General features: G+C 41.3%; 3 protein-coding genes across 4 annotated transcripts; 2 read left to right on the top strand and 1 right to left on the bottom strand.

Annotated features, from left to right (window-relative positions):
- The first annotated feature begins 30,032 nt into the window (after positions 1-30,032).
- Positions 30,033-33,698, top strand: LOC308126726 (bifunctional protein GlmU-like). The gene is made up of 3 exons (XM_080491302.1): positions 30,033-30,124; positions 32,492-32,683; positions 33,092-33,698. Exons 1-3 carry the CDS (start codon positions 30,122-30,124, stop codon positions 33,335-33,337), a joined length of 441 nt encoding a protein of 146 aa, XP_080347428.1. The 5' UTR covers positions 30,033-30,121; the 3' UTR covers positions 33,338-33,698.
- A 13,763-nt stretch (positions 33,699-47,461) lies between these two features.
- xrn2 (5'-3' exoribonuclease 2) lies at positions 47,462-96,684 on the top strand. The gene is made up of 31 exons (XM_080490378.1): positions 47,462-47,699; positions 47,825-47,952; positions 49,599-49,710; positions 50,627-50,738; positions 51,007-51,065; positions 51,151-51,240; positions 51,314-51,386; positions 51,978-52,028; positions 52,768-52,925; positions 54,252-54,326; positions 55,762-55,895; positions 56,496-56,553; positions 56,681-56,788; positions 57,577-57,621; positions 57,887-58,018; positions 58,471-58,515; positions 60,291-60,385; positions 63,100-63,235; positions 73,423-73,530; positions 74,596-74,685; positions 74,761-74,833; positions 75,159-75,242; positions 75,708-75,805; positions 76,226-76,305; positions 76,450-76,506; positions 77,152-77,220; positions 79,151-79,279; positions 80,537-80,655; positions 91,543-91,603; positions 94,095-94,377; positions 95,548-96,684. The coding sequence occupies exons 1-31, from the start codon at positions 47,625-47,627 to the stop codon at positions 95,611-95,613; spliced, it is 3,003 nt and encodes a 1,000-aa protein (XP_080346504.1). The 5' UTR covers positions 47,462-47,624; the 3' UTR covers positions 95,614-96,684.
- Positions 96,685-99,059: 2,375 nt separating this feature from the next.
- Positions 99,060-101,737, bottom strand: nkx2.4b (NK2 homeobox 4b; the record flags this gene model as incomplete). 2 transcript variants are annotated; one of them, XM_080490068.1, is made up of 3 exons in its annotated part: positions 99,060-100,230; positions 101,036-101,248; positions 101,393-101,552. In XM_080490068.1, the coding sequence occupies 3 exons, from the start codon at positions 101,550-101,552 to the stop codon at positions 99,566-99,568; spliced, it is 1,038 nt and encodes a 345-aa protein (XP_080346194.1). In that variant the 3' UTR covers positions 99,060-99,565. The 2 variants fall into 2 exon arrangements, with proteins under 2 accessions (XP_080346194.1, XP_080346195.1); XM_080490069.1 differs by having other exon boundaries at positions 99,072-100,230; positions 101,036-101,737.
- Between the last annotated feature and the right edge of the window lie 12,864 nt (positions 101,738-114,601).

Below are 114,601 nucleotides of genomic sequence, written 5' to 3'. Positions count from 1 at the left end.
GGTGGGGTGAGGGTTGAGGGGACGTGACGTGGAGCGCAATGCATTTTGAGTGCGCAAATCTGAAAAAGAGGCAGAAAAGAAAGCAGGAGTCCTGTAACATTGGTTTTCTCCTGGGAAATGGTTCGTGCGCAGACGTGGAGTAGCGAGGAAGTGGTTCCTTTACAAGCGATCTTTCTAGCGGGTGGGCTGAGCGGATGGGGGAGGACGGGGCGTGCGCAATGCATTCTGGGTGGTAAACAAACATAGCGAACCGCACGAATCAGAAGAAGCAAACGGAGAAAGAAAAATTCGGAAAATATCTTGCGGGCAGACTTGGTGTAGTGAGGAAGAAGTAAAGAGGAAGAAGTAGTGAGGAAGACTCTCATTGATATCTGGTCTGAAGACTATATTGTTTGTGGCCACCCTTAGCCACGAGCTAACTAGCCTAGCCACCATGGGCTAAAGCGGCCGTACTTCCAGTTTCAGTCCAGACCAATCAATGAGCCCTGATTTTTCTTTACTTCCTCCCTGGTCAGTGTTTGTGTCAGGCGACAGCGCCCCCAAACTAGCAGCTGTTGTAATTGCATGACGTTTTACAGACGGTTTGGTCTGGTCTCTAAAGTGAATGTGAACGCCACCCGAACCAAATGAAGGTGTGAAAATCCTCAGCTCTCCCTCCCTCCCAAGTGAACCGAGTCCCGTACTATCAAATGTGAAAGGCCACTAGGATTGGAGTGTCTAAACCTTTTACATTCAGGGGATCGTCAAGGCACTCAAAGGGTTTATCTCTTCTTCTGACAGCGTCTCACTTCCAGCTGTCCTCTCCTCATGGTCTGGATCATATTACATGACTCCATATCTTTTTATGGATTTCGGTCCCGTTTATACGGCATTTCAACTGAAAACACACCGTTTTTGCATTTTCGTTTCAGAAAAGTTTCCTGTTTACCCTGCAAATTTTTTAAAACAATGTCCGTTTATATGGAAACAGCAGAAACACTGAAATGATATAGTTTTGACATATTGCCACTAGTGGGTGCTGTTGTTTGTTTTTATAATGAAACCACACACAAGTGAGATTCATATGGACAGACGACCAAGTTGGATTGTTATTACAGTGACTGTCAACTATAAAACTACCAAGTCCAGGAGAATATGGACTGAGAGTCGTGACACTCTGGAGGAAACATTGTTCTTATTGTTAATCTTGTTAATCTACTGAGCATGTGCAGAATAACTGGTTACTATGGCTGTGGTGCGCATGCGCAGTAGCAGAATTTCCCTCAATTCTAAAGAGATGGAGTTTGAGCGTTTTTCAAAAAATTCTACATTGTGAACCATTTTAAAAAAGTTGCATTATTAGTGGCTTCAAGCACTGTTGTTGCGTAAACAGAAACCCAAAAGGCAACAAAGGTTTTCCATTTTCACTTGAAAACCGTCGCGTATGGGGCCTCAGTGTCCTTACTCTACTGTCTTCTCAATATTTCAGCTTTAAATATCAAATGGAAATGATTTTTTTTTTAAAGCATTTCTTTATACGACCTTCCACAAAGATTATATCAATTTCTTATTTTGTCCTTTATTCTGTCAATTTGACACTGAATTGTTCAGCTCAGCTGCTTGTATTTTCTTCACTTTTTGTCATTTAAATGCAGAGTGTGTGGCTACACACAAACAATCTTTGATTATTTAGAATAAAATCAATGAGCGTCGGTTCAATACCCTACAACACAATACTTCACGAGTGAGTTTTGCCCTCTGAAAAAAGGAGTCCCGCTGTTCAAAAGGGCCTCGGCTGTCAGCCTGAACAATGACTGGCATCAGTAATTGAAACATTACGGCACCCTGGTGCTGCTGTAGCTGGAGGGCTCGCGCTCGGTGCAGCAGTGTGTGTGTGTGTGTGTGTGTGTGTGTGTGTGTGTGTGTGTGTGTGTGTGTGTGTGTGTGTGTGTGTGTGTGTGTGTGTGTGTGTGTGTGTGTGTGTGTGTGTGTGTGTCAGTGGCGGGGGGGGTCGAGGATGGGGCTCGGTGCAGAACCCAATCAATAAGGGTCCGGCAGAAGAGGCCGTCTGAAGTCCCCATAAACTGACAGAGGTTTGAAAAGACTCGGACGGTGGCAGCTGAGGCTGGATTAACCCCCTCCGGCCCCACAGTTGGACAACTTGTTTCATTGCCTAATGGAGCTGCAGGCGAGGGGATTACCGCGATGGAAGACCATGACGAGAAGTCCCTCACCTCAAAGATGAAGCAAGGACGCAAACTGTCCCGGCTCTTGACAGGTCATTATCTCCCACCAGTGAGGAGGGCAATCACTCCATGGAAGGGCGGGAGCTCAGCTTCTTCCTTTAACCTTCAGTTGCCCCCGTCTCTCCTTCTAACACACTTTTATCATGAGTATAAAGAATCAGAAGGAGAAGAAGATTCCTCGGGGGGGCATTTTGAAGTGGGTACCAAGTGCGCTCGAGGAAACAGTCTCTGCGGAGACGTCCTTGAAGTCGAGCAGCCAGACATTCCTCTGATGGGGAAAAAAAAAAAATGGGCGGGTCGCACTCGACTGTGATTCTCAAGCGACGTTAGCTTAATTAGCCGGCAGCGCTGACCTTCCTGTAACACGCTGGAGAGGCCTGCGGTCAGGCCCACCCTCCCTCGGAGAGATAATTGGCCTGTAAATATGAAGCTGATGGCAGGGGTCTCGCTGTGGTGCAACGTGGGGGCAAACACTCACGCTTCTACCTCTTGACACACGATCAGTCCACCTGGGTGTTGATACGGACCAACACGTGGATTAGATGATCCGGTTAGTGGAGGGACATATCGGGCAGAAAGTGAACAAGTCATCAAAAATGAGCAAGTACAAGGATTTAAGTGAGTTTGACAACAACTGGATCACAGACTCTTTGTTAGGTCGTTCCAGTCTGCTGCGGTAGGATCAGGGACAAACAAGGTTCATTAATTCATGAACAACAACTAAATCAAGTCAACTGGCCTGGGTCAGAAGTCTAGGAAGATAAAAATGACGTATATTTGTAAATGACATCTGGTTTAAATGGTAATGGGCCATAAGACCAGGGTGTGGCTCGTGCTACACTATGGTGCCCATTCAGATGTGGCATCAACGGGCATTTCGGATGATCTGATCACATGTGGTGAGCCCTGACGGAGACTGACGGAGTCCTCCAGCTGATGCTGGACGGTCTCCTCTGCCCAGGTGTTCTAAGACACCGTGTCTCTGCAGAACTCCAGGCAGGACCTCCATGTTGTTTTCTATAGTTTCTTTGGAAAGTTGAAAAGACTGTATAACTCACAGTCGCAATCTCTTAAATGAAAACTCGGCACGAATTGATGACGTTTACGTATGATGTATTTTCCCGCGCCGCCGCCATCCCAACGCATGTTGTTCACATTACAGAGTCTCGGTGGTCAGATGTGTCCCTGAACACCTCGGGAAGTGGTTTGAGTGAAAGCGCTTTGGCGCCTGTTCATACTCGCCACTTGTGATCTGATCGCCTGAAACGCATGTCAGCACCAGGTCACATGGGGTTCAACGCAGGTCACTTGTGATGCTGCCTGTGTACGACGGGCTGTTAAATCCAGAGAGAGTGATTGTGGACACACACTGACAAGCTGCAGAAGCTTCGTCGAGGCAGGAATTCTCTCACTTTCCTTCCTTTCCTCAATGTAAGAGTGGTGAAGAACACGGTGCTCTGAAAGCCGCGAGCATCACTCTGCTCCCAGATGGCTCCGCTCTGAGATATGCCCTAATCTAATTTCCATCTCCATTACCCAAATAAGTGAGCAGATTAAATTTTCTCCCGCATCCAGGGTTTAGGAAATTAAGATGGTGCAGTAACAGAGATGAGGTCTGATTGCTGCTAAATGGGATTTTCAGTGTTTCTCTGGGATAAAATTCAGCTGTGGCACAAGGGAATCTTTTTGTTTTTCACACCTTTGCTGTGCCTGATTTAGCATTTTTCCGAAAGCTAATGAGTGAAAGGCAAATTTAATCCATATTTATAAGCTGTGATTAAAAAACGGCGGGGTTGTTTTGAATTTTTGAAACGAAAAAATAAAGCAGCAGACAAAGAAAAGTTCATGTTTACGTGAGGTCCCGTTTACGCGACGTTTTTAAGTGAAAATGCAAAACTTAAGTTACGTTTTGGGGTTCCGTTTGTACAACAACGTTGCTCAGAGCCATTGACAACGTAACAGTCTCCGAACGGCTCCGAAGGTAAAATGTTTTGAAAGCGATAGTGGATGCTAATGCTACCCGCTGGTGCAATGAGTGGGACAATATGAGTTGGCAACTTCAGATCATGTGACTGCAAAGGCGTGTCCCGGTGGACTGAGCAGCCATCTTTGGATCACACCAATGCTAATTGATAAGCAGTAAAAGATGGACGTTTTAAGCAAAGCTAATGCTAATGGTTGGCTCACTAATCTGCTGTTCAGCTGAACACATTCAGTTTGAAGTAGGCTCTCGAGCAACAAGAAATTTGTCAGATTCATCACAAAAACGTGTTTCTGAAATACTCCCAATCCAATTTGGTGATCTTGAGCAGGAAATTTTGGCGCGAACCCTGGGAGGTCTGTGTGACCCTGTCCTCCTGCCGAGTGCTGATCAGCCTCCACCCTGTCTGGGCATGCCGACACCCGGGCGCGGCGTCTCAGGTGGGAACGGCAGGGACAGCGTGTGCCGAGGCGGCTGACGAGGCCCTCCACGCAACGTTAACAAACCACATAACAGCACACCGCGGCTCCCCTGGCTTCTCGGAGAGGTTTGGGTGTGATCATTAGAGAGCAGAGAGGAGAGCGAGCATCTCCGCGAAGCCTCGCCGGGCTTGAAGTAGATGCGGAAGGAGCGTCTGTTCCAGCAGGCGGCTAATGAAGGCTGAGAGGACCTGTGGCGGTCGCGTAATTGAACCTCTGGGACATTCTCGCGCTCTACATCAGCATTCTGCTCTCCTGAAGTTACCCTGGGCCTTGTGCATGCTTGAATGTGTTGTTTTCTTTGGGGGGGGGGGGGGGGGGGGGGTCGTGTTAATTTAGTTGGCTAAACGTGAGGTGTGTGGTCACAAGTGGAAACTGTGACACAATCAGTTTGTCTCTGAATGAGAAACACAAGTAACTTTGTGCTGTGTTGTTTTTGTCAACGATGATGAAATTATTTCGTTGACACCCCTTATTTTCATGATAAATAGAGGGTGACAATCTAAATATGGCTTTTTGATGACTAAAACATGAGAAGAGGTGTGTGAGGTTTCATGGGTGATCTGTCACACAAATTAAAAGTCTAACTTTAGTTTATTAGCAGAGAGATGGAGCCTCCCTCCTCTTTTATACTAATTCACAAGTGTGAGAATTCCAGGCATCCCTGTCCCCCACAACTTCCTCCAGCTCTTCTGGGGAGACCCCGAGCCGCTCCCAGGCCAAGCCAGAGATATAATCTCTCCAGAGAGTCCTGGGCCGACCTCTGGGCCTCCTCGCAGTTGGACGTGCCTGGTAGACCTCTAAGGGGAAGCGACGAAGGGGCGTCCTAATCAGATGAACCACCTCAACTGGCTCCTCTCAATGTGGAGGAGTAGCGGCTCGACTTTGAGTCTCGCCTGAATGACTGAGCTCCTCACTCTATCATGAAGCTTCAGCTTTTTGTGCAATTAACTCTCCTGCTGCCACTGCGTGAAATGGCTCAGACGATAACGTGGTACAGTCCGAGGACACTCCGTTTTCTGTCTTTCAGGACACAACGTTACATCCAAATACTTTAACTGTCATTTCCCGAAACAACAGTTAAGAGAAGCATTTTGGTGTATTGATAGTTTTAATTGTATTAATTTGACAACTGAAGCACACTTACATAAGTGCTGGACAAACGCTGGTTATTTAGTCATTAAAGTTGACATGCACAGCGGATGTTTTATTTTAACAAAAACAATTCTAATGACGGTCATGAAACTGATACATCACTATTTTTAGATACTGCAGGATCCTCTATTACCATAATATCACCAACCCAACCACAAAAGGTCAAGTTGAGCTTATTGGTTCCTCATCTAGAGCTCATATTTTGTGTGTGCATGCGTGTGTATGTGTGTGTGTGTTTCAAATTAACGGTTTGCTTATAAAACTTGACAGGAACCTAATAGATTCATGAGTATGGCTCCAACTTTCTCTTCTTTCGAGACCTGTGGAAGAGTTGGTACAAACAAACCTGTAAGTGTACACAAGTCCGGTTGTGTCTGTTTGGCACAGGTTGAGACAATAACAGACGAGCTGTGGGGACGTCTACCATGTCTGTCCCCCAGATGGCCTGGTCCTCGCTCTCCCTCTGTCCTCTGGTTGTACCGGCACTCAGCTGGACACCACGCGGCTGCCAAAAAAAAAAAAAAAAAAAAAAACCCAAGGCAGAGCAACTCTCCTGGCTGCTTCTGGCCCTCGCCTCCATCGTCTCATCTGACTGCTCCTGTAAATAAATAACAACAACAAAATAGCAACAAGAGGGTGACACCCGGCAGATCACAGCCGGCCATATGGGACCTGCTAGTTGTCAACGTTTGGCGAGGTGCGGGGGTCACAGATGGCTGCACAACCCCCGCGTCGTCCCACATTTTTCCGGGCTGCTGTGCTTTTAGGTCGTCCTCCTGATCACCAGTTTTTCTTTTCACCACCTCCCTCTTAAATTAATTTTTTTTTTTGATTCTTGACACAGGCTCAGATGGGTAAAACACAATCGTGAACAATTAACCAAAGGGAGCCGAATTAAAGGAGGACTTATTATGAGACGGGTGGTGGATGACTCACTTTGCATTAGGCTTTGAAGGCGTGTCCCTTGCGGCCTGGCGTCGGGCGCAGCGGCATTAAAAGCCTGCGCATCTTGGCACCTTGCTCAATAGAGAAGCAGGCGGTTGATCTGGGCTGCATTAGTGCTGAGCCTTTGTTCTCCCAGAGGGCTGTCAAATGGAGAGACGGCTCCCTGAGACATTTTATAGATACATTCCCCTCCAAGGCAGCTGAGCACCGGCAGGATGAAGCGGGCTCAACCAGCATTAACGCTGCAAATATTCCTCTCATCCGTTGGTAAACACGAACACGATGGCTGACAGGCGACACACGGGTCCGACACCGGGAGTTTCATTTCATTTCATGTCTGTTACAGTTTTGATTTTTTTTTTTCAACAGACGTCCCTTCAAAGTCACTTCATTCCTGTTTGGCGCAGAAGAAATTTGCAGCCACGTTGACAAAGGGTTAAGGATTTAGAGATACACCTGTGTCTGCAGCGATCACTTTACACCAATTGTAAAAAAAAGCTTTAAAGGTTTTAGTTTCATTTCATTGTGACCCGTTTTAACTCGAGTGTGGGATTGCTTTTACTCTACTTTTAGACGGATTGTATTCTGTTTTTTGGGCAACTGGACTTGTTGTCATTTAGTTTTGTTCTGTTGTTATTCTGCTTTTGAAATGTTTTGAGGCTCGGTTTGGACAAGCCTTCCACTGGTTTCAGTCTAGTTCTGGACTGGTTTTAGCTGAGTTTTCAGTTAGTTTTGATTCATTTGGGGCTGTCTTTATTCTGATTTTGAATTGTTTTGAGTCTAGTTTAGGATAATCTTTCAACTGATTTTACTCTGGTTTTTGACCGGTATTAATCTAGTTTTATTTGAGCTTTCAAAGAGTTTTGGACTGTTTTAGTCAGGTTTCAGACCGTTTTGGTTTAGTTTTTGTATTAGTTTTGGGCTGGGGTTTTTAGTTTTAGTTTTTTGGTTGGACTTTGTGCTAATTTTGGTCTAAGCTCAGGGCTGGTGTGAAGTTTTCTGTATCAGTTTAGTTTTGATTTATACAATCATTTCAGTCTAGTTCTGGACTAGTATTTCTCTATGAATATATTGTTATTTTTAGTCTAATTTTGGACTGGTTTTAAATGAGTTTTGGACATTTTTTGGTCCAACTCAATGCTGGTTTTAGAATAGCTTTGGACTGTTTTTAGTCCAGTGTTTAACTGGTTGGAGTGCATTTTAATTTAAACTTTTTGTTTAGTTGTAACTTTCGGTTAGTTTCAGTCTAGTTTTGGACTGGTTTTAGTTTGGTTTAGTACTAGTTTTTGTCTAATTTTATAATGGATACTGTCTAGTTGTTGGCTGGTTTTATTGTAGTTGTGAAGTGGCTTCTCGACAGTTTGAAACTGGTTTTGGTCCAGTTCAGTACTGGTTCTACGTTCGGGCTGTTTTTAATCTAGTTTTGGATCTGATTTTTGTTATGGTTCACGTTTCGTACCTTGCATTCGTTTCCCTGTGCTGTTCCCTGCTCTGATGTGTTTCACCTGTGTCTCAGTGTGTGATTGTCCGCAACTGGTGGCAGCAGGTATGTATTGGTGTTTTTCCTGTGTGTTCTGGTTGTTGGTTTGACAGTGTTCATGCAATTCTGTGATGTCATATTATGATGGATTCAATTCTCTTCCAAAGATCTCATCGTCAATGAAAAATAAAACATCATTGTACCAGGTAAAGAAATAGTTGTATAGTCGTTTTCAACCAGTTGGTTTAACACTAATTTGGGAATGGTTTTAAAACAGTTTTAGAATTATTCTGACCTTGATTTTAGACGTCTTTGATTTACAAATAGATTTTCTAGAAAAGTATGAAGTCGTCAGTGGAAAAAGATGGACAAATTTATCTAAAAAATCTTATTTTACCATTTGATGGAGACATACTTTCTGGACAATTTCAAAACCAACTGAGAGATGACCTAGATACATTCTCCTTCAAGGCAGCGGCGCACCAGCAGGATGAAGCAGGCTTACTGAGTCTTAAAACTGCAAATATTCAACTCATCCTCTGGTAAACACACATACAGACGATGCACAAGTCTAACCAGAGGATTCCAAGTTCAATTTCTTTTTCTGTCACTGTGCTTTGTTTCCTTTTCCCTTCCACCTACACTCTCTGATTAAATGCTTTCATGTGTGTCGTGACAGGATGCAGCAGGAGAGCAAATTAATTCCTTATTACGCTCTGCACAACATGACAGAAGTGCCTTGGAGAACACTTAACATTTCAGCAGATTGGACTTTTGGCTCCATTAATGTCTCTCTGAAAGAGCTCTGATGATAACGGCATCCAGGCTCAATGATTTTCAGACCGGATGGACTTTAATATCGTTCAAAGGGAAGAAGAAGAAGAAGAAGAAGAAGAAGAAGAAGAAGAAGAAGAAGAAGAAGAAGAAGAAGAAGAAGAAGAAGAAGAAGAAGAAGAAGAAGAAGAAGAAGAAGAAGAAGAAGACAATCCAACTTGGTCGTCCGTCCATATGAAAGTCTGTGTTCTCCCATAGTCCCATAGTTTTTCAACAACTTCCCATCGTGTCAGAGGTCCAACAACATTATATTTGGGGCAATGCACTCTGAATGTCTACTGCTGCTGTGAAAATGCGCTTACACAGCAGCACTGTTTGTTCCAGACCAGGGTTCATTTCAGAGAAAGTCTGCTTCGTTTGGGCAGGTGTGAAAACCCCCCTGAACTCTGATCCGGATCAAAGAAGTGAATGCTGGTCCACTTGAAAACATGGGTCTTGATTGACTTGCAAATGAACTGAGGTCCAATGTGACTGCAAGGGACTATCAATGGACGTTGCAGCAGATGGAGTGAGAGGGCGTGATGTAGAGCGCAGTGCATTCTGGGTAGCTAACAACACAAATCTAAAGAAACACACGCAGAAAGAAAATGTTGGACGATATCTCTTGGGCACACGTGGAGCAGTGAGGAGGAAGTAGTGAGGAAGACTCTCATTGATATCTGATCTGAAGAACATATATCACGGTTCGTTGTGGCGAGCCACGAGCCGCCTAAAGGGGCGGGATTTCCACTTTCGGTCCGGACCAATCAGTGAGTCGGGTTTCTACTTCGTCATGCTTTTCTTCCTCTCAGTGTTTATTTGGGCTGATCGCGCCCCTAAACCAGCAGCAGTTGTTATTCCATGACATTGTCCAGGCAGTTTGATTCACTCTCAAACATCTGGGTCTGGTTCTGCAGGTTTCTCCTCCTCTGAGTCTGGTTCTGCAGGTTTCTCCTCTGAGGCTGGTTCTGCAGATTCCTCCTCCTAGTCCGGTTCTGCAGGTTTCTCCTCCTCTTAGTTAGTTCTGCAGGTTCCTCCTCCTCTGATTCTGGTTCTGCAGGTTTTTTCTCCTCTTAGTCTGGTTCTGCAGGTTCCTCCTCCACTTAGTCTGGTTCTGCAGGTTTCTTCTCCTCTTAGTCTGGTTCTGCAGGTTCCTCCGCCTCTGATTCTGGTTCTGCAGGTTTCTTCTCCTCCTAGTCTGGTTCTGCAGGTTCCTCCTCCTCTTAGTCTGGTTCTGCTGGTTTCTCCTCCTCTTAGTCTGGTTCTGCAGGTTTCTTCCCATTAAAAGTGGGTTTTTCCTTTCCTCTGTCTCCTCTGCTTGCTCATGAGAAATTGTTGGTTTTTATATGTAAAAGTGCTTTGCGATGAGCAATTTGTATTTGGCGCTACGTAAATAAACGTTGATATATAATTGTTGGGTTCTGCCAGATGACCTCAGCCTTTGAAGCTTCTTAAAGTCCTTTCTTTTTTGTCTTATTTCCTGTTTTGCTCATAACTAAGCATCTCTCCATGATGATGTAGTCGTGTCGTCTCTGAGTGCAATAATCCTGCTGCTGAAATCCCAGCCGGGCTCCTGCTGCCTGCCGGCTCCTCGCGGCCCCCGGGGGCCTCCAGAGGAGATCAGGGCGGTCAGGCCCTGTGGACGGTTACCTGGCAGCCGGCGCAGCGGGAAGGGCCCAGGTCCCTGAACGCAGCAGCACTCAGCCTCTTCCCGCTGATCCTCCTCGCTGCATCAGCTCCATCTGCGGCCGCCGTCGCACTCAGAGAGATTATGTTTCATCTGCAGCCCGTCAGAGACACACACACACACACACACACACACACACACACACACAGATCTTGTTGATCTATTCCAAGTCAATCACTGGTTAGAAAACCAGGAAGACGTTGGGAAGATGTTCTGTTGTTATTATGGTATTATTTTAACAATGTCACATACATTTGAAGTTCTTGCAGGTCACCTTCAATAACACAGGGGGGCCGAATTTGGGCCGCAGGACTTGAGTTTGACGTGTCTTAAAGAAACTATCTGATTGACAGATTGTTACCTTCGTCTTTTTTATTTTTTTTATTTTTTTTTATTGTCACCCATCTTTCAGACTTCAAATGAATTGAATACTTTGGCATCTAGGTTTGGTTTAAATACTTGATAAGGAACCCCTGTTATGACCTGATCCAGGTCTTGCACCAATAAAATTATTTCTTTCTTGTCCCGTTATCTGATACTTACATTTTTTTTCAAATCAAAATCTGTCCACATGTTTTTGAGTTATTCTGCTTTCCAATCAAAAAAAACCCCAACCAACCACAACTGCAATGAAAATATAATTTTAAGATCTTTCCAATAAAATATTCAGAAGGGTTCAAACCTTTTAACTTAAGTCACTACTCCAACCCCCACCCCGACCCCTCGGGGGTCTGATTCATCAAAACATTACACTGCAAACAAATAATTTCACAAAGACGTTTCTAAAGCCCGTTTTAAATTGTACAGAGTGTGTTATTATGGTGACTTTAACAAACGTGGACAAACCCATAGCAGTCCAACCCTAACCCCACCCTGGAGTGAGTGTGGCTGTTCTGAGTGGTGCTGGACCACAGGTTGGGGACGTTCGGAGGATTTCACAGCGCCACCATCAGGTTCACGTTCCAGCAGAAGCTTCTACAGATTTTTTGGCTCATCGCTCCGGTCCACCGTCGCCTCTCAGGAGTCCGGTTTAACTCTGCGGTGGATATTCTGCTGCTTTCTAAGCCTCGCTGTCGTCGTTGTCCCCACCCCCACCCCACAAACCCCCAGGACGCCATGGCTGCACACCTCAGATAGCCTCCTCCGACCTCATGGCCGAATGAAAACAACCCCTCCTGCCCTGCTTTCATCCCCTCCACCCTGAGATCCCTTTTTCTTTCACTGCAACTGAAGGAGTGTCTGTCTGTATGTCTGTCTTGCATTGAAGGGGGGTTGAAGTGGAGGGGGGGGGGGGGGGGGGGGGGGGTGAAGAAAATGGACTTGTGTGTGCTTGCTAGCAGCAACAGCTTTTTTTTTTTTTTTTTTTTAATCCTAGCCCCAAGCTGCACTGTGCACTGAAGCAAGCTATTACATGGCAACAATTAAGAGGCTGGAGCGCAGCACCTGGTCCTCGCCATTCGCCGGCCTTCAGTGGCAGCTGACGATACAGTTCCCCCCACCAGGTGGTTCCACTTCAATCACATTAGCTAGTCACTGTAGGGTTAATAAAGAGCCCACTCGCCCTCCCCTCTTCCAGCCTCTCCGCCTCTTTCTCTGCAGTGAATCTGAAGATGGAGCATTTTAAAACTCGTTAAAATTAAAGATCCCTCCGCCGGGCGCTGGGTAATTAAAGCGGCGGCGGTATGGGCTCCTTGGAATCTAACGTTTCAGGAAGGAGGGGAGCGCGGACGGGGGCCCATTCGCTTACTAGTCCATTTGTACAAAGAGCAGAGGATCATAATAGACCTTTTCATGGATAGACAAAACAGATGGAGGCCAATTGAAATGAGACGGGCAGGGAGACTGTACATATCTGCCCGGATACTGGGGATGTGGAGGGATTCAACAAAACCTGAGCCGCAGCCAGCACAGGCTTTTGTTTGGGCTCGAAGCGCTATTGCGCCACAAAAAAACTGCCTGAAAACCTGTAAATAAAAGCATTCTGAGCCCAAAGTGTCAAGGCTCACAATCAATAGTCATTTGTGGGCTCAGAAAGCAGATGTATGCAGTGACATTTAATGCAGCTCGGCCTCCTTTCAGCTGCAGGTTAATGTTGCGTCCCTACACTTACCTCCTGTTGCTTTGGTGTTGATTTTCTTATGTTTGGAATTAAAACAAATAGGTTTTATCTTCCGTGCTTTGTTACGTTTCACCTGCTGGAGGGTGGTGTTATCATTCATTCATCGCCTGAGATTTAAAGATTTTAATCAACACTTTTGGATTGGAAACTGCTGGTAAAGCCAAAATAGCTCAAAAATGTCCCTTAAGTTGTATATTTTTCCTGATCGTATCACATAGTAAAGTAGAAGACAGTCTGAACACAGACTGCAAAGTTTCTCATCATTCTTTATGAGACAAAACAAGATTTCTCTAACGTCGGCGTTGACGGCTCACAAAGTGAAAATATGCAAATGTCTGTCGGCATGTACTAACTCCTCGTACAAAAATAAAGTCAAAATCCAAGAAAAGTGATGTTATTTCATGCTTAAGTTGTTTGGTTGATTGTGAGGAGATTTCAGTCTGAACTTAGGCTCAACTTACACAACATTTTCACGAGGAAACACAAAAGTTTTGGAGTGTTTTGGGTGTTGGTAGCACTTTGCTTCGCTTTAGCCAACTTGCTTTTTTCATCAGACTTAATGCTGATTGGACTTTTTTACTTCAAGAATTTCCCTTCTGGGTTTATTAAAGTATTTCTATTCTAACCAAAATAGTTCTTCTGCACATGCTCAGTAGATGGACAATAAGAACAATGTTTCCTCCGTCCTGTCATGACTCTCAGTCCATATTCTCCTGGGACTTGGTAGTTTTATTTTGACAGTCACTGTAATAACAATCCGACTTGGTCGTCTGTCCACTAGAATGTCTGGGTTCTTCCATTGTTATTGTTTCAGTACAAAGACAACTAACAGCACCAACAAATTACATCGTTTTCAGATTTTCTGCCATTTCCATCTGAAACGAAAACAAAATCTTGGTGTTTTCACTTGAAGTGTTTCAGGTTGAGTTCAGGGAACAGAAGTAAATCTTGAAACTACTGAGGCCACTTTGCATTTCAGAGCAGAAAGACTTTGAATTATGTATTTCTGAATAACTTGTTACTGTTTTCTAAAAGATCTCTGTGTTGTTTTTTCTCTCTAAAAGATAGAGTATCTTCCTCCCACGTGATACGAACTGCCCAGCTAATGTGTCACAATAACACAGCTCTGTGCACATTATGACGACATCGCACACTGAGGGAAACTATTAAAAGTAACACAAAAGTTGGCAGTAAATTGTAATCATGCAATATTTTTCAATAGATTGAACAACACTGGTTTTAAGTGATGTAACTTTCCTAATTTTTTGTTTTCATGGTATATTAATTGTAAATAAGTTAAACCTTTATGGGGCAAGTAACCATGTATAATCACATTCAGCTTTGTCTTGTTTTTTTTTTTTAAGAAACGTTAATGTGATATAAAGTTGATAAAAGTTACAGAACACTTTTCCAAAAATAAATGAATAAATAATGTTGATCTTGATCAGTCTTAAACTTTATTACCTATAAATAATATTTAGCCATGTTTTTTTTAAGACTGGCTCTATAATAAACTCCTATAATATTCTTTGACAACACCCAAATGTTGAAGTTCTGTACAAATACAATTGATGGTGAAGGGATGAATTATAAAAAAAAACATCTTGTGCTTGGTTCCCTTTCAGTGATGGAGCGAAATCTGTCTTTGAAAAAGTGTTTCACGTCTGCCTTCTTCAGAAAGACCAGGAGACACATCAAAGCCCAGAGGAGGAGGAGGAGGAGGAGGAGGAGGAGGAGGAGGAGGAGGAGGAGAAGGCTCAGGATGCCCACACTTTAATCTTCTTTATCCGCTGATGTGAGGACAGACCGTCTCAAATTCCATTTACAAGAGAAATAGTGATGCAAAAAGGCTGAGCGTGTCTTTATACCACACTGAACAAATTGGGATGCAAATGTGCAGCCTTTGAACTGTGTAAAGTGGCATAATGGGATGATCCATAAATTATTAATCAGTGTTGGTTTGGAGCTGACATCGCCGCTGCAAGAAAGACAAGCCATGGAAGAAAGACGGTTTACTGCCGCTGAAGAAAACAACACTGGGGGGTTTTCTGTCACATATTATGATGAGGTTTGTTTTTCAGGGTTAAGATTCAGTTCCTGTACAAGTCAGGATTTTTATAGATGTGATAAAGATGTAATAACATTTCTAGGTTTATGGCAGTAACATGTATAGAACTGTGTAGCAGATAATTGTTTTTTTACACACAAATGTTGATCTAAGGTTTAAATGACAGTACAGTGAAATTAGAATGCATGAATGATAATGTGAATGAATGCAGGATGGATACATTAATACAGTGGATGGATGGATGGATGGATGGATGGATGGATGGATGGATGGACACATAGAGCAGGGTTCTGCAACCTGCAGCTTTAGAACCACATGTTTTGGCTCTATGAAACTTTCTTAAATAACATATAGAACAATTTTCATCCTAATATCTCCTTCTGTTGCATACCTGGCTTATTTTCTAAAAGACTCTCCAGGCTGAAATGCTTATCAAGGATAAAATTGTCATTAAAACGAAGCTACCAATTGCTAAAATGGCTTTTTTTTAAAAAGCTACAAACCAATAAAATTGTTTGTTTGTTTGTTTGTTTTAAAGGCTATAACTTAGTAAAACTGGTATTAAAAAAAGCTGCAAACTGCTAAAATTGCTTTTGAAAAAAACTGTTAGGTGGAGGATTGGCTTGAAAAAAAAGTAGTACCAGAATGTTTGAAATGGTCAAAAATGCAGCAAAAACCGTTCAAACAGTTAAACGGGGAGCAAGACCAAGTTAGTTAAAATTGGCTAAAAAGACTTAAACTGCGAAAAAAAAAAAAAAAAAAAAAAGCTAAAACGGCCAAATTAATTCTAAATTGTAGTCATGAAACATCATGAATGTATGGTAATCAAAATACATAAATAACTTTATAAGCTGCTTGATCTTTTCTGATTGAAGATGCTTTGTGGCTCCAGAAGAATTTTATTTGGTGGAAAGAGACAAAAACGACTGTTTTGATGGGAAAGGTTGCAGACCGCTGGATAAAGAAATAAATGGATGGATGCATTAATTGAGGAGTGGACGGACACGTCAAAGCATGCATGAATGAACTAAAGAAAAACACAGATGAGTGAATACATGAATGACAGTAGAAAAGGAATTTAGAGTTGCATGGACTACAATATTGAATGGCTGGATGAATTCATGCATGGACGGATAAATACAAGAATGGATTAGAGGATGAATCAATGCCTTTATTTACGATTTAATCTATCCGTGGATGAATTAATGGATTAAAGACTGACGGGTTGATTGCATCGACTAATGGATGGCTGAATTCATTCATATATGATTGCTTGGATACGTGCATGGATTATTAAATACAACAACTATTCAAAAGATGAATGAATGCATGGAAAAATGGATAAATACATTAGATTAGAGTTGAATGAATACATGAATGAACGGATGCATGGTTGGATGAATTAATTCAGTGTATATCAGCTCATTGTTTTGACTTTGATACTGAAGCAGCCGTACATTAGAAGACCCTCGTGGGGACGGTTTGAAATCAACTAGTGTTTGATTTGTGTGGACCTCAGTGAGGTGGAGACCAAAAACTGAGCAAAAAACTGTAAATATCAGAGATATTTCTGTACATTGAAATAATAATCAGGATCAATTTAATGAAGCAGTGACACGAACAGTTTTAAGGAAAAGTCGGGACGCGTTTATAAGACTGAGAGTAGTACCAACATTTTGAAAACAATGCCTGTTTCCACAGAAACAGCAGAAACACTGAAAACGATGTAGTTAACATGTTGGGCCACTAGTGAGTGCTGTTGTTTGTTTTTATAATGAAATCAATGGTGAAACCCCAAAATGCAACAAAGGTTTTCCATTTTCAGTTGAAGATGTTGTCACGTCAACTTAGACTGTCCAAAAAAAAAAATGGGTGAATTATCTCCTGTGGAAGAAATTAAAAAATCTGGTTTGCACAGAGAAAAGTTGAGATTGATCATCAGAGTCAATATTTCATAAACCAAACCCGGCTGTAGAAACAGGAGGAAAAAAAGAGAGATGCTTTAGATGTCATTGTGTGTTTGAGGTGGAAGATGAGCTGTTGATCTGCAGCAGCTTCATGGGAGGATTAGGGTTCATGAAAGAAGAGGAGATCCAAATAATGAGGTGAAGTCGACCAGCCAAACATGCAGAACAGCCACATTTGGTTTGTACGTAGCCCCATGTGCCCAACTTTCATCTAAAACAAAAGCAAAAGAAGACAAGATGCTGCTTCATAAGTGACGTCTCTTCCACAAACACAACTCAAGCCATTTCCAGGTCACGATACCTGCCTTCTGACCCGCCGAGGACTCCGGCTTTGTGTTGGAAGTGGGATTAGTGACGCTCCGATTGACTCGGCATTATTGTGCTGCGTTGAGAAACTCCAACTCCTTTTTTTGTTTTGTTTTGATTTGTCTTCCACACCACATGGCGCTCTCCGGGCCGGCGAGATAGTTAGCGGGGCTGGCAGGCCGATGGGCTCCAGAGCCACCGCACACTGTAAAAAATGATCCTCAACTCTACAAGAAGTTACTGGTTTAGGGCTTTTTAGTTTAAAAGCTGCATTGATCTTTTTATAGTGACCAGCAGAATACTATGATAAATCTATAGCTGGATGGATGGATGGATGGATGGATGGATGGATGGATGGATGGATGGATGGATGGATGGATGGATGGATGGATGGATGGATGGATGGATGGACAAATGGACAAATGGACAAATGGATGGATAAATGGACAGATGGGCAGATCAATAAATGGGTGGATGGATGGATGGATGGATGGATGGATGGATGGATGGATGGATGGATGGATGGATGGATGGATGGATGGATGGATGGATGGATGGATGGATGGATGGATGGATGGATGGATGGATGGACAGTTGGACAGATAGATGGATGAATGGTTGGAGGGATTGATGAATTGATGAATTGATGAATTGATGAATTGATGGATGGATGGGAAAATTGACAAATGGATGGATGGATGGATGGATGGATGGATGGATGGATGGATGGATGGATGGATGGATGGATGGATGGATGGATGGACAAATGGACAAATGGACAAATGGATGGATAAATGGACAGATGGGCAGATCAATAAATGGGTGGATGGATGGATGGATGGATGGATGGATGGATGGATGGATGGATGGATGGATGGATGGACAGTTGGACAGATAGATGGATGAATGGTTGGAGGGATTGATGAATTGATGAATTGATGGATGGATGGGAAAATTGACAAATGGATGGATGGATGGATGGATGGATGGATGGATGGATGGATGGATGGATGGATGGATGGATGGATGGATGGATGGATGGATGGATGGATGGATGGATGGATGGATGGATGGATGGATGGACAAATGGACAAATGGATGGATAAATGGACAGATGGGCAGATCAATAAATGGGTGGATGGATGGATGGATGGATGGATGGATGGATGGATGGATGGATGGATGGATGGATGGATGGATGGATGGACAGTTGGACAGATAGATGGATGAATGGTTGGAGGGATTGATGAATTGATGAATTGATGGATGGATGGGAAAATTGACAAATGGATGGATGGATGGATCAATAAATGGATGGATGGATGGATGACAGATGGGTGGACAGTGGAAGGGATGAAGGGATGGATGGATTGATGGATGGATAGATGGATGGATGGATGGATGGATGAACGGATGGATGGACAGATGGACGGTTGGACAGATAGATGGATGGACGGTTGGAGGGATTGATGTATGGAAAAATGGACAAATGGATGGATGGACAGATCAATAAATTGATGGATGGATGGCGAAAGAAAGAAAGAAAGAAAGAAAGAAAGAAAGAAAGAAAGAAAGAAAGAAAGAAAGAAAGAAAGAAAGAAAGAAATTGATTTTTATAAATTTCTCCCAATTGTCAGCTTTTCTATCAAATCTACAGTTTTCTAGTTTACATATTTTAACCAAACATCCCATCTCATTTGGTCTCATATTGCTGAGTCATGTCAGGAATAAAACTGTCCTTGTGCTGAAGCTGCTATGTGAATAATCCCACACTAACCAGTTGTTCCTACAGATGTGTGTCAGATTTCCACTTCTGGTTGCAGCTCTGTGACCTGAGCTGACCGTCGTTTCTTGCAGCGTGCGCATGGTGGCCAGACTCGGAGCAGCTGGTCAGTTAGCAGGCCACATCAGCGTCAGGCCGCCTCACTGATAATGGGATTAGTTTAAGCCAGGCAGCAGGGAAAGCAGAGAGGAGGAGGAGTGAGAGGGAAAGAGGAGGAGGAGGAGGAGGAGGAGGAGAAGGAAAATCGCCGCCTCCCCTCCTCGAACCCATCACTGCAGGGCCGGATACTGCAGGTATGTCCGCAGATCTCCATTTCAAGGTTTAAAGGATGAATAAAAGAGAGTCAGTCATGCTCAGATTAGCAAAAGGCTGCATTCAGCAAAGCAGAGATGGGTTTATTTCTCTCTTTTCCAGTTTAAATTGTCTCTTTGTGCTCTTTTGAAATGAGTTACATGCTCACTGGAGGCTGAGGGATGATATTCAATCCAGGTGAAGCTGCAGGATTCAAACCCTCTGTTCCACACACTGTTTGATTGTACATCAAAACACACGCTTATACACCCATTTTCAATTTTGTTGGTTCATTCTGAAGAAACATAATTGTTCTGATTAGCCATAACAACAGAACCAGCAGTGTCATCTTAAGCCACTTTTTTTTTTTTTTTTTTTACTGCCAAAGCAGCTCTGGGTTATCTTCTAGAAATCTTGAGAAATAAATCTTGTGGTATCTGGTAACAAGATGTTAGCAGAAGATCCTATAATGAGATGGGGCCCACATAGATCTGACTTGTTTGTCCAGCACATCCCACAGATGCTCTGTTTGATTGACATCTGAGGACTCTGGAAGGCAAAACGACCTGTTGTGCTCTTTAAGCCATTCATTAGAGACGTTTTGGTTTGTGTCAGGGAGTCTTATCCTGCATAAAGAGGAAAGGAATTTCTTTGAAAATGCGTATAAATAGTCTGCAGTGGTGTTTTATAACATTCACATGGACGGAACAACCAAAAGTTTCCCCGCAGAACTTTGACCAAACTCCATGTGTTCCCCCGAAAAACGACCAACAGCACCCACTAGTGGCCCAACGTCGCTTTCAGCGTTTCTGCCATTTGCATGTAAATGGGCATTGTTGTCAAAACATTTCTAGGGTAAATGCGAAAGCTTTCTGAAACGAAAAAGCAACGACGATGAGCTTTCACGTTAAACGTTGTGTAGAAGAGGGTTCAGCGCTGTCACGGGCCAGAAAACAAATAATTCTTATTCAAAGGCGTCGATTAGTCATTTAACGAAGAGAAAGAAAGAAAAATTGTGGTTACTATTTTCAGGTTGGTTTTTTTATTTTATACAGTAAAATAAAATAAACACATTTATTATACAAATGTTTAACTACTTGATTAACACAACAGTGGCCCCCAGGTGATTTGAGACCCCTGCTTCATAGGGTGAATAAAAACACAATCAAAGACACATTAAACATTTTCTCTCCCAAGCAGCAGTTAAAGCCTTGACGAGCTCCTGGGATGGATATTTTTTGCAGCGTTGGCTCCCCGCCCCTCGGCTCACCTGCCGTGGAGGCGGTCAAACCACACTGGGCTCTAATAGGCTCACAGCAGCTCCATTATCGCAGCCAATCTTGAGCTGCGCCGGCCACGAGCTTTAATGGCTCGAGTCTTCGCCGAGGGTAGCGCTAATAGTAGCATCAATACGAGTAGCAATTTTGGTGTGATGAGAAAGCCCTGAAGTCGACATATTACTTCCTCTGAGCCGGCAGCGGCAGTGGCAGCAGTGCAGTCCCCACCACATAATTTCACCCTAAAAGCCCCCCGGCGCTCCCGCTGAGGGCTGGAGAGGATTGTGGAGGGATTGATCTGTGAGAGTAGATGGATGTGTGAGAGCCTACCCAGGCGTCTATTGATTTGAGGAGGCGTGGAGGACGAGTCCGCAGCAACAAAAGGTCACCGGCTTCCTTAATCTCAGTCTTTAATCAGAACAGAGCTCTGTCCTGCAGCTGCTTCAGGAAAAGCCTCTGAAATCACCGGGAAAGTGGCGTTTCGGAGGGGAAGTGGACTCGGGGAAGGCGGCTGGTGAAACGCTGCACGCACGGAATGAGCGGAGAAGGTGCAGAAATCAAGTGGCAGAGAGGAGAGAAACCTGAAAAGTTGCAGTTTTCAAGCTTTCAAATCGACTCTGACGAGATGGAAGCTTTTACCCCTCCAAAAAGTTCACACTTCGAAGAAAATCCCAACGTGATTCCAAAGATTACTCTGAAAATTATTCCAAAAGCTTTTACCTCATCTAGTTTTAAGCTCTTTGAGCTGCAAGCCACTATATTTTAGAGCTTCCTTATTTACTTACGTCCCTTTAATACTAAATTAACATAGATGAAAAGGGTGAAACTCATTTTACTTCGGGCTCCACCTGGTGGACTGGTAAAATAGTGCCATAATAACCTTTAAATGTAAACTTTAGCGTTTTTCTTTGTCATGGCGCCGAGTATACATGATGAGAATGTCTATAGTTTCACAAAATCCAAACACAATTACTACTGAAAATCACTCCAATCTCAACATTAAGCCAATTTTAATTAAACCTTCTGGTAGAAAATACATTAAAATGTCCACACACACAAAAAAAAAGCTTTTCCCATAGCTGTTGCATTCTGGGTGTTTTTAAAAACTCCCCCTGACAGCGTGGCTTTGAGGACAATGCCAGTTTGTTATCTTTCATGGCAGCGTCACCGATATCTCAGCTTGGGTCGCGACTCTTAAGAAGTTTGCTAAAAATCAATGTTTTCTTTGACATTTTCACAATTTGCTTGTTGGTTTAGTGGATTGGAGCCTCATATTTGACAAAGTTATCAGATATGATCGCTCGTCTGATGAAGGTTTAAGGACCTCATGTTTTACTGGAGGGTGCAGTGGTTTAGCACTCTGGCCTCACAGTGGGATTTAAACCAGTTTGAGTCCAGGCCTTTCCGTGTGGAGACATCGTCTTCTCTTGTTTTTGTACCGCAATCCCAAAACCTCTATTTGAGGCTAATTGGTGGCTTATATTTGTTTATATATGAGTTGCATAAAGCTGTAGAGAAGATGGATGAATGAATGGATGTGACGTTTCAAGACTACTATTAAATGAGGCGTATTCACCCAACTGTGATTCCCATTTCATGCAACTCAACCTCTGCTGTATCACACCTGATGAAGGAGATCATCATTATGAGCTCTAAATTTGTTTTATAGGAGATACTGAACCATTTTATTGACTCTGATTCCTTTTATGAATGCCAAAGAACAAAGATGTTGTGCATATGCATTTCCAGATACTGTGCAGACATGCTCGACAAACACACATGGAAGCACGCTGGTTGTAATTTCTTCACACACACACACACACACACACACACACACACACACACACACACACACACACACACACACACACTGAAGGTCGATATAGGTGAGATGTTTCCGCATGCAGTGGAGCGTGTGTTGGTGAGCATGTTGGAATGACATGTAGGAACATGTCAGAGACACGAGCAGCTGTGTGTGTCAGGTGCCTCTTGGGAAGTGTGTGTGTGTGTGTGTGTGTGTGTGTGTGTGTGTGTGTGTGTGTGTGTGTGTGTGTGTGTGTGTGTGTGTCACCACCACGTGAACTCCAGTCCGACCCCTCTGACCCCGGGTGTTTCATGATGTGACCTTGAAATGAATCGATTGCTCTTCTTTAATTAGATCATTCAAAACGACGCGATGATAAAAAGTTAACGAGCGAGGACGAGCTGTGCCAGCACGAGTTGAATTAACGAGGAGCAGCAGGGGGACAGAAATGGGTCCAGGAGCACTAATGAGCTCGTTGAATAAACTCCAACATCATTAAGGGTTTTTTATGAGTGTGTGCAGGGGAGGGGGCATAAACACACATTTTGATGACCTTTGAGGCTCAGCACATGCTCATACTCATTATTTTAGATCGTTTCTACAAGTGAAAATCAATCCGAGCTCCACTTTTGTGTTGCTGACCTCAAGTGTAATAAAACTTGTGGCCCTTCTGAGGGACGGATGAGGGGAAAGTTTAATAGAAACACAAATATGATTGACTTTCTGGCGCAGCGACACACATCAAGATGATCCTGGTGCGCTTTAAATGCATTTTAACATTCGATGTACATGTCAACCCCAGATTTATGTTTGCTCATCTATTATCTCTCAAGATTACTCTAAAAGTCTTTGTATGAAATAAACTGTTACCTCAAGTTCATTATTAAAAGGATAATCGGTACTGTGAGTACTAGTAGCATTATTCCATGTGACAGTAACAAGTTTAATCCATTTGAGGATGAGCTATGTCTCAGTCCTGGCAACGTTTTGAAAACGAGGTCCGTTCACATGAAAACTGCATAAATGCTGAAAACGATGTAGTTTTCATGTTGGGCCACTAGTGGTGCTGTTGGTTGTATTTGTAGTGAAACTACACACACATGCAGCAGAGAACAATACGCTATAAACATTAACAACGGACATTCGTATGGACAGACGACCAAGTTGGACTATTATTACGGTGACTGTCGACTCTGAAACTTCAGTCCTAACTCAGTTATCGACCCCAGAAATTAAAAATTTCTTTGTAAATAAAAACTTTTTATTTTCTACGGCCATGTACCAAATGATCCAACTTATTTTCATTCTAATAAAAGGTTAAAAGGAATAACACACCATTTTTGAAAATGCTATACATGTAGCATTGAAAGAAATATACATTTTGCTTTTTAACACACTGTGTTAATATCTTTTTTATTATCCAGACACTTTCAGTTATCCAGACACACAAGAAAGCGTCTCAGCCCAATAATGTCTGGATAGTCGTGTTATACTGTACCAAGTCCCAGGAGAATATGGGAGTCATAACACTCTGGAGGCCGTCATTGTTCTTATTGTGTTTCAACTCACTCACGTGCAGACGGGCTATTTACTATGACCGTGGTGCTCATGTGCAACAGCAGTGTTTAGAAAGGTTGCTTTTTCCTCTGTCTGCATGGAGGCGGAGTTGAAGTGCTTTCAAAAAGTTCCACCTTGAGAGCTGTTTTCAAAGTGTGTTTTCAGTGGCTCTGACCACCGTTGTCGTAGTAACACATACCCAAAATGAAAGTTCAGCATTTTAAGACGTTGTTGTGTAAACAGGACCTCATTTTCACTCCTACAGCAGCGAGAGAGTCACCAACTAACCACCAGAACTCCTAGTGAGAACATGCAAACTCCAGACAAACTTGATCCTAAAGCACTCGAATGAGAGATTGCTGACTACTCACTTTCATTCAGTTTCGTCTGGCTGGTTAACGGAATATTCATCAGTCCCACGATTACAGGTGGTTGTACAACACCTTCAGGTGTATTGTGTTGTGGTAAAGTCCTACAGCAGCAGGACTTCAGGGCAGATGCACGTCACACCGTCCTTATGCAGATGACGTTCTGATAAACAGCTCTGTCCCTCTGCCCGCAGGCTGAGCTGCAGCAGGGGCTGCTGGGAGTTTGACAGCTCCGAGGGGGTTGTGTGTGTGTGGTTATGGGCGAGGCAGCAGGGGCTGCTGGGAGTTTGACAGCTCCGAGGGGGTTGTGTGTGTGTGTGTGTGGTTATGGGCGAGGCAGCAGGAGCTGCCGGGAGCTGCCGGTGCCGTGGAAGGATGCCTGAGCCGCCAGCAGCGCTCCTCCACTCCTCCTGCATCGGACACAAGCTGACCCCCACCACCACCACTGCTAGTGCTTCCAACCAACACACACACACACACACACACACACACACACACACGACCAGCCGTGCCTTTGTCTGGCGCGTCCACATGCATCTGTCATGCATGGCAGCGTTGGCAGTGACAGGCTGCTATTGTTGCTCCGTTCAGCCCCTTCAGCTCGAGACGCAGCCCACAGTTTGGGGTAATTGCTGGTCCTAATTAGTTCACACACACACACACGCACACACAGACTAACACTGACACACACATACGTGTATACACACACCCATATTTGCCAAAAATACTGATTAAATGCCCAAATCCTATTAAAGGGAAGCTTCAGCTAAACAATGAAAAGTTGAGTTTTCTGGAGCGCCATTGTTCGCCGGTGAATTGATACAAAGGGAAGGTTTATCTCTTAATTCTGTATTTAACATCACAGATGTGGCGAGAGAAAAGCAGAGTAAAGTTCTACACACTAAAGGAGGACAGCGGATGAGCCGTGTACACAAAGCAGCAGTTTGAAGGAATTTTTTTTTCGGACTATTTTTTTTACCCAAATTTCTCACACAAAAGCATGTGTTTAATTTTTAAACAGTACAGTCTGTTCCCCTAGTGTTGAAAAAAAAAATGACTGAAGCAACACAACAGGACATCAGTTGTCATTGTAATAGAACTCAATGTTAAAAGTTGGGAAACGGGTGTAAGTATTGTAAAAAGGAAAACAAAAAAACTTGTTCGTGAACGTCAAAGCACTATAAACTGAATGCACAAATAAACCCAAAAGGCAGTCCTGCAGATTTGTTTAATGTGGAGTTGAAGGATCAGTCCTGGTCAGAAATAACTCCCAGGTTCCTCACAGTGGTACTGGAGGTCAAAGTAATACCATCCAGTGTTACGATATCTTTAAATAATTTCTCAGATGCAAAAAATTCCATCTCATCCAGGATTTTATGTCTTTAGGACAAGCTTCTAGTTTGGTTTGGTTTCACATATAAATAGATTTGTGTATCATCAGCATAACAATGGAAGTTGATGGAGTCTTTCCCGATAATATTCCCTACAGGAAGCATGTATAATGTGACAAGAATAGGTTCTAAGACAGAACCCTGTGGAATTCCATGACTAACATTAGTCTGAGCTGAAGAGTCATTAACACGAACGAAGTGGAACCTGCTTGAGAAATATGGTTGAAACCAGTTTATTGCTGTACCTTTAACCCTGATTAAATGTTCCAGTCTGTGTAATAGAGCATTATGAGATCAATAGTATCAGAATGCATCACTGAGATCAAACAGGACCAGAACAGAGACCAATCTTCATCCGAGACCATGAGATCACTGACCAGGACTGTCTTTGTTCCACGATGAGCTCCGAAATACAACTGAAAAGACTCACATAGATCTTTTGGTCACGTAGCTAACCCCAAACAACTATTTCCACAATTTTAGAAATAAACGGACGGTTGTATAATTAGCCATAATTAGTGAAAACACCTTGGTTTTGTTAACCACCGCATTCCTTAAGAGGCCAGGACTTTCTCACTGGAGGACAACGTTGACGTCCAATGAGAAAAATACCCCGAAATACAAGATTTGAGTTTAACATCATGTCAACGAATACAGAACGTGTAACTTTTTATAGCAGATGTTTTGGTAATAATCTGACAAACACCTGCTACACCAGAATTTTCTAGTCTCCAACATTCCTGTGGAGATCTGATAATGGGTGTAGGAGGACACTACTGCTCAATACGTACGGGATCAATACAAATCAAGAGAGGATTCAATCAGAAAGTGACTCAACTGATCGTGAGGATTCAGAATTCAGCAGTCGCTCATGAAATCACCAGAATAAACGTTAAGGATGTCGCTTCTTTGAAACCTGTTTTGTTTGAGGATCTGTAATTAGAAATGAGTGACTCAGCCGCGTCGACGGTTTTCCTGTTGCTTTAAACTGCAGTCTGTCGTCATGGACGCTGTAACCTGAGAGTAATCAGAGCCTCACAACAGGGAATACACGCCAGCACCTCGACTCGAAATAATCGCCGGAGCGTGGCCTCGTTGGGCTCCCAGGGACCGCCGCACCGCCTCAACCCCCAATTTAATCTGCTCATTATTACACGAAAAAAAATCCTGACTAAATACATCTGAGGAGGTAGATGTCTGGTGGGGTTTCCTCTCCTTGGAGCTGCATGACCTCCATCTTTGTAACCTGACCCCACCCAGTGAAACATAGACCATTTAGAGGAATCACAATATGGAGTTTCTATCAGTTGATAAAAATAGCAGCGGTTGGAGACTTAAAGATGTAAAAACAAGAGTTTTCCTCCAGTGAAGCAGCACAACTTTTAGAAATGATTTGTGAGGGTTACATAGTGGTACTTCTAGGTCAGAGGTCTGCAGCCTCCATGACTGAAACAGCCCTTTTCTCATGATATTCAACCGAATAAAATTTGTCTGGAGCCGCAAAACGTGCTTGATGTCGGCTCTTCCAATCATTGTGAAACAGGATTGTTCACCCACTAATAGGGGACGTGAGCTGGCTGTGGACCGTCGTGAGACAGGTTAGTTTTACTCCATTGATGATGTGTTGTCGCAATAGTAATCCTTCTCTATCTGCAAGGAATTAATAAAAACATTAAAGAAAAAAAAAGGTGGTATTTAATGAAGTGTCGCAGGTACGTATTAGCTACAGTTTGTTAGTTTTTTTAATGTTGTGCCTCACTGCCTTCTAGCCTTTATCAGCACCAATTCGTGTACAGAGCCAGCAGGTCCACAGGTGATGCCATCCACACAGCCCTTCACCTCCCGAAAACCCCTGCTGGTGAGCTTTTCAACCCGTCCCAGGACCTGCTGCTGTCCTTCTACAGATGTTCTGTTAGAGAACCCACAGGAGAGAGTCAGGAAACCAGCTCAGAGCCTCATGGGAGCACAGCCGCTCTCTCTGCCAGACATTCACAACATCAAATGTCTGCGCAGGGCCAGAAGCATCACCTCTGACATTTCACACCCGAACACAACTTATTCTCACTGCTGCCCTCAGGGAAGAGAGACAGGTCCATCCAGGCCCGCACCAGTACCTCAGGGAAGAGGGACAGGTCCATCCAGGCCCGCACCAGTACCTCAGGAGAGAGGGACAGGTCCGTCCAGGCCCGCACCAGTACCTCAGGAGAGAGGGACAGGTCCATCGAGGCCCGTACCAGTACCTCAGGGAAGAGGTACAGGTCCATCCAGGCCCGCACCAGTACCTCAGGGAAGAGGGACAGGTCCATCCAGGCCGGCACCAGTACATACTGTGAACACTCAACAAACTTTAAGCATCATGTGTAAGGATATATGTTCATTATATGAGTATCCTCTGTAATGTCGCAAGTAGAAATTGTAGGGTATTTGTATGATAGTACTCTCATACTAAAAGACATTCGTGAATAGACATCAGACGTTTTCATTTTCTATCAAATCCTTCAAGTTGAGGAGATTTGTTAACTCCAAGCGGAGGTTTCCAGCTGAACTTGTGGTGTAAATGTTACGTAATGCTTTACTGCGAATCTATATCTGAGCATTGCACCACTGAGCTGCTTCTGGCAGGAACTTTCAGTCGATAGGCAGCGATGTCAGATTTAACGGCTTTTCTTGAGATATGAAGACCAGTCGGTTACTGAATGAGGGAGAGGCAGACATTTTTGTTTTCAGGTCTCCACTGACATCCATGATACATCAGATTTATAACTTTTTTCTATCCTCCAGATTTTGGAATTCTGATTCGCAGACCCAGGGTGTTCGACCTGTGGCACATCTGGCTCTATTTTGCTTGAGGAACGATGATTCAAAATGGCATGGTGGTGAACTGCAATCACTTTTCTTTAATATGTAAACTTGTGCAGGTTAATCCCACAAGGTTTACTAAACAAATCAACAGAGTTAGAGGTTTGACTGAAGCCTGTTGCGGTTCAGATTCCACCTTCATTGATGCTGCCTCAGTTCTGCGTGAACTCACTCAGTGTATCTGTCAAACTGCAGCTCCACCTAGAGTTAGAAAGTGTGAAGCTCTTCCATTAAAATGAAGTAGACGTTTAAAGGAAGAGTTTGAAAAAAAAATTAAAAATGCTGATTGATAAAACCAGTTTCAGTGTTTTTAGCCAGTGTTCTTCCAATAACATCGCATGTAAATAGAATAGGACAGAATACTTTTATAATCTATAATCCTCTGGGATGATTATAGGGATCAAGTGCTGGGATGATTCCATATATGTCCAAATGACTCAATTTAGAATTTGGTGCATCTTCAGTTCAGGGGTTAACGTGAACATGTTCCCATGCTCAAATATCATCAAAATCAAGATCAAAATAATGAAATAATAAAATCAATAAATAATAATTAGGTGATACACTGATTTTGTCGCCATATTAGAGATAATCTGATCTCATTTTCACTTGTGGGATGATAGACTGGAATCCATTTAGTAGAAAATGACTATTTCAAATGATTTTTTAACTTAAAGAAAATAGAACGTAAGATAAAATATCATTCCAAAAAATACCAATTCGGCAAAAACAAACATGCTAAACAATTAGCATAATTAATTATTATGTAATACCCTATATATTCCTGAATAATGGTTAAGGAAGGTATAGTCAATATTTATATGAAAACATCGTCCTATTCATATTAAATATACAACAAATACATTAATAAAATCATGGAAATAATAAACCATGGGTTGGGTTTTTTGCCAAACAATGTATAATACTTTGACACTTTCATAACAGTAAGTACATTATACTTAATACATTATGTGGAAACACAAATAACTTGTGTGTATGCAAAAGATCATTTTATGAAATAAGACGAAACTCTGTGTGACCCTGGTCCGATCCCCACCCAGGACACTTCGGTCGTGGAGCTATCCCCAGTTTCAATTAACTCACATAATGTACATGATTAAAGGTACATGTATTTGTAGGAGTAGTAACACGTTCATTTAATTGATTTGACTCCTATTGCAAAGTAAATGTCAATAAAATGACTATTTTCAATACTAACTCAAGTATATAAGCAAAAATACGAGTTTTAACCTTCATTGTACTTTTAACTTTGAAGATATAAGCTGATTATTTGGTAAATTTTAAAAAAAAACACTCGTTTAGTTTCCAGATTCCTGCAGATTTGTACTGCAGTACCCAAAATGTGTCAGCAGGGGGCAATAAAAGACCATAAATAAGAAGGGACCCGTCCAGCGAAAACTTCAGCAGGAAGTATTTGTGGGTTTATTTATATATTTTTTTCCTTTTAATCCTGCGCATGCTCAAGTTAAGTCAGGCTGTAACAACATGTGACTGGAAGTGTTTGCCTGCAGAGTTCAGATTCCAGGAGTCGCAGGCTGCTGCACAATGGTGAGTTCACGCTGCATTTACCTTTGACTTTTCCTTTAAATTACTCGAAGCTGAAGCAGGAGGTCAGATTCGTTTACACAGTTACAACACAGATATTCAATACAGTAATGTATATAATGTCAAGTAATTCAAGATTATTTCTGTCAGTGGGATCAGTGTTTTGTTTTTTTAGACTTTTCCTGGCAGTGTATTAGAGGTCCTTCTATGTTGTTTTTCAAACAATTCTTAAAATGACTTTCTTCACCTCCATTGAACATAATAAACCAGGAAGGTTTGTTTTCAACTGCTTTCAGACTTTAGAATTAATGTGTAACAATTGAATGCCACGCTGGCATTTATGTGTGAATTGGATGTATGTTTTAAATTTGAAGTGAATTTCATATGGTCGTTTTAAAAAGCCAGTTCAATCTTGCAGGTAAAAACCTCCACAATCTAATGTGTTTTTGTTTTTTTTTATTTTCAATGAGTAAATGAAGAGAGTTGGAGGATCTTATTATGGTTATCAAAGTGCAACATAAAGGGAAAAGTTGAGTTTTCCAACAGTTGGTGTCAGAGGACGAGCGATTTATCCATCTTTAACCACTTTGTCCAACTTCCTAATCTTTATCCACCAAGTCTAATCTTTATCTGAGTCTAGAGCAGCGGAGTCAAACATAAGGCCCGGGGGTCAAAACCGGCCCATGAGAAGCTCCAATCCGGCCAAACCACCAGGCAAATTGTAAAAAAAAAAAAAAGAAATGTATTCGTTTTTTAAACAATTTTCTTAAGCAACACTGAGACCTGAACTGAGACATCAGTGGTGCTGCCATGAAATATAGTAAACGAGCATTCGCCTCAAATTCATGCTGTCAGGGTGAGTTTGTGGAAAAATGTTGGGGGAAACAAGGCCTTAAATGGTGCATTCTAATGCATTCTGGACCACTAAATACTACATTGTGACATGTGACAAATTGTAGGACAAGTAAGTATTGAATGAACCAAACACCAAATATGATATGGGAAACATACTTATTTAAAAGTGCATAACTGAACCTAGAAGTCTAGTTTTCATTGTGCTGTAATAACCTTTGAATTCTTGCACAGTGTGAGTGATGAAATTGTTACTTTTGCAAGATCAAATGATTAGTACTGAAAAATGTTTACAATCTCCACATAAAGTAAATTTTAATAAACATTTTGGTGCAAAATACTGTGAAATGTAAAAAAAAAAAAAAAAACCTTTCGCGGCCGGGTTTGGCTCCCCTGGTGTAGTGTTAGTGAGACTTAAGCTTAAGAGGAGTCGCAGCTCAGCACCGCCTGTCCGCTCATTAAGGCGCGTTAACAGGGTGTCCGCTCTTATCAGGTCCCATCGTACGAGGTTTGACTGTTTTAGGATCGTACGAGGTTTGACTGTTTTAGACGCCTCGCTGCCTAAAACTGTGAACTGAAATGGAGCTGCTGCTACTTCATCTGGCTTTAGCAGCCAAAATACTGCCTGCGTTCAGTCTCTTCCACTGACCGCGACCAGACCCGCCCCGACCCGACCCAGTGCAGGACTCTGCTGTGAAGCTGCAGGCCGGCGGCGGAGGTGTTTTTGTGTCAATTAAAGAAACTAAGAAAAAAAAGAGAAATTTGAAGGAGCGTTGGCGAGGATTTAGAAACGGCAGCCTGCCACTCCTAAATGATTGTAGAGGAAACACTGAAATGTAAAGTTATGTGACTGGTGCTCCTCCTTTTCCTCCTCCTCCTCCTCTTCTTCCTCCTCCTCATCCTCGAGCTGCTTTTTGAAAAGCAGCCAGCCAGCAGGAGCTCCATGAATGCTTGAGGAGCACGTAACTCCCTCCTCCTGCAGAGTCAGAGGTCAGGGTGATGTTTGGTTAAGCACCGTGATCCTGTTAGGGATCTGAATGGACCACACACACACACACACACACACACACACACACAGAAAACACAAAAAAAAGAGGTCATTGTGGATGTGTTGCTTCACGGTGCCGCAGCCGGAGAAACAGTGGAGACGTTACAAACGGCTCCCAATCACCTTTTTTAAGGTATTTAAGCCTCCAATTGCACAAACCTGGAAAAACTATTATTGTCCGAGTCTTTTCACGTTAAAGCATCAGAAGATTCTGTTTCTGAGTCCGAACCCAGATTTGAATCAGCGTGTAAACAAGCTCTTCCATGAAGATTAGACCGTATAATAGTTATTTCCATTATTCTATCGGTGTGTTTCTGGTCTCTATACAGTCAATCAGTATGAAGCCACTCAGAAGGTTTCACTTGATTAAAATACTTTTTACATGTACTGCAACTAATTACAAATCAAAAGGAAGAGATTGTGCTTGACAAAAGAGCCACGGCCGTGTTTTCTTTCCGCCTTTCTCCCAGAGTTCAGTGGGAGTGGGCTCGTCCATGCAGGTTCATGCGGTCCGCTTCGGCCCGGGTCAGGAGCTGCTGGGATGTCTGCGGGCCTTCGTGGACCAGAGGCGACTGCGGGCGCCGTTCATCATCACCTGCGTGGGGAGTCTCACCAAGGCCACGCTGCGGCTGGCAAACGCCACGGCCACCAACACCAACGAGGTACGTGGATCACAGACGTTATTCCTTTTACATTGACATTTGATCCATTTAATACATGAAGCTACAAGGAGCACAAAATAAAAATGCCTGTAAAGATTTTATTATTATTTTACTGTCAATTCTTATACTATTAAATAGTATAGATGAAGTAGTCACAAATAGTTGGGTTTTTTTTACAATCTTTTCTAATGCAAGACGTCCCTCCAAGTAAATTTTAAGGGTTTATTCAACTTCCATTGAAATACACCTATAATGTGAGTCTGTAATGTATTCACATGTCTTCTGGTTGCAGTTCGGTGCTTCAGGAAGCATTTGACATTCATTTAAATTACACAAGTGGACGTTTTACAACAAATTTCTCGTTAAGTTTTAGAATTTTAATGTCAAGTTGACGTTCTTCTTTACAAGGTGATGCACCTCAGCGGCCACTTTGAGATCGTCTCCCTGGTGGGCACGCTCAACCCCGAGGCCCACCTCCACATCAGCCTGTCGGACAACGAGGGGAAGACACTGGGCGGCCACGCGCTGGGAGACCTGGAGGTGTTCACCACGGCCGAGGTGGTCGTCGGCGAGGCGGTCGACCTGCAGTTCATCAGGGAAATGGACGAGAAGACAGGTTTCCCCGAGCTGGTCGTCCAGGCGCGGTCAGATTAATCAGTCCAGAGTCCATTTAGAGCTGAACACATTTCCTCCATCTCCTATCAAATCCATATTGATTAGATAATTCGTCATTAAGCGTGTAGCCGCAATGGGTGTGAACTGAAGCCGAGGCTTTAACCTTTGTAATAATGACTCCTAGTTTTACTAAATAACAGCAGCAAACAAATGAGATAAAGGATCAAAGTGGATCATAATAATCCCAACAAGGCTACTTTCTTCTCTACGTGAATGTTCATTGATCCTAAACTGCCTAAACCTTCATTTTTAAGTTTTACGAGATCTTAGAAAGTTTATAAATGTCGATGTCTGATTATTTTAAGTGTCAAATGTGAATAAAAACTGGAATAAATAACAGTCATTATGGTATTTATTGAGAAGATAAATATGGATGTTATGTCATACCCTCCATATAGTCATTAAGTACTTTTAATGTGGGTCATTTTGTACTTCAGTCTCACTAAACTTATCCGCTTAATTCAATTCAATTTCAACTTTATTTATATAACACAGTCATTTCTAGGTGCTTTTAACAGAGAAAAGAGAAAAACCCAACAAATACCTCCGGTTTTGTTTTCTCACTGTTCATGTTTGTTCTACAATCTTTTCAGTTTTGATTATAGGGGTGAAAACGCAACTTTTTGGAAAAACGTCTGACTCTGTAAAAATGGGGGAAACACACATTTTAGAAAATGCTCCGTTTTCAGGGAAACGGGGGAAATGCTCGAAATCCGTCTCTGTGGAAGTGGAGACAAATGCCTCTTTTCTCAAACACTCCTACTCCTACCTGCACTGTGGCCGTATTAACTAGTTCTCCTGCACACGCTCAGTAGAGACGATCAGAACGTTTCCTCCAGAGTGTCATGGCTCCCAGTCCAGATTCTCCTGGACTCGGTAGTTTCATAGCTGACCGTCACCGTCATCAAGTCTGCCCTGTCAGTTGGGAGACGATTGAGGAATGAAACCCACAACTTATCAAAAAGCTTCTCATTTTCTTCCAATCTTGAGCTTCAAAGTTCCTTTGAAGTTCCATTGGAGTTGTTCATCCGTGGAAACATCATGTCTGCATGTCCAGTCTGAAATAATTGTGTTATTTGTTATCGGTTCACAGAAGCGTGGTGGTTTTGTCTCTTCCAGGATGGAGGAATGAGTGTGCAGGGTTGTGAGCTGCCTCCGGGGGCGCCGTCCGTCCGGGCGGGCGGGCGGGCGCCAGCGAGCAGCCGGGCGTCGGTGGGGTACCCGGGCGTCAGCGGGCCGCATTAAAGCCGCTGGTACAAAGCGTTCCCACTGCAGCTTTGTGCTTTTGTTTCGCTGTGTTGAGGCAGCATAGTGGCCGGGGGGGGGGAAACGTTGGTGGTCCGTCCTGATTCTCCTCCCCTCCCCACCCATCCCCAGCCCCCCCCCCCACACACACACATGGAGACAGCATCCAACTAAAAGCAGACCCGCTTCCTCGCCCACTGAACAAATTAGAGGGCGACATCTGCGGCGCAGGGCGGATGTTGCGTGTTTGAAATGTGGCGTTTGATCTAAAGACGCCGGCTTCTCCTCTTTAAACGACGTCTTAATGCAGTGGGAGGTGATTAAACGGCCCCGCCGCGCTTTCTCACAAAGGGACGTGGCGTCCTTGTTTGAAATGTGAGTGAGTCGCGGGTCTTAAAGTAATGTTTTGCTGTTTATTAATGGACGGCGGTGGCGGCGTCCCGCTGCGAGACACCAATTACATTTTACTGCCGCCCTCTTGCTCATGGGAAGAGTCGACTTTAATCTCTGCACAGCGTCGGTGTTTCTCCGTCTCACGCCGCAGCTCCATGGATCCAGTTTTGATTTTAATATGTGCCCAGATGAAAGTGCGCGTGTGAATAAAATGTGTTTGGTGCTGCGAGATCAATCGGTTTAGGGTTGATTGTTTCAGGGAAGTCATTCAGCTATGGAGGCTGGGAGATGAACTACCAGCAAACTCAATGCAGGTGCATCTTGTTCCCCCGTTGGAAAAGAATCCGTATGAAGGAATGACGACTGTGTCTAATTGTGTCTCGTGTTTTTCTGACTCTTTAAAGGATAAATAAGTCTTGACACTCTTTTTGCATCCTGTTGTAACAGATTTGTTTCTCTTTGTTGTTTTTTTGTTGTTATTTATTTAGTATATTTTGGTTTTCACTTTCCCTTGCTGTACGGTTTTGTACATTTTTTGTAGTTGTGCATCTTGTTGGTCCAGTTTTTTTTGTAGTTTTGCACCTCTGTGTGGCCGCGTATTTTCATAGTTTTAAATCTCTGTGTCGTTGCATCTGTTTGTGGCGTCTTCTTTGTACTTCTGCATCTTCTTATGTCATTTTGTGGTAGTTTTGCCTCATTATGTAGTTCAGAATCCTGTTGTAGCAGGTTTGCTTGTCTTCATGTTACTTGTGCATCTCTGTCGTGTAGTTTTGCATCTTTTTGATGTAAACTTGTATTTTTTGGTGGGGTGTAGTTTTGCTTCTGTTGGTGGTAGTTTTGCTTCTATATAGTAATGGATCTCTTTGTGGTAGTATTACAATTCTTTCTTGTAGTTTTACATTGTGATTTTGTTGTTTTCCATCAATCTGTGGTAGTTTTGCATCTCTTTGGAGTTTTGCATCTGTTTGTTGAATTTTTCTTCAATATCTGGGAGTTTTGCTTTTCCATATAATTCAGTAGTTGTTCTCAACTTTGTAATCATTAACTTGAGTTTGCATTAGTTTTCTCTCTATAATGATAAATTCCCTTTGTTGTAGTTTTGCATATTGTTGCACTTCTGCCTATTTTTATTCTAACTTTGTTGTTTTGCATCTCTTGGTTTGTACCTTCGCATATTTTGTTATTGTTTAGCATTTGGGGTAGTTTTGCCTCTGTATGCTTATGAATCTTTTTCTGGTATAGTTTAGCTTTTTTTTTTTTTTTTTTTTGTCAGGAGTTTTGCATGTGTATATACAGTAGTTGCACATCTTTTTCTGGTCATGCACCTTTAAGCAGTCGCTGTGTACGTCTTTGTAATTTCTGTTATTATGTTACTGTGGAGCCCCGGAGTGGCCACGGAGAAAAAGAAAATAACTCGTGGGAACGGGTTAATAAGTCGTTCCCTCAAGTTAATAATGCGAGGGAACGAGATAATTTAATAGCGTTGGCAGAGCCGGTGGCTCTAATTGAGCTGCTGTGCTGCAGAGCTACTGTGCCGTCACACACAGCCGCGTCGGACATAAAAATTAGAAGTAGTTTTACATTGTCGGGTTTTTTTTCAGGCTTTTCAATGGTGACATCACTGAAACTAACTTCACTTCCAGGTCTTGTATCACCTTATGACCGCAGGCTGAGGTCCGCATGAGGCTGCATTGCTCTCCGCTATGAGACGCCCCATTATTATTTACTACCCCACAGAATGTCTTTATAATGAAGCGATACTTTTGGTTGATCGGCAAATACAAAACAAAGTACATACTACTGTAAATGAAAGCTTGGATTTTTGGAAATAACAGCCACTGGCTCCCGCATCGCTACAATATAACTCGAGAGAATTAGTTTGTGGTTACAAAGTACTATCTCGCGGCCACCGATTGAATTATCTCGCTCCTTCATATTATTAACTTGAGGGAACAACTTATTATCTCGTTCCCACGTGGTATTTTTTTTCTTCTCTACAGCCTCTCCGGGGCTCCGTATATTACACCTCTGTATCATTAAAAATGCTTTTGTGGTAGAACTTCATCTCTGTTGAAGTTTTGCTTGGTTTTGCGTTCGTTTAAATTTTCAACATCTTTTTCTTGGAGATTTGCATCTATTTCATTTAACATTTTGTTTTATCAGTGCATCATATTGTTGCCACTTTGCACGTGTTTGAATCAGTGTTTTGTACCTTTTTGTTTGAAATACATTGGTAGCTCTCATTGTTTTGTGGCCAAATAGCAGTTATAGTTATTTAGTTTATTTTGTAGTTGTGTAACATGTGGTGAATGGCTGCAGGTGCATTTCAGTCTCTCTAGTTCAGCGTTGCATCTTTTTTTTTTTTTTTAAAGAAACTCATACTTTATTAATCCCCTTGAGGAAAATTTCTTCACCAAGGGGATCAATAAGGTAGGCAGCCATATAACATTCAGGAGGGAGCTGATGGTCTTGCTCAGGGACCCCCGGTGAATGTTTTTGGGCTGTGGGGGAAACCGGATTACCCGGCGGAAACCCACACAAACACGGTATTTGAACCCACGACCTTCATACTGTGAGGCAAGAGCACTAACCCATGCACCTTTAGTGTAGTTCTGTGTTTTCTTTGTGTGTGTGTGTGTGTGTGTGTGTGTGTGTGTGTGTGTGTGTGTGTGTGTGTGTGTGTGTGTGTGTGTGTGTGTGTGTGTGTGTGTGTGTGTGTGTGTGTGTGTGTGTGTGTGTGTGTGCGCGCGTTCGCGTGTGTATGTCACTTTTGTTTTTCTGCCGATCACAGACTGTGAGGAGGCTCGTAATTCCTCCGTTTAGTATCCGCTCTTTTTCTCATTAGTGACTTCTCCTCCCTGTCGCCTTTTGTCCCTGCGCCTGTAATATCTGTCTGAGTAATGAGCGGATGGATGGCTGAGATGAGATGAGGGGGGGGGGCTGTGGCGCTCTGAAGCCGCCCCCTCTCTGCCTCACTTCTAACAACACCAGCCCAGGTCATTTGGAAGTCGGCCGCCACACAAGAGACGCCGTGGTGGCGGTCGCCGCCCCCCCCCCCCTCGCCCCCGCCCCTCCTTCCCGGGGAGCCGCCGCTGATCGTCCAGCTTTCATGTGTCAACCAAACATCTTCTGTCCTAATGACACGCAGCTCTGTTTGAATGTCTCAGCATGAGGGCGGAGGGCCGCGCGAATCACACACACAGATCAAAACACCCGAGCTGCTGCTGCTGCTGCTGCTGCTGCTGCTGCTGCTGCTGCTGCTGCTGCTGCTGCTGCTGCTGCTGCTGCTGCTGCTGCTGCTGCTGCTGCTGCGGGAAGTTCTCACAAGTTGTTGTTGGGGTTTTTTTGTGTGTGTGAGTTTTTATGTATAAAAATGTACAGATGTTTATTTTACAGCTCACACAGAGGTTTTCATACAGCCAGTGGAGAAAGTTTCTCAGCAGAGGTGGACGGTGGACATGAGTCCTTCACAAAGTGTCTTCTCCAAAACCGTCCTGCAGATAATTGGGTGTAAAGTGAACCCAGAGCGGGACGCAGTGTTTTACAAATCCTTCACTTGGAAAGCTTCCGCTTCCGCTTTTCCAGTTTTGCTGAGTTACAATTGATCTGAAAAGTTCAGGTCAGGAAGCAACATGGCCGCCTCCTCTAGGCCAGCCCAACCTTTATCCTCAGGGACCCAATTCTAACCGTTTAACTATTTTATGTGAAATATAGTTTCTTTGTTATATTCTGTAATGATGACTTCCTTTCCTCTCAGGATAAACTCTTTGGGTTCACACTCCGTCTCAGGGTGTTTGGTGGTCTGGCGTCACTTCAGGTTAAGTTTCAACCTTTAATTCACCACTGACAACACAACTTTTTGAACGCAGCTCTCAAGGTGGAACTCTCTAAAAACACTCCGACTCTGTCGCCATGTTTTAACGCCTGTGATATTTATTCTTTGTTCTTTTCTGTGAGGAGCGACGCTACAACCGTTTCCCTCTGAGATTAATAACGCATTTCTTTTCTATTCGATAAACCCCTGATAAATGATCTGTGAATAAATAAATCTACATTAAAAATCTACATTTTATGAATATACTTATAGACACAATTAATTAATATATCCAATGACCATTCAGCTATCTAGACATATACACGTATATGCAATCAAATCTGTGCAATACTGCCATATTGTCCTGTTATGTTTTTGTGAAGTGCAGCTCCACCCTCGCACATAGAGAGAGAGAGAGAGAGAGAGCACACGTGAATGTGTTCAAAATATATTAATATTAATAATAATTAATTATAGCTTAGTGTCAGGGGGTGGACAGCATAAAGCACGGGCGCCACTGTTGGCCCACCATATCACAATCACTACCACACTGACTGTTGTTAATCATCCAATAAGACAAATCCAGTCATTTTATCAGGGTCAAATCATCTATTTTTCCTGGACTGATCTCATCTTAATCCCTCATTGTGAATGACAGGAGAATATCTTCTTTTCTCTGAAGTCTGAATATGTTTCCATGGAAATGTTTGTACAAAACAGGGTTTTTCATACATTGTTTTCGATATTTACTTCCAAAAATAAATTTTTGAAGGCATTGATTTGTAATGGATTTCTTGGTTGTTGTTTTTTTTTTTCCAATTCCACTGATTATTACAATAATGGTTTGAATTAAGAGAAACTATGTATTTGTTGTAGCCTCGCTCCACACTTGGTTGTAGTTTAAACATATGCCTGATATTTCATGAATTATATTCCCTGCTTTTTGTCATTGTATTCCACTGAGTTTTATTTGAGGGGACTGACGAAAGCAGATTTAAAATAACATCGACGCTCACTTTGTTGTTAATAGCCAGAAAAATACCTTTGATATGCTTGGATGAGGCATTTATATATGTTATTCTATTTGATGCTGTAGTTTGATTGTGCTTTACTTGTTGGTGGATCTGGTACACTCATTCAAAGGAGAATTTCAAACTCACTCCACCTTACAAAGATTGAGGACCTCGAACAGGCATCGATTGATTCTTTTGATTTCGTATTTCCACCAGGGGGCAGCACAGGTCAGGAAATTTGAGGAGAAATTATGCAGGCGGCTCCTTTAACCATGAATTTGTTTCAAACTGGAAGGAAATCCATCTGATTCCTATTTAGATAAGTGAATGTGGTGGAACATTTATGAATGGATGAATACTTGAATAAATAAAGGTTGTGTTCTTCTTGTTTGTTTGTTTGTTTGTTTGTTTACAATGAAAATACGTTCTTGCCGCTGCACATGCAAAGAATAATGAAATGTTTTTATCCCCGCGAGGTTTTGTTTTTGCTCGTCCATAATAACTCGTCAAAATAACCAGGCACCTTCAGCTTGTTCATCTTGGAAAGCATGAGTGCCAGTGCAAACACATTTGGCGCCACATATTTATGGCTGCTCGTACTTCAAGTGCCTTTCCTCTCGTCCCCGCTGAGCTGCTTTGTGTTTCCAAGGTCTTCCTTTGAGGTGGGATTGCTGAGGTTTCTTTGGAAAGAAAGCCAACTGATCAACAGGAGAAAAAGACATCGGCGGCTGCAGACTGCACCGCCTCACAGGGCGACGCGATCACATGAAAGCTCCGTTGTTTACTGACTGAACATTAAACCAGGAAGGTAACACCGAGGTTAAGCAAGCGGCTTCGGACTGTGACAGCATGGTCATGTTTGAGGCCCCGTTTATGCGACAACGTTTCATCTGGAAACGCATCGTTTTTGTGTTTTCGGTTCAGAAACGTTCAGTGTTTACTCTGCAATGCTTTGTAAACAATGTCCATTGACACGGAAATGGCAGAAACCAACGTAGTTAGCGTGTAGGGCCACGAGTGTGTGCAGCTGGTGGTTTCTGAGAACACCACACTATAAACACATGCAATGGCGAGTACATGGACATCCATCTTTCACCACTTTTTTACAAATGCGTTTATATGCGCTCTCAAAAATGTTGTCATTATCTGATTCTATAACGTCAAACATAAAGCCTGTGCCCCAAAATCACCCTGCAAGATGCTGTAATCCGGCCAAAACACCAAGAAAACATGGATTTTTTTTTTTTTTGATTTTTTGATTGCCGCCCCGGCACCTCTTGATGCTGTTAGGATGAGTTTGTAATAACATCCATTATGCAACAACGATAGAAGTTTTTTTTTATTGTATTTTACAACAGATGGTTTCATTAGAATTTGCTTCATGTTGAGATTGTAGCAATTTTCACCAGTAATTGTTTTCATCATACATACTCTGCTCCACAACAACGAAACACTTTACAGTTTATATTTAAAGGTTATTATGGCACTATTTTACCGGTATGGGTTGTTTGGGGTTCCTGAACTAAACTGGGTTTAGCAGTTTGGGTTTTGGTAGGAAGCTGGAGTACCAGGAGAAAAACCCACCGACGTGCCGCCCAGATCACGTAAACACTTTCATCTACGACGCAACATTGCTAAACACTTACTTATGACACTGATCTGTAGGGCAATTAAAATGGTCATTCATAGAGCTAATTAAAACAAAGACCCCTCCCCCCTTTAGTTTCTTTGTGTTGCAGTTTGTGTGCTTGTGTTTTATTTATCTGTACATCTAACCCATCTAATGAAATCGGTCATTGAGCTCCATTATGACTGTCACACCGATGTACCAGCGCCGTGCCTCGACTCTCTCTGTCACCAACCCAAACATTCACGGGATCGGTACTGGATCTGTTAATTGAAAAAAGGCCGTTCTGCTGCACGGATGCCCCGAAATGCTGCTGGCAGAGGTAAAGCGGTTTAATTGAGCTAAATTTGTCTCAATTAAGGTGCTCACTCCAAAGCGGCGGGCCTGGCCAGACGTGGCGGTGAGGGGTCCTTACCTACACATTAGAGGGGAAGGCTTTTTAATAACACACCCTCCTCTCTCTCGTCTGACTCGCACGAGTGGGACTCAATTAGAGTTAATGGAAGATAAGCACACTTTTTTTAAAAAGGGAGGCTTGGCGATGGCAGATGGGCTGATCAGCACGTCGAGCTTCAGTTACACAAACAAGTTAAACTTCATTTAGAGAATTTCAACAACAGAAGGCTTGATACGCTAAAATGTGGGGGGTTTTTTTCACAGTTAAAAAAAAAGGTGTTTCTTATTTATTAGTTTTTCCACTCTTGTGGACAAGAAATCTATTCTACAGTATTCTAATGTAGAAGTGATTGCAGGAGTGTTAAAGCCGTATGAACAATGGATAGTTGGATATACATTGAGCATCTCACAATGTTTGGCTGAACCTACTGCTGTGAGGAACAAGTATGTGGCCCACTCACCAATAGACACTTGCATCGGCGGGCCTGTTCACACTCGGCGTTAACATGCGTTTTGGGTGATCCGATCACATGTGGCGAGCCCTGGCGCAGACTTTTAAACATTTTTCTTATCATAGATTTTGGGCTAAGCACAGCAGTGTCACTTCTATTAAAAGGCTGGACGGATCCACTGCCCAGGCCGCTATAACACATTGTGTCTCTGCAGTCCTCCAAGCACGGACGTCCATCTTTTGTTCCATAGTTTGTTTGGAAAGTTGGGAAAAACTGCATAGCTCTGACTGCTGCATTCGATGCGTACTGATAACATGTACGTACTACGTATTTTCCCCGCGACGCCACTGTCCAGGAGCACATTCGCGACACATGCTGTTCACACTACAAAGCCACCGGGGTCAAATGCGTCCCTGATTACCTTGGGAAGAGGTCTGAGTGAATGAGCTTTGGTGCCTGTTTACTCTTGTCCTTCAGAGCTCGCCACATGTGATCGCCCGAAACGCACGCTCACGCCAGTAGTGAATGGATCCCCGTGTCTTTGCCTGGCCAACATGCCATTGGCTGTGGCTGCCATGCAAGGTGTTCTATCCATCCAATGGGAGCAGTTTGGCCTTCAGAGTCCTGCCCGCGGACACTTCAACATGAAACCACTCTGCCAACACTTGCTGATATCTGAGGCCAGACTAATATCTAAGACATCGACATCAATGGACTGACGTCTTCACTGTTGTTTTCTTTCATTAGTTTAGTTTAAATATATGAAATGCTTAAAAGTTTCCATACTGCATCTTTACACGATGTTCAGCACCAATCACATCAAGAGTTTGGTCCAAAAGAGGAACAAAAGAGAAAAATAAAAATTGAGCCTGGAAGCAGTTCTAGAAGGATTTATCAAGAAGAAGAAGAAGAAGAAGAAGAAGAAGACGAAGAAGAAGAAGAAGAAGAAGAAGAAGAAAGCCCTGCAGGCCTTTATTCCAGCTGCACAATGGGCAGAAACCGACTCAAAGAGGCTCAGATGCGAAGACATTCGGCGAGCCACGGAGGACACATCACAACCTTGGAGACACAAATTGCTCCATTATACCATGTGAATTCCTGCTGAGCTTTTCATGTGCGGGCTAAAGGGATCAGCTAATCAAAGGCGCGAGGAGGAAAAGGGGCGCCGACACGTTTAGCCGCCGCCTTTGTCAGCGCAGGGCTCCGGTACATTCTGAATTGGACAAACACGACGGAAAAATAGATACTTTTCCCTTGAATCGCTCCTTTATTAAAATCACATTAATCAGATGGTTTGCATGTAATGTGTGTGTTTTTGATTTCATCTCCGGTGTGTGTGAGATGCAGAGTGGGAATGTTCCACATGAAAACACAAAGCTCACTGAAAATAAAAATATTGATTGGATACTTAAGTGTGTGTGTGTGTGTGTGTGTGTGTGTGTGTGTGTGTGTGTGTGTGTGTGTGTGTGTGTGTGTGTGTGTGTGTGTGTGTGTGTGTGTGTGTGTGTGTGTGTGTGTGTGTGTGTGTGTGTGTGTGTGTGTGTGTGTGTGTATTTTATTTCTAACCTATAGAAATTGTTCTCCATTCATTGTTATTGGAGCTTATTTTATTTTAGAAACCAGTATTGATCTTTCTTTGTTTCTTTTTCACTTTTGTGTTTCTTTTTGTCACGGAGCAGTTTTTGTTGTTTTATTTGCGTTTACATCCAGAGAGGATTTTCTTTTCTTTCTGTCAGGAGTTTCACCGTCTTTCTTTGTCTAGAAAGAGAGGAGTACAGTGTGAAGAAATGATAAAGAAGTACAAGAGGCTGGTGCAGGACATGTCCGAGGACGGCGGGACAGTGCTGAGATGAGCATTACCTTCTTGCCTGCAATGGCGATGGACAGGATGAGTGATTAGCTTAGTGCAAGAAGCATTGTGAACCATGGTGTTTGCACACAACATTGTAATGGGTGGTGAGAGAGGGCGAGAACCTGGAGAGGTGGAGGTCAGTGGAGACCAGACAGAATACATGTGTGTGAAAGAAAAGGAGCCAGGTGGGAAGGTGAACGTGCAAGAAGAAGAGGTTGGATGGAGGGGGTGGAGACAGGGACTTGAGGTTGTTAGTGTTGCAATAGAGGAGATGGGGGAAGTGGAAAAATCCAGCCCTTCTGTAGTTGAACCCACATCCTTCTCATTGTGAGCCAAGAGAGCAAACCACTGCCCCACTGTGTGGCCTCCATTTGAGCCGGACGATGCAAATAACCCTGATGACCCCGAAGTCGTTTTGCTAACGTCTCTTTTTCATTCCATCGTCTACATGGTCGTGTCTGATAAGTGTGTTTTGTGATCAATTTGCGTTTATTCACGTGTTCGACTCACGTCCATGACTTGAGTCTGCCGCTTAGGAATCCCAAACTTTGTGACCACCGCTCTCATGAAACACATGACAAGTGAATGAGGCACATCCATGGTTACAGATATTCCATTGCGTCTTGAGACCTCAAGGGCTTTTGTACATCACTTTTCCAGCATCCTTTGTAGTTCTGCACTGGCTCTCACATTGGTTCTTTTTGTGGATGTAGTAATGACATTTCTGAATGGATTTGACTCTTTGTTTTGTTTCTTCCCGAGCTTTGTTGCAGCCCTTTTTCAGTCTTCTTCACAATAGTTTAAAATTAATTCTACGCATATTTTCAGTCGCTTTGTAGTTGATTTTCAAATCTATGTGTTGTTCGGCACCCTCTACTGTCTCTTTGAATATGCATATCGTAATATTTAACTTTATAACTTTCTTTGTGCGGCCACTGCAGCTTGATAAAATGTGGTTTTCCTGCTGAGTCACACTGAGTTTGAGGACATGCTTGAGGTGGAATTTCACTTCTAAGATATCTAAGACATACATAAGAGTAGGAAAGAAAACAATTTGCCCATCATGATATCATTAAGTGTAATAAACAAAAAATTACTTATGTATGCAGTTTAGATGAAATCTGTTTGAAGTTATGCCGTGTTTGATGCATGTGAGGAAGTGTTGGAGTCTGCTCTACGTCAGGCTCAAGAGGAGCTTTAAAAACCAAACACATCCAGATGTGGTAAAATGTGAATTTTCTTCATTGAGAAAACTGTCGGATTGAGTCCAAAAGATGCAGTCGAACCCACAGGAAGTACTCTAACACTGTTTATGATGCTCCACCAGGTGAGGGAGCTCTCCCTCTTTTAGTCACAATGAGGGGAAATCATCTCAGAGAATCTTCAGTAGAAAAGGGAAAAGCTCACAAAAGAATATTACACAATGATCCACTTTGTACGTTTTATTTAGTCCTATTTACTCCTGAGGCATCCAAACTAAGACTTCAGAGAGAAATTCCGCTCCATGTTTGTTTAAATAACATCTCATTTTCATTTTTCCTTGACAACATTTTTATGGAAATTCGTTTGGACTCAACCAGAGGCTGAAATCAGCAGGTATTTCCCTGTGATTTCAGTGAACACCTCATCTGCAGCTGACAAAATGTGTGTTTTCCAGTCACATTCCTGAGCTGGAACACCTCTGTGTGCTATTTGCATCAGATTTCCCTTCGTCCCCTCTATTTCGCTCCACAAACACAGCAATGATGGCGTCGTCCTATTACCTGCAACTCCAGCGTAAATGTTTATGGAAATGGCTCATCGGAGCAGGCCAAGTGTTTTCCATCAGCGGCTCTTTGCAGTAATAATACGGCAGTGTTGATGTCAGACCCACCTTGCCTGAAGAGGGGAGGCTAATGGCCCCTTTCCTGTCAACCCTCCCCCCGCCTCCCCCCACCGCTCTGCCTCCTCCTCCTCCTCCTCTTCCTCCTCTTTCCCTGTATGAGTCAGTGAAGACGAGAGGATTGGGGGGAAAAAATCTAATTCACCTTAAATGTGGAGTTGCAGGGTTGTGAAATGAGAGGGCATCCGTGCAGAGAGTCCCCCATTAAAGGAGCATCATGTAAGATCAACCACAGCGCAATTACAAGGAATATGGACCCCAGAGAGAGAGAAAGCGAAAGAGAGGGGCGGGTTTTTCTCTGCTGGTTTTGTTTTTTTGGGTCTTAATAAGTATTAAAAAATTCTATTTATTGTGATCAATAAACATCATTGCAAATACTGTCATGCAATGTATCGTCATATAAACATATATTACATATATGATATATTATGTCTCATGTCTCATATAGTATCTATTGTATCATAGAATATTGCAAAGTTTTTAATAGTACTCATGTCGTGTCATCTTGTATCATGTCATGAAATAACATGACGTCTATCATATCATATCAAATCATATCATATCATATCATATACAGTGTTGCCAAAATTACCTTGAAAAAGTAATCATATTACTGATTACTAGTTATGCCTTTAAAAGTAACTTAATTATTTTACTAATTACTTGTTTGTAAAAGTAACTAAGTTACAATACAAATAACTTTTTAGTAACTTTCAGCCGCTGCCGACTCAACATAAAAAAGGAAATCGGTTTTGCTAAAAAATTCCTGCCAATATATCTTTTTACTCAGGACAATTACAAAAATAGTGAACCGTCTCTGCAGTTGTGTTCTTGTTGCAATTATATAGTTTTGTGATCATGATTGTTAGTTTCTATTCTTTTGTGTCACCTGAACTCGCCGTTAGAACGAGCTGGCCTGTGATTGGCTGAGACTGGAGAAGGGGGCGGGTCAGGCGAGCGTGCAGACACACTGCGTTTGTCCGTTTAGAGGAGGACGGAGGAGCAGTCCGGTTCTGTTTAATAATAGAGGGTTTGCAGACAAGAAACTTGTTCTGTTGGACGTTTGCACAGTGACTTGGAGAAGTGACTTCAATCTGATTACTGTTTTGGAAATAGTAACGCGTTAGATTACTTGTTACTGAAAAAAGTGGTCATACAAGAGTAACGCATTACTAATTAACGCATCACAGGCATATCATATCATATCATATCATATCATATCATATCATATCATATCATATCATATCATATCATCTTTATAATAAATTACATGTCATGTTCTCTGTTATTTATTTATCTGTTTATTTATTTATTCCTTTTCAAAAAAGCCAAGCGAATTAACTTTAGGTGACTGCAGTACCATGCCCGGCCTCTAGTGTCGCTGTGCTTTATGGATCCTTTTTTGGACAGCTCCGGAATAAGCGGACTTGAACCGGAAGACGTAATAAAATAATGGCGGCCCGGAGCAGCATGTAGCCGAAGTGTTTGTCTTCTCCACAACCTGCGTCCTGTTCTAATTCTGCTCTTTTAACCGTCTGTGACGACTTCTCATTGTTTTATCGAGCTGACAGAAAGACGAACGTTCACCGGAGATGGGAGTCCCGGCGTTTTTCCGTTGGCTGAGCCGCAAATATCCGTCAATTGTTGTGCATTGTGTTGAGGAGAAGGTACGTTAGCTTAGCATCAACGGTTGAACTGTACTCTATTTTTTATTTTTTAAGCAATCAGATAACACGGAACGTGTGTTTTATTACGAATTTATGTTGATGTGTGTTGTTTCCCATCCCTACAGGGTAAAGAGTGTAATGGAGTTCGTATTCCTGTCGATACAACCAAACCAAACCCCAACGAGGTGGAGTTTGATAATTTGTACTTGGACATGAACGGGATCATTCATCCGTGTACTCATCCAGAAGACAAGTAAGACTGGATGTCTTATTTCATTTGATTGTTTTTGAAGTTAATAAAGCTGTAAAGATGCTTTAAGGACGGTTCATATCATTCATTCACAACGGAAGTGAAATTGTCAAGTATAAAAGGAAATCCCTGAAAACATGTTGGTTTTGACAATCAGACGTTATTGATATAGCAGTTTTTGCATTTTAAAATGCAGCACAATCTGTTTTCCAGGGCGAAATCAAAATCAAAACAGCGTGATACTCCCCCTCCTATGGATTTGGAGTTCAACCTTAAGTGTTAGGCCCCGTTTACACGACAACGAATTTGAGTGTATCCGCAAAGTTTTTAATCCGGCTCCCAAGGTGGAAAGATTCTTTCACGGTGCAAATCCCTCCTGCGGAGACTGCCCAGAGGCTGCAGAGCCTGTTACTGCGCATGCACATCTCTCCCCCTCCCTCCTGCTCATCCAGTTGTAAACAAACATGGCAGCCGCGTAGTGGTACGACCCGCGGTCCATATTCTAGTTTTATCGTCCATATCAGTAGTTTTATAGTTGAGACTCACCCCTGATAGCATCTGATGTATCATCAGTCCATACGGGTGTCGGGTTCTCTCCATTTTCTACACGTTTCTAGTGTATTGTTCTCTGCACACGTCTGTGTAGTTTCATTACAAAATCAAGCAACAGCGCCCTCCTATGGCCTGGCATACTAACTACAACGTAGTCTCTGTGTTCGCTGCTGCAGTGTAAACACCCTCCTTTTTTAAATACGGATTAGGTGTTGTCACGTGAAACGTTGTCGTGTAAACAGGGCCTTAGTCACGTTCTCATTCACATTCTAATGGAGGCGACTGTCTTGCATGGCACTCAGTCCACACTTCCTGATTGAGAGATGAACACTACCAACTGAGCCAACCCTTCCTCATATATATACACGCACATTTATAACAAACAAAAAAAAAAACCTGAAATCATTTCAACTACACCCACTCTATTTATCCCCTTGGGAACTCAAGTGGGTCAAGTTTCATCCTCAGGAACCCGTGTTTGTGATCTGTCCATGTTTCAGTGGGACTCGAACCTGCAAACTCCCAATCGCAAGGCCGCTTCTCTAACCTCTAGGCCAGGGGTCGGCAACCTGCAACACTCAAAGAGCCATTTGGACCCGTTTCCCACTGAACAGGAGTTGCGGCTGCTGTGAGTTGCGGCCGCAACTTCCACGTTTTTCGCGCGACTATTGTTAAGTAATGACATTACACTCTACGTCATTCACAACCCCGCCTTCATTTTACCGCACTCTCTTTAGTGGGACAGCGCAACACAGTTAGGAATGCTCTTTGCCTTACCGTACCGCCCCACTCAGAGATGTACTTAAGTGGGACCGAGGCTCAAGGAGCCGCAGCAGAGGAATGAAAAAAGCCGCGGGTTGCCGACCCCTGCTCTAGGCCATCACTGCACATGCCAACCAAAACACCCTGAGACTTAAAAGCATAATGGTGGGAATTACTAAAAGGCCGTTGTCGGAGGACCTGAGAAATCGCCAGGGTTCATAAGATGACAGCAAATTTTTAAGAGGAGATGGCGCAAGACCATCAAGAACCTGAGAATCTATTCTAAAAGGCACGGGGAGCCAATGCAATGCCTTTAAAACTGGTGTCTCTTTCAGACCTGCCCCCAAAAATGAAGACGAGATGATGGTCGCCATATTTGAATACATTGATCGTCTGTTCAACATCGTGCGGCCCAGGAGAGTCCTGTACATGGCCATCGATGGAGTGGTGAGTCTCTGCTTTCTTGCCTTCAGTCTGGTTCAAATTTTCTCACACTGGCGTATTGGGATAAAATCTGGAATCATTACTTGTACAACAGCCCTGCATTCTGGGTTAATTGAAAGCCTAATGCATGTTACATTATAGAAGTATTTTTGCCAGTTATGGACTCGCCAACATCTAAAAAGATGTCCAAACAACAAGAAGAATATAGGCGTGTTTATTTTTTTTCTGTTGCGCACTTTATTTTAGATTTATCTACTGACAGAGCTTTTATATTGTCTTTATTTTCTTAATCTCTTGCTCTTGTTGCTGACTTATTTTCTGAGAGTGTGTCCTATTTCTGATGCCTGTCATACATATTAAAAATGGTTTTTTTTGGCTGTTAACTAATTCCCCTCATTGATAATAAAGTTTTCTCGAACTTAGGCCATTTTTCACACTTTATTTATGGTTTGAACAAAAGTTGAATGGAAAAAGTACTTTTTGGACTTGTAAAGACATTTTCAACCTCAGAACTAAACCCGCAACTAAAAGGATCGTATAAACAATGTATGTTGGATTATCGTTATGGATTTTTAGCAGCCATAATCTGACCCAAAGCTTCCGAGATCTCTTCTAACCTTCAGCAGGAGTTTCCTCATGTTTCTTTTCTTCTATCAACTACTTGATGGGAGATGTTTGTATTCACAAAATCGAAATCTTTGTTTCGTGGCACTTTGCACTCGCTCATATTGTTGGATCACATGCTATTCCAATACGTGATTTTAAACCAATTTTGCTCGGAGGACAACATTGGGAACTACCAGACTGCAGTTTTTAATTATCCCTTCACTTTTCAGTCACATCCGGCCTGCTGTGTTCAGAGTAATCCACTGGTTTCAAGTGACACATGAACTTTCTGTTCTTTTTTAACCCTGCTCAGGCTCCACGTGCCAAAATGAACCAGCAGCGCTCTCGGCGGTTTCGCGCTTCCAAAGAGGGAGTGGAGCTCACAGACGAGAAGCACCGCATCAGGGAGGAGATCATCCAGAAAGGTGTGTGCCGTTTAACACTATTGCAGGGGTGTCGAATGCATTTTATTTTACTAGTCCGTGAGAGAGTTAAGAGAAAGATACAATCGCAGGTCAGATAGAAAGTTTATGTATTATTTCGGATGCCATGAAAGTATTTCAGAGTGAACAGAAACGGCTATTGGAAACTGTTGTTTTTTTTAAAAACATTTTTCAAGTTGTGATTATCATCAGCAGGTCCTCAACAAAGACATTTTAGTCTAGTTTAAATGTCTTTTTTTCCCCTTTACAGGAGGTTATCTTCCCCCTGAGGAGATCAAAGAGAGATTTGACAGCAACTGTATCACACCAGTAAGTTTGTTAGAGGGCTGCATTTCTTTATTTAGATCTGTAGTTCCATATGAAGCGTCTTTCAGTGATGTGATTGTGTTTGTAGGGAACAGAGTTCATGGACAACCTGGCACACTGTCTACGATACTACGTGGCCGAGAGACTGAGCAATGACCCCGGCTGGAAGAACGTTACCGTGAGTGTTTCACATACTGTCGTTCATGTTTACATGTTTAATGCTCCCACTGGCTGATGGTTTCTGTGTGCAGGTGTTACTGTCTGATGCCAGCGTCCCAGGTGAAGGTGAACACAAGATCATGGATTTCATCAGGAAACAGAGGGGTAAAGTTTTATCTGAAACTATTGCATGCGCACACACTGGAGCAACATAGCATTCATTCTTAGCTGCAATACTTAGTATTGCAATTGTTGAGGACACAATTCAAATCAAATCTCGCTTCACTTTCTCCAGTTAATCATGATGCAAATAAAATATGTGAAGTCTAAGGCCCTGTTTATACAACGCTTTAGCGTGACCTCAAACTGATACTTACTTTTCTGAAATACGCAGAAAAGGTAATGCCACATTGCAGCTCAGTAATAGTTCAAATAGTCATGGGTGCCCTGTCTTACCCAAAAGATCACTTTCTCATGGTCAGTTTGTTCCATGGTGTGAGTATTGCTCCTATTTAAAAACTACTGTCTGTAAAACTACAAACTTTCCCCATGATTGATACAAGGAGTCGTATCTGGGCTGCTCTTGTTTTGTCTGGAAATTCAATTTAATCAGTCTGACAGAGAAACCAAAATGCAGTTAAACTGAATGTCCTGTTGACTCTTTCATTCTCAACAAACTCAACGAAACCTTAATTGAAAACACACAAACCGTGTCAGATGTTCTGTTGACTCACTGTTTCTGATTTATTTTGACAGCCCAGCCCCACCATGACCCCAACACGCACCACTGCCTGTGCGGAGCCGACGGTAAGCCTTTAAAGTCCGCCTCATCAAACAGTTTCTCTCCAGTTTAATCTGCTGACCTCATCAAACTCCACATGGTAACTAGTTTCCAGTCAGAAGTGAATGTGGTGTCACTGTCTCGTGTGGTATTTCATACAAGTTGAGATTGAATGTGTGTGGTGCCCCCACTGTTTCAGTGGGCAAAGTTAAAGCCGCTGCTTGTTGGCATTTAATTATCAGGTCCTTAAACTCTACAACTATGAAAGGATCTTTTGTTTTTACTTTTTTTTTTTTAGGAATACAATGAAATGTGGAATTGGTTTATATTTTTCCAATTTAGCTACTTTTTGTTATTGAGCAAACCGAACGTCTCCCAACCCCATCCCATGACACCAATGGACACGTTAAGATAGATAATAAATACCATTGAAATAGGAACGAAAGCTCCCATCAGTCTATTCCCACTAACTATGCAAAAATGAGATTTACTTTTAGTATTTTTATCAAGTTTTACAGCAAGAAATGATTTCATGAGTTCTCAGAATGTCAATTCCAGCTATCTGTATTCCTGCATTAGTATTCCTTTGACAATTCAGTGATAATCTCTTCCTGTCACATCATGTTGTATGACTTTTAAAAGATTGCAATGTGTATTATTCGTCCCTATAACAAGTCAACAGTTGAAGTATTTCAGTGGATGGCTGATGAAAGGTGAAGTCAAGAGCTGAAGAAATGATGGGACGTCTGTTCTTCGTTGTTTCAGCTGATCTGATCATGTTGGGCCTTGCCACACACGAGCCTAACTTCACCATCATCAGAGAAGAGTTCAAACCCAACAAGCCCCGGCCCTGCGCGCTCTGCGGACAGGTCGGCCACGAGCTCAAAGACTGCCAGGGGGTGGCCCGGGAGAAGAAGGGGGAGGTGAGTGCTGTTGGTTCACCAATATATACACATTTATTAGTTTCTTAATGAATACATCCTATGCTGCCCGAAGTTTCAGAAGCCATTACTATTGATACTACATGCTTGAAAAATCTAGTGGTTGTTTGCAGTGGTGTCGTCCAGAGTATACATGAATATACAACGTATACTCACTACTTGTTCAGCCAGCACTGATACACCCACTTCCAAATCCTCCGTGAAGCACCATTCACCAGTATCTTTAATTAAGCCATATTGCCCTTCATTTCCCGATAGCATGATGAAGCCATGACCTGCCCAACTCTGATGGCTAGTATTCACTGATCTGATTGGTTAATGTCTATGTTTACTGACCGGCCAATCAGAGGCAGAGTAGGGCGGGTCACGACGATGCACGTATGAGCTAATGCCGAGGACGGCTTTTCATTAATTAATTATCTTAAAGCCACAAGCAGTGGCGATATAAAGTCTTCTGACCTTATATCAATGAGCGCTGGTACTTCCTCACTACTCCACATCTTCTTTGTGCTTGGCGTCTGCTTATTCGGATTGGCTTGTTAGCTTTGTTGGTTTACTACCCAAAACGCACCGTGCTCTACGTCACGTCCTCTCACTCAGTCTGCTGGAAAGTTTACTGATGGTCTGTGACCCATTCGCATGTTCGTAAACTGGACCTCAGTTCACCTGCAAGTGAATTGAGACCCGCGTCCAAGTGAACCAGAGTTCACTTCTTTGATCCAAATCCCAATTGAGGGGAGCTTTCACACTAATGAAGTGGACTTTCCCTCAAACGAGCTCTGGTCCGGATGTGGTGTCCAACCTGTTGCCCACGTGCTGACTGCAGCCTGTGAACCAGGTTTAATTTGTAAGTGTGAAGTATATTTAAATCATACTGCTGGATTTGATATGCACCAAACAGTGAAGTGTTGTGCTCTACTTCTTGTGAGTGGTCTGGCCCGTTATACTTTCTTCACACTGAAGCGTCAACGAACTTTGTTTTTCACTGATTGCAATTAAAGTGAGCATCAAAAAAATGTATTTTTCTCTGTAATCAGTCAACTTACAATAAGGCTGCTGTATTGTCAGTAGATTCTGACTTTTTCATCCATTCATTGGCAGCGTTAGGTAACATTTGTAGACGTGGAGTATTTTCAGAAGGGTCTCTGACTCTGTCTCAACATTTTAAAAGAACTGAGTTCAAGCCATCTGGGTGACGGTGCTCAGACTGTCACCCCGGCGACCCGGAAACGGATAAGCAGAAGAAAATGGATGGATATATGGATGGATGAGTTCAAGCCACTCCCCTGCTTTCTTTTTCCCTCTCAGCATGACGAGTTTGCAGACTCGATGCCGACATCCGAGCAGGAGTTCATTTTCATCCGACTGTGTGTCCTACGGGAGGTCAGTTCACTCTGTTAAATTTAAGCATGATCTTATTCAGCTCTGTGTTAGAATATTGGTTTATTGAGATGAAAATCAAATCAGGCTGATTAAATTACAAAACTGTTACAAATGTAAGAAATATTTAGATCCTAGACCTGCTTCAACAAACCTTGGGTAAATAGATGCTGTAGCGCTCGGGTGTTTTTCATGCGTTCAATGTAAATACATTTTTCTATATATTGTGCCCCAGAGCTTTTCAGCAAATGCTCCACTGATCTCCTTCAGCTCCGACTTCCAACACCTGCACATCACAAAATATAATAATGGAAAAACTTGCGTACTAGTTTTTAGCGGAGAAAATAGATAGTACAACCCCGACTGAGCTGTTTTTGGTTATAATTACCACTCATGAGGCAACAAGGTCAGAGCTCCATGTTCAGGGTGGTTCTACAGCAGGGCTTGAATTTCACTGCGGGATCGCGCATATTTTAGTCAATTCCTGCAAATCTGTCTTTTACAGTGAGGGAATTCCCGCATACGGCCGTGTGTGTGCAGGTAGTCTGCCTGCTGCAGAAAAGCCCTTCCCACAAGTTCTCCCTGTAAGCCCTGTATAAAACTGTCTAACTCTACATGTAGCAGCGGATCTGACAACACCGGTGGGTGTGGTTAGATTGTTTTAAAGGAAGAAAACTAGTTTTAAACACGGCTTCCGTGGTGGTGCAGCGGATCGGAATTACGTGAAGCACCTGAACGCATCACTGAAGGCAGCGCATGATGGCTACAATAGTGAGACGAGGTCAGGAAGACAAATAACACTTTAAGAGAAAATTCTGGAGAAGTAGAGATGCTCAAAACGGCGCAGATACAGGAGGAAGTAGTAGCCGATGCTTATTTCTTAAATCTTTATTATTATTATTATTATTATTATCATTATTTATATCATGAACAGTGTGATAAAACAACACGTATTATTGAAATAATGGCAGAAATGAATAATACTTAAGCTATGCATTCATCTATTATGCAAACTGCTTCTTATTGTACCATTTATTTCATAAAAAATTTTGTGTATAACCTGTATAATGAGACCTGAATATAATGCGCACCCGGCGTAACACACATCACACACACATTGAGCTCAGCCCCCACCTGAAAAAATCATGGCCACAGCCTTGAAGTGGAAGGAGATGAAGAAGAGGAGAGAGAGAACAGAGAAAAAAACAAAAGCATGGAGAATCGCAGCAATGTATATCGTTCAGAGAATGTAAACAGTAAGATTTGTTTTTGGAGCTTAAAACTGCTGTCAATTATTATTAATTTGAATCATTTAACATGTTTTGCACCAAAATATTGGGTAAAGATTTGTTTTGCGTGCAATTTCCAGGTGAATGCTCAAGCTCATACTTCTGGGTGTGTTTCCATTTAAAAAATGTCCTTGACTCCAAACTTTCAGTATCTTGCCCGAGAGCTGACCATGGCCAGCCTGCCGTTCCAGTTCGACTTCGAGAGGAGTGTCGACGACTGGGTCTTCATGTGCTTCTTTGTTGGCAACGACTTTCTGCCGCATCTTCCGTCCTTAGAAATCAGGTTAGCCCGGCATCTTCCTGTCGAGTCCTGCCTCGGTCCTTCCCTCGATGTTATTGGTTCATGTTAGGGAAGCACGGTGCCACTTCTTTAATGTTTGAGTACTGACTACCTTTTAACTACTTGCCGATACCATATACCGATATGAGTACTTATTAGATGCCATAAAGCCTAATTTATACTCCATATGCAAATGATACCTGAACCACCTCCAGCAGCCTTGAGGGCTCCAGTATACTACGAAGTCTGGAGTACCCAGAAAGCAGTGTGTAGTGTCTGCCCAACTTTTCTTTTCTGAACTTCATCCGTCGCTGATCCACTAGGGCGGCATGGGTCGGTATGAGAACGTGTGTGTGAATGTGATGAACTCTGTGAACAGCCCCAAAACACTTTACGCAGTTGAAAAGCACTATATAATGAAGTCCATTTACAGAATAGCTCAGGGTTCTGTTGTTTCAACACTCTTTAATCGTTTATACAAAATGTGAATCAAGACTCGTTGGGTGGTTTCTGACCTTAACACAAAGAAAAACGGGCACATTTTGTTCTCGTCCTGTCATCATCATAGACTATTTCACTTGTTTATCTGTTTTTGAATTGTAGAGAAGGAGCAATCGATCGGCTGGTCAACATCTACAAAGACGTTGTACACAAAACTGGAGTGAGTATCCTCTTTTATCCACGCACCTACATGTGCAAAGATCCAGAAAGTCATTCAGCATGTGGATTTTCAGGTTTTTACATTAAGGTTTGATGAGTTATCTCACCAGTCGTGTGCCTCTCTGCAGGGTTATCTGACAGAGAACGGCTACGTCAAGCTGGATCGGGTGGAGATGATCATGCAGGCTGTGGGCGTGGCTGAGGACAACATCTTCAAGAAGCGCAAAGACGACGAGGTGAAAAATCGCTACTTTCTTACAGGAAACTTCAGAACTGGCCCACCGATATCCACTGTGTGCAAAGTCCAGCCTGTGGTTCAAAGAGGCAAATTTATTCATCACTTATATGAGGATAAAAATCCAATAACTGGTAATGGGATTATTGAATTAATTAGATGGTGGTATTAAACACATTTTAGTTCAGGTTCCACATACAGCCAAATTTCATCTTGAGTCGGCCAGACTGGCAAAGTAGTGACATAATAACCTTAAATTTAAACTTTAAAGCTTTTCTTTGTTGCGGCGCAGAGTATATGTGATTAAAAAATACAAACAATTGCTCTTAAAATGACGACAATCTCAACATAAAGCCAATTTTAATTAAACTTTCTGGTGCAAAATACAGTTAGTTTGCTAGATTTAATGGGTGCATCACCAATATCTAAGTGTTGCGTCGCTTCTCATGATGTGTGTTAAAGAAAATATTTTTCTTTGAAATGTTTACAATCTGCGGGCTGGATTGGAGCCCCTTGCGGCCCATTTTTGGCCCATAGGCCCCATGTTTAACACCCTTTGTTTACATCCACTTCAGAAATGTGATCGATAAAGAAAGAACAATATATATCAGAAGAACAAATTATGAATGTACAAAGGCATCAGAGTATCAGAAATTTGGTGTGTTAATCTTGTTCCTCATTAGCAGATATCTGCTATGATTTAATCATGAGTTCAGATGAAACTTATCACAGCTTGGTGTTTACATGATCCGCTGGAAATGTGTCAACGCCCTTTTTTATATCTTGCAGGAGAACTTCAGGAGGAGAAATAAAGAGAAGAAAAGGAGGATGAGAGTAAGTAAAGTTGGATGAAAGCTCATGTAGCTTGTTGTTTCTAGTGTATTGTTCTCCATTGTGCATGTTTGTGTGGTTTCATTACAAAAACAACCAACAGCAACAGATAGTGGCCCAACATGAAAACGACATCATTTTCAGCGTTTCTGCCGTCTCCATGTAAACAGACAAAGTTTTTAAAACTGCCATGTACCTGAAAAACGTCATGTTTTCACTTGAAATGTTGTCACGTAAACAGGTCTTAAGTTTTCTTGTGTTCCTGCAGGCGGAGCAGCAGGGCCCCGCCTACATGACCTCGGGCCAGTTTGCCCCTCACGCCCTGGGCAGAAGAGACCGGCCCGAGTCCGTGCAGAATGCCCGACACCAGGCCTTCGACATGAGGATGCAACACAACCGGGTAACACTGCAACCATTCTGAAAACCATGTATATTTCAGTATGTTTCCATATCGATTCATAACTTTTAAGTAGAGATGTGTTTTCATACATCATAGTCATTTCTTCTGCATGTTATAGTACCATCAACCCACATACTCGCTTGTGCTTCTTAATCCACAAATGACTCAGTATATATATAAATAAATTAAATAAATAAATAAACAGGTTTTCCTACAGTATAACATGTATTTTATTTGTATATTCTTGTAATTGAGATATTATTCAAGAGAGTACATATTGTCCATTAACCTCAGGACCCGAGATTAAAACAAATCAACGTGACCATTTCCCACCATATTATGTGTATGTTTTTCATTTTGACTGGCAGTAATGAATCTATTGATTTTATTATTGTATTTTCAATCTTTGACGCTTTAATAAATGCTGATTCTCTTTTCTTTCTTCTCTCCAGGATGCTGCTCAGTCCCTGAAAGCCATGATGAAGAACGGAAGCAATGTGAGTTCGGTTCAATCTTTTAAATGCCAACATTTAAGGACACTGTTTCAAACGGACACTGAAACAGCATTTCACAGTTTTCCATTCAACAATGTGGATGCAGAGAATACATGATGCAAAAGTCTATATTATCACACAAAAACATTACTCTTACAAAAGACTCCAATCGCAACATAAAGCCAATTTTAATGAAACCTTCTAGTGCAAATACAGTGGAATGTCCAGGAAACGTATTCTGTAGCTGTTGCATTATGGGTGTTTTTACGAACTCACCCTGACAGTACAGCTTTGAGGCGAATGCTAGTTTGTTAGCTCTCGTAGCAGCATCATTGATATCTCAGCTCGGGTCTCCGTGTTGTGTTGTCGACTACTCTAAACTAAATTTGTTTAAGAAATCAATGTTTTCCTTTGGAATTTTTACCATTTACTTGGTGGTTTAGCCTGATTAGAGCCTCTTGCTGGCCGGTTTTGGCCCACAGGTTATATATTTGACACCCGTGGCTTAATTTCTGAATGAAGGGACGCTTCTGTCTGATGGTTCCGTAGCTCCAGCGAGTGGCCACATGACACACGTAGCTGTAATTTGTTCAGTGTATTTTGAATCCCTGCGTCGTTCTGTCCTCTGGCCATTTGTTTGAATTGCACATCGGTTGCCTCTGAACACTGACTCTGTCTTTTCCATCGAGTTCACGGACGTGCTCCTGTTTTAGAGTGTCTCTCGAGCCAGTAAATTTCCTGCCCATACATTAGCACATGAATGAAAGGAGCACAAAGGCTGTGGGGAAAAGGGGAAGGTTAAGTAGAAAAAGTAGTGATGATTTCACCTCACTGCACTGGCGTCCTTCAAACACACATATAGATGTACATAAATACAGAGCAGCTTCAGGTGAGGCAGCTATGGATTGGTTACCAGCTCCCCTCTACTTAATAACATTTTTCCTACATTCCGCTTCTTTTAACCTTTTGAAGGGCAATGGCATACCTGTTTCAATGTGAAATTTCAACCCAACGGTGTCATTTAGTATTTGAATGTTTTTGTTATTTTATTTTTTAACATTCTGACATTTGTTAAAAAAAAAAAAAAAAAAAAAAACATTTTTTTTAGTTTAATCATGTGGTTCATCACTTAAAATTCTCCAAAATGGTCTAAAATAGTAGTGCCAAGCCTGTGGGCCAAAACCAGCCTGCAAGAAGCTCCAATCCAGCCCAGGAAACGAGCCAACAAACTGGAGGAAAAAATCTTTTATTGAAATTCCAGGTTGTTGAGACTGTTACTTTACATCTTGTTACAAGTTGTATCTTTCGGCTCAATTATTGTTCCTTCTTTGGATGAGATACACGTCATAATTTTAAACATTTAAAGGTCCTCCTGCATCACTTTCCAGCCACACACAGTCTCTTTAAAACACGCTGCATCTTTTTCTGGACTGAATTTGAAGCGGTTTGTCGTCACATGCGTTGCATTGTCTAAAGGCTTTTCGCAGCTTTTTGTCAGTTTGAGCACTACAGCCAAGCACCACCGTTCAAAGAAATGAGCCCGCCATGCAAGTGTGACATTTATTTCTGTGAAAACTCGTCGGTTTATTGACTAATGATTCAATGGTGAAGTGTTTGTTCAGTCACTTTTTCTTTTTTATCTCATGTTGTGGAAACTAATTAAATAACCTGAGCTAAACCTCTTGAAAAACAGCTGGTGGTCTGGTTAAAACCTAACGGCTCTTGAGCTTCATGTTGATCTGTGTGTGTTCTTTGCTGTTGTTTCCCTTCCTGCTCAGTCCTCTGCTGGACCCAGTAACAGTGCAGACGGCCGGGGAGTGAAGAGGAAAGCAGAAGACAGTGACAGCGAGCCGGAGCCCGAAGACAATGTCAGGTAAACACTCGCAAAGCTGCTGGGGTCTGTGAAATCGTCATGTGGGGAAGCCACTGCCGGCGCTAAGCATGGCTTAAAGCAGGGGTGTCAAACATAAGACCCGTGGGTCAAAACCGGCCTGCAAGAGGCTCCAATCCGACCAAACCACCAAGCAAATGGTATAAGTTTCAAAGATCCATCCATTTTCCATCTACACATGCATTAATTCCTCAATCCATTCATTCATCCATCTTTCTGTCCTTCCATGCATTTGTCTATCCACCCCTGTGTTCATCTTTTCATTTACCAAACCCGTTACCAAAACTCCCACGGCTTTCCTTCCCCTCTTCGTCGTTATGTCACATTATTGTGTTAATATTACAGCGCAGCTGTTGCGTGATGCGCTTGTCTAAAACCATTCATAGTGCTCATCAGGCAGATACAGCTTTGTATAGTTTTAGCTACTTAAGAATAAGATCCACTTTAAATAGCCAGTGTGTGTAGGTGTGGTTGATAAACTGCATTCAGAATGAGTCTGTACCGATCACAGAACTGGAGAGATGTGCTCATTAATGCCACTGTGCTGCAGCACGAGCTGTTTAACTCTCTGCCACTTTATACACACACACACATGATTAATATGGAAAGCGGGAGCGTTGGAATAGATTCCTCTGACGCACTCGTCAGAGCTGCTAAATCCACGGTGCTAAATTGGTATTCATGGAGGCTTTCCTCTCAGGAGCCGGCGCTCCCTGCGGGCTCCTCCGAGGATCCGCCACGCAGATGCTGGACGGCCTTGATTATGTGTGCACAGCGCCCCAAATCTACCAAGAAGTCAAAGCCATTAAACTGGTCCTGCAGGTTTTTTTCTAGCCAGTAGACAAACAGAGGAGCATACGGTGAACTGTTTGTCTCAGTGTTGTTTCGATTTACCTACAACAGAGCCATGATCCAGTTGTTAGTGATGGATTCACTGTTCTGAGTCTGTAGATTAGTGAGTGAATATTAAAGCAGTAGGTTGTCGAAACTTTGCCACACCCTCGCATTTACAGTTTAATACAGAGGTCTGCAGCCTTTTTGACCAAAAGAGCCGTTTTCATGAGTGAAATTTGTCTGGAGCCACAAAATATGTGAATCATCTGAAATGAAGGGAAAAAAACTGCCTAAGAAATGCTCTACACACAAAAACTGAGGTTGTATTCATGAAGTGTCACATGTACAACTGAAATCTATTGTATGAAATTTTTTTATCTTTTTTGGCCATTGTCAGGATTTTTTTTTTCATGAATTTTCCCACGTTAGCCGGTTTCATCCCAGATAGACGAGTCCCAGATAGACGACTTGTTACAAATAATTCACTTATTATAATATTTCAGTGACCTAGGATAAATAGTACTGTATTTTTACACATAAAGACACATAGTCTTTTGACAAAGTAGCTGAACATTCGTTTAAAATTGCGGCGGGGGAAGTAAACAAAAACAGGGTCCCGATGTTGGGCCAAACATTTATGTTTTATAAAGACACACAAAGTAGCTCAACAGCGGCCCGCCTCCCTGCCCACAGCACGGGATTGTATCTATCTATCTGAGGAAAAAACACTATCGTCTAGCAGGGAATCCCTTTAGCCATTTTGTGGATCTTGGCTATTTTAGCCTCTTTAGCGATTAAGCTATTTATAGCCACTGTTTATTTCCTAATGGTTAGAGCAGTTTTAGTTGTAGGAGCAGTTAATAAGCTTTTCTACCAAACTTTTTTAGATTTTTTTGTCCCCCTTTTTTTTTTTTAAGTTTCTTTTTTTTTCCCTCCAAAAAAGCTTTTCTTGCTACTATTGTCATTTGAGTTTGACCATTTTCCTGTATTATATATTTGTTTTGAGTAAATTTAACAATTTTTTTGTTGTTGTTTTTAGCCATCCCAGCTATTTTGGATGCTTTAGCTCAGTAGATCAGTTTTTTACATCAATATGGAATACAAATTCAATAGAAATGAAAGGAAAAACGTTTATTTCGATTACATATTCTGAAAGCCTCCTGACGTCGCTACTGCTGAAGAGCTTCAGAACCGCAAATTGAATACCTGTCATTATCTCTCTTGCTCTCACATTCTTCCATCTCTCAATAATAATATAATCTCAATATAAAGCCAATTTTAGTGAGACCTTCTGGTACAAAATACAGTAAAATGTCCCAAAAATATGTTTTTTTTTTTACAAACTCACTCTGACAGCAGGTGTTGATGCTTTCATGGCAGCATCACCGATATCTCAGCTCGGGTCTCAGTGTTGTGTCCGCCTTTCTTTTGTTTCAGAATCAATGATTTCTTTGAAATTTTAACTGTATGCTTGATCGATTGGGCGGATTAGAGCCTCTTGCAGGCCGGTTTTGGCCAATAGGCCTCATACTTGCCATCCCAGCTGTAGACTCATGTTTTCTTGAAAGACATTGGACAGAATTTATTTATTTATTTATTCATTTATTTATTTTTAAAAAAAATTTGTTGAGAAAAAAGTCTTCTTTTTTTTTTAATTCATGACAAACATCTTTTTAAAAAAATGGAGATTGATAAACATAAAACGATTTCTGAAGTATTTGCAACCAGTCGGTTTATTAGTAACAGCCCAGCAACATGAATAAAGGAGCAATTTGGAAAGTCGGAGTCTCCGAGAATGAAGTGATATTGATATTGCTCCTCCAAAAAGGTTGACTGAGTGCCTGTGGTTGTTTGCCCTGCAGGTTGTGGGAGGAAGGCTGGAAGCAGCGGTACTACAAGACCAAGTTTGACGTGGACGTGAGTGACGAGGACTTCAGGAAGAAGGTGGTCAAGTCGTACGTGGAGGGTCTCTGCTGGGTGCTGCGCTACTATTACCAGGTAACACACCGTGAGCATGTAGAATACTATCATAAGCTCACCTGAGATCACTCCTTTTATTCACGACACAAAACATGCCCCAAGTCTCCCTCTCCCTCTCTCTCTCTTTTTTTAAGATGCACTCCCACTCATTTTGTACGGCATGAATGGATCAGTTTTTCTTCAGCTGGGCCTGAAATCGTTAATTTTTTCCTTCAAGGTCGCCTCTTCAGCGTGAAAATAAAGACATTTTAGCTGACGGGCATTAACAGCAGCGTTAGTAGCATCGAATTCGTCGGCGTGTTTTCGAGCATTGAGGGTAAATCCAAGGTGAAAGACGTCGCCGAGCAGATCCTGCATGTAACGACGCAGACAAAGAAAAGTACTTTAGTTTGTGAAAGCAATAAAACATTAATATCTCACCCAGATAAGAATCACGCTTAAACTAGAGTCAAGTTATAGAATCCACACAGGAACTGATCTGCCTTCGAGATTTGTAGTTGTTGCACATCACTTATTTAAATATTGAAGGAAACTTTAATTCCATGGTGGTTGTGGTTGAATATTTAAAGACCCTATGAAATAATAAAAAGGACACTGCCCAGTTTCAGTCTTGAGTCCAAAAGCGAAATGTTGATTTAGTTCCCAAAAATGGTCCAAAAATGGTCTCATCATTTGCACATCAAAGGCGAAACTTCTTTTCTACTGTAAGCCTGTTAAACATGGCTGGGAGATATGGCCTTTTATCAATGTCACGATATTCTTAGGCCATATCATGATATATATCTCAATACTTTGCCTTAGCCTGAAATCAAACGCTTTTGATGCAACAAATCTCACTAGTGTGATGATTCTATGTCTACATTAAAACGTTCTTGTTTATACTACATTTAGGGATGGGATGGCCGATCCTATCAAGTATCGGGTTCCGATACCAACGTAATCCACGGATCGGAAATTTCCGATATTTAGCTTGCTAGTCATCGTACAGTGCTGTGATGACAATCATTATGCTCAAGCTCAGACTCAAGCTCAGACTCAAGCTCAGACTCAAGCTCAGACTCAAGCCATTATGTCCAGGTGAATGAGAGAGAAGTGGTTTTTCTGAGTGGTTTGCGGTGTAGTTAATTTTTGACATTTCTGGTTAAACTATTTACGGATCCGTCAGGTTTCCCTTCCCAACGTAAAACTCATTCCTACACCCTTGTGTGCTGCGTTAGTGCTGGAAAAAATGCTGTTTGTGCTGCATTGCTAAAGAAGAAGATTTAAAGATATAAGTTTATTATGAGATGACGACGTCACTCAGACCCCCACATTTTCCAAATTGAACGAGAATCGTTTGTATTGCTTCCTTTTCTGACCTGATAATAACCTCAAGTTGCCTTTTGAGAGAATACATGCATACATTTGTACATTTCATACTTGCCTGTACAGAGGAGTTTATTACAACCTCATATAAAATCAACAATAATGATAATAATATCAAACCAAACGGAGCTCTGGTATCAGAATAGTATCGGTATCGGCAGATATCCAAATTCAAGTATCGGGATCGGATTGGAAGTGAAAAAATGTGGATCGGGGCATCTACAGCTACATTAATATATGCTGATATTTAACTTGGATGCAATAAGGGGGAAATCACAACATAGTGAATCTTGCCGAAACAGAATTTATTAAACAGCCCAGTCATTAAATTGTAAATTTTTGTCTTTTTTTCTCTCACTTGAATAAGCAACTCAGGTAGAGCTTTCTCTGCAAAATACTTGCAGATAATGCATAAGACAATAACATGTCCATCCTCATATGCACTGTATGCATGTTAGTGCTCTTACAGTCTACAGACTTCCATCTTTAAGTTACTGGCCCTTTATAACTATTTATTGACACTACTTTCTTTTACTATATTTTTATCAAAATTTTATTTTGCACTGTGTGATCTTCTTCTACTATCCTGCTTTGCTGCAGTAACAGTTTCAATTTCTCCGTCTGTGAGATCAATAAGGGATTATCTTATCTTATATCTTGGGTCATGTGTTTTCTCAATCCAAACTTTTCAACCACACGAACTGGGACCATGTCTTCTGCTATGTGGCAGGTTACCGCGAACATTATCTCCTTATGTTTTGGATTATTTTGCTGTTTGGATCTGGAAAGGGAAGACGCCAGAATAAATTGGGTCACCGCCGGTCGCTTCAACTTCTTAGTTGTTGTGGAACCGGCAGGAGACGTTGACGTGTTTCAGTTGCAGACGCTCATATTCTAGGGAGTGGATTTTTAAATGGTGATATAACTTTGTTTGTTGTGGCGATGCTACTGCGGCATATTTTGCACAACACTCTTGTTAGTTTATCATCTTTCTTCTTGACTACAAACTCCCACCATACGATGGCTACCCATTAGCACTCTGCTAAGCTAAGGTGTATGGCGGGAGTACGGGATGTCTGTAGATGTACAAGTTTTGTCTCTAAGAGCCCGCCTGCTCCCGGCGGCAATTTAATATCCGGGGCTAAAAGCTGCAGTGTGACAGTCAAATAGTCCCCATATAGTCATTTTCTATATCGCACAGAGAACAAGCCACAGAGGGACCCAAATACTGACCTGGGAGCAGTGGGATTCAAACCTGCAAAACAGAGATATTCAAACGCGATAGTATCAACCACTACTACCCCCATAGTTTATTTCAGAATTTAAAGTAATCTGGATGACGTTTGTTATAGTCGGTACCAAAATTTGTGATGTAGATATCAATGTATAATTCTGAAATATGTGAGGCCTGGATTATGCGGCCATGTTGATCTTTTCCTCTGCAGTAGAGCGAGAGGGGGGTTTGGAACATTGTGTGGAGGTAGATGGGTCATAATCCTGCCGCATGCAGAAGCTGAATGACAGAAAGTATCCTTTATTTACAATCTTTAAACTTATTTTCTTACTCTAAACTACTCATGCCAGGATCACTGAGCCGCCACAGTGGAATATGTCTGGGCCAAAGTTTAGCATTAAAAACCGTTAAGGTTTTTGGAGAAACGTTCAGTTTTCATCTAGTTTTAACTTTGTTTCACTCAAGGACTTTTAAACTGTGAGGTCTACTGAGTCAAGTCGTTTAATGAGATTGTTTTTCTGAAACTCATCAGAACAATATAGATCTCGGTCATCTGCTGAAAATGTTCTTTTATCCTTTTCAGTGGGAAACACAAAAGCTGCTTTTTGAAAGAAAAAAAAAGTTGAGTTTTGGCAAATATTGAATAGAAAAAGTTTTGTTGCCATTTGGTCAGGACAGTACCGGTACTTTAAAATCTTTGTTCATTACTCGTAATCAGCTATACACAGAATGTCTGAATATTTGAGAGTATATTCAAGAATAGCACACCATGGGAAGAAATGAAAATTCTATATAAATGTAAATATCTTTTGATAATTCCAGCTAAAAGCGTCTTAGATTATTTGCAAAAGAACAAAAATAAAGGGGAAGAGTAAGCATATATATATATATATTTATATATGTGTCAAACATAAGGCCCATGAGACAAACCGACCCGCAAGAGGCTCCAATTCGGCCAAACCACCGATTTTTGTCGAGTAGTGACACAAGAGAACACTGAGACCTGAGCTGAGATATCAGACAGCAAACTAGCATTAACCTCAAAGCCGTACTGTCAGGATGAGTTTGTAAAAACACCAATAATGTAACAGCTGTAGGGAAAGTTTTTTGGATATTTCACTATATATTTTTTTTTATTTAGTTAGTTTTGTGAAAATAGAGGTTTTTTTTAATCATGTATACTCTGTGCCACAACAAAGAAAAACTTAAAACTAAAATTTTACAGGTTTTTATTTTACTGGTCAGGCCCAATCGAGATAAACTCTCTCGCACCCAAAAAAAAAATATATATATTTTTTTTATGTTTTATATTGACATTGAGTGAATTTCGACCAAAATACACTTTTGTTGGTTTTGTAGCTTCTTTACCAAAGTGTGTGTGTGTGTGTGTGTGTGTGTGTGTGTGTGTGTGTGTGTGTGTGTGTGTGTGTGTGTGTGTGTGTGTGTGTGTGTGTGTGTGTGTGTGTGTGTGTGTGTGTGTGTGTGTGTGTGTGTGTGTGTGTGTGTGTGTGTGTGTGTGTGTGTGTGTGTGTGTGTGTGTGTGTGTGTGTGTGTGTGTGTGTGTGTGTGTGTGTGTGTGTGTGTGTGTGTGTGTGTGTGTGTGTGTGTGTGTGTGTGTGTGTGTGTGTGTGTGTGTGTGTGTGTGTGTGTGTGTGTGTGTGTGTGTGTGTGTGTGCGTGCGTGCGTGTGTGGCCTGCGCTCCTTGTTTGCCATGTGATTAAACACTGAATCATTTCGCAGTCGTAAAATATTGATCTTTATCTTGAAATGAAATAATCAGCGGCGGAGCCTCTCCAGGAGAGCCGGGGGCGCCTGCGGCTGAGCCGCGGGGATTTGTCCGGCCTGATTGTGCAGCTCACGCGAGCTCCGTGTTGACTCCCCGCCAATCCAAAAGCCCGTCTCAGGGGGCCGCTCTGAATGAATTCATTAGCGCGGGGCCCTCGGCGGCGCGGGGGACGTGTCTGCGCTCCACTTCCACACATTCACGCTTCGAGTTATGATCACGCACACCTCGCCAAACGATGAGGGAGCGCGGAGAGGGGGTTTATCCCGGGCTGGTGTGTCACAGGTGTGTGTAGGTGTCTGCGATGTGCTCTGCTTCAGAATGAACGTAAAGGCAGACCGCTCCTCTCTGTCTGAATATCATTCGCTTCATCTTCCTCATCCACTGAATACATTTCCCGCCCTGCTTTAGAAATGTCACAAACTATAGAATGTGCGAGAGACTCGGCAGCCAGTTTAATGGGGACACCTCGTCAAAAAGCTGCCTTGTTTTCACAATTTGGATTAGTTTAGTTTTCCTCCTTCGTTAAAAGTAGAAATGGCACACCCCTGAAAGCATGCTAAATGTGCACTCAACAGTGGATTAATTAAAAAAATTATACTTTTATTAAACTGCCTTTTTAATATTAGAATTTTTTTGATGCTTTTTGTATCTTCAAATCTAAAATTATCTCTGATTGAAGATTCTTTGCTATATTTGTGCTTTAAAGTGATTTATAAGATTGACTGGAATAGAATCAGTTGTTTTTTAAGGACCAATAAACTGTCGTTTCCGCCGATTTTCTTTGTGTAACGAGTCCCGTGCCGTCAGGAACTCGAACACAAAAAGCGCACCTCATATGGAAAATTCAGGAAAAGTGTGCTATGACTTTAGTTAACAATTCAGCAAACCGTTTCCACACAGAACTGTGAGGAGGTGGATGGGATTTCAGCGGAAAACACAAAACATAGGGGACCCAAGTCGGCAGCGAGCCACAAAATTTCATAAGAAATGTTGTACTTGTGCTCAAAATCTAAATACCAAACTGAACTTGTCGTCTTTGCAATGTTTTTATCTTTTGAAATCAAAAAACATACTCTTTGCAGATTGAACACGTTTTCTTTTTTTTTTTTTAACTATAAGTAGTGTGCTGACTATGCAGGAATAAACACTTTTCATCACTCTTAGTTTCAGGATAGAAAATGTGTTTCTTAAAGCAGCTGATGTTGCTTTCATGGTCTGTTATCGTTTAGGAATTTCTCTAAAAACTTCTCTGAAAGCTGTTGCCGCTGCTTTTCGGTCCCAGTCCCTCAGGAGTTGCTCTCAGACTACATGTGGGCCGGTACTATTATATATATTGTTAGTATTTTATAATCTGGACATAATCTGCATTTTAAAGCAGTCACATCAGAGATTAGATCATCACAAGGCGTGCTCTAGTATCTTACCATGTGTACGGTTGGTGCAAATGTACCAAACATGCAAACAAAAACTATTTAAATTTATAACCATTGAAATGGGAGAATAATGACATAATAACATATTAAAGCTGATTAACCCTTTCTTCACCTGACCATGTCTTTTGGTCTTTTTACCGGTTTTGTGAGCCCAGATCAAAAACCTGTCTCTCATTAAAGACTATAAGCTGTTTGCTCCTCACAGTGATCAGCCTGAAATTAATCGACTTGAAGAATCAAACTGAAATTCTCGCAATTGAATTAAAAGGAAACTTTTCTGTTTTATCCGGGGATAAGCACTATTTATTAGCCGTATAACCCGAATGTTTGATTGTGTTTCAAATTTGAGATGGTTTGTTTAATGTGTGTAATTTATGAGGAAATGAACAGTTGTAATGTAAAACAGGACGGTTTCTGGTGTTCTAATTTAAATAAATAGTTTAGAAGTTACTAGATATGCATATTAACAAGGTTGGGTCCTGTATTTGATGGATTAATTGAGATTAAGTCATTTACACTGGAAGATGATTGTAACATTTTGTCATAGTTGGATCATGATGAACAAACACAATATGAGAGAGAAATCCATTTCTCATTGAAGAATATAAACTGTGCCACTGGAAATTAATCAATCAGCTGTTTGAAGGATTAATGAACCATTACTAATATTTAAAAAACTATATTATTCTCCAGAAAACTTGGTTTAAAAATATTTGGTTAAAAATTGACAAAAAAAAACAAACAAAAAACTTTTTCTTTCATTTTACAGAAGAAATAGTAAATTATGAAGATAAGGGATAAATATTGTTTTGTGTGATGATTTTTCTGGCGTGTTTTTATCGTGCTGAACTGTGAACTGATGCGTAGTTTGACATGTTAATGGTTGTAAATAAAGTTTTGATGTTAACAAAGTTTAAATGATTGTTAATGGAGTTCAGCCCCACAGTGATCAGATACATGGCAGCACTACGAGATGAAACCTTCGGCTCTGAGACCAGAGCGGAGCAGCAACTGATTTTCTTTTGTGTGCATCTCGCGGACAGTGAGGCTGATTCCTGTTTGTCGCCGCGCTCCGTGGTCTTTGACCCGCCAGCCCTCAGTCACCAATGAGTTTCTCCTCCAGACAAAACATTTTGTCATATTACCATAAATGATCTGCGCGATTATTTGGACGTGGAGATCGGAGCCTTGCCTGCCTTTTATCATGGTAAAGGCTCCCGTATTATCATGTGAATGACCATCTTTGATAATAGAGTGGCGGGGCTTTAGAGCGAGGCGGGCTGAGATGTGAGGATCGGCGGATTTATCGGAGAGGACCTCGTTTTTCTCAGAGGTGGATTGTGGGAAGTGAAGGTCGTTCTTTGGTGCGAGGCGTGTTTGCTCAGGAAGGATAAGTGGTCCAAGCACTAGATCAGCCGAGTTGGATTTTTTATTTATTTTTTTTCTTTGTCCATGAACAGTTCAGAGCCACAGAGCTCAGGAAGGGAATCGTTTCTGGCATGTAAGAGGCTCTCAGCAGGTGTTTGCAGTGCAGGGGTATCTCTACAACATCTGGGAGGTTAGATTTTAAAGGAGGGGGGGGGGGGGTTACAAAAATCAGTCCTCGTACAGCACTGACAATGACGTCGAAGATGTGATTCTGGTCGTTGGATTTACCGGCGAATATAGCGCTCTCGGCCTGATCAGGTTTCAGACTCCTGAAGGATTTTTAAATGTCAGCGTCGCCGCTTCATTTCCGTTAGATTGGATTTTAAGCTCAAAACTTTAGTGTAAAAAGGGCAAAGAAAAGCTTTTTCACTCCTCCTCTCTTCTTTCCATTTGTCATTTTGTCCTATTACATTAACTCAAGCCCCACTCGGACAAAGAAAAAAGACAACAAATCATCTCCAACCAACAATTAACTCAAACAGAGAAATGATTCATTCTGATCTGCAAAACTTTCTTTGGTCTCGGATCCCAAAATACAACAATCTTTATTTTTTTTGCATTCCTTCTCATTGAGTTTCAAACATCAAGTAAAACCCAGTACTTTTTCCCATTTGGTTGTATATTAATGAAGGTCACATTTAACTCAGCATTTTGATCATGTATTGACATCCTGCTTCACAAATTCATGCTGTTTAAAAAAATATATATATATATACAAAACATACTGGCACAAGCCATAAAATTATTTCAATTTTGCAAACATAGAGCAAGGATGTCGAACATAAAGCCCATGAGCCAAAACAAATTTCACAGGAAATGTAGATTTATTTTTTTAAGTTAATTTCTTAAGAATAGCAACACGACACTGAGACCCGAGCTGAGCTGAGATATCAGTGATGCTGCCATGAAATATAGTAAACTAGCATTAACCTCAAGGCCATGCTGCCAGGGGAAGTTTGTAAAAACACCCAGACTGCAATAGGATGCATTCTAGAGAGGTTTATTGGACATTTCACTTTATTTTGCACCTGAAGGTTTGAATAAAATTGGCATCGTATTGAGATTTTGGCCGTTTTTAGTAGTAATTGTTTGGTTTTGTGAAAACCAGTCATTTTCATCACATATACTCTGCACCACGTCAAAGGAAAGCTTTAAAGGCAAATTTATTTATAGTCAATGTGCCTCTTACATAATCCCATTCATCCCTCACATTTACTGAAATCATCTCCTTTCTCTTTCAGCTGCATCTGTGGCTCCCTCTTCTCTCCATTCTCTCTCTAGTCTAGTCTTTTCCTGTCTTCCGTCTCCTCTGCTTTTTTCCACCTAATAACGGTGGGAATAGCTGCAACACATTTGTGATGATATGATACACTTTGTGTTATTAACACCTCGTCTGAATATTATCCAATTTTACCCTAGATTGAGTCATCAAATGCTGACTGTTACTTCTTCTTCTCTCTTGGCATTCTTTGAACGTCATACATTGCTGTGATTTTGTTCTCTTTGTCTTTCTCCTATTTATCCCCCCTGATCTGATTTCTCAGCTCCATCTCTTAAAACATAAAGAAATCTGCCCGCTTAAATTTTTTTCTTTTGCTCCCGCTACTTCCGCCTGTATCTGCACTGTTTTGAGCGCCTCTGCTTCTCCAAAGTTACATTTCTGTCTTCCTGACCTCATGAGGACCAAGTCGTGGTATTGTAGCATCATGTGCTGCTTTATGTGGACTTCGTGACATGGACGTCATTTTTTCTGTGCACTGCGCTCCCTGGCAAGGAGGCTGTTAAACTAATTTTTAAAAGAAAATTGTAAAAGAAATATAACCACACCGGCAGATGTTGTCAGATCTGCAGCCTTTCTGCCACTTAACGTAGCGTTATGGACGGTTTGCAGCGCAACAACGGTAACTTGCGGGGAGGAAGTTTGTGCAGCAGGTCGACTCCGCCTGCTGACAGCTGCGCACACACGCTCACGCTCACCCTGTGTGCAGGATTTTCCCGCACTATAAAAGATAGATTAGCGGGCATTGCTGAAATATGTTCAGATTCCTGCATATTTCCTCCATGTGAGACTCCTCTATGTGTTTTGCTGATGCTGCTTGTGTGAGAGCACATTATCACCATGTGACACAATCCTGTGCACTGATTGGCTTCTGGGCTCCTCATGCACCGCTTCATTGCCGTTTTCCTTTTCGAAATAGTGTAAATACTCGATACTGTTAAAATTACACATTGTCAAAACAACATTCACGGTTATATAGGAGACGATGTGCATCGCACACCTCTACTTATCTGACTAAGATTATGAAATGCGTGAAAGCAAAAGGATTACAAAAGGCATAAGGAAAATGATTTACAGACCTGATCTCAGTTCCTTCAACCCAGGACTTTATGGGTTCTAACCGATGGCCGCACAGCCGGTTAAATTTAAAAACAATTTTTACAAGTTACAGGACGCACACCCGAGGAGTCTCCAACCCATCCATCCATACATCTTCTATCCCACTTATACTGTTCAGGGTTGTGGGGTGCTGGAGCTGATCCCACCTCACTATGGGCAAAGCCTCAAACCCAAAATATGAAAAAGTAAATAAATAAAAATACGTTTAAATTTACCGGTCCGTCCCACTCAAATTGAAACTGGTTCAATGTGGTCCCTGAACTAAAATGTGTTTGATCTCTCTGGTTTAGACAGAGAGGAATGACTTGGCGCTGATTTTCATTGAAGCCTGAAACAAACGTGTTTGTTTTTCTTTGACATCAAAACGACACGCACAAACACAAACACACACACACACACACACACACACACACACACACACACACACACACACACACACACACACACACACAACAGCCATTCTACCTCCCACTACCTGCTACAGAATCGCATTGCAAATTTACACGCTGTGAAAAGTGTCGTCTTATTAAAGTCTGTGGTTGTTTGCATGTTGATTTGCAGGGCTGTGCCTCCTGGAAGTGGTACTTCCCGTTCCACTACGCTCCGTTCGCCTCCGACTTCAAAGAGATCAAAGATATGTTCACAGACTTTGAGAAGGAAACCAAACCGGTGAGAAGAACTTCTCTCATCTTCTTTTGTCTCATCATTCTCAACAATATTGATTTTCATTTTATTTTTTAATAAGGGCCAGAACAAACAAGAGTTCTGTCTTTGCAGTCCAATCAGACATCAAGAACAGCACAGCAAACACAACTCATTCAGTGTATGAACACGCCAATGACAGATGTCTGTTTTTTTTTTTTTTTATACCTACATGTGTTGTTTTATATCAGTACACATTGTCACGATAAAGAATATTCTTCAGCAAATTTATAGATCCTATGTTATTGCAAAACTTACTTTTTAAAGGTTTTCTAACAGCAATATGTGTCTCCACGGCCTGTGAATGAGACCCCAGCAGTGAGGGAAGTCTGCCATCTCCCTCACTTGCTTGTTCCACTTTTTAGTGAATGTCACGACTTATTAACTGTAGAAACACGTATAACTAAACTAAGTAACATGGTCAGATACACCATCTTCAGGATTCTCTCCTTCTGGGTCAGATTCTGGTTCAAATGTTTGAACAACATATATTATATGAGTCATAGCGATAAATCCACCGTGAACGTTGTTCCAGTGTTTTGGATAGGGATGGGGCCAATCTGATCCAGTATCGGTATCGGGTGCCGATACCAACGTAATTCGCGGATCGTAAGTCTTTGCAGGTTGGATCTGAAATTTCCGATCCGTGAATTGTGTTGGTATCGGAACCCGATACCGATACTGGATCGGATCGGCCCCATCCTTATCTGGAGTAGACCTGGACAGACACAGCTCATCAGCATTTAACGGCACAGACACAGAAAGAGCCTGTTCTCAGCAGAACTCACTAGAGGGACCTTTTAGATTCGTTGAAATTCAGGACCAAGGCTGGATTTGAGGAAATCCACTTTTAATACAATGTTGTTGGACCTCTGACACCGGTGTGGAATTGTTGGAGAACTGTATAATATGGGACCTTTCATATATATATATTTTTTCAGACATCATGAATTATATCACCTTTTGCTTTAAGGATTTCTTCCTGTTGTTTTGTAATTTGAGTTGATAAATGACTCGGTGTACTTTGTATAGTTCAAACCTCTGGAGCAGCTGATGGGAGTGTTTCCTGCCGCCAGTGGAAACTTTCTTCCCGAGACATGGAGGAGTCTCATGAGCACTCCAGTGAGTCTCCTTTCACATCAATATAAACAACCTCACAGGCGTCTTCAAATGTTTCAGCTCCTTGTTTTGTTTCAGGATTCATCCATCATTGACTTTTACCCAGATGACTTTGCCATTGATCTCAATGGAAAGAAATACGCCTGGCAGGGTGAGTCTTTTTCTCCAGAAAGATCAGCGGTTATACAAACCTCTTAAAATGTTCACTTTGTGTACCTGGCGAGGCGCAATCACTGCTAACCTAGACTTTGGTTTAATTTGATATTTTTTCGTTGCCATTCCTTTGAATAGAGCACTTGGATCATACAGACAGAGTACCTACTACATTGTAGACTACTCGCGATGATTTAGCTCAATCTTTTGCTTACTTCGGATTGCAGCTTTGCTTGAATACGACTTGGTGACACACAACTTCAGACCTGTTTTTAGCAACTGTGTTCACCCATATTTTAATGACGCTTCCTTCTTTTGTGAAGGTGTCGCCTTGTTACCTTTCGTCGATGAACGCCGATTGAGGGCTGCTCTGGCTGACGTCTACCCCGACCTCACCGTCGAGGAAGGTAAGAAAAAGCTGACGCAATCGCAAACAGATTTAAATCATGATTACTGCCATCCATCATATTGTGGTTTATATAAACCGAAAACTGTGTTTTTTGTATAGAACTTTTACATATGTTTGGACACTTGAATATTAATCTGAAAAAGTTTGTTTTCGTAAATAAAAAGCCCCATCCTGTTTTAATTTTTTTTATTGAAGCATATCACCTTTGACAACTCGATTTATAAAACCTCCATAGAAAATAGTCATTGTCTTATTGTCTCCAGCAACAGCTAAATCTGGTACAAAGCATCTTATCTTTAAGATTAATGTATTTTGTAAATGGTGTCTGACAAATAAACTAAACTATTACCATTCCTGTTAGTGTACCTCCAGCAGTGTTTTTGAATGATCAGAAATGTACTATTCATTTGGTCTCCAGCCTCTCGGTTCTGTCTCACAGCTGCTGTCTTCTCCTCTGTTACAGTGAGAAGAAACAGCCTCGGCAGCGACGTGCTGTTTGTTGGGAAGTGTCACCCGCTCTTTGACTTCATCCACGAACTGTACCGTGGTGAATCTCAAGAGGTGACCGACACAAAATACTCATTTAAGTCCATTTCAAGATGATTCACACTCAGCCGCAGTTTTTGTGTCAGCTGATTCAGCCTCTCTCTTTTTATCGTTTCTGCACACACATTCATCTGCTGAGTAACTCTTTGTGTAATTCTCTGTGCTGCAAACTTCGATTTCTTTCCTCTTTTGTGCTGCGTCATTGTGCTGCAGATGTGTAGTGAGTCTGTGCAGGTGTCACCCACTCGGGATTCAGTCTGGTTGATTATGCATTTGCAAACCGCATCACTTGCTCAGACTGGCGTCGCACTCGCCACATGAATAATTCATGAGGAGCTCGTCTGAACAGTGGAGCATGTGGAACGGCACACGTTAACCTCCGACTCGGTAACACCTCGTAAACTGGACATTTGAGTTGTTCTTTGTCTCCATCAGGGCACTGAGATACCCGCAGAGCTGTGCCATGGAATCCAAGGTATATTAAATCTTGATGACGACCCTATTCTACCAGATAAGTAAGAAACGCCGGCTCTACTCTCACTTTTGTACGTCTCGTCCAATGTTTCTAATGTTCCAACCCAAATAGAGGAGAAGCTGGTCGAGTACGGCCGTGACAGTCAGCCTGTTGTTTCAGTCGTGTGTTTCTATCTCCTCCTCAGGCCGGTGGAGTCACCGATCCCATCGCTGCGCGACATCACTCAGAACTTTTCAATCGGGTGAGTCGGCCATCTTTGATTTAAATTTAGAACATCTAGTTATATTTCTATCTTGATCAGACACAAACGGGTACATTTTCAAACTTAATGCGGCATAGAGAGAAACATTCATTTCAATTCAAATTTATTTCTCTAGCGCCAAATACAACAGTCATTTCAAGACACTTTTTACAGAGAAAACCCCAACAATTCCATATTAGCAAGCGTAAGTGACAGTGGAAAGGAAAAGCTCCTTTTTTACCAGGAGAACCGGACTCACAGATGGAGTTTCTGCTGTTCCAGTTGGCGTTAGGGAATGTAAGGAGAGAAAAGAAGAGAACAGTGGCAGAGAACAAGAAGCAAACAGTCACAAATCCACTCGCTGGAGACACAATGCTATTTTGAGACTTGTTCACAGCGGCCGTTCCTCTCTTCCTGTGGTTACTACAACACAGAGGGTGAAAAGACATCCAGCGACACATTGAGAATGTGGAGCACACGAGGCAGGTTGAGGAGAAAATGACAGCACTTGACATGAACCATCACAAACTCAGGATCTCTGCACTAAAAAAGGAGGGCTTTATTTCCCTTTTCTAACAAAAAAAAACTGAGCTAATGGAAACTCTCCTTGTCGTCAATTGAAAATGATTTTCTTCTGCTTTCCAGAGTGAAGTTCAAGGATCCAGTGTATGCAGATGGCTTTGTGTTCAAAGCGATCTTCCTGAGTGGAGCAAAGTGAGACTTTTTTTTTTTTCTTTAATATTTTAAATTTATTTCAGCTCATACGTTTCTTTGCAGAGTGTAATAGGCACTTTTATTTGAGGTGTGAAAATAGTTTTTCCATTATGCTCTTGACATCCCTGAAGCATTCAACTGGAGACCCAAAGCCAAGCGCGCGTTGGTCTGTCTCTTGAGACATTCTCACTGTCTGCTGTCATGAGCTCACAAAGTAGAAGTAAAAGCAGCAAAATCAACAAATGTGTTTACATTAGTTAAGTAAGAAACAGTTTTTCTTTTTTTTTTGCTCCGTCAAAAGTCCATAATGCCGCATTTAGTGGTGGAAAGGCTCCAGTTCTGACATCTGTGGGTGAAGTTATGTTTCCTTTCCTTTTCTTTTTTTTTTTTTTTAAAATTAGTTTTCAGCAGCCTCCTTATTTATTTCTATAGTGATTAGAACAACGGAGTCATTTCAGGGTACTCTTACAGAGAAAACCCAACAATTACACATGAGCAAGTAGAGGAGACCATTGGAAAAACAAACAACAAGTTTGTTTAAAAAAAATAAAAGAATGCAAACTTGTTGGGGTTTCGGGTTAATCTGTTCCCCAAGTGACGTGTGCTTTATGTCTTGAACTCGCAACAATAAAGTTGCCTGTATACTGAATCATCTCGTCTTTCCATAGATGAGCCTCACGTCGAATACCAGATGGAGAAAAGTTCTGAAGTGTTTTGAATGCAGCTACCATCTCTTGATGTCCATTTTAACGTTATCACATTACAGAAATGTCCCAAAGACTGATTAGACTGAGACAGACTGTAACTACAGTAATTTCCAGACTAAAAGCCGCTGCTAATGTATAGATCTTTATGGGTTAACGACTTTCATGCCACCAATACATTTAGCCTCGTCACATCAGACCAATGAAATTGCTGAACACGTCACAGCGGACCAATGAAATTGTTTTCTCATTGGTCCGGTTGAAGTACCAGTAAATCAAACGCACTCACTAAATTCTTCAGATCAGAGCTCTATGCATTCCAGTCTAAACTGCAGGAGTTGACGGCCCTGGGTGATGCATTCAGCTGCGCTGTGCGGCTGACCAGTCGTCCGCCTCAGAGGAAAATCGTCCTCCTCAGAATGACAATCAAATGACCTTTAAAATACTTTTATCAACAGAAATAAGTCTGTTTATCTTTGCTGTATTTCACATTTCACTTATATCCCCCCACCCATACATTTTAAACATGTATAAAAAAAAATGTGGAGTTCCAGATGGTATTATACGATGCTTCCAGGGTGAACTCGCACAGAGAACTTTTCTGCAGCAGGCAGACTATACACACACACACACACACACACACACACACACACACACACACACACACACACACACACACACACACACACACACACACACACACACACACACACACACACACACACACACACACACACACACACACACACACACACACACACACACACACACACACACACACACACAGAGCCCAGTGTGTAGGAACTGTTGCGGCGTTGTACCATCAGTTTCACATTAAGACTATTCTCGTGGCTTGAAGACTCTTTTCTTTGAGAAAGTCGGGTTGAATCGGTCAAATGTTGATGTTTTTGTTGGAGCTGTCACCATCGACGCCCTCTTTCACATCCCAGAAACACACGCATTTTCCAGTGATGACGTCACTTGGCGAAACATAAACACAGGTTGATGGCTATAAATGTTTAACATATTGATTTTGTTTTGTGATCGATTTGGGCACCTGTGGGATGGGAATTAGTTGAAATGAGTGGTGATGGTCTTGTTTTTGTGTATTGGTTTGATTCTCTGTGCAGAAGTGAGACCTTTTTTGGAATTAGATTTTAAAAAAGATTTTTTTCTTGTGGGGTAACTTTAACTTTGCTGTCTTTTAATTCTTGTCTTTAACTCAGGATGCCACCGAAGGTGTTGAAGCCAGGCGACTGGGAGAGATCCAACAGGGAACCCTGGAGGCCCCAGCTGGGCTTCAATCCCAACAGGCAGCAGGCTCATCTGGACCAATCTGGATTCAGGGCTCTGGGGTGAGCACGTACATTAGGCCCTGTTCTCAAAGATTAAGAAAGATTTGCTTCTCTTTTGTTGTGGATTATTTGGACAAGAACTGCTAGATTACTCGGTTTGCCTTGACTGGAGACAGATTAACACTGGCAGACAACTATTAAAATTTTTGGAGCATTTGCTGGAACCTGATTGAAATCTGTATGTGCAGATTTTCCAAAATGATTCCCAGCAGGTTACAGTTTCTTCTCTTAAGTGGTTTAATTAACAGGAAGAAACATTCAGTCCCGCAGCTAAAGAGTCTCGTATTACATGATGATATACTTACATAGCGTTAAACAACGGCTGCTGCTTTTGCAGTGACTCAGTACAGTATTCTTAAAATAAAATCAACATGTTTAAATGTTTGTATCACAACACAAACGCTCCCCATTAACCAGCCATCCTTAATTATGATCTCGGCTCTCTGCTCCACACATTGATATTATCATTAAGGAAATGTGAATAATTGAACATCTGGCTGGGTCCGACTCTAGCGTGTTGGAGAATTAATTATGCACGGATTTGTAGAAATGCAATGAATTCATTTTTTTCTCCCCCTGTTTAACTATGTGGTTAATTCAGTGATTTAGGCAGTTATTTGCCTTGAAGGGGCCAAACGGGCAGGTGTTGGGAGGATGGTGAACAGGAAAAACACTGAAATAATGTCTAAAAAGAAGGATTTCTGCTTGATTATAAATAAGTATCAGCATTGAGCAGACAAGGAGTGTGTGTTAGGTTCATTGTGAGGTAAGACACGTGAACCTACAGTTTGTAACACATTAATGACGTTTCCTTTAATTAAAATGCAGTCGGTTCAGAGTCTAGAATGCATGTGGTTTTTTATAATGATTTTTCAACTCTTTTCACTCTTAAACCACAGTAAATAAATCAATTTACTACAGGATGTGTATGTGAATAAACTGTTCTGGTCAAACCTACAGAAACTTTATACATCTGTGTGTTTATTTATGCCAACGTGATACACACGCTGCATACTAAGCAGTGTGGAAATTTATGCAGATGCTTAATTAAACTGAATGCCTTTATGGTCAGTGCATGTTCAATGACTTCAACAAAGAAAAGGTAAGCCACTCTAGAACACAATAACATATATGTCAATTGAATGAGGTTGCCTCAGTGGAAGTGTTGGAATAAGAAACACACATCTACAAATGTCTCAATGATGGCAGCAGATGGACGTTCTGTTTTCACAACCTGACTTTTTGTCTCCTTTTCAGTCACAATATGAACAGAAACCAGTCCGGTCAGGGACAGTACAGCAAGGCGCCACCGCCGGGCAACTATCACCATGGGAGCTACCGTTCTCCACACGGTGGGGGTCACCAGCCTTACCAACGTAAGACACTTTTATCCTCACACCTGTTTGGATCTATGTTAGAACCCAGGCAGACATTGAGCCCTCCAGACCCATCCAAAGGTCCTTGAAAAAGGTGTCTTATACCGCAGATGTTGATACACGACGTTTCAAGTGAAAACGCATCGTTTTCGTCTCAGTAAGGTTTCATGGCGACACAGCAACGTCGTGAAAACGATGCCCGTTTGCACAGAAAAGGGACGATCCCAGAATTCCAGCTCTATTCACACCAGAAATATTTTTCCTTGCGTTTTGTTCTTATTCTCCTTATCGCTGCTATTCATAGTGACCTTGCTCTACGTGATACTGCATGAAAAGCTTGGGCATTGTGAATCTTTAATGTGATGATTTGTTAGGTTTCTCTTTTTTTTAAAAGCACCTAGAAATGACTCCTGTATGGGGTGCGATATAAATAAAGTTGAATTGAATTGTACACAAGAGCGATTCCAAATAGGCAAAATGTTCCCATAAGAAGAGTGTTAAGAGACTGAAATACTGGATGATTCGACTTTTGTTCCCAACGACGATTTACTGCTCCTTTTGCTTTCAATTAGATCTTTAGTGGAGATGACTGGAAACATTTTCAGCTGAATGTCAGACACTTCAGTTTGACCACTGCTCTTTTACACTCTTTTACCTCAGTCTTCTCTATGAAAGATGCACGTGCACCAGGTTTATAATATACTTTTTTACCCACTTGATATATGTGATATGCTGTATGATAGCTGAATAGCACAGAATGAAACACAATTAAAAAAGATGGCACAAACACTGGGTCACACATTTTAACAGTGAACTTTCTATCACACTATAAATCAACGGAGTAAAAATGAGTGGAGAGATCGATGGATGGATTTTTGCATAATTGAAGGGTTTGTTTGGATAAAATGAGGCGTATCTGAAGGCGTGAATTAGTGCATGTGTAAATAAACTGAAAGATGGATGAATGTTTGAAGCGATGGAAGGGTGGTGGTTTGAACAGATTGATCAGCGTTTTGTCGAAGTGATGGAAGAGAGTAAAAAGTTGTCCTCTTCATGTTACTTTATCTTTTCTAAAACCTAAAATAACCAAATCTGATCAATTTCAAACAGAGAAAACATAAAAATTCTTATTGATTTTTATTTGTTTGTTTTTCAATTCATCTCTTCATCAGTGAGTCTTTTCCTTTCCAGAACTGATATTCTGAGCCCTTCCCTAAGATTTTCAGTCTTTTGCCAAACGGAGACACGGATAATTATGTTACGCGATTGAACGGTTCCCCTTTATTCCTGACACCTCGTCACACACGGGGGCAGAACCTCTCTCCCGGCTCCTGATCACGGCCTCTGCTCGGCCCTGGCCCCACGGTCCTCTGCCAGCTCTCCTCCAGTCTGACTTTGATGTGCCAATTTGCAAGTTGATGAATAATCTCATCTGCCCACTGATGGCATGCGGGGGAGTCGCAGCTATTCTGGTGGCACTTGATGCAAATGGGGGCTTTTGGATCCTCCGGATCGCAGCAGCACCTCCCCTGGCCTCTGCCGCTCGTTCTTGGTGTTAAACTTGCCAATTAGTGGACCAGGACATTTTCTTTCTTTTTCTTTTTTCTTTTTTTTTAATAATATCTCCAGGCTCTGGATTGTATTTCCATCGTCTGTTGAGGAACTGTTATTGTAATGAAAGAGAATCATTGCACCACTTCAGCTCAGGGTGATTTTATTACATCATTTCAAGTGCCTGCAGCCAAAATGTGTCATCATCAAAATGCTAAAATCTTTTTTTTTTTTTATCATACTATTTTTGTGGGATTTTCCTGAAATAATAGACCTCGGTAAGGTGTCCATTTTTATCTTAAAACAAGATGATGCATGATAATTTAATCATCGAAACTGTTTGACCACTGTAATTCATGATCCCACACAAATATCGTCTAACATGAACTGAAGTGATGAAGAGTTTGTTTGTTTGTTTTTTTTTGTCAAAACTAGGAGGATGATATGGAAGAACATTGCTGCTGATGCAGCAGCACTTCGCCAATTGTTCTATAAGTGATTACATTTGTGGAGAAATCTTGCAACTCCCTGCATCCAGTCCAAATTTAAAACGTTCTAACCCCGGGGTAGTAGGGATGGGAACCTTTCACATTGGAACCGATATGTTACTGATACCCGGTACCTGGGAATCGTTACCGGTACTCAACAGTACCAGTTTTCAGTACTTTTGTGTGTTTACGTGCTCATAAATGTTTCACGTGTTTGTAATAAAATCTCAACATTTTTCAATTTAACTCATTTATTTCTCAATATATAAACTTTAACAAATATATCAAAACAATATCCAACTGTTTGTGCTGTAACGTCGCAGTTGTTTCACAAATTTCTTCACTTCCTTAACTTCAGCTACGCAGTGTTTTTTTCTTAATAATGATCAAATTAAAACCCAGCCCTACGTCCTCCCATTCCTTTCCCCTCTGAAACAATTATTATAGTAGATCTGAGGCTGTCCAAAATTGTTCACTCTTCAGCCTTGAGAAAACTCTTGGGCTCAACCAGGTGCTTCCTCAGATTAGAAGTATTCCCTTCGGTCAGTACCTATAAAAGTATACAGAACTCAGTACTCATCCCTACAGGGGTGTCAAACACATTTCAGTTCAGGAGCCACATGCAGCCCGATTTAATCTTGAGTGGACATGCCAGTGCTCTGACCGTCTGCACGGCAACAAACTTTCTTCTAGTGCTTAACGAGCCAACGTAAAGTAAACTGGAATCAAGCAAAGCTGTGTAACTAAGACTGCAACTTTACACAACTAAAAATAATGTTCACGATTTAACTGATGTGGAATCTTTAAAATAAAGTCTCAGCTGTTTTCACATAGATCAATCCACCCTCTAAGATTTTCCTCTGACTGGCTGGCTTCACTACTTGTCCCGCAATGAGAGCAGCTCTGATTGGCTCTCTCGTCCGTTCATCCTGCCCTAACATGTTCGTCTCGTTTTGATTCGTTGACTGAAGTGTCAGTTCTATTTCGTCACAGGGTTTGTTTTCATGTCTTACTTTTTATTTAGTTCTTAAGTCTTCGTCCGTGAAGAAGGTCCGTTGACTGATATTTTTTGACATAGATTTAATCAATGAAATTAACAAATTAACAATGACATAAAGCCACTTTCAATGAAACCTTCTGCCCATAAACTCCTCTTGCTGTTGCATTATGCTTGTTTCCTGACTGTGAGGCTAATGGCAGCATCACCGATATCTAAGCTCGGGTCTCAGTGTTGGCTTGTCTGCTATTCTGAAGAAATGTGCTTTAAAAAAATGGAGAGGGAAGAAATGAGATTACCAGGAGAATATGCAGAAAGTCCCCCAATGCTCAGCTTGAACTCGAGATAGTTTCACTGTGAGATGAAAGTGTGAACCGCGACGCCACCTCGTAGCCCTTTTCTAAGCCTGCTGGTGTCCAATTACAGGTATTTGAGCCTAATCTGGGGTTTGCACTTGCACTGGCAATGGTGGCCTCAAGGTTAAGAATTGATGCTTGTAACCATTGAATATCTAAAGTCTTTTGTAGTCATTAAAACATTTCCGTGTGTTTTTTTAGCAAATAAAAAAAAAAAAAACACTTATGTGTTTTAGAAATGCCCTATAATCTGTCTCTCCTCTGCTCATAACCACAATCATCTATGCCCATGACCAATTTTCATATTGCCACATCTCTATAAATTGACTTTATGGTTATTCAATTTAAAAAATCAATGAATGGACTTCTTATTGACCAACTGAAATATCCTGGAATGTGATTATCTGCACAAGTAGGCCTCATTCTGCTGCAGTAGGCCGGAGGCTTGCTTTTGTCCAGATAACACTTTCTCAGGGCCAATCCTCTGCTCGGCCAGTAATCACTGGAGGCTTTGCTGCTTTTCTGCCCTATTGTGCGTCTGTGTGTGTTGCTTTTTTTTTTTTTCTTCCCTGTGTCAGTGTGTGTGTGAGTGGGGGGGGTTGGTGGCTGATTAGTGTTGTGTGAGACCAGAGCCAGTAATGAGACTTTGGAGTGGCTTTGCTGGACACAGTAGCCCATTGCCTGACCCCCCCCTCCCGTGATAAAAGCATCCGGGAGGATCCTGTTTGATTGGCTGTGTGATGCGCTCTGAAGTGGGTTGAAACCAAAGTTAACTTCCCCCTTTTGACGGCGCTGCTACCTCCTGCGGTGATGTGTCAACACGCCGCCTCTGAAACGCACTGTGGGGCTTTGTGCACCGCGGCCAGACCAGCTGGCAGCTAATAACCGGCCCAGGGAGTCTCTGCTGGTGGCCATTATTGTCTTGACACACGGTGACACCGAATTTTAACCAGGGCCAGCAAAAGTAACGGTTTTGATCCAACAGCCACAGCGACTGATAAGCCTCCAAGCTCCCCCCGCCACTTCAGAGTAACAACTCCACATAATAGCTGCTTCACGCGGGCAAATCCACCGACTGGACCAACAAGAAGTCACTAAATTCATGCGGCCTCAGCGGTATCGGTGCTTCTTTGAGGAATATCCTCCCGAGATGTTTCCATCAAGCCACTGCAAATTTTTTTTGCCACAACTTTATTACTTGTGCACTGAAAACATCCTGTGAGCCAAAGTCAACAAAAAAAAAACAACCATTTCATTGATATATTAATCATTTGAAAAGTGTTTTGTGAAAAAGCTCTACTTTTCAAATGTGGTCACTCTCTAGTTGGTATTGAACTTTAATTAAAAGCTGAACCTTGAGGGAATGTTTTTCAAACGGATCGAAACCTACAGAAAAGCTGTTGGATTTTCCCTCGTGCACAGAACTATTATTCAGTGTCGATCTCAGCAATGACAACAGCCTCCTTCATCTTATTCACTTGGAAGGTAAATAATTGTCATATGTGCTTTTTTCTTGACTCTGGTTGTTAAATTGTGACTCTTAAACCAAAACCTGGGGGCTGCCAGTCTGAACAAGTGCATTTATGAGACCTATTGCTGTAGATTCAGTGAACAGAATGAGCTTTTTGTCTCCAACCTTAAACAGCACACATGCATGTGAGTTTTACCTTGAAGTAAAGCCAGAAAACAGTGAAGTTGGAGTCATTTCGGCTGATGCCCGCTTCACAAAGCTGACCATCATCCTACAAGTTTAGAATGAAATCCACTGATGTGTTGCTAAAATTGAGGCTCATGAACTGAATTCAGTCTAGAACAACAAATATGTTTATAATCTGTTGAGCTTAAGTCTTTTCTTTTGAACCTAAAATTGTCTGAAGTGTAGAAATGCAACCCTTTTAAAATCCCTTAAAGTTTCCTCTATTCCATACTGTTGCAATATTTTGAAACTCAATTGGGGCGTCATGGCTCAGCTGGTAGCGCAGTCGTCTCCCAATCGGAAGGTTGCAGGTTCAATTCCCATCTCTGCCTGCCGACATGCCAAAGTGTCCTTGGGCAAGACACTGAACCCCAAATGCAGCGCAAGAGTGAGTGGTTGGTGGTGGTCAGAGGGGCTGATGGTGCAGTTATCTGTAGTTTACCACCATCGAGTACGAAGTGAATGAATAATACAGTGTAAAGCGTCTTTGAGGCTCCAGAGAAGCGCTATATAATATATAAAACCAATAATTACTTTGAACTATTTCACACATTTGACACTTTTGAGGAACTTAAAGAAAATCTACAGCAAAGAACACATCTTTAAATCACTTAAAGTCACATCATCGGCAAATACAATGATAAAGGAATAGAAATCTGACACTTGGTCCCCGTTTACACAACGTTTTTGCATTTTAAGTTTTTTGTTTACATCGCAATCGTTTTGAAACGCTGGAAAAGACGTTAGCTTGTTGGGCCAAGTGTTGGCGCGGTTTGTTTTGTAATGCACACGAACACACACACACACACACACGTGTAGAGAGCAATACGCTCTAAACATTAACAATGGGAGTACAGATACAGAGACATTCTAGTGGACAGACGACCAAGTTGGATTATCACAGTGACTGTTAACTATTAAACTACCAAGTCAGGGGAGAATATGGACTGGGAGTCACGACACTCTGGAGGAAACATTGGTCTGATTGTCTCTACTGAGCATGTGCACAACTGCTAGTTACTACGCACCGTGGTGCACATGAGCAGTAGCAGCATTTCAAGAACGTTGTGTTCTTCTCGTTTACACAGAGATGGATTGGGAGTGTATCGAAAAAGCTCCACCTTTGGAGCAGTTCTCAAAAACCAGCATTTTCAGTGGCTCAGAGCTCCGTTGTGTGAACAGAAACTCAAAACGCAACGGAGGTTTTGTGTTTTCACTTGAATACTTTGTGTAAGCAGAGCTTTATTTATTTATCAGAAAATGGCATTTATCGGTTAGAGCGCTCACTTCACTGTGAACCTATGAGGAGTTTGTTCTCACTGTGGGCAGTTTTCTTGTCACAATCCCAAATATGTGTTTGAGTTTATTTGTTGAGTTTAAACTGCCCGGAGGTGTGAATGTGATCGTCTGTGTGTGTGATGGACTGAAGACTCCAGGATTGTCACCTCAGTCAAAATCAACCGGCATCAACTTTCCCACCCCACAAGTGTACAAGATGGATTGATGGACTTATTACCAGTCCAATGTGAGCAGTTTTAGTAGTAGACACGTCTCACAGTTACATGCTCATGTCTTTTAATACGTCTCTTTAATCAGCCCTCCTTGTTGAGGTAGTGTTCCTTGATATTATTTCTGGAAAAACAGGAGTAGAGACAACTAAAGGTCTTTTATTGTGGCGTTACAGATTAAAATCTATTTGTACACGATGTCAAATCATTAGCATTTTCGTACATGTTTTCGTGTAAGACTGACAATTCCCGTCCTTGCGATTCCTCATTTCTCATTCAAACCAGCTGCATCTCTCGTCTTTCAAGGTTTTATTTCTCGATTTATGAAGCAGCAGGCAGAGGAGAGGCTGATACGTTTATTTATTAAGCTGCATAAATGAAAAAAACTGAGCCTTCTGCATGAGATGGAAGGGAATTACTCTGAGTTTTAGACAAAATGCCATCCAATTGTTGTCTTCTCTCTTGCATTTTTTGCTTCTTTTCATTGTCCGTTTTCACACGCGATGTTTTCATGAGGTTTATGTTCAGGACTGTGAAACAATTTGATTTGAAGAAAGAGTTGAGAATAAGATGAATTATTCTAGCATTTTTCCATCAAAAGCGCACCATTCCTGGTCGCTTGGTTCTAATTTAAACCAGCTGTCGACAGCAGCAAGTCTTTTTTGGCCTTTAATTCTCGGCTTGTGAAGCAGCAGCATAAGGAGAGGCTGCCCAAGTCTTTTTGTGGGCTCGTCCCGCTTTTGTGCCACAGATAGAAAAGTTACTGTCCTGCCTCTGTTATGTGAGCCGAGCCGGCTGGACGGGATCTGAGTCAAATAGTCGCTGAACTAATTGAAAAAAGAGGTGGAGGGAGACGTTTAGTTGTTTAGCGCTGTTGTAATCCCGGCGTTAATACAGTGGACGCAGCGTGTTTTAAGGATTTCGAGCGTAATCCTTTGTTGGCTCTTGTCCGTCGCAGACTGGAGGTCTATACACTTTCAGATCATTGTTAATTAAGGAGATTGACAGGTGTCCACTTGTAATTCCCTCCTTTGAGCCGTCGCCGGTGATGAGAAAAAGACGACCGCGGCGTTGTGGAGTTATAATTGGAGCCCGACTGGGTGGTCCACTTAAAGTTTGTTGGCGGAGGAGATAATCAAACATGAAAACTGAATGACAAAAACAAAATGATAATGTCCCGACAGCAGTCCGCCTGCTGGCTGCTAATTGTGTGTTTTACTGCTTCTTGCGCTGGTCAGCAGAGCACAGACGCAGTATTTCCCACTTGACTTTGCTTTAATTTATCTGCTGATGCAGATTATATCTATTTTTTTTTGTTTTTTTTTTATCCATTTGTTGTTGAAGTGCTTCATTTAGGACTCATGATTTCTCCTCCTCACACTGGGATTTATATCAATTATGAAATGGTCTAACTGGATTGAGAACCCCAAAATCTCATCGATTTAATTTGAGATCCAATTGGTTTTGTATTCAATCAACTAAATTATTATTTTGTGTTAACTGTCTGGGAAAATAGCATCATTTAATTTTGAAATCTGATACAACCTTTGAGCTCATGTTGTGCAGTGTGACGGGCTTGAACACGAATATTTAGCAGATTCCCAAGGAGGTGAAACCACTTCTACATCCTCCCTTTACTTCACTGAACAAACGGTTCCTCTGCACTTAAACGCTACAAGAACAGTGGCTTCATTCTTCCTTCATTTATTAGAACCTCAAGTGAAAACGCGTAGGTTCTTTTGTGTTTTCGTTTCGGAAAAGTTTCGCGTTTACGGTCAATGGTCAAAGCAATACAGTTGGCATGACAGCCTCAAGTTGGTTGCTTCTGTAATGAAGCCACACACACACACACACACACACACACACACACACACACACACGCACACGCACACGCACACGCACACGCACACGCACACACGCACACACGCACACACGCACGCACGCACATGCAGCAGAGAACAATACGCTATAAACATTAACAATGGGAGTACACGGACATTCTAGTGGACAGATGACTGTCAAAATAAAACTACCCAGTCCCAGGAGGATGTGGACGGGGAGTCATGACCCTCTGGAGGAAATAGTGTTCTTATTGTCCAGCTACTGAACGTGTGCAGAGGAACTAGTTACTACGTAACTAGTGCACAGTAGCAGCGTTTAAGAAAAGTTGCGTCTCCGTCTTTTCCACCGAGTCAGAGTTTTCAAAAAGTTGCGTCTCCCCCATTTCCATGGAGTCTGAGCATTTTCAAAAAGTTCTGCTTTGGGAGACGTTTTTAGCAACTCCGAGGACCGTTGTCAAATAAACAAACATGCAAAACACAAACGTTTTCCGTTCTCAGTTGAAAATGTGTAAACGAGGCCTAAATGTGCTAAAACCGTAGATGTATGACCGTTATGTCGTACTTACTAGTAAATCACAGTTTCTCCTCATACAGTATATCTGCTTGGAGATTAATTAGATTATTTTCCTGTTTGTGTTGAAATGTGGCCGTTAGTCTGGTACTGCTGACGGATTGGTAGGATCTCAGAATATTGGTCGACTTCACAGGGTCGGGGCCGTGTTACCGGGGAAACGGTTGTTTTGTCTGAGCGCGGTGCCGCATGTCGATGTTCATCACACGAATAGATCCTTGAGGAACACCACAGGGGACTTGATTGAGATGTACAATCTCCTCCTCCTTCATCACACCATTTGGGTGTATGCGTAACAGTATCGACTGGTCAACTAAGAAAACGTTAAGCTGAATATTAGAAACATCTGAAATGATGCAGTGAAATTCAAGATCATTGAGAAGTACTTCCTCGAAAATGAAGCCCTCTGCCTTTATGAATACCTTTCAGATTATACTGTAGTGTGCAAGTGTACCTAATGAAGTGGCTTTAGTGTGTATTATCAAAAGTACTTCAGTCGTCTAAGTTATTAAGTGTTTGTTGAAGCCTGCTATGAAATGTGCCCAGAAATGTTAGTGTCGCCCCATTCATAAAGAAACGGCTCAACTTAAGGTGAAAACATTACTTTTAGTTTTGTTCACCTTCATTTTTAATCAGAAGTGTAAAAAAACATTATTGCTACTTTTCTAAAGACGGATAAGGAGATAAGTGTGTTTTAGTAGTAAGCTCACAGAATGATCACAGATGTCAAATGAAATGTAAATTAGCACTTTTAGGCTCCGTTGGCACGGCGACGTAAAGTGAAAATGAAAAACTTTTGTTGCTTGTTGGGACTTCGTTCACGCGACGCTGCTCAGAGCCACTGAAGGAGCAACTTTTTGAAAACGCTCCCACTCTCTCTGTAAACCGTTCTTCTGCACACGCTCAGTAGATGGACAGTAAGAACAATGTTTTACAGTGTCGTGACTCCCCGAACTCATTTCAGTGGAGTTCAGAGAAGCTCCACTTCCACCGCTAAATGAATGTTTGAGTAAACTGAACCCTCTTAAACATTATGGCCTTTGAAAGGCAGAGTAAGGTGGAACTTAATGTGACGCTCATCTTAGATGTGATGAAAACGCTGTCAGGCCCGATCGAATATCCGCACACATCAGTCCGAGATCGAGAGCGTCGGTGAAATCACTTCTCTGCTACTCTTCTTTTTTTCTTTTTTCTTTTTTTTTTTTTGTCGAATAAACTCCGCCCAGGTTTGGTAAACGTGCTCTCTTTTCCCCGGCACCCTTCACCCACCCCGAGGCTCGGCCACTCAGCCGGCCCGCCCCGACAAACAAACAAGCCTGCGATTCGCAGCTGGTCATCGCCGTGGCAACAGCAAATCTGGAAGAAGCTTTTTTTTTTTTTTTCTTTTTTTTTTCCTCCTTCTTTAAGTGTGTCTTTGTGAAGGGCCTGCAGCGATGGAGCCAGGGTACTTGAGGCGTCCACAATACTGCCGGCTGAATGCTTATTTCATTTTCTGAACAAAAAATGCAAATGCGGCGCTCCTCGCCTGACAACCCCCCCGCCTCCTCCTCGTCCTCAGCCTCCCCTCCACCACCTCCACAGCCCCGACTTTGTAAAATCTTAATTCTATCGTGACAAACTGATTCCTTCTGTGTCCATAACAGAAAATATTGCTATAGGTGTGTTTTTGTTTTTGAGGTTAAACTCTGTCGTTTAGCTTCTGCGTTTAATGTCAGACCTTCACGTTTGTGGCTTTTAAACCGACACGAAAACCAGAGGGGTTTCTGTGTCGGTTTACTAAAAGGAGACTGATCATGATTAGATTTTTACACGTGTGCTTAAAGTCTCAGACTCCGGACTTTGCTGAGCCGCTCGTTTCTGTGCCTTTTGTTTCCTGCAGATTCCAGACAGCAGAGCTTGTTGGGGCCGGCGCCCTCCTTCGCCCAGCCTCAGTATCAGAGGTGAGTCCACCGCTGCCAGCAAAGCCCAGAATTACCGTCAAGTTAGTGGTTGTTTGTTTGTCACCTGAGCAAAGTTACAAACAACCGTGTACATGTGAAGCTCTGACATCTTCATTTGATCATTTATTATCGTTTATCGTCTTTATTCAAAGAAAAGAAAAAATCACTTTATCAGCAAATGTTAAAGCAGGAGTGTCGAACACATTTCACTTACAGACGCATTCAGTCCCAGGATTGGAGCCTGTTGAGGCCTGCTTTGGGACCACGGGCCTCATGTTTGATGGCAAACCTGTCCTTTACAAGTTTACATTCAATGACCTGCTTCTTAAAATTAAAAATAAGTTTAAAATGCCATGGCCTACTTTAAAAAGTCTTGAGGAAAAATCTTTTCCTCAAAATAGCAAATTTATAAACCCTAAAATCTGTAAAACTTTTTATACAAAGTCTCTGATAAACAGATTTATTGTAAACCTAAATATAAAACCAATGAGACTCCTTTGGAATGTGTCACATTTCTGAACTTCTCCAAAAGAAATAGAATCTGTGACCTTCTGTAAATTCTTCAGTCTCAGAACTGAAAGATTTCAAATAATCAGTGTCGTCAAATAACCTTGATTTAATAAGTGGAAGAAAAACAGAGGAAAACCCTCAAAATTAGATGATTTAAAATGTATAAAAACTGGCACGTTGCCTAAAGTTTTTCTAAAAGCGAGTAAAAGTATTAAAAACTTTAAAATGCTTCCAAAAATCCTGAAATACCTTAATGTGGCTGGAAAAACCTCTTAAAAGTATCTAGATTCTAATAGCCTGTATTGAAATGTTTTAAAAAGGAAATTTTAGGTTTCTTATGTTGAAAAATGTGCGTACAAGTTGGTAAAAACTAATACTTGAAAAGATTCAGTCTTTAGTCACAAGAACTTCTAGTCTTCTCTTCAAAAATCTACAAAAAGTACAAGAAGCTGTCATAATAAAAGCTTTTAAAACTCCAAACTATCATGAAAAATTAAAATAAACTGAGAAGTGCTTTTAAATGAAGTAAATAATCTGTATTCTAGAGGGTTTCAATGTTGTCAGACTTGGTTGGTTTTGTTTGGTACTCGAGCACAGTGGCGCTGCGGTTGGTTGGTTGGTTGGTTGGTGGAGCTGCTGGGAATCGAACTCGCAGCCTCTCACTCTGCCTTCTCTTCCTTCCCTCTTTTCACTGCCGCCGCCAAATTAAAAATTCTCTCCCGTCACTGGAAAACAAATTTCTGTCGAGGAGGTTTGTGCAACTTAATGAGGCATCACTAATGCCGGTCGGCGGCCGGCGGCGTTCCCCGTGCCGCCGCCGGCGAACCCGCACAGACCGGCTATTGATGGCGGCTTCTCTCCTCTCCAAAGTCCTAATCAGGTTTCTGTGGTTCATCTCCGTCCCGGCCCATTGTGGCGGCGTGTCAGCTCGGGTCAGTGGTTATTAGTGGCGACTGAAAACAGTTTCTTTAACTCCTCGGGACGAGCGAGGGAGGGAGAGAGAGAGAGAGTGAGTGAGTGGGGGGATTACGGATTCCAGCGGTCGGTTAAGTCGGCCGCTGGCCGGAGTGTGACATGGTTCAGTAATGAGGGACGCGGCTGAAGCTGCGGCTCTCAGAAGAGACTTTAATATCAGGATGGACTCGCTGGCCGTCCCTCTGAACATATGTGAATATGCTTCATTTCACTTCCTCTGGCCCTCGTGTTGGAGGACGAGACGCTTTCTTCCCTTTGACCGCCGATCCCTCGGTAAACGCCGGTCCATGGGGGTTTTAGGAACCCACTTCAGATCGGGATCAAAAAAAAAACAAACCCGCTCGCGTCTCCATACGTCCCAACCGCCGCAAGTTTACCAAGTTAGTTTCATTTATTAACCCGTCATTAAGGAATAAATGAAAAGTTTTCAAGGTTTGTCATGAAACACAGAAGATATTAAATCAAAAATCTGATTTGAAGAAAGTGAAGAAGGTGAAAATCATGAAAAGCTGCTGAACAGGAAGCGGAGTAGCTGAAGATCTGGAGCTTCGTGTCGTCGTTTGGCCTTTAAGCTCCGTGGGAATGAGTTCGCTCCTAAATGTGATCGAAAATCAATAAAAATCTTATTTCTGGGGGGGCGATGATTCAGCCCTCCGTTTTATTCTAACGTAGAAACTTTTATTTTGAGTCGTCAGCAGTTCAGTACAGAAGCTTCTGCTTGTTCGATGTTCAGAAGTTTCATGAACTGATGAAATACCAACTTAATTCACAGAACAGATTTCAAAACCTTTTTCTTTCCCATCGTCTTCACTCGAGTCCAGGAACACAATAGTTTGGTTGTGATGAAAAGAAAGTTGAAGCCGTCCGGAGAACGAGTTTTTTTAAGAGGAGAGGGTGACGGTGGGACAGTTTGGACTCTGAAGATGTCGAGCTTCAGCGTTCAGCCGCGTTTCAGTCGAAGCTCCATGTTTTCCTCGGAGCCTGACGGCCGCCGCCGTGTCTCCAGGCAGCAGCAGCAGCAGCAGCCGCAGCAGCCGCAGCAGCCGCAGCAGCAGCAGCAGCAGCAGCAGCAGCAGCCGCAGCCGTTCCGGGCCGGAGGTCACGGCTGGGACCGGGCCGCACAGTCGCAGCAGACCGCCTACATGCAGAACCAGAGCCGGGACCCCCGGGGGGGGGAGGGGCCAGCCGGGAGCAGCTACCAGCAGCGCTTCGACCAGCGCAGAGACAACTGGCCTGACCGCCGCGACAACCGGGGACAACAACAACAACAACAACAACAACAACAGCAGGTAAGGTCTCTCTATCTGACTTCCTGCAGAGCGGCTGTGGGCGGAGCCTAATCCTCCGTCTGGCCAAGAGCCCAACTTTCACCCACTTTGAGTTTAAAAACTGTTTCCAGGCAGAAACTCCACAAACACAAAGGAGGCTTCTGATTGGTCGATAACGAGTCACGAAAACTGTTTTCATTCTTTTAACTTTTTGTCAAATCAACTTTTCAAATTCTATAGTTCCATATTCTCAGAACCTCACATCCTAAAATCAAATAACTAATCAAATCCCACATGATTTGATCAGTTTATAACTTGATTCTCATCCTGCTGATGTTGGTTAAATTGTGCAGAATCTCAACAATCTTATACAATTTTAATACTTTCGTCTGTTGCTTAACTTAATCACTTAAAATAATCTGATTTTATCGTCAAAAGTTTGACCTTTCTACTTTTTTAATTTGAAAGTGTTTTGTAGGAAGTTGTCGTGTTATAATGAAACGTTTAATTTAAAAAGCTTCAGGATTCAGCCGGTCGGAGGATTGTGGCTCCGAGGAGAGGCGGGCGGATTAACTGATCTGAGGAAGTCTCCTGTTGAAACGACCCGAATAGTTTAAACAAAAGAAAAACCTTCAGCCTCGGCGCCACGACGCCAGAGTTCTACTGGGAACGGGAGGGAAGAAGTAAAGAGCCGTGTTTCTACTGAGAGTTTGATTCCACCATTCTCTCAGGCTACAACTTATTATTATTATTATTATTTATCTTCTAACTTCTGAAGGCCATCAGTGCGGATTTGTTGGTTTTGTGTCACTAAAAGTGTTTAAAGTATCACAAAGAGAACTTTCACTTTTTATAAGTCGTTTGAGGGTCAGAAAACAAACTGATGATGATCCAGTAAACGATGCAGAGTTTAGTCCAGTTCTGCAGTAAACATCAGAAGTTCTGATTCATTAAACTTGTTAGAGACCAAAAAAAACTAAATGTGGTTAAAATAAGAATAAAAAAGGTTTTTCAGTTTGTTTCCTCGGACTGAATAAAGTGTTTCAGGTTTATTATGAATCTGTTAAAGTCCGTGTGTGTGTGTGTGTGTGTGTGTGTGTGTGTGTGTGTGTGTGTGTGTGTGTGTGTGTGTGTGTGTGTGTGTGTGTGTGTGTGTGTGTGTGTGTGTGTGTGTGTGTGTGTGTGTTGCAGGGCTACAGCTCTGGTCGGGGCGGCTACCCCCCCCCTCCTCCGTCCCGCCGCTACACCTGGAAGTGAAGTCGGAGGCGCCGGACAGAAAAAAATAAACACAACTTGTTTTTACGGGAACCAAGTCGTCGTCGCCACGGCAACATTTAGTTCTTTTTTTTTGGTTTTGTTTTGTTTGTTTTTTTCAATTTATTGTCTTCAGTGTACAATGAATTTCTTCTTTTATTTTGTTTCGCTACTTAAGAAAATGCAAAACGATGTGTAGTTGGTGATTTTTATGAGGAAGATCTCCTGTCAGTTTGAGTGACCGGAGGGAGGGGGGGAGGGGGTTATTCCCTCCAATTCATTTGACTTTTTAGAAAATCCAGCAAAAATAAACAACAAAAAACTCATTTTTGTCTTGAATTTGACTGAAATTTACATGTAAAATTCCATTTTTAATAAATGTCACGGGATTTTCTCATAAAACGGTCAGTGATGTGAAGCTTTTGTTAAATCCAGTGTTTTGGGAGCTGAATGAGCCGTTTAAAAGTAGAAATCTCAGATGCATGAAGATTTAGATCAACTGGAAATTAGGATTATTGTCGTTGCTTCTCATTAAAATATCTTATTTCAAGATCCTCAAGAAAAAGCGAGAGTTGTTTTTGTGTTGGAACAAATATCTTCAAGTTGTGTATTTAAGGTAAAACCCAACGGTTATCTAATAAAATGTGACTTAATGTTGAATTAATTCACATTCTTAAACTAGTTTTGAGGTTTTATAGCTTTAAACAGTAAAGAGAAGTTGTTCCCTTTAAAATTGAAACACTCATATAAAGATATAGAATCTAAAGATTTTTTTATAAATGTGATTTTAGATTTTCTCACAACATGTTTTCACTGAAGTTTTTCGAAGCCTCATTAAATGTTTAAAAGTACGACATTATAGTTATATGGTCAATGTGTTTCAACATCCTGAGCAGAAGACTAAAGGTGGAATAAGTTGTGCTTTTGTAGTTTTGGAATAAAATTTTAAAGAAATTTCAAATGGGATACAAAAAAACTATATAACCACATATTTAAGAATATTTTCAATATTTTCACGAATTGCCACAAAGCAATTAAATGTCATTAAAATTTGTAAAAAATTCAGTTACTGGCAAAAAAAAGAAAAAGATTTTGGTTCAGATTTTTTTTCTTTTTTTCTTTTTTTCTTTTTTTTTTTGTTATAGGAAATAATCTGGGGGAAGAATTGGAAAATAGAATCCAGGCTTTCAGACAAATGTAACGTATGGAAATTAAACTGACTTTATATATCAGGTTTTAAATTCTTACAATTTCAAAAAAAGAAAAATTTTGAATTTTTGTCGGATTAATTCATTAGTAAATATTCCGTCAAAATCTAAAAACTACATTTTACAGTGTTGGATTATAGTTAATAAGAGTTAAAAGGTTTTATTAAGCAGGATTGACTGAAGTGAAAAAAATGATCAGTGGTGTTGAACTTTAAAAACAAATAGAAACGTGTCTATTTTTACCAGATTACACTGGATTATCTCACAGAATGAAACATTAACATGTTTGGTATAAGAGTTTTGCTGAATCTGCAAAATTTCACAAAACTTTCAATTTCACCCAAAATTCATATTTCGAAACTAAAAACAGATTAAAAACAGCTGAATTTCACTTTTTTTTTTCTATTGCTTCAGTTTTTACACACAAAATAAATCATTGAAATAAATTACATTTGTGTTTTTGTTTTGCATTGGGGCCTCATTTATGGTTTGAAAGATGAAAAATATTGTAATTTCTGGTAAATTCTTTAAAATAACGAGCTAAATTTGTATTTATTTGTCTTTGTGCATTTTAAGTAAAACTCCCGCAGATCAAACTACCAAAACACAATCACCATTTGGATTTTAATTGTTACTCCTGCTGGAAGGTTCAACTAACATCATTTTAAATTGTCTGAAATAAGTTGGTTTTGTTTGCAAACTATTTTCAAAAGGCCCCAAAAACATAACGTTTCTGGATTTTGTCACAAAAATTGAAAGAGTTGATGAATAAAGAATTAAAATGAGATCAAAGGGACCGCTTTGATCCAGTTCGAGTTGAAAACGAGTTCTCGTGTATTAAAAACATAAATCCTGGAGCATTTTAAGATTCAAAATACATGATGTGGTAAATTCCAAATGTTTTTTGGGGGATTATCAGGCTGCAAAGCCTTTAAAAAAGTCACCAAATAATCTGAAACATTGATGAATGCAGAGGCCTGTGCTTTATAGGATTCACAAATAGAAAACAAAAAAACAAAGTGAAATTGGCAAAATATTTGTCAAACTTTTGACTCTTGCTCCGATTCAAAAAGTGGAACAAAGTTCTCTTGTTTGTTTTAAATTCCCTGAAGATTTCCTGAAAACTTGAGACGAGATACAAACTATTGTGGAGTTCGAGCTGAAAATATCTGCAGATACATTTAGATGAGCTACTGTCATTGTCACAGAACTGCAGTTTTTGAAAAGGTGAAATATTTTCAACCTCAGCCTGCGATTGACTCCTATTTCTCCACTGTAAAAAATGAGGTGAAATGTTGGATCGATGTTGTTTATGCTGAATTATAAATCAATCTGGAACAAATCTAATCCAGAGATTCACTCCGAATTATGAGTTACAGTAACTCCACTGAACAAACTGGATTAACTCGGAAATTATCTGGAACAATAGAAGAGAAAGAATTTATTGATCCCAGAGTTAAATTCTTCAAAATGATTTTAATGTTTATTTGTTTATTAGATGTTACTTTTGGGTGGATAATGAACAAATGAAATGATTTATAAGCACTTGAATAGTTGGAGATTCACTCCTTGGAGTTGTTTAAGGTGATAGGAAACGGAAATTAACTTTAGAATTCACAAAAAAAACAAAAACAAACGTGCAAAAATGACGAGAAATACAAAAATGTACCTATAATTTCGATTTTGGAAAAGAAATCTCCAGATTTACTTTGTTTTACTGTTATTTTTTTTTTTTTTTTAAACAAAAAAAACAACAAAGAAATAGTTTTCATTCACTTTTGATAAGTTTTAAAAGTTCGTTTAGTTGTTGAAACGGTTCAAAACTGTGAAACAACATAAATCCGGAATGAACAGTTTCCAATCGAGAAAGTTCGAAAAGGAGTCAAATAAAACCGAGATCAACATGTTAAATTACATCTTCACTTCTAGTTTTAGAAACGGAGTTTGTTCCACCAAAGTTGCAATTTATTAAATATTTAATTAATTAGAAATGTCTTTAATTCATGTATATTAAATGTGCATTAATCTACTGTCGGGGGAAAAAAAACATTCATTGAAAGTCAGAAAATCCGGTTAAATTCGGATTTTTTTTTTGAGATACGCAATGTATTTTAATCTCTAATTCTAATCCATGTTGCTGTTGATCCGAGATTAACTGCAGCTGGAATTAATGCCCCGATTATCAAAGAAATGAAGGATTTCTGTGCGTCAGGATCGAGCGGAGGAGAAATGGAGGGAAAAAAGTGTCCAAAATGAAAATCTCATTTATTCAATAAAGAAATAAAAATCAGCGGTAACAAAGAGAATCAGTGAGTCGCTCTCGGTGAAAACGGAGCTTAATTTCAGTGATTTCATTATTTTAAACCTGAAATAATTTAGTTTGTCTTGGAGGTGAAGGAGGAAAAAGTTTCCTCCTTAAATTAGAATGTGAGCATTAAAAGCAGCAGCCGCGTGTGTCGTTTACAAAAAAAAATGAACAAAACGACAAATAAAACTTAACAAATATCTCTTTCAATAACTGGAGAAAATACATCATCATCGACATTCAGTCGGGTTCAGATACAGTTTCATTTATTGCTCAAAACCACCGAGTGTCTTTTGAGTCCCTGCCGTGCGTAAAGGAACCCGGACTTTTTACGCACGGACGGATGGAAACGACCACGAGTCCCGCGCTCGTGTCCGAATTTTTAAAAAAGAGAAAAATCCATCAGGCAAAGCTCCTCTTCCTCCTCCTCCTCCTCCTCATCCTACCAAGTCCTCCCGTACAGTAAATTGGAGCCGATCATGCTGTTGGTGTACTCGATGAGCGCCGCGTCCGTCTGCGTCATGTTGATGTGACTGTGCAGTCCGAGCGGCGGGCTGGGGGATAAATCCTCCAGGTCCTCGGTGGATGACAGCTGGTTCACCTGCTGCTGAGGCTGCGGGGGCTGCGGGACCTGCTGCGGGGCTCCCGTGAGACCCTCCACCACGCCGCTCTGCCGCGTCCCGCCGGTGTCGGTCCGGCAGCCTTTACCGTTCTTGGAGAGGACCGGGGACACGGAGGACCCTCTGCGGGAGTTTACGCATAGACCTCCTCCCCCTCCTCCGTCCTGCTGCAGCTGCTGCGCCACCTTGTCCTTGGCCTGCCGCTTCAGCTTGTAGCGGTGGTTCTGGAACCAGATCTTGACCTGGTTCGGGGTGAGGTGGATGAGGCCCGCCAGGTGCTCGCGCTCCGGGGCCGACAGGTACTTCTGCTGCTTGAAGCGTCGCTCCAGCTCGTACACCTGCGCCTGCGAGAAGAGCACGCGCCGCTTCCGGCGAGGTGCCGCCGCGTGCAGCGACACCATGGACTTGGCGGCGGGGTCCATCCCGGACAGACCGCCCATCATCCCGGGCATGTTCATCCCGCCCGACGGGCCCATGAATCTGGAAACTTTGACACACAATCATCAAAAACACAATTTAACTGAAACCGAGTAGCGATGTGTTTTATAAATAAAATCTGTTTACTGCCTTTGAAAACGTCAATCTGTAAAATTACAAATAAGTTTAAGCAAACAATACTAATTAATGATCCAAATCCTTTAAGTACATTTCAAAAGTATCCGTTTCCATTGATTTAAGATGTTTAAAACCCCAAATAAATCTAAATAAATATTGCAAACCAAATAGATTAGATTATTAGAGCGTCTGATTCAACTGTAATTAGTTATTTAATTGATTTCCTGTTGTTACGGTGTCTATGTTTAGTTTATCAGAATTAACTCAATACATTCTACAGGTTTACGGTCACTAAGGAGAGTCAACAAGACTTTTCTTTAAGTATATTATAGTTTATTTAAATTTTAGACACGTTGAAATTTAAATGAACAAACAAATGTGACAAGTTGTCATTTTTGGATTCATCACCAGGGGCACAACCAGCTTTTACAAAATGTATTGATTCATATTGAAGTTATTTTGAGTGACTGTTATTTTTCCGTTAAACTTGTAAAAACAGTAAATTTAGAAAACCGTTTAAAAATATTCTGGATTCTTCAGTCACTATCCGATTTGCCTCATTATTTAAACGAAATGCTTTTTTAACGAAGTTTTATTCGAATAGAATCAATAAATGAAGTTTTGACAAAGTTTTTCTTGGACGGATTTAATCTTTAAATTTCCACATTAATGTTGTCATGTTGAGGGAATATAATCGGATTAAATTTCACTTTAACGGCAGTAAATTTGTCTCTTACTGGTCGGGTATCGCGGCTCCGGGTTCCCGTACCACGCCGCCGCCCCGCCGCTCCGCACGGTGTCCTGGTAGGACGGCAGGTCTCCCACGTTGCCGATGCCGCCGTTGCAGAAGCCGCCGACGGCCCCGGAGAACTGCGGCACCCCGTGGGACACGTGGTACGGGCCCCCGGGACCCAGCGCGGCCGCGGCGGCCGCTGCTGCTGCTGCCGAGGCTGAGGAAGAGGAGGAGGAGGATGAAGATGAAGAGGAGGATGAGGACAGGTGGTGGTGGTGGTGGTGGTGGTGATGGTGGTGGAGGTGAGGCGGCTGGTGCTGCTGCGGCTGCGGCGCCTGCTGCTGCGGGTGGTGCTGCATACCGGGCTGGGAGACCTGCGGTTGCCGGTAGGCGCCCAGCGGGGAGGCTCCGAGGCTCCCCGCCGCGTGATCCATCCCTCCGAACCTGCGGTAGCTGTCCTCCATGGGGCTCAAGATGTCTGTGACTGAGAAGGGGGTGGAGTGCTTTGGGCTCAAGGACATGGTGCGGCCACCCCACCGTGCGCCCTCCGCCGCCGCCGCCGGGTGGATGAGTGGGTGTGGGTGTCTCCGGGCGGCTCTGTGCCTGCGTCCCCCTCCCTCCCGACGGCTTCCTGCTTGTTGCGCGTCGCTGGGAAGAAGTCCAGCTGATCGGCCGCAGGAGGAGACCAGTTGCCCTTATCCCGCAGGACCCGCACGGAGGGGCGGAGCGACGCGGACACCGCAGACAACAATGGCAGTTGACATGAGAGGTGAGCAGAGAAAGTGGTTTGGACTCTGCTTCCTGCAGCTGCTGTTTGCTTGCGTGAGTCAAATTCCTCCAAACACGCCTCACCTCCGCTTTTACGCACGATTACGCACGTTTAACGCGCATTAGCGCGCAGAGATCAGTCTCTCATATTATCATATTACACTCGACGGAGCAGCTTTAAGTCTCTCCGACATGTCATTTTGATGCTGAATGTCTCCAAAACGTTTTCATTCGGATTCGTTTAAGGTCACTAATGGCACATTTTTACGCATTGTTCAGAGACTTGGATCCACTCTGTCGAGGTGATTTTGTTTTAATGGGACACAAAACAGCCTTTCAAACTTATTTGTGACTGTAACATTGACTTTCTTTTTAACTATTTGAAATATTTTCTAATCCGTTAAAACTCATTATTAAGATGATTTAAACCAGAAAACCAAAGCATCTCATGCACATTTATACAAAAATGTTATTATTATTAATATTCATATTTATGCTCAGTTTAAATGTCGTTTGGAACCTTTCATTGCTCTCAGCAGAGATTTATAATGAACTTAATTTAGGTTTTTACGCTTAAATCACCTTTAAACTCTTGTTTTTGCTTCATTTTGACCTTTTAATATGTGACGATGACGTATAAACTATATTTAATCATGCATTGAGACAATTAAAAATACAATCGGTCTCCTCAAAGATTAAAAATGTCATTTCAAAATACTGAAATATCTTATTGATGTCCAAAGGATTCCCTGCGATCTCGTGCTTTGTTTTATTATGAGATAACTGCGTTTTAGTTTTATAACAACTATGTGTTTCAGGTCCATATAAATGTAAACAGACATAAAGATGATGGTAACAATGTGTCTCATGCACAATATTAAATCGTCCCGTAGAATTTATACAGAATTAAAACAATCGGCCTCAGTTCAATGATCTATTAGAATTTTTAAATCTGCTCTTTTTTAGTTTTATTATTCCCACTAAAAACCTTTAAACATGAACAATGACGGATTTCATGCACTGACAGTTTCACAGCATTTCAATAGTTCTAAAAAATACTGTAACCACTCACTTCTCTTTTATAATTAACTTTAGGCGGATTATTTAATCTTAAATCCAGTTTCAAACTCCTGATGCTTCTTTGATTATGACCTAAAACCGATTTTTAGCATTTGTAAACTGCCTTTAATATTTCATGATCGATTTACGATCATTAAAACACTCTTAAAAATTATTATTGACAAGATATTATAAGCACAGTCATTCATTATTCAAAGTATTGAAACACAAATGTTTCGAAAACTATTTATGATCAACTTTAAGGGTTTATTTAGCTTTAAATTACATTTCTAACGTTTAATTCTGAACCTAAAACTTCTTTTAAAAAGTTTTTTAATGTATCTAAGGTCGATGAAAAACATTGAATCTGTTAATGAGACAAATCGTCTAATTTTCAGTTTCCTTCAAGAGTCCGCATGTTTTGTTTGTTGCTCTCATTTAAATCAGTGTGATGGCTGCTTGACTTTCAGCTGCTGAAGTCATATTTACTTCACTTTTTAATCACAATTTGGCAGCAAACTCGACTGGAATCCATCTGACATACATCCTCTATTATAAATGAGATTATCTGAGCTCTCTGTGAGTGAAAAAGTCCAAATCGAATCATTATTTGTCCCTTAATCGACTTGAATATGATGTGAATCACTTGTTTTGCCTGTTTCGGGTTAGAAAGTAGAGTAACGGGACACTTTACAACGTTTGTCGTTCAATAAATTACCTTTTTTTTAATCCCCAAATTATTATTTCGCAAAAACGTGTGTCAACAAAATTAATAATTATAATTTGGGTCCATTTATTTGCATGTTTTCTGTTGTTTTCATATAATCCTGTTGAGTCTAAAGGTATAATTCACACACTGCACCTTTAATTCTTGTAGGACTGTAAATAATGTCACAGTCAATGTCTGATATATTTACTCATTGTTGTTTTATCATTTACTGTTAATCTAACTTTATACTTATCTTATGTATTTACTGACTGCTCTAATACCAACATCTCCATTGTGGGAGAAATAAAGGAATATCTATCTATCTATCTATCTATCTATCTATCTATCTATCTATCTATCCAAAATAATTACAAATGTTTCCAAGCATTTTTTCAGATTTTTCTATATTTTCTTGAATTATCAATAAATAATAAGCAAATAGTAAATATAATAGAAACCAGATGAGCTGAATAAATAGATTTATGTCTCTGAATGTGACCTTTCCTGTAATAATTAATATCTTGATATCTTGAGGTGTTTGGTTTCTTTTTCTTTAATTGAAGAAGTTCACATTATTCTTCCTCTAAGATCTAAAAACTTCTGTTTTTTCCCGCCCACCTTTCCGCGCGCGGCGCCGCACTGAGCCAATCACCTGCTGACCTGCACCTCACGTCACTGCACGTGCTCTCTGTGGACCCTTTTTTTTCCGCGTGCGAGGCTCGGCTGCGGCTCTCCGGTCAGGGACCGGAGAGGACCGGGGGGGCACCGGGGGACCGGAGCGGGACCGGAGCGGGACGGGAGCGGGACCGGGGAACCGGTGGAGGCACCGGGGCAGGATGAGGAGCTGCGGCCGCCTCTGGAGCGTCGCACCCCGGCTGGAAGCAGAGAGACAGGTAACCTGCTGCAGATGTTTTCCAGCTGCTGTGAAACTTTCAACTGCTTTTAATCAAGAAAATCATATAGATAGGATGATTTTAATTTGATATATCCAAACTTGAATGTGGGTTAAATGTGTAAATTTAGAAATACTGCGTCTCTGCTTTAATATAATGAGCTTAAAAGTACTTTTTTGATTTATGAGTAAAGTTATTTTCATATTTTACTCACATAATATTTATTTATTCTCCAGTTTACACTGCTTGTGCGTCTCCACAAATAAGAAAAATTCAATAAAATACATGAAAATAAACTGAATTGAATATATTTCATGTGTACTTCTTCACTTTCAGCTTAAAATGATTTTTCGCCCTTGAAGGGAGAATTTAAATCTTTTTCTTTTAGTTTATTAAGACTTAAAAGAGGCTTCAAATCCACACAAGGAGCTCTGAAGTGTTTCAGCTTGATCATAAAAAGGTAAAAAAACAACAACAATGAAATTCCAGAATTTCTATCGATCAAGTATTTCAAATCTATTCTAAAATACATGAATATGAATGTTGTAACTTTTAACCAAAAAAATAAAAAGTCCCTGAGAGGCTGAAGGTGGAATTCTGACTCGTTCCACAGAAACGCGCCACTTGTTCCGGTTTATTTGGATCGTCAGGCAGAAAAAAACGTCTCTTTCTCAACCAAGTCTAAATTAGGACGTTACGACTATTCGAATATGCGCTCATGCAGATTTACGGTCAACAAAAATACGCGATCCCACCTCTGCCCCTCCTCCTTCTCCTCTGCCTGCAGCACAGGTGAACGTAAAGCCCCACCGGAAACACCCACGTGACAACCCCACGAGTGACATCAGCAAAACAAACATAAACAAAAACACTGGGGGATGCGGCTCCTGCAGGGAACTTATTGATTCTATTGCAGGAATACTTGTTGAGGATCAGCTTAAAATGATTATTTTTCGCCCTTTAAGAACACATTTAATTCTTTTTTTAGTTTATTATGACCTATAAGAGACTTTATAAGTTTATATATGATGTTATTTGACCCTCAAAAGAAGCTGCAGACTCCCTGAAGTTTTCAAAGATGCATTACTGTTATTATATTTTGTCAAAACTATACTTTTCTTGGTAGTTTAAACTCTAAATTCAAGGTAATTCATGACGACTTGCAGTATTTACACTAGATTTATGTTCAAATGTATTTTATTTTTTTGTAAATGCATCAAATTGTTTTCAGAAGAAATTACACTCAATTCAAAGTGGATTATTTTCTCTTAAACTATCTTCATGATGCATTCAGGGTCATTAAAATACATTTAAAGTTGATTTTAAAGTCCAATGTTGACACACATTATAAGAGATTCACGGTATTTACATTAATAGTCTGTTTTCATAATACTAGAACATCTGATTATTCTCAGACGGATTAATAATCATCTTGGAGTGAATTAGTGATACTCAAAAGACCTTTTAACCCACTAAAGGCTTTTAAAAGTTCTTATTTCACTGTGTTACACCGTAATGCTGTAAAATAAAATTACACGTGATACCAGACGCCAAGTGTAGAATATATATTCATTTTAAACACACTGTTCATAGACGAGTGAATTATTTACTCATAAAGAAGTTTCTCATTTTGGGTTTTTGTTTAGTTTTTTTCTTTTATTTCTTTATTTCTTTTCAGTTTTAATTTAACTGGGATTAGAGGAGACAAAGTTTTTCTGACATATCCTCTGAAGACTTAAGCTATAAGTTATTAACTAAAATGTCACTTTGGTCAGTTTGGGACACTTTTAAATAGATTTTTGTTTTATTGTCACGTATTATTAAAGTTGAATCGTGTTTATTAAGACGGACTCGAAAAGACTTAAAATAGTCTAGCTGAGTTCTCGGTGATGCTGCCATGACAGTATAACAAACCAGGATGAGCCTCCAAGCCGTGATGTCAGGGTGAATTTATAAAAACACCCACAATGCAACAGTTCTCGGAGACGTTTTCTGGACGTTTTACTGTATTTTATGCCAGAAAGTTGAATAAAATTGGCTTTATGTTGAGATTGTGGTCATTTTCCGTCGTAATTGTTTGGGTATTTTTATGAAAATATCCACATTTTAATCACATATAGTATAGTCTGCACCACAACAAAGAAAAAGTTGAAATCTGAAGGTTATTATGGCACTATATACATCACAGACTCTACATAACATTAGAATAAAATGTGTTTGACTGCCCTGATCGATCTGTTACACAAGCAGATAAAAGAGGATCAATATAATAAATTTAAATATCATTAATTTATACATATATATCAGCCAAATGAGACTTTTAATAATTCACTCACAAGGAGCTTCTAGATATTTTATGACACATTCAAGGACACTTAAGTGCATTTAAATAATCTTAAAGACGATTTAAACTGTCGTTTTAAAACTCTGCTCCTTCTCTTCAGGATTATTATTCCTGCTTCTTTGTCCGACTCACTTGTGTTTGAGTCAATATGTAATTACAAATTATCAACAAAATAATCTTGCAACCGGACAATTCCTGTAAAATCTTTGTTTTTTTTGTTTTTAATTGTCATGTCATAAAAGAAGTTGCAAAAGTCTTTAATTATGTTTAACGAGCTGTCTGAGTGTTAAGATGTGTAAAAGTACAAGCTATATAAATCCTTTATATTCCATCATTACGTTTGTTCCCATGCAGATTTTTCATCTTTACGCTCAGATTAAAATCATTTATTTACCTTATCTTAGTGTTGCATTTGAGGCCAGTAGGAATTAAACTTATCCTCATATATTTAGTCATTTAGGCAACTTTATCAAGGTTCTGGTTTAGTTTTAATGCTGATGTTTATTATCAATGTGTGTTTTTAACTGTATTTCTTTACTATCTTTATACTGTCTCATTTTTAATAACATTATCGCAAACTGAATGATGAAATAAGACATAATTAAATCTCCTCGTTCGTTGTTGAGTCATTTTCTCTTCAAAACAAAACTTTACTGTGATTTATTGACTTTATTTTAAGTTTAAATTTCTCATAAATGCACTAAAATCTTTCTTTTTATTAATATTTCAGTGATTTTGGTGAAGTAATTAAAACTGAAAAGGCTTTTTATGGATTAAAATCTAGTTGATTTTGAGTTTAATGTCATCGTGTTACATTCAGACAATCAATGTGTTCGTTTCACCTCTTGTACACGTTGTTTCTTTCCACTAAGAATAACTTTATTATATTGTAAAAGCACATAACATGTGTAAAGATGCTCTGAATGAAAGTAATCTGATGAAGTATTTTAGTGTGTTATGATGGAATTACAGCAGCTTTTTACTGATTCTGTCACATTTTAATAACGTTATTACAACCCAAGTGGCAAAAATTCTAATGTGATCATTTTTTTCTGCTGTTTGTTGACTTTATTGAAAATAAAAATAAATTTTTTTTTTCACAGCATACCCCATGAATAGTAGTTTTTATAGCTTAAATACTCAAAATTGTGATTTTTTGTTCCACATTTATTTTAAATTGTATTACATGCAATGAGTTCAATTATGGCTGAAAAGTGTTTATTTTTTATTAAATCTTATCCGTTGATTAGAGTGTGATGAGTTTAAGATTGTGATATCATAATCACACTTCATCATCCCTGAGTAATTTGATGAAATTATTTCCTAATCTTCTGTGGATTTTTATCCTCGTCTGGACTTCCAAACCTTTTATAAATGCAACACAACACCTCAGTTATGTGTTAATAACACAATATAATGGTAATCTGACAAATTCTTAAACGGCACTTTTTAGTATTTGTCTCATATATTCACTAAAGTGGCTTTAAAACACTAAATATATGTTTTAAATTGCTGATACATGTTGCCAGGATTCAGTATTTACTCTGATTATTAATGTTTTCTTGAGTTCAGACTGAATTAATTGCAAATGAAAGTCTTTTAAATGTAAAAATGTTGTTCAATTCTGGGACTTTTTGGGTGTTTTTATGTATTTTTATGTGTTTTTAGGTGTTTAATAAAGGCAGTGATGAGTGTAATGTTTAGCATTTATTGATTTACACACAAATAATGTAAGGAAATTAGTTTCTTTCAAATCTTTGATTTGATTGATTTTAAGGAAACTTAAATCGTCGACTCTCACGTTTTCATACCATGAAAAGCTGCACATGAGCTCATGATATCTATGAGCTTTTTCTGGTTTATTGTGACATTTATATGAGTTTGTTGGATATTACTGAAATACTTAAAGTTACAGAGGATTTAAACTTCACATATTGATCATAGTACATAGTAATATGATCTTTAGATGATGTCAGAGATGATTTTACTGCAGTATTACTTCCATTCAATTTGAATTGTGTGATTTTCCTCCACTCAGAAGCTTTAAACGTCTGATTTCAGACATTTTAACTGTCGTCACATCAGTATCACAGAACTTTAATTACAGCAGTTTGTAAAGCTGTTAATCGTTCAGTGACCTGAGTTAATCCTCCGGATTGTGTTTTTATTTGTTTGTTTACCCCCCCCAACCCCCCCCCACCCCCCCCCCCCCAGATCTGTTCAGTAAATTATGTTTGATACTCAGAGGTTTAATTCTGAGCTGCTTGTGACTATTACTAAAGAAAAACAGGATTATGTCAATGACATTATTTAAAAAAAAAAAAGAATGTTTCAGAAAATGAACAATTAAATTGACAAACAATAAATAAATAGATAAATACACTTTTCTAAAAATCCATATGAATTAATGAAACAAACAAAGAATGTAGAAAGATGTGGAGGTTTATTAAAAATAAGATTCGAATGAATGAATGAATGAATGAATGAATGAATGAATGAACTAATCTACACAACATTTATATATAAAAAACCAAATAAATGTGGAAATTTATCAAAAGTTTCAGGAAATTGACATTATGGATGGATGGATGGATGGATGGATGGATGGATGGATGGATGGATGGATGGATGGATGGATGGATGGATGGATGGATGGATGGATGGATGAAAATTTTGATCTTTACTGAAAAAGATTTGTGAAATTGACTTTATGAATGAATGAACTAAAACTGGACATTCATTAAAAAAAAGGTTGAAGAAATTGAATGAATTAATGAACACCACTTTTTATTCAACAAATTCTACATATTCAGAAAAATGAATGAGAGAATCAAACAATGAACGTAGAAAAATGTGGAAATTAATCAAAAATTTGTTTTACAATGAATGAATTCATTCACTCCTCCTCACTAAAGGTCCAAAACACACAGATATTAGAAAAGATGATTTTAGTGAAACTTGGAAATCCCTCCTGTTGGGGGCGGAGCTTGGACTCCAGTTTAGACTCCAGCTTAGACTCCATCTTAGACTCCAGCTTAGACTCCATCTTAGACTCCATCTTAGACTCCAGTTTAGACACCAGTTTAGACTCCAGCTTAGACTCCAGTTTAGACTCCAGTTTAGACCCCATCTTAGACTCCATCTTAGACTCCAGCTTAGACTCTAGTTTAGACACCAGTTTAGACTCCAGCTTAGACTCCAGCTTAGACTCCAGTTTAGACTCCAGTTTAGACACCAGTTTAGACTCCATCTTAGACTCCAGTTTAGACTCCAGTTTAGACTCCAGCTTAGACTCCAGTTTAGACACCAGTTTAGACTCCAGCTTAGACTCCAGTTTAGACACCAGTTTAGACTTCAGTTTAGACTCCATCTTAGACTCCATTTTAGACTTCAGTTTAGACTCCAGTTTAGACTCCAGCTTAGACTCCAGTTTAGACTCCAGTTTAGACACCAGTTTAGACTCCATTTTAGACTCCAGTTTAGACTCCAGTTTAGACTCCAGCTTAGACTCCAGTTTAGACTCCAGTTTAGACTCCATCTTAGACTCCAGTTTAGACTCCAGCTTAGACTCCATCTTAGACTCCAGTTTAGACTCCAGTTTAGACTCCAGTTTAGACTCCAGCTTAGACTCCATTTTAGACTCCAGCTTAGACTCCAGTTTAGACTCCATTTTAGACTCCAGCTTAGACTCCAGTTTAGACTCCAGCTTAGACTCCATTTTAGACTCCAGCTTAGACTCCAGTTTAGACTCCAGTTTAGACTCCAGCTTAGACTCCAGTTTAGACTCCAGTTTAGACTCCAGCTGTTTCCCATGTATTCCTGTGTTTCACGGCCAGACAGTCTTTGGTTCTTTTGGCTGTTTTGCTTCTTGTTCCTCGCTCTTTTTTGGCGCGTCTCATTTCTGGACTCATTTCTGAGAGGATTCCTTGTTGCTCTTCATAACATCTAGAAAAGTCCAAAACAATCAGAATCTGTTTGTGTTCATGTGACAGACTGTCCTGTCCAGCAGGACTCCTGCGTCCAATCAGAGACCAGACTCAGGATGAGGTAAATCTCACGGATCAAATCAACATTTTGGAGGTAGATTTAATTTCTCCACATTAAACGTGTGTTGAACTGAACTCTGCTCAGATGAACTTCATCGCTTGTTTAAAAGTTTGTTTTGATGAAACGTCCCTGAACTGCAGCGACTTTCTGAACAAGACGAGAGAAACTCTTCAGATGTGTTATAATGATAGATAAATAAAATCATAAACAAACATGAAACATTGACATTTCATTAAAACCGGCTTCATGTTATGATTTTAGTCATTTTTCATAGGAATTGTTGGGGTTTTTTTTGTGAAAATATAGACATTTTCATCCCAGATACTCTGAACCACAATAGAGAAAAACTTGTAAAGGTTATTAGGAACTATTTTTTCTGGTTCGGCCCTCTCAAGAAGACATTAGGCTGAATGTGGACCTGAAGGAAAATGAGTTTTACACCGCTGCTTTAAAACATAAAAACACGAACGTTTGAATTCTTCTTTTCCATCTTTTGAAATGGCAGGAAACACATGTGGTGTCAAAGGTCCGTCTTCAGTTACTGACAGTGCCCTCTAGTGGTTTTTAGTGAAAATGACAGCATCAATGTAGAGAAGCAGAAAACATGAAGAAGGAAGGAAAGAATATTATTTCCCCCTGAACTGGAGACGGAGTCCTGTGTGAAACAAAAAATAAGTTCAGTGTTTATTTGTTTGGATTGTTTTCTTTCATTATTAGAGAAACACATTTACCAATATAAGAGATGTTTTTCTAAGGCCCTTGTTTACGTCGCAGTGTTTTCAAGAGAAAACGCAAAACCTTCGTAGCTGTTTGGGGCTCGGTTCCCATGGCAACGGTGCTCGGACCCACTGAAAACACAACTATTTGAGAATGCTCTGACTCCGTCTCCATGGAGACGGCGGAAACGCTGCTCCTGCTCCTGCTCACCACGGCCGTGGCGAACAGTTCTTCTGCACATGCTCAGTAGAGACAATCAGAACGAGGTTTTCCTCCATCGTGTCGTGACTCCCAGTCCAGGTTCTCCTGGGACTCGGTAGTTTTATTTTGACAGTCACTGTAATAACGATCGGACTTGGTCGTCTGTCCACTAGAATGTGTGTGTTCTCACATTGTTGATGTTTACAGTGGATTGTTCTCTGTGTTCTCTATTACAAAAATATAGTTTTCAGCGTTTCCGTGTAAACGAACATCGTTTACAAAACGTTGCCGTGTAAACGCAAAAACGATACGTCTTCACTTTGAAACTTGATTTGTGAGTTTAAAAAAGTAGCGTCTCCCTCCTGTTCACACACCTCCACGTCTTTTCTTTCCACACTGGATCTTTAAACTGTATTTGATGTTGGATTGTGTCTCTTCCTCCAGACGTGGGCCTCCGGAGCCGAGCTGAACCACCTGTGGCATCGACTCCGGCCGGGGGGGGTAAAGGTGGTGGTGGTGGTGGTGGTGGTGGTGGGGGGGAGCGTACAAGGAGGAGGAGGTGGAGGAGACACTTAACTACAGCCTCTATTTGTATGAATGTCCCCCTCCTCCTCCTCCTCCACCCTCCTCCTCCACCTCCTCCCTCCTCCTCCTCCCCCCTCCCCCACCTGCCTCATGGTTTCCTTTCATTCCCTCTGTGCAGAGCCCGGCTCTCAGGCCGTCGTCTCCCCTCAGTTTAATCCTCGGCTCTCCGGAGGAGCATTAGGCCAAAGCAGCTGGGGCCCCTGAACGCCTCTTGAACAGGCAGGCCACTCCAGACCACTGGGGGGGGAGGGGAGTGTGGGGGGGGACGGGGTCCAGACCACCTGGCTCCTCAATCCAAAAACTCCACCAACCGATCAAACTCCACAGTGACTCCAGAATGTCTCAAATTAAGTGTTGCTTCTTTTTCATTTCTTTACGAGAAAATATCGACTTTTGTTGATATTACTTATCTGAAGAAGCTTTAAAATGGGACTATTTCTCGTGGCGGATTAATACACATGATTGCTGCACCCACTTTGAATGAAATCAACCAAATTTAAATTTTTGTGGCCAATGTCTTTGTCCTTTGTGACTGATTTGTCTCTAAGGCCCCGTTAGCACCGCGACCGTGGTAACTAGTTCTAGACAATAAGAACTCCCTCTCCAAATTCTCCTGGGACCCGGTACTTTTATTTTGACAGTCACTGTAAAAACAATCCAATCCGGTCGTCTGTCCACTAGAATGTCCGTGTTCTCCCGGTGTTAATGTTTAAAGCGTATTACCTTGTTGTGTCCGTGGTTTCACTACAATAACAACCAACAGCGCCCACTAGTGGCCCGACATGCTAACTACATGGTTTCCAGCATTATGTGTAAACGGACATCGTTTTCAAAACGCTACCGTGTAAACGCCAAACTTTTCAGAAACGAAAACACAAAAGCGACGCCTTATCACACGTCACGTAAACGGAGGTGTTAAACTAAGGAGCGCCATCGGGCTAACTGCTGGTGATTCAGCCTCTGGCGTTGTTCAACTATGTTTCTCCTCCTCTTGATATTTTTGTCAGAACAAAATGTACAGCCTGTCCTGCTTTTGTCATTCTCATTAATATTAAAGAATCTCCACACTGCAGACGTTGCTCACGCTCTCTTGTATGTTCACGATGGATGGCGCCGCATAATACTCGCCAAGTCGTATCGGGAAGCTGTTACGAGTCCGCCGTACGGTATCGGCGCGTCGCTAATTGTGACGATAATTAAAAAAAAATATTCATTTAATTCATAAACGTCACAAACCTTATTATTATTGGTTTTTCGCAGGTTAAATAGTTTATTTCTCCTCTCCTGTCTTTCTGCATTGCTGCTGTGATACTAACTATGACCACTAGAGGGCTCCATGAATCTGACTTTACTCTCCAGGGCTCGTTTTATCACAATAAACACCTGAAACGTGTGAACGGACACATTTTAAAGTTATTGACTGAAAGTCATGGATGAATAGGAATGTGAGTGTTCCTCCACATCGGATGAAACTCAGAGTTTTTCTTCCCGTCTCACCGAGGTCGACGCGCACGTTTCGGTCCGCTACCTGCAGAAGAAAAGAAAAGCTTCGTCTTCACCCGTTCTCGTCCGTGAGCAGGGAGGAGGTCGGAGGTCGTGCGTTGAGAAGTGCTCTTCAGAAAGCGTCTGCAACGCGGGTCGGTCGGGTCAAGGCGCCGTCTCGGCACCACTTTGCCGCTAAAGACGTAGTGAAGACGGTCGAACGCTCACATGTGTGTGTGTGTCGGGGCACTCCTGTCTCTGTGAGGACCGGCTCGGTTTAACTGAGCAGTTTCTGTTCTGAGGAATTCGTTCTGCACATCGTTCCACCGTCTGTGTTCAGTTTGCACATTTACCAGGTTCTTTTTTTTTTTTCTTCCTGTTTCATATAAAATTATCCCCCCCCCCCCCCCCCCCCCCCCCCCCCCCACACACACACACACACACACACTTATTTATTTACTCTTCAATCTGTTTACTCTTTTCACTTCTTTTTGTGACAAATCTTGTCTGGTTATGCTTGTTTTGTTTTTTTTTGTTTTAATTTGTTTGTTGTTGTTGTTTCTTTAAGAAAAAGAAGAAGAAATAACCACCGACCATTACAACTGAGCAGTAAAACTGTAGTTTCACCTGTGAAAATTCAATAAATAAAATTGGGAGAAAAAAAAACATCTCTACAGAAAAACTTTTCTTTTCTTTCCTGAGCTCAAAATCTGTTTAAAATAAATAAATAAATAAATAAATAAATAAATAAATAAAATAAATTGA

This window comes from Lipophrys pholis (genome assembly GCF_963383615.2).
Source record: "Lipophrys pholis genome assembly, chromosome: 21".
In the NCBI taxonomy this organism is placed as follows: Eukaryota; Metazoa; Chordata; class Actinopteri; order Blenniiformes; family Blenniidae; genus Lipophrys; species Lipophrys pholis.
This window is presented reverse-complemented; position numbering and strand designations above follow the sequence as displayed.

What these genes read in the sequence shown, in the direction of transcription:
- LOC308126726 (XM_080491302.1), top strand. An exon ending in CGGCCACCAACACCAACGAG is followed by an intron (nt 32,684 to 33,091) that starts GTACGTGGATCA and finishes CTTCTTTACAAG; the next exon opens with GTGATGCACCTCAGCGGCCA.
- xrn2 (XM_080490378.1), top strand. Translation starts at nt 47,625, where the DNA reads ATGGGAGTCCCGGCGTTTTTCCGTTGGCTGAGCCGCAAATATCCGTCA. An exon ending in CTGCCTGTGCGGAGCCGACG is followed by an intron (nt 52,029 to 52,767) that starts GTAAGCCTTTAA and finishes TCGTTGTTTCAG; the next exon opens with CTGATCTGATCATGTTGGGC. An exon ending in CGACCTCACCGTCGAGGAAG is followed by an intron (nt 75,243 to 75,707) that starts GTAAGAAAAAGC and finishes CCTCTGTTACAG; the next exon opens with TGAGAAGAAACAGCCTCGGC.